This window comes from Mustela nivalis (genome assembly GCF_964662115.1).
Source record: "Mustela nivalis genome assembly, chromosome: 16".
In the NCBI taxonomy this organism is placed as follows: Eukaryota; Metazoa; Chordata; class Mammalia; order Carnivora; family Mustelidae; genus Mustela; species Mustela nivalis.
This window is the reverse complement of record NC_139035.1, coordinates 24264702-24408880: the sequence shown is the minus strand read 5'-3', so window position 1 is coordinate 24408880 and position 144179 is coordinate 24264702. Positions and strand designations below refer to the sequence as shown.

Below are 144179 nucleotides of genomic sequence, written 5' to 3'. Positions count from 1 at the left end.
TGTGATTTGACTACTTGTTTAATGGTTGCCAAGCTTTTAATGAACTCTCAAACTGGGGAGTTTGTTAGAAATTCAGATTATTAAGTTCTACCTCAGATATTTGGACTTAATAAAGTGTGGGGTGGGGTTCACAAATTGATATTTTGAACAATATCCTAGATGGTCCTTCAATAACATTGCCTCAGTCTGATACTCTTCCTTCCATGAAAAATCAAAGGATGATTTTTAAGAACTCATGCACACAAATAAATCCTATTTTTTTCATGGCTTGTTACTCTTGAGAATTTGGAAATACTATGGGTCACATCATGCCCTCTTGAAACATAACTATTACCTTCAGTGAAAGCCTCATAGAGCACAGTTAATGCATTAGGTCGGTGCTTGATCTGACTGCCAACACCACAGTATTTGGCTTTGGAATGCAGATTTTTTTTCCAGTAGATTTGTCTTCCTAATTATGTCTGACTTCATATAACATTAAAACTAAATTGCTTTTCCTTTTTCTTAGGCTCACACCAGGGCAAGGAAGAAGTAAGGAGGGCTAGATGGCAGAAAAAACAAATGATCGATTCAAAGAGCCATAGTGATTATCTGGATCCTGCTTCTCATTGACTGAGGCAGAGAAACAAAGGAATAAAGATATTAAAGGTCAAGACAATCCAGCCTTGACAAAAATAGTACCAAGCCATACATCATATAGCCCAAATGGCATTTGGAAACTCTATGAGGGCAGTCTTGACTTCTTCCTTTGAAAGTTAATCAACACTCTACCGTATTTGCCCACACTCTCATGGAATTAGTAACTCAAATGAGAAGCCAAAAGCCATCTAGCATGATTATTCCTTTAGCACATTGTCTTGGGCCTTTATAAACTACTCTTATTGAATAGATTGTTTCATGAACTGAAATTTTCTACCCCTTTGTAAAACTGTGTTCGTATCTGAAGATACAACCAAAAAATTATTCTTACTGTCTTTTCCTAGTAGACACTCAGCAGCTGATTGATGGAGGAATGAGTGAGTAATGGCAAGGCAAGAACCATTTTTGATGATCCAGACAGACTCAGATGTAAAAGTCGAAGCATGTTAAGAGAAAATTCTAGAGAAGAGATGGGCAATATCAAGTTAACATCAAGTTGAATTAGATTAGCCAGATGAAAGGGGCTTTAATATTCTCTGGAGTAGTCCTGATCTTAGGAGAATATCTAGCAAGCATGAGGTTACTGCCACTTCTTCAGCAACTTGACCTGAGGAAGCAAAAACGAGTTCCTTGTACCCCAGTGGATCAGGGTCCACCCTACTCAAAGAGGTCCTCACTGCTGTGCATATTAATGTACATATTCACATTCTGAAGTACAAAAGGCTCTTGCCTTGATGCAATGGCCAAGGTCTCTGAACTTCCCTTGTGGCAAACCACCCTATAAAGCCTTACCCAATACAAAAACTCTTTGATTTCACATCAACGAAAGTCATACATCAGAGGCTAACTAAATGCTTGCCAGTCCCTTTGTCCCATCATGGGAATACAGGAAACCTACATCTGCTAGCTTCCTTTGCAGTTGTGCTGGGGCCTTGTGACCAGGTTCTGGACAGAGGAATATAAGAATAAATGATGACTGCCACTCCCAAGCTGGATATAAAATATCCCACACAACCAACCTCATTCTGTATCTTTGCTCATCAGATGAGGAAAGCTGAAGTTCTAGTGGAGAACATTGAAAATGTCCTAGGAAACCTGGGAACCACAGGACAAAATGGCTCTAGGTCCCCATAACAACACGAGTAGAGCCCTTCGAAGACGTGCCTGATCTCCAGGAGGCTCTGACACAAGGGAGGAAGGAACTTCTGCTGATATAATCCCCAATGAGGGATGCCTGCATGGCTCAGTTGGTTAAGTGCCTGCCTTCAGCTCAGGTCATGATTCTGGGGTCTTGGGATCAAGTCCCACATCAGGCTTCTTGCTCAGCAGGGAGCCTGCTTCTCCCTCTTCCTCTATCTTCAGCTCCCTCTGCTTGTGTGATCTCTCTCTCTCTCTCTCTCTGAAAAATAAATAAATAAAATCTCTAAAAAAAAATAAACTTTGATGAGAGGTAGGAGATGTTGACTACAGCACATGGTGAATTCTAACTAATACGGATCACATCCTTATAACTCAAGAATTGAGTCTATAATGGGTATAGCTATAAACCAACAGAAAACAACAGAATCAGAAGATGAAACAACTTTTGTGGACTTTTATTCTCTCTTCTGGAGAAAAAAAGAGAGATTTAGTACACCAAACTTTGGGGGGTAAAAAAAAAGAGCAAACTGAATGTCACTCCCTCTATTGGTAGAAGTAAACACTTTCTCTGTCACACTTGTACTTCCCTTATATCTGAAAGTCAGTTATTTATTTTTGTGATTATATCATCAAATCCAGTCAAGAGAAAATCTGGACTGCTGTCTGTTATTAGCTTGCATGAGCTGGTTTTATCTTACAGCTTCTCTTTATTTGAAATGCTCATTTTCGTGTCAGACTCTTGGTGCCCTCGGGAGAAAAAATAAATATATTATTACCAGATTCAGTAACATTTACTGAACATTTACTGTGTACCAAGGACACTGCTGGCCTTCTCACAAACACCCTATGAGATAGGTCCCAATTTACAGATTTAAATACTAAGGCAGAGAAAAGTTCTACTTATTCCAAGGCCACCTAGATCATAAATTATTTAGGCAGGTTCTGTCTGTTCACTCACATGATAGAAGCTGCTCTCCTGGGTTCTCAGTTGGTGAAGCCTCTGCCTTCAGCTCGGGTCATGATCCCAGGGTCCTGGGATCAAGACCCACATCAAGCTCCAGCCCTCCATTGGGCTCCTTGCTCAATGAAGAGTCTGCTTCTCCATCTCCTTCTGTCCCTGCACTCTCTCAAATAAATAAAAAAGTAAATAAACTCTTCTTAAAAAAAAAAAAAAAAAAAGAATTATCTCTCCTAACCACCTCAGCTTATTTTCTTCCTTGATACAGTTTTGGATGCTCATTTTCTCAGGGTTGTCTGTGACTGTCACATAGTAACCATTTTCCTGGAGACAGAATTCCAAATTGACTAGGAAGCCAGTTACTTTAATTATGATCTGGTTATCTTCCTAAACGTACCTCTACATTGGCCCTTATGTTATTGCTCTAAGCTCTACGTATTTATGAACGTAACTTATGTTCTTTTGAGTTAGGAATTCTTCAGACTTGGACCAACTATTTTTCAAAGGCTTGGGGCTACTCCCACTCCTTAATGACTTAAAGGGAAATTTTCTCTCCATTACAAATTTTAAGCCTGCTTACCTTTTAAATATTTAATATTTAGGTATTATAAGAGCAATCAGATTATTTGATGTCCTAATTGCCTTGGGCCTTGTTTTCAATGCCTTTGTAGCAAAGGGGGATGCCAGCAGTAGCATTCATCCTGCTGCTTAGTTTAAAGAACATCCAGGCAGCCTGCCTGATGTGAGACCCAGGGTTGAACTCACAGGAATATGAGGGTGTAGAGTAACCACCCTCTGGAGAGTCACATCTATGCCCCCTGCCACCTCCCCACCACACATACACACCTCCTGGTAAAATGAAATCACAATTCACATCCAGGACTGTATGAAGGAGAAAACAAAGAGGGCCAGTGAGAGGCACAAATGCCTTACCCACTTTTTCTTTGTTACTGGGAGTTCTTCACATTGGTGATATTTATAGATAAATGTACACCAGCGTGCCCCTTTATGTGTGTCTGTACAGAACATGAAAATGGGGCTTTAGGCTAAAATCGGGAAACATAGATACCATTTTGCTATGGCATCAGATTTCAAAGGAGGGAAACAAAAACTATTCAACCCTTAATGCCTTCAATCACATCAAGGGTATAAGACTGCAAGACTAAGAGATGTGGAAGACACACATGTGTGTATGTGTGTGTGTGATGCAGATATATGTGTAAATATATATCCTGTTGGTTCTCGTTCTCTGGAAAACCACGATACAAAGGGGAACAACTAATAACTAGGCCCAGGCAACAAGCAACTGGGACCAGCCTGAGGAAACCAGGATACATGGTCTCCTTCGTCAGAACCCAAGAGTTAGCCAAATGTGGAAGAAGGATTAGAAGTGCCAGGGAGGAGAGGGGAGAGGGAGGAGTCTGAGAACATTCCGTTTCCCTGACTATGGCCTAAGGCCTGGAATAAGTCTCAAGTGAGAGAAAGGGAGAATATTTTTTTATTTTAAAACAAAATTGAGGGTTTTTTTTTAAGATTTTATTTGTTTATTTGACAGACAGAGATCACAAGTAGACAGAGAGGCAGGCAGAGAGAGAGAGAGGGAAGCAGGCTCCCTGCTGAGCAGAGAGCCCGATGCAGGGCTCCATCCCAGGACCCTGAGATCATGACCTGAGCCGAAGGCAGAGGCTTAACCCACTGAGCCACCCAGGCGCCCAAGGGTTTTTTATTTTTAGTTTGTTTTTTGTTTTTAATTTAAATTCAATTAGCCAACGTAGAGTACATCATTAGTTTCTGATGGAGTGTGCAGTGATTCATCAGTTGCATACAACACCCACTGCTCATTTATTTATTTGAGAGAGAGAGAGAGACAAATTATGAGTTGGGGAAGAAGGAGAGAGTAAAGGACAAGCAGACAACCTGCTGAGTGGGGATCCTGACACAAGGCCGGATCCCTGGACCCTGAGACTGTGACCTGAGCTAAACTCAGATGCTTAACCAACTGAGCCACCTAGGCACCTCCAAAATTTGAGTTTTAACTACAACATGGGATCAGATATACCAGTTTCCATCCTGAGATGATGTCGGAGGCTTGAAGTGATGGGAGAACCATTTGAGTTACTCTGGCTTGGACAGAAAGGTCCTAGGGCATCTGTGTATTTCACCGGCAATAGGAGACAAACACAAGTGTCTACCTGCCATTCTTCCCTGGTTACATGTATGTATATATCCTTCACCTTGGTGGGAAGCCCACCTGAGGTGTACCCAGCTACCAGCCCCTGCAGCACCAAGGCCCACCCCTGGGGCCTGGACAATCACCTCATTCTTCCACACTCAGGGGCAGCTCTGGTGCACTCACGACGCGGGATGAGCTCAGCCATGACTCGTGTTTTGACACTCAGCATCTACTCTACTCACACCTCAATGAACACGATTAGCCCACCAGGGCCTCTGATAACTGCAAAAGCTGTTGAACACATTCATAGATACTATATACGTTCAGTATGTATATGCTGAGCGTCTCCCTGTGCCTGGTGCTATCGGATAGAAGTACAGATATAGAGCTTCTAGCTTTAAGAAACTTGCAATCACATGTAAACTTTGACATATATACATATATATATGTCAAATATATATGTCAAATGTATATATGTCAAATACTATGTGTATATACTATATATATAGTATTTAATGCTAATCCTTGTTGTATCTTAGTCAACATAATTTAAATTTTGAGAGTTCTGAATTTGATTTGCTTGTTTCTCCAAACTTATCCCTGTAAGATCTGTTCCTGGCTATAAAAATCAGAGCAAATACTAGTTTTGTGGTTTGAATGAGAAACCTAACAGAAAACACCACAAACTTTAGATTAGGGAGACTTCTCTTTTACTAGATTAGAATGTGTGCAAAACCCTTTTACTGTGTATGGTACACAGAGACACACAAACATACAATCATTATTTTTAGATTTTTCAGGTTGCATTTAAGCAATCTACTTTTTTCTTTTCTAAATGCTGAAAGAGGGCCTGAGGACTAAAATAAATTGCTCTTCCTAAGATATGGAAGTAGCACTGAAATTATCCTTTTGAAAAGCAGAGGGCCAGATGGCCAATCTATACAATTCTTTGAAAAAACTTAATTCCACAAGAGAGAGCTCATGAAATGGCCTCAGATTTTCTTTCAGGAAGTGAGCTTAGATGAAATTTAGTGGCTAACGTTCTTAAGCACAAGATCCATGCTCTGATGAAGGGAAATGAGTAGGGGCCAAAGCTTTGTTCTATGATACCAAGTTCAGACGCCGTTCAGTAAGGAGAGGAACAGAAGCAGACAGAGGGGTCCCCAGGGCTTGAGAACATGTTGGAATGAGACCCTCTGGGCTACGCCGGGCAGAAGGACATTGTCCTAAGTGTGGTGTAGGTTCTCAGCACTCACTGACTTATCACATGGAAGAACGAGGTACTGACACTCAGCTCCCATGCCACCGGCCCCTGCCATGCCCATGAAGGTGACCTTTAGTTCCCATTTTAGCCAGAGCCAGCTCCACTGCCAGTGAAGCCTCACTCTGCACTGGTATTTCCAGAACTAAATCGGGGACCATTTGGAGACCCATCTCATAAAGGAATGGGAGGGGCAGTGCTATTGCTTTATCTAAAACCAAATGTATTTCTTTGCTCCCTGTCTGACTTTTGGTTATTGTCCATAAAACCAAGCAAATTTCCCTGAACAGACCTTTGCTTGTTTTCTGCGAAGCCCACCATACTGGTCCCAAATAAACCAAACTGCCCTCAGCCTGCTCAATGCCACAGGCAACTTGCCTCCCCCTCGTCCCCATCATCATATCTCACGAGAGTCTCCCAGGCTTGCTAAGCCTTACTCCTCTCGGAATTCAGTTAATTCACCTCTTCCCCTCAAGGATACACCTGGCTTCTGCCTCCCGGAGTATCCTTGGCGCATCACTGGCCCACGCCTGTTTTGTAGCACCAGAATCTCCTGAACTTGATCGGAGCTGATACAGATGTAATTAAACCTGAATTCCACTCTCTCCTTGTGACAACTCAGCGGACAATTAATGATGATAAAAGAGCCTGCCAGCTGCTGTCTGACATACCAATGTGAGCTTCCGACTCCGATGAAGATGGAGGATGAAGGGCAGGTCCCTCTGGCGCCATTTCAATCTGTCTTTTATCTCACACTAGCTAAAAATTAACACTCACTTTGGGGAAATTTAGATTCTTCCTTCTCCCTTCTTAAAAGCACCAAGTAGACAATCCCGGGGTAATGCAACGTCTGTGAGATAAATAAGAACGCTTCCGGGAAGAGTAACTGATGCTTTATCACCAGGGACGGTAGATTAGAGCCTTAAACCCAGAGAAGTGGGCTGTTCATCACTGACCCCCCAGGAGAAGAGAGGATGTGCCCATCGCCTTTTGGTCATGGTCCTCGGGATGTATCAGATGGTAGGGAGGGATTTGCATAAGGAAGACACTGCGTGGGTTTTTCCACTAATGCTGTTTTCCTTCACACTACCTTTGATCTCATTGGTCCCTCTCTCTCCCTCTCCCAAATCTCAGGTTCAGCCATGACTGCTGCCTGGTGCAATGAAATGCTTGGAGTGTGACCAAGGCTTGAGGGAGACATGGGCTGTGGAGGGACATGACTGGAGAGAAAAATAATCAAAACAAGGAAGATGAGAGGGAATAAGAGAAGCCTGCTCCCCACTCACACTTCAAAAACACGTGCTAGGGCTCCGTGGCAACAGAGCCACGCTGCTGGCTGCCTGTGTTGCTTTCTGTTTAACAGTTTGGTGTTTGGGGGGCTTGATAAATTCCCAGGAGAAAAAATGCAAATGACTCATAAACATATGACATAGATGTTCAACATCCCTTGTAATCAAAGACATGCAAATATAAAACAACAAGATAACATTTTCACCTATCAAATTAATGGAGATTAAAAGGAATTCTGACAGTCAACAGGGGCAGTGAGGTAGCCCGTCTCGATGCTGTCATGCTGATTGGTGCAACCTTTCTCCTGGGCAATTTCGCACTACATAGCCAAAGTCTTAAACATATTCCTACTTCTTGGCCTAGTAATTCCCCTGCTAGGTTCTACCCTAAGAACATAAGCAGCAGCCTGAGCAAATATATCATTGGCATGTTGTTTACAACAAGAAAAAGCACTGGAAAAAACTCATACTTCGTTATTAAATACATACTATAAATAGAAAATATATAATAGAGAAAAATAGATTACAATACTCCTTCACTAATACCGTGCAGCAACTGTATATATTTTAAAGACTATTGATATAATATGAATTTAAAAAGCAATATTGTATATAAATTGTGACCTTAGTTTTTAATATTTAACATATAGGTGTAAGAGAAAGAGAGAGTGAAGTAAAATACATCAAAATGTTAATAGAAATTATTTCTTTTTAGGTGATTTCAGTACATGTGTATTTCTGCAACTTTCAATATTTTCAAAATTTCTCATGATGAACATATGATAATCAGAAAATATGAGCAGCATTTTAAAAATGTGTAAATAAAGAATTAAAAACATATTATACGCCAGGATGGGATTTATAACAATCAAACCCCAAACCTCCGTCGTTCCAAACAATAAAGGCTATAAATCCACCAGAGCCATATCCCCACATTGTGTCACTTGGGAACAGAACGAACAGAGCCTCCATCGTCTGGAGCACCATGGTCACTGTGACAAGGGAAAGGACGTGTGACAAACCCTGACAAAACCTGTGAACTGCCTCTTTCATTCATCCATCCACAGGTGAAGCCTGTCACTTCCACTTACGTTTCATTGGCTGAAGTCAGACATATGATGAGTCTTTTCTAATGCAGATTAGGAAGTTCAATCCTACGATGTGCCTGGAGGGAAGAGAATCAGAAATATTTGTGAACAGAACCAGTATTTACTACCCCAAAAAATGTTTGTTGTTTTCTCAAGAATTAATTGGTTGTCAGAGCGGAAGTCTTCCCTCTCTGCTTCATTAACAATCAAGATGGGACATTATGCACCATTCATAAAACACTAAACACTTGGTTCTGCCTCTCGATCCAGGGTATAGAATGTAAACCATTTGGGAGATGTCACTATTGCAAGCAAGAGGCTACTGAAAAAGGTAAAAAAAAAAAAAAAATCAAAATAAGCAATGTTGGAAATGTCTCTCCTTTTCTTCAATGTTGGAGAATGGGACCTAAGTATATATACAAGGTTATTAACCCTACCACTGAGAACATTTTTCAATTCACGACAGAGAGAGAGACCACAAAAGCAGGGGGAGGGACAGATGGAGAGGGAGAAGCAGGCTCCACTGGAGCAGGAAGCTGGACTAGGTGATTTAGGGCTCAATCCCAGGACCCTGGGACTATGTCCTAGACCAAAGGCAGAAGCTTAACCAACTGAACCCCCCAGGTGCCCTACCACTGAGTACACTTTTCTAGTCAATATAGCCTGTTTTCTTTTTAAATCTGTATTCTGCAAATGTAAGAGATTAGAACACACTAATTCTAAAATACAATATCAATGTTAAAGAAAATGCATTATAATCCCCTGCACATTCAAACAACTTACCATACCCTACTAAATACCATTTTAAATGTTTTTGGGTTAACAAAAAAAAGATGTGACTTTATGAATAACAAGAATGAAAGGTGTCATCATTCGGACACTAGTTCACATTGTTTTGTTAAAATATCACTTGAACCACAAAAAAAAAAAAAAAAAAAGTTAATTGTATGGAACATTAGCTCGTAGCTTGCATTGGTAGACCTCTCTGAGGGATTCGGGTAATTATAGAAAATTCCATCCAAGCCAGAACCCTTAAGGTTATCATGGAACCTTTTCATCACCCACTCTATCTAATTGGTCTTCAAATCTTACAGATTCTAAACTTCTTAACTATCCTTCTCTCTGATTCTTTGTCTCCATTCACAGTTGCTACATTCCCGGCTTCATAGTCCTTCACCTGAGCTGTTGCAATTGCTTGTTTCCTTGACTTCTTCCCTCAGCCTACCCTCCCTCAGCCACTCTCTGCACTGCCACCAAAATAAGCAATCCTGACAGTTCTTCCCTTGAAATCCCTCCATGCCCTCCCACCTGGAGGAAAAAGTCCAAACTCCCCAGCAGAGCATGAAACATTCTTTGCCTCATGGTCCCAGATTACCTCTCAAACCTATAGAGGCCTCCTTCAAGATACGTCCAATGGAATATCATCTCCATAGTTACATAGAGGAATGTGGGTCCCATGGTCAAATAGATTGGGAAAAGACAAGTTCAACCTATTTCGTTTCTTCAGGGATGGTCAGAGTTGAGAATTCACGTTCAAGTCTCAATGCATCCCGAGGCTTAGCCCTGGCGCTCTTCTCTCCCTCGCCTACACGTCACCCAGTCTCCCTGATATATGCTGTCAACCCTTCAGTTTATATCTGGGGCTCTCACCTCTGCTCTCAGCCCTAGTCTGCCGATTCCTGATCTCCAGGGAGATATCTGAGTGACATCTGAAACTTGACGTTCTTTCAACCTCCTCCCTCAGTCTTGCTACTCCACGTAACAGCAACTTCATTCCGTCAAGTTACTCAGGTCATAAAGCTTAATGCCATTCTTGATTCCTTGGCTTCTCCCACACCCCACATCTTGTTTATCAGAAAATCCCATCAGCTCAACATTCAAACTATAGCCAGAATTCAACCACTTCTCACAGCCCACTCTGCCATCTCAGTCCAGGCCACCATCATCCTTCACCTGAAGTCTCGGAAGGACCTCCTAACCAGTGTCCCTGCTTCTGCTCTTTCTGATGGCATCTGTTCCCAACATAGTCCCCTGGGTAGCGTGCTTCATTGACTTTAACAGGTCACCATATCCCTTTCCTTAAAACACTGAAATGGCTTCTCCTTTTACTCAGAATGGAAGCCAGAGTCCTGACTATGACCCCAAACCCTAAGCAGTGCTCCTGCATGACCTCTCTGTCCCCATCTCCCATCTCCTCCCCTCCCACCCTGCACTGTGGCCACACTGGGCTCGGTGCTCCTTTGTAAAGCCTGGATGCTCACAGCTCCCTCTCCTCTGACTGCTCCTGAACCAGAGATGCACCCTCCTCACTCCTCTCTTCTTCTGGGTTTCTTCTTAAACCTAACATCTGGTGAGATGACCTCCCTTTCAAATTTCCAACACTCTCTTCCCCCCACTTCCAACATTCTTTCCCACTTAATTGTTTTTCTCTCCATAGTAGTTAATGCCTTTCTCTAAAATACTATGTGCTTCAAGTTCTTATTTCATCTATTGCCTGTCTATCACACTAGGTAGAATGTAAGCTCCATGAGGAGAGGGACTTTGATCTCTGCCAGTCACTGCTGTGTCTCCTATGCCTACAACAATGCCTGGCACATAGTAGATGTTTAAAACATATTTAGTCAATGAAGGAATGAATAAATAATAATGAACGAACAGAAAAGAGTAAACAGCATTTCCCCTAAATTCTAACTATTCGAACTATTTTCATTATTCTGTCCAACTATCCTTATTATTATCCTAACACAGATCTCTTTCCCATGGAGCATCTCACAAGACAAGTCACAAACAAGCCACACCTTTCTTTGCCAGAGCTGAAGTTACACACCATGTTTCCAGTAATCTCAGAGTCTGAGTAGGAGAGGAAAATGCCCATGAGGTGCAGCCCTTCCTGATGCTGGCCCCCCACCCCGCCAATGTGCTCTAATTACATCACCTTCCCAACATCAAGCACACGACACATATGAAATACCTCCCATATGGCATTGAGACAACAATGGGTCCAGTACTAAGTCCTAACCCTTTGGCCATGACTCTGCTAACACACCACTTAAAATTCCTTAGAGCTGTAGTCCTTCATGCAATCGGCTTCCCACTCTACTTCTTTGTGTATATGTCCATCTCCTTTAGCCAGTCATAAGCTTCTTGAAATCAGGAACCATGTCTTATGCATCTGCGAGTCTATCAGGAACCTCCCATGATGTCTGGCACACAGCGGGAGTTCCATAATCATTTCCTGCATTGCCAGTACTGGTGCAAGTGGTCAATCAGAGATAGCCAGAGAACGGGCTTCACTAAAACTGTTCAAGGGCCCATGTGAGCCTCACACGTGAACTGAGCTGTGACTCCAAAGGGGAACACTGAATTCAAAGGAAATTGGGATTCTCAGACTTCCAAGGGAGGGCAGCACATTTACAACATCTAGACATAATCTAATGCCTAATCAGTGGTCTGTGATGGTAGGAAATGTGTCCCAGCCCGACAGACAGAAGGAAAACTGCAAAGAAAGCATTTATGGCTATAAACAATTTTTCTTTATTCCTCATCTGGGTCCTGAGACCTGTGATTTGGCTTCAATTTTTCATTTGTGGTTGTTTGTTTCAGATAATAAAACTGTTCCTTTAAAATAATGGAGACTATATTGAACCTAAAAATAAATATCAGAAGACCAAAGTCCCTGAATGGGAGCAATTACTGCAAAAGGACCAGCCAAGCTCAAAATAGTTGTGAAGGGACCCTGGCCCAGGCTGACCTGTCATCAACGTGAGCAGGTTGACAACCAAGATAGATAACATTTTAACATATTGAGAACAAACCCACTGACCACTAACTCCTTGCAGTATCGTTAGGACACTTCACAGAGAGAATGAGCATTCGACGTGTGAGGGAAAACGACAACCACCACCACCACCACCAAGAAGCCACAGGAAGAGCTACTTGTGAGTTTCCAAGAGAAACAGTACCAGGGTCCAATTTGGCTGTTAGATATAATAAGACCCCACATGTCAGCAAATGAGAAGGGTGCTGGACTGGTGCGACTTCATCGCAAGGCTCTGGCTGTATGCTCTTTGAGGCATTCAGAGAGAAAACAGTGACAAAAATCATTCAGTAAGTTCCACGCGCAATAGTTACCAGGAGTCTGCAGCAGTTTTTTTAAGATTGATTTTATTTATTTATTTATTTATTTATTTGAGAGAGAGAGAGTGAGAGCGAGCGAGCATGAGTGGGGCAAGGAGCAGGGGGAGAGGGACAAGCAGGGCCGGATGCAGGGCCGGATGCAGGGCCGGATGCAGGGCCGGATGCAGGGCCCGATGCAGGGCCCGATGCAGGGCCCGATGCAGGGCCGGATGCAGGGCCGGATCCCATGACCCTGAGATGGAGACCTGAGCCAAAATCAAGAATCAGCGCTTAACACATTGAACTACCTATGCTCCCCTACGGCAATTTTATTAACTTTTTTAATAAAATTCTATTTATTTATTTGACAGAGAGAGAGCTAGAGAGAGGGGGAATACAAGCAGGAGGAGAGGGAGAAGCAGGCTTCCAGCTGAGTAGGGAGCCTGATGTGGGGCTCTATCCCAGGACCCCAGGATCATGACCTGAGCTGTAGGCAGACACTTGACAACTGAGCCACCCAGGAAACACCCCTCCTCCCCCGCCATGGCAGTTTTAGAAATGACTTTCTTTATAAGATCTGGGTCTAAACAATTCAAAAGCATAACCTATATTTGTTTTTCAAGAAAGCTCTATATAAAGACAACTGTCTTAGAAAGTAGAGCATCTCTAGGAAAATACTGTCCCATTCTTAAGACAATGTTTCAATATTTATGTTGTTTAGGGATGCATTCCAGCCAGTAATCATTTGATCAACTATTTTTTTTAAGATTTTAAGATTTTAAGCAGGCAGAGAGAGAGGAAGGGAAGCAGGCTCCCTGCTGAGCAGAGAGCCCCATGTGGGGCTCGATCCCAGGACCCCGGGATCATGACCTGAGCCGAAGGCAGAGGCTTTAACCCACTGAGCCACCCAGGCGCCCCCAACTATTTTTAATAATAGATTTTCTCATGATTCGTTTCTTTGAGAAACATTTATTGAGCACATTCTAGGTACAGACACTCTACTAAACAATACCAGAAAAAATATGTTTAGCTTCTGTCCTCAAAAAGCTCAGGGTCTAGCAGAAAGAGACATGAAGGGTTAAGCAAGGTAAGTACTGTGATTTGGAAACAGAGGATTGGCACTGAACCCAGCCTGGTGGGCAAGGTCTGGGATCAGAAAGACTTTCTGGAGAAAACAAAAGAGGGATCATAAGAGAGGTCTCCCTTAATCAGGTGGCTTTGCCAGGACCTCTGGAGAAAATAAGAGACTTATTGTCACGTGCTCACAGAAAACAAAAAGAGAAGCTAATAATGATCAAGAACTTACTCTATGCCAGGCATTGAGCTCAATATTTTGAATATTAGATCTCATTGAGCAGACATTATTAATATATCTAAAACAACAGGCCATCAACATCTGGTTGTGGTAAGAAGACTAATGCCCCCAAATATGTCCACGTTCTAATCCCTGGAAGTCGTGACTGTATTACGCTGGCACAATATGGTCATATGCAAAAGGAACTTTGCAGATGAGTAAGGTTCTGGACTTTTAAGATAGGGCTGTGGATTATCCCAGATTAACCCGGTGGGCCCAATATAATCAAATCCCATTGGCCCTTAAAAAGGGACTAGGGAAGCAGAAAAGGAGATCAAAGTAATGCAGTGTGAGAAGGATTCTGCCAACTGTTGCTGGCTCTGAGGATGGAGGAAGGAGGCCTCCAGCCAACAAGGAGACGGGACCTCAGTCCTACAGCCCCACGGAACTCAATTCTGCCAACATGGTGGATGAGCCTAGAGGCAAGTCATCCCCCAGAGCCCAGCAACACCTTAAGTTCAGTCTCCCAAGATAGGCAGAGAAACCAGCAGAGCCCACGGGACTTCTGACCAACAGATCTAATAGATAGTAAGTACGTAACAAAATTTGTGGTTATTCATTATGACAGCCTAGAAAAGTAATACAATGGCATCATCTGATTAAGTGAAAAAATAAAGTAAATAAGAAAATATTGCTACCGCACCTACGACGTGTGTAGGGTTTCTCCAATAGCACTCCCTGTAACCCTCATGGAAAAGCAGAGTTGACACTGTTCTCCCCATTTCACAGATGGCAAAACTGCAGCACCCAGAGATGTTTAAACAACTCAAGTCACAGTGAATAAGTAGTAGAATTGGGATCTGAGCCCAGTTTGTCAGATTCCAATGCTCCTGCTCTTTCCACCCTGCCATGCGACTCCCAAGTAGTCAATCTTCGTATGTATAGATGTGGGTCGGAAGCACTTCTCAGTGCATCATCTTAATTGAGCCCTGCAGTGGTCTGGGAGACAGACCAGGCAGGAGTCATTTCCCCCGTTTTCCAAATGAGGACACCCCATGCGAGCATAAATTTCGAGCTGCCTGTGGGTACTCACATGTGAGAACCCAGGCCTTCCACAGGCTAGCCCCCCCCTCTCTGCTCCAGCCCCGAGTGTACGTGACTTACACTGTCCTCCAAGGTGACCTCAGACCGGTCAGGTTTGCCTGAAATAGGCAGCCTGTTCTCATAAGCAGTGGGAGTGGGTCAGTGCTGGGAGACAGAGTGTTGACCGGGCCCTGGGTGGGAAGCCAGTACTCTCTGTGCAACTAAAACCTAACAGTTCTGTTGCTAGAGTTACATAAGCATTCTCTGTTTCAGCTGAGATGACAATTATCAGCAAATGTTGGAATATGACATTAGGGCTTAGCCCATGTTTTCAGTGTCCTCCACACCTGTGCTAGGGACAAGTGATGATTCTCTAAATGTCTCATTTTTACTCAATTATTTAATATATGTATTCCTAGAGTCCTTTTGCATTCTGTGTTTAAAAAAAAAAATCCTGTTTTTGAGAAGGTTCAAAAGAAATCTGCTTTCTCTGTAGCAGAATCCATTTACTCAAAGGTCTTTCTGGAATGCCTCAATGGGCCAGGCAGGGTGCTAGGCACCAGCAATGCTAGTCCCTGCCTTCATGGAGCTTACACTCTATCAGGAAGACAGATAATAAGCAAGTCGGCAAATGAATAAAAGAATTATATTTGAAAGATACAGGGAAGGCAATAAAAAGGATCTGAAATAGATGGGAGGTGCCAGTTTTAAGAGCACATTAGGACAAAGGCTCTGACCATGAGGGTTAGAAGCCTGGAGCAATAGGGCTTCTGCACATAGTAGTAATCTCTGATGGCTGTGCCCTGGGAGAGGCAGGGTGTAAAACAATGGAGACACCCTTCATAGAGAGACTGGTGTTGCAGGAAGGTAGGCGTAGATGGGCTAAGTAATTCAGTTCCTACAAAATATACCTGATCTGCTTCATTTCCTTACCATGTGAAACTGAGCTCTGTATTGACCCCTGCTGGTCCTCACTGTCTTCATAGGATGGTGTCAATGCTTGTAAATCACTAAATAGTGTTCAAGACATAGAAAGTGCTCAATAAATACAAACAGTTCCTGGTACAAAGTTATTGCTTGATAAATGGTAGGTGTCTTGAGGGCCTATCTGTCTGAAAAGTAAGGAAAAGGGAACTACTCCCCATACTGGGTGCACAGTGAACATATATGAACATCTCTCATTATCACCCCCATAAAATGACGCATGCTCTTATGGGTTGAATTGTGTCCCCCAAAAACAATATATTGAAGTCCTAACCCCCAGCAGCCCAGCATGTGACCTCTTTTGGAAATAGGGTCATGGTAGATGTAATAAGTTAAAATGAAGTCATACTGTAGCAGTGGGTCTCCAATCCAATATGACTGGTGTCCTTATAGAAAGGGGAAATTTGGACACATACATAGACACACATAGAAGGAAGACAATATGAAGAAAACATGAAGACACTGGGAGAAGATGGCTATCAAGAAGCCAAAGAAAGGAGCATGGAACAGATTCTTCCTTACAGCCCTCAGAAGGAATCAATGTCCAGAACCACTTGATCTTAGAGTTTTAACCTCCAGAACTGCGAGGCAATAAATTTCACTCAGGTTATGGGACTTTGTTAGGCAAGCCCTAGCAAACAAACACACATTCCTTAAAGGTAAGAAGTATATATTGTCACCTAGGAATAAACTTAACCTAGGAGGTGAAAGATCTGTGCTCTGAAAACTATGAAACACTGATGAAAGAAATTGAAGATGGCATAAAGAAATGGAAAGTTATTCCACACTCACAGATGGAAAGAAATAATATTGTTAATATGCGCATACTACCCAAAGCAACCTACAGGGTTAATATAATCCCTATCAAAATACCAACCACATTTTTCAAAGAACTAGAAGACAGAATCCTAAAATTTGTATGGAACCGCAAAAGACCCCTAATAGCCAAACCAATCTTGAGAAAAAAGAACAAAGCTGGAGGTATCACCATCCTAAATTTTTGTAGATCTACTACAAAGCTGTAGTAATCAAAATAGTATGTTACTGGCACAAAAATAGACATGTAGAACAGACTAGAGAGGCCCCAAATAAACCCACACTTATATGGCCAATTAATCTATGACAAAGAAGGCAACATTATACAATGGGGAAAAGACAGTCTCGTCAACAAATGATGCTGGGAAAACTGGACAGCGACATGCACAAGAATGAAACAGGACCACTTCCTTACACCATATACAAGAATAAATTCTAAATGGATTAAAGGCCTAAACATGAGACCTGAAACCATACAACCCCTAGAAGAAAACATAGGCAGTAATTTTTTTGACATCAGCCATAGAAACATTTTTCTAGTTATGTCTCCTCAGGCAAGGGAAACAAAAGCAAAATTAAACTATTGAGACTACACCAAAATAAAAAGCTTTTGCACAGCAAAGGAAACCGTCAATAAAATGAAAAGGCAACCTATAGAATGGGAGAATATATTTGCAAATGATATGTCTGATAAGGTGTTAGTATCAGAAATATAAAAAGAACTTTTACAACTCAAAACCAAAAAAACAATCTGACTCAAAAATGGACAGAGACCCTGAATAAACATTTTTCCAAAGAAGACATCCGGATGGCCAACAGATACATAAAGAGATGCTCAAAATCACTCATCATCAGGGAAATGCAAATCAAAACTACAATAAGATATCACCTTACACCTGTTAGAATGGCTAGAATAAAAAAGTTGAGAGATAACTATTCTTAGGGAGGATGTGAAGAGAAAGGAACCCTTATACAGTGTTGGTAGAAATGCAAATTGTACAGCCACTATGGAAAACAGTATGGAGTTTTCCCCAAAACTTGAAGACAGAATTACGTATGATCCAATAATTCCACTAATGAGTATCCATCCTAAAAAAAGAAACACCAATTTGAAAATATGTATGAAGCCTTATATTTATTGCATTATTTATAATAGCCAAAGTATGCAAGCAACTCAAGAGTCCACTGGTAGATGAAGAGAGGAAGCGTGCTATATCTGTACCATGGAATATTACTCCATCTGAAAAAGAATGAGATCTCGCTATTTGCAACAGTGTGGATGGACCTAGAGGGTAGGTACAATGCTAAGTGAAACAAGGCAGTCAGAGAGAGACAAACGCCATATGATTTCATATATTCCACACATACATGGAATTTAAAAAACAACAAATGAGCAAACAAAGAAAAAAGAGACAAACAGCTCAGGAAACAAATTGAGAGTTGTGGGGGAAGGAGAATGGGGTGGAGGGTAGGGTGGCTGGGTTATGGACGTTTGGGAAGGTATGTGCTATGGTGAGTGCTGTGAATTGTGTAAGACTGATGAATCACAGACCTGTACCCCTGAGGCAAATAATACACTATCTATGTATATATATACATGTATACATATGTGTATATATATATGTATATACGTGTGTTTGTGTGTGTATGTGTGTATGCTAATGAAAAAAGAGAGACAAAAACCAGACTCCTAACTACAGAAAACAAAATGATGGTCCCCTGGGGTGTTGGGGGGATGGGGGAGATGGGTGAAATAGGTGATGGGGATTAGGGAGTTCACTTCTTGTAATAGGTGCTGGGTGATACACAGAATTGTTGAATCACTATTCTGTACATCTGAAACTAATATGACACTGTATGCTAATTACACTTCAATTTTAAAAAAAAGTAAGAGCGATAAAATGGAGGAAAAAAAGGAAGTATGTATTATTTAACTTTGAGTCCTCAGCAGCTAAATGAGGACCTGGCACATACTAGGTGTTCAACAAACATGTATTAAGTGACTGAATACATGAATAAATATCTAAATAAATAAATAGATAATTATGGCTCGTATTCTCAGCAAGACATACCAAAGGAGAGATATTTAAGGCCTCTATCCAGGCTGCTGTTAACACCCAGATACCGGGATCGGCCTCACAGGAGACTGGCCATCACCAATCAAGAGGCAGACAGGTGCTTGACACTGTGATGAAGAAGAAATCCTTGGAAGCCCCAAACTGGCCCAGAAAAGGCCTGTGAGATCTGCACCTGAGAGCAGATGCCCTCCTCACAACCAGCTAGGCTGAAGCCCAGGCTCTCAGTGAGGGGAGCTGGCAAAAATAAGCAGCATCCCTGAACGAATAGAGAGCCTGAGGAGTCAACACCGTGTGCAAAGACCATCTTCAGAATGAGGAATGTTCTAGAAGCCCAGGCCCACAGTCTGAGAGACCAATGGGGATGTGGGCTCCCATCTGGGAAATGACATGACCATTCAGGGGTCGGCCTGACACGAGGGGCTGCTCAATTCTGAGCCCACTGTCCCGGGGGGAGTACGTCCGTGAGGACTCTTCCGGAAAGCAGCGGAGAGGGGGGCTGGGAGGGCAGAGGAGCTGCAGCCATCCAGTCCAGAGTGGTCCGGGGTCAGCAGAGGCAGAAGGATGACTCCGCATAGGGCAGATGGTGTGGGAAGAGTTAAGGTGATAATTCTACAGACCAAAAGAAGAAGGGAGAAAAAAGGATTTTTGTAATTGAACTATTCTAATTGACTGCTGACTCTACACTGTTCGGATTCACCAGGTAATTGCTCAATTCCCCATTTCATTTTGTCTGTGGCGCTGGAGCGGCAGCCACTAGTCAGAGGGGGGAGGGCGGCTTTAGGAACTGATTAGGGGAAATCACTCCTTGCAGGCCTTAGGTTATTCTTGTTAAAAATGATGCCAGGAAAATCATAATTAAAATGGGAACATGGTGAATAACAAGTGCCCCTTTCCTTGAATGTGAAATAAATTTTAACAGCTACCTTAGCTAAGGAGCCCAACACATTCGACCTTCCAATAAGGGTAAGCAGAGTTTTCTATCAGAGTGAAATAGAAACTATAAATCAAATGTTTCATATCTAAAGTCCAAGCTGGCTCCAGTGAGTAAAATTCCACTCTCCAATAGTCTTAGTGCTTTTTTCTTTCTTTCTTTCTCTCTCTTTTTTTCCCCCTCACTCTGGCTGTCTATCACACTTGACTCCGGAACTATATGGATACTGTTTCTTCATCTTAAATCTGTGAAAGTACCTTTAAGAGCTATAGTCTTGACTACGTGTGACATACTACCCAAGATAAAGAAGCTGGTCAAAATAAATGCGCCTGTGTGCGAGATTCTATCACGTGGGTATGTTGAGATGGAATCATCCTCGGGAGGAGAGCAGGAGAGAGGGAGTGGGGTGGGGAGGGGGAGGGCTGTAGAAGAATTCCAGAGGAGGAGGTAGCAGCAAGAAGCACAGAGTAAGGACCCAAATGTGTGTGCTATTTTTTTTTTTAAGATTTTTATTTATTTGGCCGAGAGACAGAGAGTGAGCACAAGAAGACAGAGCAGCAGGGAGAGGGAGAAACAGCCTCTCCACTGTGCAGGGAGCCCAACATGGGGCTCAATCTCAGGAGTCTGGGATCAGACCTGAGCCAAAGTCAGACACTTAACCAAATGAGCCACCCAGGTGCCCCTAAAATGCACTTTAGGGAAGAATTTAGAGAAGAATCATAATCTAATTCTCCTGCTTCAAGAACAATGAAAATTTTCCTTCCCTGAGCGCATGTCTTCCCTGGTCTCCTCAAATTCAGTAAGGGACCCCGAAATACCCTACACTGAGGAAGGGTTTACGTCCTGAAGGAGACGAGCTGCCTGCAGAAACTTCAGGTAGCTTTTCTAAGTTGCTGTTTGGTAACCAGAAGAGCGCTCAGAGCTGTGTGTCTGACCGCTACCTCCGCCCTGTTGAAAATACAAGTGAATCATCCCTCATTGGTTCGGTTCAGGGCGAGATAAAATATGCTTCCCATGGTCACAGTCACACTCCACAAACTCTTCAGAGGCTCTCACAACTCTCCGGTGACTCTTTGGTCATCTTAATGGACTTGACAGTGAGAGTCCCAGGGTGCGGTGCAGCAGCGGAGGGGAGCCAGATCTCAAGGGAACTTGGGCAGTCTTTGCAAGGGGCACTGGAGCCTTCTGCTGACCCAGCTCAGCGCCTTCGACAAGACCAGATACCTCAGCGCCCTTTGCCTTCCTTCCATCTCTCCCACCCCCACACCTAGTCTCAGGCTATGGGAAATCTCGAAATTGTAGCAATGAAGTAGTTGAAAATTCAGTGCTGCCTCCAGTGACTAACCCTTACCTCCTTCCTCTGCAGCCATCCTCCCAGCACCTTCCCTGTCCCTGTGCTGGGCGGTCTTCAATCCAGGCTCAGAGAGTTCTCTTGGAAAGAATCCTGGAAGCCAAAGGGGTAGCCATGCAGGTGACACCCATAGCTTATTACCTCTGGCCAAATGCAGACCAAGGCTCCTGCCAGATGCCACCCACCTTCCCATCTACAGATGCCTTTGTCCGGCACTTTGCACCCCCGGGTCCCATTAGAATTGCCTGGAGAGTCCTTGGAAAGGAAAATTCCAACACCCAGGCCCTGCACCCTGAGGTTTTGATTAGATCCGTCTGAGTGAGGTCCAGCCTGGCAACCGTGTGTTTTCAAAAACTCCCCAAGAGATTCTAAGCCGCAGACAGGTTAGGCTTCCAGATACCCACCTCCCCCACCCCCCCCCCGCCCCCCACACCTCCCCAAACCTCCCACTCCGTCCATGTCCTCTGGGTCATTCTTTACAAGGACAGGTGACCACTCTAAGGGAACTTCTGACAAAGGTGGTCTTACTTGTTCCTTGTTTTCCTGAATAAATGCTCAGAGATTAAACAAATCCAGAATCCGCCAGTCATGGAGGTCATCCTCAGCGTATGAACGAGAACATAAACCATCTATTTATCCAGAGTAAGCAAATATTTGGTGAATGCCTGCCACACACCAGACAGATGCGGGCCTGGGAACCAAGGCGGAAGCATCACATCAGTGTCTCCGCAGGCTGCCCTCTCCTTCTGCCCCTTCGGATTCAGAAGCCTAGCTCTGTTTTGAAACCCTTCTCTCAACTTTTATACATGACACATCGACACAGACACATCCACTTATAAATCTTCCAGTTCACGCTCACCAATAAAGAGCTAATCCCCAACATATTCCTGAGTTTCCGTGTAATTAGAATCTGAGGAAACCCCCGCCCCCAGAGGATGAACACCCCTCCCACACTCTCCTTTCCCGACTTCATCTCCTGAACCAGTTTCTATTATATTAGCCTAAGGATCGAACCCATGTTTAAATATTCAGGAAGCCCAAATAAAAGACTGTGTCTACTCTCTCTGCCCTGCCCTTTCAAGTGTGAAAATTGGACGAAGCTGTCAGGAAAAGCACAATCATGAAACTCCCAACCAGATTTCATGATTCTCGTGTATGCGTGAAACCCAGGGGAAAGGAAAGAAAATCCTGCTGCTATAAACACGCTCCTATCCATGCATAAAAGACCAAAGATCTAGGACCACAAGCGTGAATGGCCTTCATTAATTGCGAGTTCCTCTGCCTCCGAGATGCGGCTCCACCGTCTACCTGCTTTTGCCTTTGTTTCCCATTTCAGTATGTCTCCATCTGTCTTCTCCACCAGACAGCGGCTCAGCCACGAGCTATGACTTATTTTTTGCTGTACTCCCATCCCTCCAGCCCCACGAGAGAACGCATTAATCACAATTCACATGTGCTGCACACTCGCTATGTGCGAGGCACTGCCCTGATGCTTCTCACATTACTTCATCTTCAACTCGCTGAGTTTCCTACTTTCTCTGTGGACTCCAGAGTTCAAGCAGCTCGCTCACATTTATGCAGGACCCAGGCGACAAAATTCCGATGCAAGTCGAGGCCATCAACCTGCAGGTCTAACTCTCTTAGCGATTACTATATATACAATGCTGGGACTTAGACAAACAAACAAAACAAAAAACACCAAACAGTGGTTTCCAAGGTTTTTGTTCAGTCAGAGGTAGCTGCAGTGATTACCAGATGTATGACCTTGAGAAAATTACTAAGCCACTGTAAGCTTCAGTGTCCTCTTCTCAAAAATGGGAGTAAGAGTAACACTGAGCTCCTGGGGTTACATGATGACTAAATAAGATGATGCATGTAAAGTGCTTAGCACAGTGCCACGCATTTTTTTTAAGGTTTTATTTTATTTACAAGAGAGGGGGGCGGAGAGCATGAGAGGAGAGAGGTCAGCGGGAGAAGCAGACTCCCTGCTGAACAGGGAGCCCAATGTGGGACTCGATCCCGGGACTCCAGGATCATGACCCAAGCTGAAGGCAGTCCCCCAACCAACTGAGCCACCCAAGTGTCCCGCTGTGCCATACATTTAGTAAGTACTTGAAAGCCGGATGCAGCTGCTGTTATTTGGTATGTGGGCTTCTACAGTCAGGAGGATCTGAGGTCACTCCCCGATCTGAGCAACACTGCCTTTCCATGAGAGCTGCGGACAGTAGCCACTAATTTTCTTATAACTTCATTAAGATGTAATTCACACACCATACCACGCACTCATTTAAAGTATACAATTTGGTGGTTTTTAGTATATCCACAGGATTGTACAACCATCATCGCAATCAACTTCGAGACCAATTCTTTTTTAGCACCAAGTTAGAACCAAACTTAGAATCACTTCTGGGGGACTTTTCATCACCCAAAATGAAGCTCTGTGACCATGAGCAGTCCCTCTCTGTTTCTCCCACATTCTCCCCCCACTAGCCCCTGACAACCATTAATGTATTTTTCTCTATATTCTGCACATTTCATGTAAATGCGCTCGTGCAGTGTGTGATCCCTTATGACTGACTTATTTTACTTAGCACAATGTTTTCAAGGTTTCCCCAGGCTTAGCATGGATCAATACTTTGTTTCTTTTCACCACAAATAATATTCTACCGTGTGGGTAGACCCCACCTTATTTATCCCTTAATTAATTGGTGGATTTTGGAGTTGCTTCCACTTTTTGACTGTGATGAACAATGCTGCTATGAACATCAGCGTACAAGTGTTCATATGGGCATGTTTACATTTCTCTTGGGTCTATCCTTAGGAGTCAAATTTCTGGGTCATTTGGTAACTCTGTGTTTAATCCTTGGAGGAACCATCAGAACGTTTTCCAAAGTGAATAGCCACTAATCTTACATTTGCTTTGAGGTGACCTGGAACAAATTCCTCAACCTCAACAAGTCTCAATTTCCTCTTCGGCAAAATAAGGACATCATTTACCAGAGAAGGGATTGTCACTACAGCGCCATCTACTGTCTGACACAGCATCGGCGCTTAACAGAGGGAGGGTACTCTGCCGCCCCAGCAAATGGTTCCCAGCCTGTTCCTCCCTTTCTGTTTTGGATTCAGATTAGAAGACCTATACCATACCATGGGAGGCTTGAGTACAGCCCGATGCCGGTGTTAGGTGGAAAAATCAGAGTACCAAGTCACACTACTTTCCTGGACCATGTCACCCACCTCTAAAATAAAGAAAATAGAGAAGGGAATGACTCTCCATTCAAGTGTGTGTATGTTCTCTTTGCTTTGGGAAACTGGACTTTTGCCCAGAAACCACAACAAGTAAAGAAGAAATCAATAATCCACGTTATATATGCTAATGTAATTTGGTGAAAAATGTACTACAATGAACTTGGTTAAAGCAATATTCTCTTGATTGCCAACATTTCTTACCGGCTGCATCTCCAGAAGGACCTACGAAAACAAGATTCAGCAAAACCATTGTCCACCTGGGCCTAAGCCAAGCATAGAAGTGCGAGTCCTCCATCCCAACATACTGATGGCCCAATTAGCATTTCTGTTTCTGGCAGAAACGACTGACAGTCCATCAGTCCCAAATAACAATAAAATAGTTCTGCAAAAAAACAGCTCTTCGGTTCTTAGGGGAGTTCGTGTTTTTTCAGGGTAAAAAATATCCCTTGGGCAGATTCACTTCATTGCAGAAGTTGGTTTCAGAGTTCCTTTGCAAAACCTGGGGGGAGAAGAAAGGAAAAGAAAAGCAGAAAAAGTTGTGCGTGCAATATTTCACACTGGGAGGAATCGTTTTTGCTTTGGGGACAATAGACAGGACATTTAGAGAGAGCCCTCTCCTAGCATAAAGGAAAATAGAAGGAATTTTATCTTTAGCTGTAAAGATAATACTAGGACAGACTCGAAGATTCAATGCAAATGAAGCTGCCAAATTAATGGGTGTGGGGGTCACACCCAAGCTGAAGCCATGGTCCCAGGCTTGCTTTCATGGGTTCCAGCTTTTGACTCCCTTTGCTACTGTAATACTAACTATGGGGTGAGAAAAATTCATCTTTCCTTTTTCTAAAGACATTAATCAGACCTATCAAAGAAAAAAAAAGCAAACAAACAAATTGCGGATTGCAATGAAAGATTTAAGAGAAAAAAATATATATAGAATTTGCTTACTATTAGCCATGTGAAGGTTAAGAAGCAACATGATAATTAAGGGAGTAAAAACCACCTGGGGTGTCCTTTATGTGTTTTCTACACACACACACACACACACACACACACACAACATATAAGCTATGTATCATAGCCTACTTCTGAGCACTTAGTTGTCACTGAGTAAAAATACATGCCAGATAAATACACTGACAGGCCCGCAGGTGCTATTACTATTTGAAGGCTAAATTCTGTATGAATCAGGTGTGGCATAGAGCTCATCGTTACTAAAGGACTAACTGATCTCATTAGGAGTCAGCGTCTGAGAGGCCTGGAAACACTATCCATGCGGGCAGTGTGAGGGAAGGAGATAGAACGTCTGATCTTAGAGCCAGAAAATAAATAGAGTGGTCTCTTGAATGAAATTGAGTATGGTGGTGGAAGGAGGGGTGGACTTTTTTCCTGGAATATTGTAGCTTAGGATCAAAAGAAAACCCTAGTCTCTAAATCTAAAATGTTCTCTGTGGTCTCCAGGTCTTTGTTTGGGTCATTCCGTCTGCCCCACCCTATGCTAACCTACTCATCCCATGGTCTCTGCACAGACGCCACTTACTGTAGCCCAAGTTCCCTGGTTCCCCAAAGCTGAGTTATGTGACACCACCATGTGCTTGCTGAGCACCCTGTGATCATATCCTCCTAGAAACTGTTTACTTCTTCATCTCCCCGCTGGATTGTCAGTTCCTAGAAGAAACGGAAAAGATATATCTTATTTACAGGGTATCCTTGGGGCCAACACAACATGTATTTAGGGGCTCAATAACAGTGCTGACTTCACAGAAGACTCTAGCTGAATGGGAGAAATAGAGCATCTGAACCCAGAAGTGGAGCAAATCCTGAAACAGCCCCCCAGCCAAGGTAAAAGGGGTCAAGTACTAGGGGACAGAGAGGTTCTAGAGAAAAACATCAGAAAGACAAGATTTTTCCCCTTGCCTATCAGAATCTACTGGAGCTTCCTTTTAAGAATCTGTGGCTCCACTTACTAGACATGGACAAAGGAACAACAGCATCACCACTGTAGCCTCTGGAGAAGACAAGGGCATCACTGCCTCTGCCAACGCTGTTGTCTTCATGTGCAGCAGCTAGCTGGAGATTGAATAGGAGCAGAGCAGCATTCTAGGAAGGAAAAGTGAACACTTCCTGGAAGGTAGTATGTGCGGAGAAGTGAATCCAGGACAACATACAGGAAGACAGAGCACAGGGGGAGGAGTGGATCCCAGCAAGCGGTGGAGCAGTGGAGCACAAAATCGGAACATTTGGAAGTCTGCTCCACTGAGGTACGTCACTCCAGAAGCTAAGCGGGGGATGGAGCCCTCACGCGGACAGTGTGGTCTCAGGTCCCACAGGATCACAGAAAGACCAGGGGTGTCTGATGTGGCAGAGCCCTCAGGTATAGGAGCAGAGAGGATGGTGGCAGAGATGGAGCGGAGAAGGGAGCTCTCAGCTTGGGCTTACCTTAAACAATGATCCAAGGCACAGTTGGGACACTGCTTTTCCAGCAGGGACCCCACAAGTGGCAGATCCAAGGAGACTCACCTTCCTTCCTCCTCTGGTAGGAGCAGCACAAGAGTGTGTGGCAGGAATTTGCTGGCTTTGGAGACTCCAAACGGGGCCATGACCAGAGACAGAAATGCTCAGTCACAGGCCAGTGAGCTTGGAGAGCGGCCAGAGACCAGGGAGATAGGAGGGATTTACTGCTTTTCTCTGAGGGCACACTGAGGAGTGGGGGCCCAAGCTCTTGGCTCCTCTGGGCCAGAGATTGGGAGGCCGCCATTTTCATTCCCATCCTCCAGAGCTCTACGGAAAACATTCAGGGAACAAAAGCTACGAAGACTGAACCCAGCAGATTGCTTAACCTGGCCCCTGGAAAGGGTGGTGCAATTCCACCTTGCAATTCACTGCAAGAGACCCCTCCCCCAGAAGATCAGCAAAACATCCAGCCAAGACCAAGTTCACTGATCAATGAGAACTGCAAAACTTCAGAGGTACAGAATATAGCACATAGAAGTCATGGCTTTTTTCCCATGAGTCTTTCAAAGTTAAATTTTTTAAATTTTATTTTTCTTAAAAATTTTTCCTCTTTCCTATTTTAATGTTTTTTTAACTATTTTATTTTATCAATACCTTTTTTAAAAAATCTTTTAAAATTTTCATTGTTATGATCATATTCTATCCCTTCATTATATTTGACCTTATTTTTTGAATACATATAAGTTTTTCTTTCTTTAAATTTTGGGATACAATGTCTTCTAATAGATCAAAATATACTCTAAACCTAGTGCATAGCTTTCTTCTAGTCTCCACCCTGATCATATACTTTTCTTTTCTTTTCCCAACCAATATCTTATATTATCACTTCTTTTTTTAGAATCTTGTTTAATTTTCATCTTTACAGTCATATTCCATCCTTTCATTGTGTACCCTTATTTTTATAAATATATATGTTTTTCTTTCTTTAAAATTTTAGGAGGCAGTTTCTTCTAATATACCCAAATTAAGTATGATATCAAAATACCATCAAATTTTTCAAATAAATGGAACAAATAATCCTAAAATTTATATAGAACCAGAAGAGACCCTGAATAGACAGAGAAATGTTGAAAAAGAAGGCCAAAGTTAGCAGCATCACAATTCCGGACTTCAAGCTCTATTACAAAGCTGTCATCATCAAGACAGCATGGTACTGGCACAAAAACAGACACATAGATCAATGGAACAGAATAGAGAACCCAGAAATGGACCCTCAACTCTATGGTCAACTAATCTTTGACAAAGCAGGAAAGAATGTCCAATGGAAAAAAGACAGTCTCTTCAACAAATGGTGTTGGGAGAATTGGACAGCCACATGCAGAATAATGAAATTGGACCATTTCCTTACACCACACACAAAAATAGATTCAAAATGGATGAAAGACCTCAGTGTGAGATAGGAATCTATCAAAATCCTTGAAGAGAACACAGGCAGCAACCTCTTTGACTTCAGCCACAACAACTTCTTCCCAGAAAAATCTCAAAGACAAGGGAAGCAAGGGCAAAAATGAACTATTGGGACTTCATCAAGGTCAGAAGCTTTTGTACAGCAAAGGAAACAGTCAACAAAACCAAAATACAACTAACATAATGGGAGAAAATATTTGCAAATAAAATATCAGATAAAGCGCCAGTATCCAAAATATAAAGAACTTCTCAAACTCAATGCCCAAAGAATAAATAATCCAATCAAGAAATGGGCAGAAGACATGAACAGACATTTCTCCAAAGAAGACATCCAGATGACCAAAAGACACATGAAAATATACTCGACATCACTTAATGTGCATCAGGGAAATACAAATACAAATCAAAACCACAATGAGATATCACCTCACACCAGTCAGAATGGCTCAAATTAACAAGTCAGGAAAAGACAGATGTTGGTAAGAATGTGGAGAAAGGGGGATCCCCCTACACTGTTGGTGGGAATGTAAACTGGTGCAGGCACTCTGGAAAACAGTATGGAGGGCGTGTGATGTAATGAGCACTGGATATTATACAAGACTGATGAATCACTGAACTCTGCCTCTGAAACTAACAACACACTATGTGTTAATTAATTGAATTTAAATTAAAAATAAAAATAAATAAAAAATAAATTCCAAATATTGTTTTTCCTAATGCCAAAAAAGAAAAACAAACAAAAAAAGCCAAAGCCCATCTACATGCTGCCTGCAGGACACTTATTTCAGACCCAAAGACACCCACAAAATGAGAGTGAAGGGATGGGGAAATATTTATCATCCCAATGGAAATCAAAAGAAAGCCAGAGTAGCAATACTTATATCAGACAAAATAGACTTTAAAACAGACTATAAAAAGAGACAAAGAAAGACACTATATAATGATATAAAGCAAGCAATCCAACTAGAAGATCTAACAATTATAAATATTTATGCACCCAACATAGGAGCACCCAAATACATAAGACAGTTAACAACAAACATAAAGGCACTAATCATTAGTAACACAATAACAATAGGGGACTTTTACACCCCACTTACATCAGTGGACAGATTATGCAAACAGAAAAACAACAAGGAAAGAGTGGCTTTGAATGGCACACTGGCCTAGATGGATTTAACAGATAGATTCTGAACATTTCATCCTGAAACTGGAGAATACGCATTCTTTTCAAGCGCACATGGAAATTTCTTTAGAATAGATCACATATTAGGCCACAAAACAAGTCTCAATAAATACAAAGAGGTCAAGGCCATGCCATGCATCTTTTCTGACTACAATGTTGTGATACTATAAATCAGCCACAAGAACAACCCTAGAAAAAGCACAAATACATGGTGGTTAAATAACATGCTATTCAACAATGAAGGGCCAACCAAGAAATCAAAGAAGAAATAAAAAATTACATAGAGACAAGTGAAAATGTAAACACAAGGGTCCAAAACCTCTGGGATACAGCAAGCATGGTCCTGAGAGGGAAGTATGTAGCAATAAAGATCTTAATCAAGAAGCAAGAAAAAGCTCAACTAAACAACATAACCTTAGCCCTAAAGAAGTCAGAAAAAGAAGAACAAGCCCTAAACCAGCAGAAGGGAGGAAATAATAAAGATTAGACAGGAATAAAATTATATAAAAACTAAAAAATCAATAGAACAGACCAATGAAATCAGGAGCTGGTTCTTTGAAAAAAAATCAACAAAACTGATAAACCTCTAGCCAGACTAATCAAAAAGAAAAAACAAACAAACAAATAAAAAACAATAACAATAAAGGACTCAAATAAACAAAATCATAAATGAAAGAGGCAAAACACAACTAATACTACAAAAACACAATTTTAAGAGATTATAAAAAATTATATGCCAACAAACTGAACCTAGAAGAAATGGATAGCTTCCTAGAAAGATATAACCTAACAAAACTGAAGCAAGAATAGAAAATTTGAACAGACTGATTACCAGCAAAGAAATTGAAAAACTCCCACCAAACAAAAGCTCAGTACCAGACAACTTCACAGAGGAATCCTACCAAACATTTAAAGAAGAGTTAATATCTATTCTACTCAAACTTCTCAAAAAAAATAGAAGAGGAAGGAAAACTTCTAAATTCATTTATGAGGCCAGCATTACCCTAATACCAAATTATTAGCAAACCAAATCCAACAGTACACTAAAAAAATCATTCACTATGATCAAGTAAGATTTATTCCTGTGATCCAAGAGTGGTTCAATATTCACAAATAAATCAACATAATACATCACTCAATAAGAGAAAGGACAAAATCCATATGATCATTTCAATAGATGCAGAAAAAGCATTTGACAAAGTACAATACCCATTCATGATAAAAACCCTCAACAAAATAGGTGTAGAGGGGAACATACCTCAACAAAATAAAGGCCTTATATGAAAGATCCACAGCAAACATCATCCTCAATGGGGAAAAACTGAAGGCTTCTCCCTTAAGGTCAGGAACAAGAGAGGGATGTCTACAGATTGTTTTTTTCAAATCTTTTTTTCAAAATACCAAGGGTATTTTTCACAGAACTGGACCTAACAATCCTAAGATTTTTATGAAATCACAAAAGACCCTGAATAGCCAAAGAAATCTTGGAAAAGAAAAGCAAGATGAGAGGTATCACAATTCCAGATTTCAAGGTATATTACAAAGCTGTAGTAATCAAAACAGAATGATACTGGCAAAAACACAGACACATCAATGAATAGAACAGAATAGACCACCCAGAAATAAACCCACAATTATATGGTAATTCATCTATGGTAAAGGAGGCAAGATTATACACTGGGAAAAAAGCAGTCGCTTCAACAAATGATGCCGGGGAAACTGGACAGCTGCATGAAAAAGAGTGAGAGGGGACTATTTTCTTATATCCTACACAAAAATGAATTCCAAATGGACTCAAAACCTAAATGTGGACATGAAACCATATAATTCCTTGAAAAGAGCATAAGCAGATATGTCTCTGATATCAGTTGTAGCAACATTTTTCTTGATATGTCTCCTGAGGCAAGGGAAACAAAAGCAAAATTACACTATTGGGACTATACCAAAATAAAAAGCTTCTGCACAGGAGCAACTGGATGGCATAGTTGATTGACCTTCAGACTCTAGGTTTCACCTCAGGTTGTGATCTCAGGTTGTGAGATCGAGCCCCCAGTTGGGCGCCATGCACAGGGTGGATTCAGCTTGGGATTCTCTCTCCCTCTCCTTCTGCCCCTCCCCACCACTCTCTTGCTCTCAAATAAATAAATAAATTCTTAAAAAGTAAAAATAAAAACCTCTTCACAGTGAAGTAAACAACAAAACTAAAAGGCAACCTACAGAATAGAAGATATTTGCAAATGGCATATCTGTTAAAGGGTTATTGACCAAAAACTAATAATAATAATAGATAAAGAACTGATACAACTCTATGAGCGCTGGGTGTTAAGTGGAATTGTCACATCCCTATGTTGTCTACTTGAAACAAATATAACATGGTACATTAACTATACCAGAATTAAAACTTAACAAAAAAAAAACCAAAACGATACAACTCAACAACCAAAACACAAATAATCCTATTAAAAATGAGCACAAATAGGGGCGCCTGGGTGGCTCAGTGGGTTAAGCCGCTGCCTTCGGCTCAGGTCATGATCTCAGGGTCCTGGGATCGAGTCCTGCATCGGGCTCTCTGCTCAGCAGGGAGCCTGCTTCCTTCTCTCTCTCTCTCTCTCTGCCTGCCTCTCAGTGTACTTGTAATTTCTCTCTGTCAAATAAATAAATAAAATCTTAAAAAAAAAAATGAACACAAATAATCCAATTAAAAAATGAACAGAAATTTCTCCAAAGAAGACACCCAGATGGCCAACAGACACGAGAAGATGCCCATCACCACTCTTCTTCAGAGAAATGCAAACCAAAACTACAATGAGATATAACCTCCCACCTATCAGAATGTCTAAAATCAACAACACAAAAAATAGCAAGTATGGAAAGTATGTGGAAAAAGGGGAACCCTGCTACACTGTTGGTGGGAATGCAAGTTGGGGCAGCCACTCTGGAAATCAATATGGAGGTACCCTAAAATGTTGAAAATAGAGCTATCAATCACCCATCAATCACACTCCTAGGTATTTACCCCAAAGATATAAACATAGTGATCCAAAGGGGCACATGCAACCCAATGTTTATTGCCGCAATGTCCAGAATAGCCAAACTATGGAAAGATTCCAGATGTGTTTTGACAGATGAATGGATCAAGAAGATGTGGTGTATATGTACAATGGAATATTATGCAGCCATCAAAAAATGAAATCTTGCCCATTGCAACAATGTGGAGGGAACTAGAGGGTATTATGCTAAGTATAATAAGTCAATCAGAGAAATACAATTATCATATGATCTCACTCATATGTAGAATTTAAGAAAACAAAACAGAGCATCATAGGGGAAGGAAAGGAAAAATAAAACAAGATGATATCAAAGAGGGAGACAAACCATGAGACTTTTAATCATAGGAAACAAACTGAGGGTTGCTGGGGGTGGGGATGGAGGAATGGGGTAACTGGGTGATGGACATTAAGGAGAGCATGTGATGTAATGAGCACTGGGTATTATATAAGACTGATGAATCACTGACTTCTACTTCTGAAACCAATAATACATTATATGTTAATTGAATTTAAATAAACATAAATAAAATTTTTAAAAAGAATGAAATCTTACCATTTGCAATGACATGGATGGAGCTAGAGACTATAATACTAAGTGAAATAACCCAGTCAGAGAAAGAAAAATACCATATGGTTTCATTCATATGTAGAATTTGAGAAACAAAACAAATGAGCATACAGGGGAAAATGAGAGAGAGAAGCAAACCAAGAAATAGACTCTTAACTCTAGAGAACAAACTAATGGTCCCCAGAGGGAAGGGTGTTGGGTGGTTGGGTTAAATGGGTGATGGAGATTAAGGAGGGTACTCGTTACGATGAGCACTGGGTAATGTATAGAATTGTTAAATCACTAGATTATATACCTGAAACTAATATAACACTGTGTGTTAACTACATTGGAGTTAAAATAAAAATTAAAAAAAAAAAAAACAAAAGAATGTGAGGGGGTGCCTGGGTGGCTCAGTAGGTTAAGCATCTGACTCTTGGCTTTGGCTCAGGTCATGATCTCAGGGTCGTGAGGTAGAGCCCCTCAATTGGGCTCTGCACTCAGCGGGGAGTCTGCTTGAGATTCATTCTCTCTCCCTCTCTCTCTGTCTCTCTGCCCCTTCCTCCCCTCGAACACTCCCTCACTCTCTAAAATAATTAAATAAATAATTCTTTAAGAAAAAAAAAAAAAAAAAAAAAAGAATCTGTGGCTCCTTCTTACTCTATCTTTGAACAAAGAAGTCTCTTGGCTGTTACCTTTAAAAAGTCCAAAGCCCTTTGCAATTGTGAAGTATTGTTGGTTAAATAGGAGCTTAGATCCAGAGAGTAGAAGCACAGAGGCAAATGGACCTGAGTTCAAATGCTGGCCTTGCTTAATATCTGTAAGTCACAGAAAGAAAGAAAGAAGGGAAAGGGAAAGGGAAAGTGAAAGGAGAAAAAGAAAAAAAGTTTGTTTGGGTTTTATTTAACAATGTTGCCTCTTGAGTAACCCAGAGCAGAAAACCTGGACCAGTGAAGACCAAGGAGCTGTTTCTTCAGCTATAGAGAGAAATATAGAGAAGCAAACAGGCTTCCATTTTTCACCCCCTGCATTTCCATGACTCCTCTTTCAAAAAAATAAGTAAATAAATAAAAGCGTCCTGTTGCAAAACTTCTTCCCATACCTGGACAGGGAAAAATTTGTGTGAGAAAGGAACAAAATCATCTATTAACAGTCTACCTCCCACTTCAACCTGCCACCACCCTGAAGACTAGATCCTGATAGCCAGAAGGTTCTCTGTTGAATGGGTAGGGTAGGGGTGCTGTGAGAGGAGTTGGGTGCCATAGATACTCTGCATGAGAAAGGAAGAGTTATTCCCATGGCAGGCAGCTGTGCAGTGTTCCTAGAGCAGCTTGTACACAGCGTGCAGGAGCCAGGGTGGGCAAAAGTGACCCTGTCCTTCAGATATTGTGAATCAGCACTCTGATCACTGAATGCTACTTTCAATCTCAGAGGTGCAGACAAAATGGTGGGTGGCCATTGTTTTTGTGCCTCCCTCCACTATTGCAAGCCTCTCCCCTCCAGCAGAAGTAACTTCCAGGGGATTTAAAGGGCTGGCACCCTTCTCTCTCCCCTTTTATTTTTCTCTTTTTCCAATTTTTGGAGCCAGACATCAAAGACTAAGATATTCAAAAAGAACTATGTATAAGGGGGAAAAAATCAGAGAGTCATTGCACATACCCAGGATGAGAAAACACCTGAGAATATCCTAAATTCACAGCTCAGGCTGGTCCTCAGCAGAGGCAGCCAACAACAAACAAAAATTTAGCAAAAACAAAAGCAGTAAACCCTGGAGAGGAGGAGGAATCCGATTTTTAGAGTTACCACCTTACCAGATTCAAGAAAGAAAAAAGAAAAGAAAAGAAAAAAGAAAAGGGGCGCCTGGGTGGCTCAGTGGGTTAAGCCTCTGCCTTCGGCTCAGGTCATGATCTCAGGGTCCTGGGATCGAGCCATGCATTGGGCTCTCTGCTCAGTGTGGAGCCTGCTTCTCTCTCTCTCTCTCTCTCTCTCTCTGCCTGCTTGTGTTCTCTGTCAAACAAATAAATAAAATCTTAAAAAAAAAAAAAAAAAGAAAGAAAAGAAGGAAGGAAGAGTTATTGAGAGGAGCCTTGAGAAAAGTTCTCAACCTAAAATCCTCCTAACAAATGCATACTGAGTGTCTACTTGTCTTTGGCATTGACTAGCTGGGTTCACACGCAGTCCTCAATGTAAGTCACAACGTGCCATGAGTCACAAGCTAGGTGTCATTGTTGTATATCATTTTTTTAAAGACTTTTATTTATTTGACAGAGAGAGAGATCACAAGTAGGCAGAGAGGCAGGCAGAGAGAGGGGGAAGCAGGCTGAGCAGAGAGCCCGATGCAGGACTCGATCCCAGGACCCTGAGATCATGACCTGAGCCGAAGGCAGAGGCTTAACCCACTGAGCCACCCAGGCACCCCATTGTGTGTCATTTTTTAACTGAGGAAACAGGCTCAGAGGTAAAATGATTTCCTGAAGGTGAGATGATGATCTGTAAACACAATGGTGGGAATTTAACTTATACAGAATTTATGTTTTTAGGGCTGAGCACAGAGCTTGGCCGGAGTGGGGAAGGAGACTGAAATATTTGCTAAGGCACAGGGCGGGAATGGGAGGAGTTCCAGAGAACATGATGAAGTTAGGAATTCCAGGGCCTTGTGGGAACTCCTCAGAGCAGGAACAGGAGCTGGGAAAGCAGAGGAAGAGAGGAGGCTTCTGGAGGAAGACCAGGGCAGGAAAGGAGGCTGGGGCTCCACCAGGATTTTATCAGAGACCAAATCTGGATGAGAGCTACGTGACTAGAATCAGAGGAAATCAGCTTTCATCCTAGGCATGCTGAGTGCCTGTGGTCCAACCCAAGCTGGGCATGTATCTGGATCCCCTCCAGTTCTGCCATTGTCTCATCTGCAAAATGGGCGCATTTGCTTCACTGCAATGATGAGTTACAGGCCTTGCAGGTGGTTTGAGAGCTGTGTGGGCCTCGGGAACATGGCCTGTAGTGAAGCCTCCAGATGGTTTCTCAACCACCATCTCCACTCTGCCCGATGCCCCACCCTCCTTAGTGGAGACCATCTACATCCCAAGCTTCATTCACTCGGAGTCCAATTATTCCAGAATGGTATCTGACCGGAAGTATACAACACTGTATTATAGTCATATTTGAATTTAAAAAAAAAAGAATTTTACTTGACCAGATTTATTTCCTTCCCTACATAAAAGAGATGCCAGGTAGGAAGCAGACCTCTCACCCACACTGCAGACCTAATCACCACCTAACCCTTGTCCTAGACCTGGTGGTGCAAAATCATTGTCTCCTTTTGACTGGGTTTTCTTATCCTTAAATGAGAGGGTTGGAACCAATGATCTCGAAGGTCCCTTCAGGTTCCAAAGCTATGTGGTGGCTTGGAACACCCCTCCTGAGACTGTCCTGCCAGCCCAGTGTTCCAGCTCTTTCTACTGCCCAATTAGTAGCATTTATCCAACTTTTTTTTGTCAGGTATGCGCTTCTATTCCAGGCATTCTGAGCCAAGTCTGAAAATCAGACTTCTTGGAAGACTCAAATGTTTTAACAATCTTCAAACACATGACATCAAACGTGCCATTTTCCCTTCATCCACCAACTTTGTACTTTTATCCAAAAAAAATAAGAAAAAGAAAGAAAGAAAGAAAAGAGATACTGAGTCCATCTGGCATGATTTGCTTTGAATAAAAGCCCATCTGCTTATTATTTCTAATTTCATTGTCCTCTACAATGTTTACAGAAGTTTCTTTCAATATTTATTGCACCGTGTTTCTAATTACTGATCCAGACCATCTACACAGACTTGGTGGGGTGCCGGGCTGGGAGGTAGGTGTCTCTCCGTTTTCATCTGCACGCTGCTTTACTCTGGGGGTACCATGTGGCCCTCGGCCGTCATCACGCCACCCTGTTGCAAGGCTGCAGAGACAGATTCTGACAATCAGCCCCTTTATCATCACTCTCCCTGGGGGCTTGCGAAGCCGCCTCTGATGAATTTTTGCCTGCCTCGACACCATTATTGTCACAGGAAGGATGGAGATAATTACCTGGTTTATTATCCTGAGGCTGGCTTCATCTGGGGGCCGGTGATCACTGGGAACAGAAGGCTCGTCTCTGTCTTCGGGAGTCCTAAATAGATGGGTAAAAGATTCACATTCCCCCTCTGGTGGTGTCTCTGAAAGACATGGGATGATCTCTTCAATGTAAATACTTCCAACTAGACCCTTTTTAAATTACCTCCACCCCAAAATACCCCCCCAATCCAAAACGCTGTTTTATTTTAAGATTATTTATTTATTTATTTGACAGAGAGAGGGAGAGATCACAAGATCACAAGATCAGGCAGAGGGGAAGGGGGAAGCAGGCTCCCCGATGAGCAGAGAGCCTGATGTGGGGCTCGATCCCAGGACCCAGAGACCATGACCTGAGCTGAAGGCAGAGGCTTAACCCACTGAGCCACCCAGGCACCCCCAAAATGCTGTTTTAAATTAAACTCTTTTCCACCTGAAATAAGTTCCCATTTCTGATCTCCCCAGTTCTCTAATGATGCTTTATTCTTCCCATCTCGTGATGCCATTACCTCCCACGACCAACCAAATCCTGTTACTCCCTCTCTATGGCGTCTTTCCCATCTGTTCTACTCCATTGACCAGTTTCCAACCAATATCCCACTGTCTCCATTCCTGAAAAACCTCCTTCCTGTCTCCTAGTCTCTCCCCGACCCCACCCACCATGTACCTGAATCTGGAATAATCCACATAAAAATCCATCAAAATCTACACATGGATTTCATCACTCTCCAACTCAGCAATACTGTGTGGGTACCCTTTGCCTTCAGGAGGACGTGTCCATACCCGCTGACTGGTAGGACCTTCACCATCAGGCCTCACAGCCCCCCACAGCTGGGCATCCCCCGAATCCTTCTCCCAGCCACATAGGTGTGCTCCGGACGCCACAGTCTCAGCTCTTGCTCACACTGACTTCCCAGGCATATGGAAAATTCAAGAAAGAAAAAAAGGCAATATTTGAGGAGCACCTGGGTGGCTCAGTCGGTTAAGTGTCTGCCTTCAGCTCAGGTCATGATTCCCGGGGTCCTGAGATCGAGTCCAGAATCCAACTTTCTGCTCTGCAGGGAGTCTGCTTCTCCCTTTCCCTAACTCATTCTTTCTCTCAAATAAATAAATAAAATCTTTAAAAAAAAAAAAAAAAGACAGTATTTGAAGTGATTCTTAGTGCAGACATTTAAGACTTAAAAGTGAATTCTACCCTATTTTTGTATGTGGTATATCATGATGCTTCTGATTCTGATACTGATACTCCCCCAGATCCCAGAAAATTGTTTCCACTGTGTTGTCCACTAAATAGGCCACAGCTCTCCTGCAATGATTCACAAGGAAGTTCTAGCCAAAAAAAAAAAGTGGGGGGGGGGGGAGAGAAGGCAGGATACAGAAAAGGCAGTGAGTATGGGTTAAAAAGCAGGGATTTTGAATCAAGTAGAACTGGATTCAAACCCCAGTTCAGGGGCACCTGGGTGGCTCAGTGGGTTAAACCTCTGCCTTGGGCTCAGGTCATGATCTCAGGGTCCTGGGATCGAACCCCGCATCAGGCTTTCTGCCAGCGGGGAGCCTGCTTCCCCTCTCTCTCTCTCTGCCTGGCTCTCTGCCTACTTGTGATCTCTCTCTCTCTCTCTGTCAAATAAATAAATAAAGTCTTTAATTAAAAAAATAAAAAAGAAACCCAGTTCAGACACTTACTAATGCATGGCATTAGTGGAGAAAATCACTTACCCTTCCTGAGACTGCCTCCTTATCAGCAAATAGGGCTAATACTGCCTTGCAGGGTTGGTGTGGGAGCTAAAGTCAGCACACGTTGAGTTCATTTGTTAACCCAAGTGAGAGCTGTTAAGAATCTGAACTAAGACCTATGTGTAGGATTGAAAGGAGTGAAGATGTTTCAGAACTATTTAAGAAGTGAGATCATCAGGATATGGGACTGGTTAGGAAGAGAAGGGAGAGAGGCCATGATGAATGCATCCCAGATTTCTATCATCCCAGATTTAATTTGTAAGATAGAAATTCTAAGAGTTTTGGGGCACCTGGCTGGCTCAGTCGGTGGAGCATAAGACTCTTGATATCGGGGTTGTAATTTCGAGCCCCACACTGGGTGTAGAGGTTACTCAAAAATAAAATCTTTAAAAAAGAGTATTTAGATTTATATGATACTTTTTCTGTGCAACATTACAGATATTTGCAATTTTCAGACAAAGGGGAATTGAGGTTTCATCATACCAAATGGATAACAAAAGAAAATACTTAATTTCTAGACCTGGAAGCCTCAGATGGACAAGTTTTTCAGGTAGCAATAGATCTTGTATTCAGCTGAAGCAGTTCCTACTGAAGTTCAATCCCCTGGGAATGACAACCTCTATACAGAAGACCAGATGGCAGGGGTGAGGGACCCATCTGGGAGCAAAGACTGTCATACTAGTATGGGACAAATGCCTGGGGTCCCAGTAGTGGGACTGTGATCAGAACACCACTACAACACTGGAGAAAGTGGGCAGGTGAACTGCTGCAATTTGACAGTGCTATTGCTAACAAGTCCCAAAACCAGAGAAACAAAGGATTACACCTTGGGACTGACCCTATTTGAAACACTTCATTAAAACTTTCGATCACAAACTAGCTTAACATGAATTCATTTCCCATCTTGGTCATTCTGGATCATTCACATTTTTGTTTTTGTTTTTTTGGTCAGGTTCTACTCACTAGAACCAGAAAAGTCTACATGAGAAAATGGAAGAGAGGGGGTTGGAAATGTGTTTTAGAGGGAAGGCAAATGTCAGGCTTAGGGATGTGGTCTGCATTTGTAAGAAATAGGGAGTCACTGAAGGTTTGAGAACAGAGTCAAATTTTTAAGAAGAGATGAAAGCAAATTTTTAAGAAGAGTCTGGCAGAGCTGGACTAAGTGAACCCACTTGAATCCACTCAAATACTGAATTATTGTTGTCATTCTAATTAGACCTTACACTTTCCACCATTAATTGCATCTTTAAACTCTGGTCTCTCTAAACACCCTGACCATAGTCTTTCCCGAGGGCTTCTAACTCTGTCTCAGTGATTTTCAACCAGAGGGGAGGTACAGGATTTGGAAGTCAGTTGGCTTTTCTTATTGAGATAGTTGCTATATTCAAAAGTTGGGGCAGAGAGTAAGGTAGGTACACGGGGCTTTATTTCCACAGAGGTCAGTGATGCCATGTGTCCTCAAAACACTAAAAGACCAGCTGTAAAAAGTCATCCTGCCCAAAATGGCTGCAGTGCCCTGGGTGGGACGCATGATATCTGATCTCTTTTGCTTCCCCAATCTTTGTCTTCCATAAATTTTCTCCTTCTGTCTATCATCAGGCATCCCGCCAGTCGCCTGATTAGCAGGTTAAATGGTCACTCAACTGTCACTGAACTCCTCCCCTGATTCAGGAGCAACTGGAGGAAAGCCAACATCCATTATTGACCTAGTTGCACAGCACTTAAGATTTCCACGGTGCTTCACAATGGTTTCTATTAGCTAATTCTCATGTCAACACATGCATTGAGTTAGTTTTGTTATTTGTGGTTTGTAAGTGGAGAGGCTCAAGTACGGAAGATTTGGAAACCTGTTCATGTCTCTTACATTTAATTCGTAGAACCAAATTGTGGGAAGCTCTTTTCAAAGTCACAATAATTCTCTCATACCTCTAGGACATTCACTTAGTAGGGTGCCATTGGTGACAAAATTTTAATATAAATGTCCCTTGCTTTTTGGCATTGAAATACTTTGAAGGCCTAGTGATGAAAAGTGAATCGCCCTCTCCACTGGTTTTCATTATACTGAAGATATATTCAAGGTTTTTTTTTTTTTAATCTCTCTTAAAAGCTGAATGTTTTATTGCCATCTCTATGGACCTCTCTTTTGATGTCTGTTACATTTCATTTTGTATTACCAGTCCCTTGGCCCCTTTGGGGCACTGTTGTATCTTCCTAACAGATGGAAAGTGTTTTGAGGGCAAACTGTCTTTTTCTTTGTATTTCTCCAAACACTATAATAGTGCCTCGCCTGCAATAATGACTTATTAAATATTTGCTGATGGATTGGTGCTCAAATTGTTGGCCAATTCCACAACATGAAAGGTTTTACTTCCTGGGAATCTACTCTTTGAAAAAAAAAAAAGAAAAGAAAAGAAATCATCAGAAAACATTTTGTAGACTTCTGCCCCTATGATGTCCCTGTTGTGATTAGTTACATTTCATCAACACCATCTCTAAGCTCTGGATATTTCTCTCATGACAAAGGAGTCTCTGACGCCACAACTGCCAATCCCATCATCTTTTTTCCACCCAGAAATTTACTGTGCCAAACATGGCTAATAACTTACCCCATGGGGGTAGGGTAGATGGATGGTCACAATGGGCAAAACGGTCACAATCTTCCCCTGCTCACTGTGTTCTTGACCTTTACAATGTAACTGGGCCTCTACTCCTATCAAAACATAAGGTCTATTTTCCTATTCCTTTGAATCAAGAATAAAAAGAAAATCCCTTAGGTTGATAAAGGAGAAAGGAGATCTGCCCAAAAACCCAGAGGAAACCTCAACATAATCAATGCATTTTTTTTCTAATTTTTTTGAGTATAGTTGACACACAATATTGTGTTGTTTCAGGTGTACAACACAGTGGTTCAACTTCTCTATACATTATGCTGTGCTTACCACAAGTGTGGTAACCAACACAGGTGTAGCTCTTTCACCATACAATGGTATTACAAGATCATAATCAGTACATTTTAAATGTATTCCTTCTAATACCAGAATAAGACAAAGGTACTCACTACTACTGTAGCTGTTCTACAGGGTTCTCCATGCCTTGGCCGATGAAATGAGACATTGTAAGGGCCTATTTAACCAGAGTGGCTCCATCTTGGTTGAACAGCCATTTTGTTGTTTATGCAGTAAAACTTACACTGACCCTGCCCCCAACCCCCAGGGGACTTACTTAAAAGCAAGTCTGGGAAGCTAGTAAAATATGGTCGACCAGTCCCAGATAACAGAGCCCAAATACAAGGGCGGGTCAGGCCAGGTGGAGACATCCAATCACTATCTTCCTAAAAGAATGTGGGCCCCATCTTTTGGGTGCCTTTTGGGTGCCCATTCTGACCAAGGTGATAGGCTAGTTCAAATATCTACTATAGAGTAAATTGTAGTTTAATTGGCCACCCGTGAGTGACCTAGCATGACTGCGCAGCTTTCTCTGTGTGTTACAATTTCATTGGCCACCTGTGTGTGGCCAGGCTCAACCACATGGTCTTTGCTCTATACAAGTTACTCTGTGAGGCTGGGAGGTTTCGCTCTCTCTGTAAGAATCTGTTTGATTCTCCATGCTTGGCAGGAAATAAAGCTTTGCTTGACCTTCACTTTGTATCAGTCTTGCTCCTTTGATCACGGGCCCTAACAACGTGAAGACTGTAAGCAAAAAGCAAAACTCTAAATGTTTTCAAAAATAACACACAAGAATTTTATAGAGAAATATTAAAAATTTTATGGAGAAATTTTTAAAACCCATTAAATCATACAAGTTCTGAGTAGTGGAGAAAAACCCACTGCTCATGGGGGAGATTATTTAACACCATGAAGGTATAAATTCTTCCCCCAAATTAATTCATAAATTTAATGGAATTACAGACAAAATTTCAGTAGGCTTTTTTAAACATCTCATCAAATTGATGCTAAAATGAGTATGAAAGAACAAAAGTCCATGAATATTAAAGACAGTTTTGAAAAACAAAGAACAGAAGCCATCAATACCTGTATCAGTTTCCCAGGGCTGCTGTTAATAAATTACCACAAACTGGCTTAAAGCAGCAGAAATCTCTTCTCTCCGTTTCAGAGACTAAAGGTCCAAAATTAAGGTGTTGGCAGAGCCGCATTCCCTCTGGAAGCTCAAGGGGAGAATCCATTCCTGGCCTCGTCCAGGTTCTGCTGGAAGTCAGCGTTCTTTGGCTTTCCTCCGCTGGGACTGCCTCACTCCCTCTCTGTCTCTCTGCATTTACATGGACTTATTTTCTGTATGTCTGCTTCTTCCCCTCCTCTGTCTCTTGTAAGGATACTTGTCTTTGGATTTAGGACCAATCTAGGTAATCCTGGTAAATTGAATCTCAAGATTCTCAATTTTTTTGTATCTGTGAAGAAAAGACCTCAAAAACACAAGCCACATGGTAAAAAAAAAAAAAAAAAAAGAGGCAGTTTTGATTACATTAAAATTAAGAATCCCTTCTCCCTTAGAGAATTCCTAATAATGTATATAGATACTCAACTGTCTAGAAGATAAAGCTTAATTCTCCTCCCCTTCAGTATGAACTGAACCTCATGACTCACTTTCAAGAATAACATGCAGAAAGGAAAATGTTTAACTTTACAATGGAGAAAACTAGCAAATAGCACCCAAGTGGTCAGGGTTAACATTGCTAAGTCATATTGATATCGTAAAACCCTTGATACATGATAAGCGCATTTTTACTCCTAACGTGTTCTTCCAAGAAAGGTATAAGCCCAGTCTAATCATAAAGCAAACAGCAAACTCAAATTGAGAGACATTCGACAAAATGCTTGACCAGTACTCTTCAACACTATGAAGATCATGAAAAACAAGGAAAGACTGAGAAATTGTCATAGATCAAAGGAAACTAAGGAGATAAAGTAATTGAATGCAATGTGGTATCCCAGATGGATCCTGGGACAGTAAAAGAACATCGATGGGGGGAAAACCATGAAACCTGAATATGTGGTTTTTTAAATAGCATTAGACCAATGTTAATTTCCTGGTTTTGACAAATGTGCCAAATTATTTAAGATGGTTAACATTAGAGGGAGCTCAGTAAAAGGGACATGGAAACTCTCTGGAGTATCTTTACAAGTTTTTGTAAATCTAAAATTATTCTAAAATGAAACATTTGCCACTTATAAAATAATCTCAGCTAAAGATATCAGAATAAATTCATATCAGCTAAAACCTACAGAAATTAACATCTAAAATATACATAGAATTCTAAGAAATTAATGAAAAAGACAAGAAAGCCAGTAGTAAAATGGATGAGCATATGACCAGACAAATCCGAGAAGGGGAAATCCAAGTGACCAATAATATATCAAGAGATGTGTTACATTATTAATAATCAGAAACATGGTAAATTAAACCAAAGAAACATATCTATATGAATCACCTTGGGAAAAAACAATTTACACTGATGAGAACGTGGGAATATGGGAAACCTGGTTCACTCCCAGCAGGAGAGGACAGTGGAACAGCCATCCTGGAAGGCAAGATGGCAGTGCTACATGGGATGAAGTGTGCAATTACCCTATGACATGTGATCCCACTCCAGGGATAACGCCCCAGGAACACTCACCTAGGGTCATATGGGGGCATTTAGAAAAGGGTTGTTTATGACAACAAAGCCTCGAGCCAACAATGGGGTTGTAAACAAAACATGGTGGACACACTCTGGAAGATGACGTAGCAGAAGAAATGACCAGAAGCACATTCGCCAACACGGATAAACTCTAAAAAATTACACAGAACAGAAACAGTAAAAAGAAAAAAAGAAAAGAAAGCAAAGGAAAAAGCATATACTAAAGTGCTATTATATGAATCTAATTATCATAAATTTCAATGACATATTCTAAACACATTAATGTGCATGTTTACGGTACACGAAGAAGACAATAGACATCGGGAGGGACATGAAGGTGGGAAATGCTATAATAGACTAACCCAAGGGAGAGACCATGATGAGGCAGGTGCCATGAGCTCCTTAGGACGCTGACTTCAATTCTTGGCATCTGAGGCCCAAACCTAAAAGGAAAGAGCAGAGGACAGACTGAGCAAGGATTTGAGATCACCTTTGAGCTAAGAGCATGAGTTTTAGTGTGGGTAGACATGGGAACATCTGTAGTTTCTGCTTAGCAACCCCCCACCTTTTCTTTACAGAGTGATCTCAAAATAAGTCATATCTTAATGTCCAGTTAAGAAGGGCATTGTACTACTTGGTTTCATTTCTATATGATATACCCCACCCCATAGCATGAGACTCAAAGAGTACTTCTTTCCAAGACCTTTATAAATCTCCCCGATTCACAAAGAACCACTAGATCACCTAAGTCCCCCTGCCCCCCACCCCGTAACATGCAAATAGAATGAGAGAGAAACACTGTTTCTTTGAGCCCCTGGGGGCAGGGTGTTAGACTCCCTCACCAGCCCTATAACCCCACACCACACTCCAGCACCCCGGCCAGCAAGTGCAATTCTAATTCATGCTTCAACAAAAAAAAACAAATTATAATATATTTTGAACCTGGAGGGTCATTTGCAAATAATGAGAAATGCAAATTTTAAATCAGTGTAAGTCCAGGGAGTGCTGTACTATGATGGCCGCTCTGGTGCCCAGAAGAGTTACGGCAGCTTTTTTAAGTGTTTAATATACTCTCTGAAACAGCAGAGGCCGTGAGCAAACCCTGATCATTTTCATTGACCATTTGGCCCGTGGCTCAGACCACTGCAGCACGGACTCTGAGCAAATCACCAAAGATTGAAATTCTAAAAGAAGCTGTTGATTTCAAAGCTTTTAATGATTCAAATTTTCAATCAGCAGTTTTTTCCCCAGTTCATTACCCACGGACTCTGTGGATCAACCAATGTGTGCAACCCATCTCCTCCTTAATTCCTCTCCTAATACAATCCTGTCCATCATGTTACCCAGCCCTGGAAAACAAAGCCAAGATATACATGTTCATTTTACCTTCCTTTGCTTTGGCAGCATTCCAAAAGCATGGGAAACAAAGTATAAACCCCCACCCTCTCAGAAAGCTTCTAAAATGAAGCTGCCGATCAAGCTGTGGGTTCCTTAACTGGACTGGACTGATGGGAAATTGAATGTGCGCTGGCAGCTCCGGCTGAGACAAGGGAGAGCTGCCTGTGAACAAAGAGGGGGAGAGGAGAGAATCTTCAGCCTTAAGTCAGAATTGTGTCCATCCCACAGTGTCACTCCACCTGGGGAGTCAGGAGATGAAAATAACTTGGCTTTGAAACACACACAGGCTATTCAGGAAAGCAGCTGACAATTACAAGTACGAAGGGGGTACCGGACTAGGTTCCTACTGTGTAAAATTGTATGTTATGGAATTGATTGAGCTGTCATTCACAAAAGGGGATCCTTGAAGCTAGCGGGAAGATAAATAAAGCAGAAATTCAGATAAGATTCATTCAAGTCCTGCCACCAGGATCTGTGAATTGAAAGTGTTGCAGCTTGTGAAGTAATAGGATTAAACAATGGGGTTGAAGGTCATTCCTTATTACCCTTTTCTATAAATTATCTTATTTTCTCTTTGGCTCAGTGACTGTCACTCTGCAGGGTCACTTGCTCACTGAGTCACCTGGAGCTGCAGGCAGCCAGGACTTGGTAATATTAAGTTACATGCAACTGATGAATCACTAAATTCTACCTCTGAAACTAATATTAAAAAAGAAGAAGGAGGAGGGACGCCTGGGTGCTCAGGTGGTTAACCGACTGCCTTCGGCTCAGGTCATGATCCCAGAGTCCTGGGATTAAGTCCTGATTGGGCTCCTGGCTCAGTGAGGAGCCTGCTTCTCCCTCTCATCCTCTCCCCTCTCCTGCTGTTTCTCTCTCTCTCTCTCTCTCTCTCTCTCTCTCTCAAGTAAATAAATAAATAAAATCTTTTGAAGAAATCCCCATGTTGTCTTAAGGATTTCTTACAACCCATTTCCCAGCCATCACCCACCCTGACCTCCAGCCTTCTCAATGTCCCCAGCACTGTCAGGTCGCATGACTGACAGTGAATGTGAGCTGTAGTGGTCCCTGGCCCAGCCTTAGGGCATCTGGTGAGCTAGACAGTGGTAGCACACAGTGTGCTTTCTAAAGGCAGGTGGCAAACTCCTGTTTCATTAGGGTCACCTTGAGAACCAAGGGAAGTCAACTCTGGATTGTGTCTTGTGTGTAGTAGGTGCTCAATAAAAATGAGTTCAGCGAATGAAGGAACTGACAGTTTCCTGCAATAGCACAAGTCAGAGGGAATAAGCGTCAATCAGCATTCACTTCTGGCAGATTGGTCCAGAAGAATCAAACCCCAGCTGAGGGTGGGAGGAGAAGGAACGGACCTTACTTCCTCGGGGAGAGAACGGGCAGGAAAGTAGCAGGTGTCCAGGACTTCAGCCACAGAAACTCGGGGTCAGAACAGGGCTCCAGTCCCAGCAAGGAATGCAAACATGGGACGAGATGAACACCGCAGAATGGAGGAAGTGCGTGCACATGCACGGTCTAAGGGTGTCTTGGGTAAGGTCAGCTCAGGAACAAACAGGAAGCACTGCAGAGGAGGAGAGGACCTCAAGACCCTCCCCACCCCAAGCTGAGCAGGACTCTGGAAGACTGCTGAACCCACTCTCCCATTCACATCTCCACCTTTCAGGACTGGCTCTCAGGCTGGAATTCATTTAAGCCGTGGACTTCCCTGTGGAAGGTATTTAATGCAAGAGCCTGCTCTAGTGGAAAGATCACAAAGGAGGCAGTTCTGCTGTGACCTTCCTGTGCCCTCAGACAAGCCACTTAACTTCTCCAAGTCACAGGTCCCTCCTCATAATTGGGGGCAATGATCCGACTTATTGGAGTATTTGGGGATCGAGAAGAGTCCACATATGGAAGCACTCTGCAAAGAATGTAGCTATTTGTGTGTTTCGTATTGATTTCAGTGTTGAATTTGTCCAATTGAATTTTCTGTAATCATAGAAATAAAGCTTTAGTTCTGAGAAGTTTTAAGCATCCAGCAGGCAAAAAGAACATTGGAGGGAGCCAGAGAGGTCTTCTCTGGGCCCCCAAAATCAGAGGCTGCAATTGGCACCTACCCGTGGCAGCTCCCTTTCGCCAGACTCTCTGCTTGAAGCCGCGATCCAATCCACAGCCTTGTACAGAGTACCGCTAAGTATCTGCTGGAGGGCATGTAAATAAAACCTTCACCAAGGTAAACAGTTGCTCGGTTTTACAGCCTGTTCACACGTAACTTTTATGCTCCATCATGATCTATGGCTCCTCTGCCTTTGCAAGTCCTGGAACATGGTTCATGTGATGTCCTCTAAGTGACAGGCAGATAAATGGTTATTTACTCACCAGCTTTCCAGGCCCTTCAAAGCCTTTATTTAAACTGGGATGCTGTCCCTAACTACCCATTAGTGATCATGGAAATTCTTCCTAATGGAGACGAGCCAGTTACCCTGACAGCCTTTAGTGGCCCAGGGCAGAAGGTTGGGTGGGATGAGGAGGGGCCCCTCGTTCCATCTTGTTGTTGGACCCAGAGGCCATGTCTGCCATCAGTGCGTCCCACTGTGAAACCACAGGGCGTGCCTGCAGTCTTCCTAGCACATGGCCCGTGTCACAAATATGAGAAGGTGCCAGGAAAGAACTTGGGTGCTATAAAAAACACCTGCTACTGAGTCAAGTGACTGCTGGTTTCACACCGAAAGGACCATTCAGCTGCCTGACGCAACTGTCAGGCCCAGACAAGAAAGTCAAGTACATTTGGTCCATTTTTTGCTGACACCATGGATGTTTCTATGATGGGAAGCGAATCCCTTCTCATTCTGAGGGAAGGAACAGTCCACAGCTTGATAACGGAATAGATCCAGATTTTACTCCCAAGATTGGTAGTTGGAATCTGCAAAGTATTTTTAATAGAAGTAACATTATAAATAAGAGTTTGAAACTGTTACCATGGTTATCATAACAATAGTTCCCAAGTATCGAGTGCTTATTACTTGTGAGAAACAATGCTAAGCATTTGCCACGGAATATTCATGAGATACTCACAGTGAGCCCACAACCTGAGGTTTACCCTTTCTCTTCCCAGCTGAGAAGACTAAGGCTCAGAGAGGCTAAGTAAGTTGCCCAACATCACAAAGCTCGAGTTTGAACCCTGTGCTCTTGACCATTCTTCCACGGTCAGTGGAGACCCTTGTGTTTTTCAATCTTCCATATTCCCTAAATTTAAAAATGAACCGTTTGAATTGGACATTTGGGAAGATATCTTGTCAGCTTTCTAGGGTACCCTCAAAACTCAATGTTAATTATACATGGGCGACTTAGGAGGACATGCATCTATGCAGAGGACCAGGTGAAAGATGAGAGCGAATACAGAAGCCAAGGGTAGAGGAAGAAGTCAGAGACAAAGGAAAAGAGGCAAAGCCAATGAAAATGGAAGAGAAGAGCTCTTCGTGGAAGAGAAGGTAAACAAAAGGGCATTCCAGGCAGGGGGCGGTTTGAACAGAAACGTGAAGAAGCCTGGAGGGTGGGGAACTCTAAGAGGATCTGTGGAGGAAGGTCGGAGGTGGGGGTTGATAGCTTTGAGAATCCAGAACTCTGGATTCTAGCCCATCTCCTGACTAGCGCCGCTTTCCACCTCATGTGGATTCCATCAACAAAAATATAATGAACGCTGGAACTGCTGGCACCTGGAAGACAAAAGAAACAGTTGTTGGCACCTATGTAGACCATATATATATATTTTTTTTTTTTAAGGGTGAAATTTCTTAAAGTCATATTTATATTAAGAATCACCTCGCCCTTTGAAGGAATGAAAAAGATGATTTTCACATTTTCAAAATACGAGTGATAATCCAACACACTGAATCATCACAAACGCTCAGGGTATGTGATCCCGGGCCAGGTCATCTGGAATGCTTTTTTATTCTGTACATTGGCCTCAACAACCCAGCTGGGTCTCTGCACTCAGCAGGTGCTCAGTAAACCCAGGAAACCAGAGTTTCTGGGCAAATCTCCAACCTTGGCAAGTAACAGGAATATTAAGCAGGGAAACTGAGGCAGAAGCCCAATTATGAACAAACTTGGTGGCATTTCAAAAGACTGGCACCTGGGGAAAAAAAAAAAAAAAGACTGGCACCTGGAGCTTCCTCGGCTACTCAGGGCTCAGCCTATCCCAAGAAAGAATTGAATGCCAGGCCCTGCTCCGGGCACAGCAGAGACACACACCTTCGGTGAGTGCCCTGCCTCCCAGGCACGGGAGAGACTCTGTGTCCTAGCACTTCCTTCACGGTGGAAATTAACCCAGGGACCGGTGGGGCGGAGCTTACAGGTGGAGGGCCTGCAGGAGTCCCGGGCTAGGAGGCTGATGGAGAAGGAGAGGAGGCAACAGGTATAGGGACCAGGGCAGGGACCCTTCTAGCTTTTACTTGTTTTGACCTTGTGCCGTGGGAACACATGGCCCCTTTGCAGCCCAGAAAGAGCCAGCCCAAATGTTTGGGCTTCATCCCATCCCTACTGCACCCATCCTGGGAAACTTTGGCTTGTCAAAAGCTGCATTTGGTCTTCTGTGCAGTCTCCTCCCTCTGAGGTGCATGTTCCTCGCACCTTTTGCCCCTCTCTGCCTTCACCTGCCGGCTTACACAGGACTTCCCAAGGGAAGCCTTTCCTCCCAGACCGGGTTGAACAGCTTGCTCTGTACAACCCATAGGACCCATTGCCTCCACTTTGCATAACTCTTAGCACACTTGTCATTACTCATCTCCTGCCTCCTTAAACCATGGAAGCAGGGCTTGTGTCTGTCTTGTTTCCCACCGTGTCCTTTGCACCAAGCACAGTACAGGTGCTCAGCAAATATCTGAATGAGTGAGCGTGTGGGCCTGAGTCCCATTTCTATGGAAGGTCAAGTTTCAGGGAATTTGCATCGCTCTGTTGTGAGTTGCTATCAGTCTGGGACAGAGCCTGATCCACGGTGCCTGGTTTGCTGCTGAAACATTATAGAAACTCAAATTATAATTGGGGGATGGGGGAAGGGAGAGCAGGAGATGCGATTCCCTCACACCAATCCCTCCCCTCTGTCCAACCCTGGAAGAACTTGAAGTTCATCTACCACAGGAAGTCCCTTTCCATTACAGCTTCCTCTTCGGAAGCCCTAAGGATCTAAATGGATGTGCCATCCGTTTGGCACTTGTCACCCGTCTTTTTTATGTCTCTTCATGAGCTCCTTAAAAGTAGAAGCTGTATCTTCCCTTTCCTTTAGTCTCTTGGCTCTTAATCCCCTGCACAAAATCTGTGCTCGATCTATCTTCATTGGGAGCTAATGAGAAATTGAATGTGTTCCCAAAAAGATTTTTATAAGCTCCTTCCCTGGCAGACTTGGAAAAATAGGGTAGATTTTTAGGTGTGTGGGAAAGCTGAGTGAAGGGCTTTCTGAAAAGGTGAACTATGTGAGTCCCTCTCCAAGCCTACAATCCAATGAAAATAGGTGTCCTATCAATACTATAAAAATGAGAAAATGCTCTTTTTGTCTTCCTTCATTTGAGACAAAGCCTGGCTTGTCAGATGTGCTCAGGTTTCAGAGGGTTCTGGAACAATGGGTGGCATTCTTCACTCTGACTTAAGGTAAACACAGCAGGCTCCTGTCCGATGGAAGACAGATAAGCAGCCAGCTTGCAAACGGAGGACCCGTTCCCTGTAGCCCAGGAACGATCAGCAGCACCACAGACGGGGCCCGGTTGCTTTGCAGATGGGGCCTGGCTTCCCCAGGGGTCCTTCCGTGAGGCCCTGTCCCCACACAGACTGGGTCACTGCCCCAACCCCAGGGATCATGCCGGAAACCTTGCTGGGCCTTGGCCTCACAGCTCCCCCCAAGGGACTCTGTAGGCTTCTCCATGCCTTCCCTCATGGGCAGAGACGGGAAAACACCCCCCCCCCCGCCACGGACCCCCGAGTGTGCCTTGAAACCATCCGCCTGCTGCCATGTCACATTTAATTACTCCCTCACTACAGAATCATCCATGCCGTTCCTCGAGACTAATGAGTTGCTGCGCAGAACCTCCAACTGGGGATTACGCCATACAGCATGTGGAACCAAGGTTGGCAGGGATCGTTCTAAAGCTCTGATTACTACACGGTCACCTTCTCTTTAACCGAAAACCTTAATTACTCATCTTTCAAATGGAAAAAATTATAGAGTACTTCAGAGGAGGCAAAGGTTGTTGCTTGGTTGTTTGTTTTAACTACATGAAAGCCTTGGCGATCAATACCTAAATCCTCAACGCTGCATTGAGGCCAGCTCTGGCTCACTCATCTCCCAAGGAGTCAGGCTGACCTTTGCCTCCAGAGAGCAGGAAACGACAGTCTCATAATGGCATTTTGCAGGGAGGTAATGTGAGGAATCGGAAAGATGTTGTTGGAAATACACCTGTAGCCCTACCTAGTTTCATCATCCAAGACACCCTGTGCAATCCTTTCATCCCAACTCCTCATTGTTGGATCTGCCACCAGGGGTAGGACCCTGAATCTCACCCAGAAGACGTTGCGTCTCACCGGATTTGCTGCACCCACAAAATAGAAGTCATGGAGAGCCACCTCGATTTTACTGGATACTCGCTATGCCTGGGCTACGGCTGCTAGGCATGTGTGGCAGCTTGACAGTTGAAACGTGACTGCCCTGGGTGCCTGGGTGGCTCAGTTGGTTAAGCATCTGCCTTCAGCTCAGGTCGTGATCCCAGGGTCCTGGGATTGAGTCCCACATCAGGCTCTCTGCTCAGCAGGGAACCTGCTTCTCCCTCTGCCTCTGACCCTTCTCCCTGCTCATGTTCTCTCTCTCTCTCAAATAAATAAATAAAATCTTTAAAAGAAAAAATAAAGAAAAGAAACATGACTGCCCTAAATGGAGATGTGTTATAAGCATAAAATGCACACTAGATTTTAGAACTTAGAACTTTAAAATACGCAAAATAACAGATTTATGATTTTTTTTTGATTTGATGATAGAGTAAAATGAAACATTTTGGATATATCCAGCTAGATAAGGGTTTCTCAACCTTGGCAGTAATGACATTTGGGGTCACATCATCTTTTGTTGCAGGGACAACTTCCCTGTGCCTCAGGGAAGGCTTAGCTGCGTCCTGGGCTTTTACCCACTAGAGGCCATCAGCAGCCCTCCCAGTGTGACAACCACAAACTGCCTGATGACATTGCTAGATATTCGTAAATGCCCCCTGGAGGGAGAAATCTTCCCTGGTTGAGAACTACTGGGATAAATAAAATATATCATTAAAATTAAAATCCCTTTTCCATTTTACTGTTTTTAATGGCATTACTAGGAATCCTACAATTACATTCGTGGCTTGTGTTGTGCCCTGTTGGACGGGGCCATCCTAGCCTGACCGTCCTGAGAACAGTCTCTTGTCTTTTCGTTCCCTCATCACCAATGCTGAGAACAGGGATCCCCCCCAACCTGGGCCTGGCGGTGGGCAGAGGGGCAGGGCGGACCCACGGTGGGTAATGCTTCCAGGGAAGGGGTGGCAGGTACAGACCCACTGAACACACCCAGGAGAGTAAGAGGAAGGAAATGGGACAAACACCAGAAGGATTCAGATCAAGCCTTCTGGTGACAGAGGGACACATTTACAAGTCCTAGAGACTGAGGAGAGGAGAATTCTTAATAACTCTTGTGAAATCACTGGCTGCCTCGGATCGCATACACGCCTCTGGATAAAGGTCCACTTCAGGACCCCACACTGTCTTTTAATGGACAAAATGTTACCAATGTGAAAACGGCAGAAAAGAATGTATCATTTGGGGACATAATATCTCGTTCAGCACACAAGAACTGAAGGCCCCTCACCATGTTTTTATTTTCCGTTTTCCGATTCTGATCCCCCCAGCCCGCCTCTCTTTGGCTATTCTTTCCAACCCTGGGCTCCCCTTCCCACCCAACATGACCTGCTCAGATCACAAGCTCCTCAAGAGTTGGGGGCTCTTAAGGTACCCAGCACACCCTCCATCCATCCTATGCTCCTAACCTACTCCAATATGGTCGCATCTCCCAGCTTGTGAGCCCTTTGCTCCCACGGCCTTCACCCCTCCCTAAAATCGTTCCCATCCTGACTCTCCTCCCATTAGACCTTGACCTAGATGCATGGCTTCTGGCTGACTATAGTTGCTAGCACCAGGTATCTCCCATCACCTCAAATAAGGTTCAGCACTCTTGTCACGTAACCTACCCTGATGTCCCCATGAGGGGAGAGAAACTGTAACACTGTCACTTTATCCATTAAGTTCCCTTTGACTGAAAGTAACAGAGATCTCCAACTCAAAGTGTCTCAGCAAATAAGAGATGTACAGCTCCAGTGATTTTGGCAACTCAATGACATTATTAAGGACTTGGATGCTCTTCATCTTTCTTGTTTAGTCATTCTTGGGATGTCCCCTTTGTCCTTAGGGTTACTTCCTTCATAGTCCTCTATCTCTGCAGTGGTCCCCGGTGCTCCATCTGGAAACAGGGTCCAGAGGTAAAAAGGAAGCCAGCTCTTCCCTGGGTTACATTGGAGGAGTGGGGACACCTCTCCCATAAGATCCCAGCCGACGACTCACATCTCATTGGTTAGCACTGAGTCAAGCACCCGTACCTGACCAGTGACTGGCATGGAGAATGGGACCACCATGACTGACTTTGACAGTACAGCTCAGAGCCTGGTCTTCAGTCCAGCAGTAGAGTATCACGGATGCAAATTCTCTGACCTCATCCAGATCTTCGAAATCAGAAAGTCTAGGAGCAGAGCCCAGCGATTGGTGTTTCAAAAAGCCCTCCAAGCGATTCTGGTCCACATTAAATTTTGGAAATCACTAGCTGAGACCAAGCAAGATCTGCTTCTTCTGAAAGCCCACCTCCCTAGAAACATGTGGTTATGATGAAGGAGGGTGTATGTATAAACAAAATCAGGGTTCTTTCACGAAGGAGAAAGGAGTGAGGAGAGAACAGAGCCAATGTTATCTGCTATGATCACTGTGGCAATTTTTTCCCCTTTTGACCAGAAAAGTACCCTTCCCATATAATCAGCTTTAATTGCATATACCCTGTAACCATTTTATGGGTGGTTCAAAGAATGTTCTTGGATATCCTGAGAAAAATTTTGACTAACTCAATTTCTACACAATATCCAGCAAAACAACAACCTTTAGCAATGCAAAGGTTTCCTATTATCCTCAGGACAATTCTATAAGGTACAGAGCCATTGTTACTATATGTTCCTTTTACAGATGGGAAAACTCAGGCTCAGAAAAGAGAATCACACAGCTAGCAAATTTCAGGGCCAGGATTCACATTATAGATCTTTTGGTTCCAACTCTTTCACTCCTTCCACCATGACACCAAGCTGTGTCCCAAGTAAACACGGGTAGGCAGAAATGGCTATGACCCAGTGTGACCTAGGTCCAAACTCTGCGGGGATGGGGGGTGGCCTCCTGCAATGAAGTCTAAAACCATGAATGTTTCGATGATTCATCTGTACAGTCTCATCTGGCGCAAGAGGTTGAAATTCCAACTATAGGAAAATCTGACAGCTGGAAGAAATAGCAGATTTCCCCATCACTGTTAATTGTATAGAAGAGAGATTTTGCATGCTTCTGCCCAAGAAAATGAGCATTTTTTCATTAATATCATAGATTTGATGAGTGACCTAAAGGTCAGAAAAACAGATGCTGCCTTGATCACATCGAAATTACCTAAGAAGATAGTTTTCTTGAAAAAGCCCAAAGATTTATTTTATTTTATTTTTGTGAGTTAGAGATATGAGTTTTTAAGTCCTATATTTTTTTAAAAAGGCACACACAACACACATTCAAATACATTCTAGCAGTGGATTTTCAACTAGGGGGCCCAGGCTGCAATGTTCTTGAACAGCCATCAAAACAGGAGCTCAATCCCCAAAGACCACATGGGGTTTCCGGGGCAACAGAACTCAAGAAATGGAGCCATCATGTTCCTCGACCTCAGGGTCCCCAATGTCCTGATACTGTAGCCATTCTACAATCCTTTCAGAAATTCCCTCCAGATCCTGGGACCACGTCTTCCAAAAATAAGACTGCCTGAGATGGGGATCCCCTGAGCTCTGCTACAGCCCAGGTCAGTGCCGGGAGATCCTCAAGAGGGATCCAGAGACCGTGGAGGAGAACATGCCCTGTAATTGGATATTTCCCAGAGAAAAGGACTTTTACTGAGAAGCCATGTAAAGATTTCAGTGGAAACTTGGAATAAATGTCAAGGGTGTCATTTATTGACACCCTTGTGTCACCCTTATGTCACAGATGACAGTGACAAGTCCTAGGATTCTCCAAGGAAAATGGTAACCTCCAGATTTTCTACTCCTGGTCCTGCTTCTGCCTTTATTCTTGCTTACATGGCCTCAGTTTACCCAAAATGATGGTCTCTGAGTTCTACAGTTCTAAGAATCTGTGCCAGACTCTCCAGCTCCAGACTTTAGCATCACTCCAACCTGACCCGGTTCAGATGAGATCAAATGCACCTGCTCACCAAGATGCTGTCGACAAGGAGAACTTTCTTTCTGATAAAGAAAAGACCCCCGCTCCGTCTCCCCTGGATCCTGGCACATCTGCCGGTTACTGTCCCTGATGGAAGTCAAACATCTCCATGCCAGAACCCAGGTGGAGGAGACCACATTCTGCCCCTGAGCCCCGCAGGAGCGCTGGAGTTCAAAGTCCCAGAAAGAACTCTGCCTAAGCTGGGTTCATGAATGCTTTATCATTGTTCTGCTGCGCAGTTACCCCCATGCCAGGCGAGTCAGAACAAGCCTTCTAAGCCGTGGTGATGGATGTTTGTAGGAAACCCATGGGAGTTATTAATATTCATGTTCCTGTCACACTTTTGCAAGTAATGGGAGCTTGTTTTCTATAACACATCATTAGGTGAGGAAGACAAGTGACCTCCCAGAGTTCTGAAGCACAAAGGGTGGTCGCCCAAGACCCAGAAGAGAGTGAGGGCAAAGCAGACAAGGTGAGGAGGTGGAAGGTGTTCAACTTTTCTCATTTTGAAAACTCCCAGCAGACCCTTTCAGTGACTGCAGACCTTTGCGGGTCCCTGCAAAGTGAGCAGTCGTGGAATGTGGGCTGGTCACGGTCTCTCCTCTCTCACAGAGGATGCCGGGACCCAATGCAGGTATGTGTCTAAGTGTCACATGAGTCTAAGGTCACAACTTTTGCGAACACAGCATGGGGAACTGGGACATCCTAGCTGAGCCATCGTGCCTGCTTTAGAGCCCTGGATGGGCCTCAGACCCAGGATCCAAAGGGCTGGCGGTCACCAGGGTCAGGATGAGAGCATTTGCTGAGCTCAGAGGAGAGACCAGGTTCGCAGCAGCAGGAATGGGAGTGCGGGAGGGTTAAGGTGTCCGGAAACCAAAAGAGCAGGTCAGTGGAGACAGGCAGCAGAGTGAGGACGACACCCAGGTCTCTCAAATCTGCCCCTCCCCATGCCAGGAATACCCACTTACCATGGGACCTGCTGTCACGCCCCACTCACACCTCAGAACACTCCCCACGCTGTGCTCCCAGTCTCTTCGTGCCTCTATTTCCTCATCTGTGAAATGAGCCAAAGAGCAATCCCTCATTTTGTTAAAGAGTTTGAAGAGTTACTACTGCGTACATGAATATGCTTATGAGGGCAGCGGGCGCACAGTTCGCTCCCCGAGGGGTGAGCTATCATGGCCATTATTGTGTGTATTATTCATGTGTCCTTTTCCCTCGGTGGACTGAATTCTCTGGAAGCAGAAACTACGTCTCACTGTATCTGCTGCCCCAAAACCCAGCACCGTGCTGGACACAATAAATACCTAGGGAATGAATGCATCAGTGAATGAATGGTCCATTCCCTAATCCCGCCATGCGAGGGAAGACCTCCGGCAGCACAGAGTCATTGCTTCCTCATACCATCGAGGTTAACTCATTCAACAGACAATTCTTGATTATGTGCTCTGGGCCAGCTGTCTTTCTGGGTCCTGAGACTACAGCAGGAGCAGATGTCTCTAGACCCTGGGCCTTGTGAAGCTTGCCTTTTATGGGGAAGACGAAAGAACACACAAAATAAATAGGTGAACTTTGTTGTCTTAGATGAGGACCTGTGCTCTGGAGAACAACTGAATGGCAAGAATTCAGGGAGCAGGAGTGCCCAGGGGAGATCTGCCTCAGCGGGGGATCTTGCAGTCAGCCAAGGAAGGAAGGATGCCAGCCATGAGGATGTTGGGGAACAGCCTTCCAGAGAGAGGGAACAGAGTGTGCAAAGATGGGGTCATTTTCACTGTGCTCAAACTGGTGATGCCCCAGGAACAGCTGCCACAGTCTTAGTCAAATGAAGAGGTCAAGCATCTGAGTGGTCAAGGTCAGTTTAAGGTGCCAAGTTTTCCACAAAGGTCGAAGCACAACTCAAGAGCAGCGGCCCTTTATTAACTAATGCATGTTTGTGGAGTGAAACCGGGTTTCTCGATCCAAGGAGGAAGGGACACTCTGAAACATGTATGTAGATGGTGCCCAGTACCAGACCTGGCACATTGCAATTGCTTTAAATGCTTTTTCATGTCCTTCCAATCTGATTCGCTCACTCTACCAAAATACCACAAAGACGACACTGGAGGAGGTGGTTGCGCTGTCATTACTTCGGAGCACGGATGGAGAGGGGGAGGAACGGGGTCATTGGCCACCTGTGTAGACATCCTGCACCCTGACTATGAACAGGGGGAGAGTACCAATCTCCAGCCTCATGAGGATGCCCAGCAGAGGACTCGCCACGTAGTAGGTACTCAGTAAATGCCTGATATGAGAATAAATGGAAATGACAGGGCGGGAACTCACAGGTCATGGGCCATGATGCTGCCCTGTGCTTGTTTCCTCGAGCCCTGCCAGGCTTCTGCACCAGCATGAGCTGGTGATTCCCACAGAGCAAGCCTTGACCGACAACCAAACATCTCAGGAGCTCAACTCTCTTACTGACTCATGTGTGCACTCCCTCAAATACCACCTGGTGTTCCGGGTGGTGAGTGAGTGGCAGCCCACAGAGGGGGGTTGGGGTGATTTTACTGCAGTTTAGCTTTGTTGGCATTTAGATAAATCGTCCCCTTCTGTAATTTTAAACTTTAGCTCAGTGTTCTCAGAGAAGATATAAATTATTAAACAAAGGAAAGCAACTCTGGCTTCAGATCAGATGGCAATTAGCATCACCTAGCACTGAGAAAAGTCCCTTCATGTGGTGCACGTGTCAGCATAAGGAGCTTACAATTTGGCAACCATGTTCAAGTTCTGGCTGATATTAATCTCAGATGTGCCTGGAAAAACTAATTGACATTCACCCCGGCTAAAAGAGAAAAGAAAACCAAAAAAAAAAAAAAAAGAAGAAGAAGAAGAAAGAAAGAAAAAGAAAATCTTGATATAAGAACAGAGAGAATTTACATTAACTGCTCATTTTCTATGTCCCATGTAGGATACAGGTGTCTCATTTTAATTTTTATATCATAAGGAAGGTACTGCGCTCTCTGCTTTGCATACAATGAAACTGGGGTTCCCGAAAGCTGAGTAACTCACCCAAGGGCACACAGCAGGAGCAGGAGGAGTGGACTCTCCATCTGCCTCAGACTGAGCGACCTGTCTGAAAAGAAATCACAGGACCCCACAGGGAGTGGCAGAGTACACCCCAAAGGGCTCATGGACCATGACCAATGATGCCATGGGACAGGTTTAAATCTGGGCTCCCCACTCTGAATGAGTATACTAGGAAGGAGAAATAAGTCTTCATATATCAATGACATCAGAATTCTTTCCACCCCGGGAGAAGGAAAAGATTCCTTTATTCCAAACTGAGCAAAAGTCCTGAGGTCCTAGGACACCATTTCCTGGTGTGTTCTTCACTCTGATCTCCCACGTCAGCCTGTATTGTGTCTTCCCGATTAGATTAGGATCTGTGTTATATGTGTGGGAGTAGTGATGGAAATATAGATCTTATATCCCCCTTCAATGATCGAACCAGCACACTAAGTCAATATTTGAATGAATATATGTTTTATGTAAAACATATCATGGAAATAAAAGATTATAATTGAGCTACCAAAATCGGGTTCAAAAAAGAAGGCTTTAGGCATTGATTTTTTTTTTTTTCTGATTCCAAAAGTAAATCCCCTCTTGGAATTCAGAAAGTGGCAGGAGTTATTGACACTGGAATATGGGGAGAGGGGAGGTTGAATTAATCAGGTATCAAGACAAAAATCTTTATTTACCTAATAGTCCCTCTGCCCCTTCCAGCTGCCTCGTACAACGAATGATCTTCTCAGAAATGGAGGTGGGGGGATGTGATTTATAAAGGCAAATAAAAGAATTAAAAGGACACCATCAGAAAGGCATGTAGGGCTCCCCGGTCAGAGTTCCAACTGGCCAGACAAGTGTTAACAGGACGGAGGAAGAGCAGAATGCTGCAGAGCAAGAGACCCTCAAACCACCCAGACAAAAATGAAATCCTGAACAACGAAAGCCAGAAAAGCAGGGAGGAAAATATTGCTTCAAAGCTTCCTAGCAAAGCCCTTTGACCCTCCACACACAAACTGACAGGAACGTTTCCAGACCTTGCAAGCCTTCTAGCAACCATGGCTGCCGGCCCCTGCACTCTTGGTCCTAGACCACCTGCTCGGGGTGAAACAAGCCACAGATTCTAGCTGAGCCTCCCAGGACCATCAAAGTTCACATTAGCTAGGTGACTTCTGAGCCCAAGGAAAGAGCCAGCTCAAACATTTCACTTGGGGTCATGCCAAAAAGCAGCTGCCCACATAACAGCCCCATAACCAACTCCAGTAAGATGGTCCCTCCGGATGAGAAGGGTCATTCACGCTGCCAAGAAATGGGCCACGTGGTGGTGAGAAATAGTCAGGTTAAAGACATTGACAATGTGAGAAAGTCTATATCTTTCTTCCTCGGAAATTCCAAACCTTTCTGAACAAAGACCTAGAGAGGTTCTCTGATGTAGCTACTCTCGGCCATTCTGTTACTGACTCACCTTCATAAAAGAGCTAGAGGGTATCCAACATCACCTACATGCCCAGCACTCTTGTAAGTATTTAGAAGTATTAACTCATTTAATGCAAAAAAATTCTACGATGTGTGAAATATTATTACTCCCATTTATGGATGAGGAAACAGGCCCCAGAAGGTTAACTTATCCAAGATCACAGAGTTCCAGAGCCTTCACTCCTACCTGCTCCATTATACTGTATCTTCTATTAGGATCCCAGGGAATGACTCTTAGATTTTTCTGGCACTTGCTGCTGTTGACAGAGTAACTTGTCTTTCCATTGGGAACATGGGTGTGTTCCTGAGGATTTATCTAATTCAGCAGAGCCAATGAACACGTATTCAGCACCTGCCAGGGGGGAAAATCAGGGTTAGATGCAATGGCAGGTTCCACCTGGTGGTGGGACAGGGCTCTGCCCACTGCAGTTCAGTCTGCAGACACGGGACACAGCTCCATACACCCCGTACCATGGGGTATCCTGTGCAGTGAACAAGAAGTTAGATGCTCTTGCATCCTTGACCTGCTTTCTCTCCTCCTTATTTAATCCCTGATTTTATTTCCAGATTGTGTCCTCTTATCCTGCTAAGTGTGAGGAGTTAAGCCTCTAGCTTCCTACCAACTCCCTTCTCCCAACTCTCCCAGGGGCATGACTTAGAACAGCTCTGCTCTAGGCCATATTTCCCTAGACCTTTGCTCTGTTAGATTCAGTTGTCCTGTCCCTCTACCTTCACAGAGCGTAGTCAAGACTTGGAGGTGGGCCTCAGAGAAAGGAACCTAGGAAGCTAGATTTTAGTCGAGTTTTTGAGCTCTACAGGAGGCAAAGAAGACACTGTGACTCATATGTGGTAAAGCTAGCTCCCCCGGCCATGAGTTCCTCATGTATAGTTATCAATAGTGTGCTACCCTCTGGCCATGTCCTCCATGCAGATCTGCCTCAAAACCAGTAGTGGTAAAGAGGGACTGATTGAGAATTCTGGTTTTCAGAATTATGAAACCTGCCATGTCTACACCTCCATCTTGGAGACATCTTAGTGATATAAGGATCAATGAGCCATGGTCCTTCTCTACCATCAAGGAACTTAAAATCCAGAGGGGATACAGACTTAAATGCAAACAGCCAGGTGTACGTAGGCAGAGAACACATGGTCTACTGGATAACACAGCAGAGGGCATGATGGACTTCAACGACAGCGATCAGAAGAAGCAATTAGGATTAACAGGATTTCATAGGCAAGGGAGGGAAGCACATTCCAGATCAAGGGAACAACACGACCATGGCACGAGTGGGGACTCTGAAGCATGAAAGGCATAGGGTTTGGAGAATATTAGTGATGGAAGCATTGAATGTAGGAAAAGCTCAATGAGAGATGAAGCTGAAACCAGGACGTAGAAGACCTTAAATGAGGGGCTCCTGGGTGGCTCAGTGGGTTAAAGCCTCTGCCTTTGGCTCAGGTCATGATTCCAGGGTCCTGGGATCGAGTCCCGCATAGGGATCTCTGCTCAGTGGGGAGGCTGCTTCCTCCTCTCTCTGCCTGTCTCTCTGCCTACTTGTGAAATCGGTCTGTCAAATAAATAAATAAAATCTTATTTAAAAAAAAAACCTTAAATATCATATTAAAGGACATGGTCTGTGTCCTTTGACAAATAAGCAGACATTCTAGGTTGAGTATTTATTCTCTGAAGACTTCACCTACTTCTCTCTTGAACTTGGGACTAGCAAATCCAGCTGCATGGACTTGGCACATCCCCGCTTATAATTCCCATACACATCTCAGGCCTAATACGTCCAAACCAAACTCTGATCTTTTCCCCACACCTGCTCTTCCTGTGGTCTTCCTCATCTTCCTGTTAGACCCCAAAACCTAGGTTTTACTTCTCTGTTTCTCTCACACCCTATAGCCAACCCATCAGCAAATTCTAATAGCTTGACCCTGAAAATATATCCAGAATTCTACCACTTCCCACAACCATCTCCACAGCTAACACCTTGGTCCTACTGCCATGATTTCTTACCTGGATCATGGCAAGAACATCCTGTCTCCCACCTGGTGTCTAGTCTTCACCCAGCAACCAGAGTAATCCTTGGAAAATGGAGGTCATATCATCCCAGTCACTCCTCTGCTCAAAACATCAGAAGTTTCCCTCTTGTTTGGAATAGAGGTCAAAGACATCCTACATGACCTGCCCTTGCCCCCTTCTCTGAGCTCTTTTCCTACTGCCTCTTCCCCTTGCACTCACCCCTTCCAATCATACTGGCTTCTTGACTGTTACACACCAAACACATTCTACCTCAGGACCCTTACACTTGCCACATTCTTGGCTGGGATCTTGAGATGGGAAATTATTCAGAATTATCCAGGTGAGGCCAATGTAGTCAAAGACTTCTTGAAGGAAGAGACAGAGAGAGAGAGAGACCTTCTTGAGAAAAGGGGAAGGTCATGTAATAATGACAGCTGAGGCTGGAGGGGTGTGACCATAAGCCAAGGAATGCAGGCAGGCCCCAGAAGCTGGAAGAGGCAAGGAACAGAGTCTCCCTAGAACCTCCAGCAGGAACTGACCATGCTAACACCATGTTTTTAGCTCCCTAACACTTACCAGGCTTCTGGCTTCCAGAACTATGAATCCATTTGTTGTTGATTTGAACGACCAAGTTTGTGGTCATTTCTTAACAACAGCAAGACGAAGCCCATATAACCTGGAACCACAAGTGTCTGTCACAGGTGGAAAGGACACTGGACAGGGGTTACTGGATCTCCTTTCACTCTTAAAATTCTTAGAAACGAAAGGGGCTTTAAAAAAAACAAAATCGTGGGGCGCCTGGGTGGCTCAGTGGGTTAAGCCGCTGCCTTCGGCTCAGGTCATGATCTCAGGGTCCTGGGATCGAGTCCCGCATCGGGCTCTCTGCTCAGCGGGGAGCCTGCTACCTCCTCCTCTCTCTGCCTGCCCCTCTGTCTACTGTGATCTCTCTCTGTCAAATAAATAAAATCTTTAAAAAAGAAAAAAATCGTTGTAGCCTCTCCGGCTCCTTTCACGGCAAGATGGCAGAGGCGGAGCCCAGCTCCATGCCAGTCCCTTGTCCACTCAGCTGGGCCTCTTTTGTAGCAGGAACTTTAGCAAACACAATTTCCAGACCTGATATAGAGAAATCATCTTTTTTTTTTTTTTTTTTTAAGAGCATTCGCTTTCCTAGCTTTTTCTCTCTTTCCTTTTTTCCCTGATGGGAGGAGGAGAAAGAGAAGACTTCATGCCCCGAAGTAGAAATAATTACCTTCCGGACTGCAAGACGGCATTCCCACGGCCGTTCTGATCAAAGTCAGTCATGAATTAAGCACAAACTGCAGCCTTCTATTCACTATTTCTTTAAATAATCTTTCTGCGTCTCCCCTTTGAGGAAAAAAATTTAAAAACTGAAGACTAGCATTAACCATAATGATAATGTTTCACATTTGTATTCTCAAAGAGCATTAGCATCATTAGCCCGTTAATGCATATGACACTTCTCTCAGCGAAGCAAGTCAGTCCTGTCATTCCCTCTTAGCGACAGGGATCTGGGGTCTATGAGATTCAGCCCTCACTCGTCCAGTGCCATCCATCAGTCACAGAGCCAGGGCTGGAAACCGGGTCAACAGCAACTCACATCTCTCCATCATGTGGAGAACCATGAGCGGCCAACAACCCCCAGAGGAGATTGTGTTTTCAGAAAAGGGGTGGGGAGAGAAGTTTCTCAGTTATCAGTTGTGTGGTTCCTAGTCGTTAGGAGAGATAAGAACAAAAAACACATAACAGGCGACAGCATAAAAACCCAGGGCTAGGCTGTCCAGCGTAAACTGTGAAAGCTGTGGGAATTCGGAAAAGGGAGACATTGGCAGTGAAGGGGTATGTGCGAAGCTTTCTTTTCCCACAGTTCACATCAACTAGAGTCCGCACAGCTCAGTTTGGGGCTCTGCATTTGCACAGTGGGGGAGCATATCCGACCCATGGAAAGATAAAGCCGTGGCTACGTCTACAGCAGAAAAGGGTGCATTAGGCATTAGTACACCAGCCTCTATGTTCCTCTGTTATGGTGAGTGACCCGGATTTAAGAAATCTCCTATAGCTTAGTGATGGCATTTCTATAAGATCCATGTGACCCAGCCTGGATCCCTGCTCCAAAGAGACAAAAGACAGAGAGAGAGAAAGAGAGAGACTCTAGTACTTGACTTGTCCTATCATTTGCTGAAATGAGGCCAATATTTTAAGTAGTCCAGCATCTCCCTTAAGGCCGCTAGGTGATTTCAGTGGATTTTTTTTTTTCAAAGGGATAGAGATGAGTTAAACCAATGGTTTCAGACTTGGGGATTTCACAGAGCAATTCAAGTTCCCCTCCCCTCAACCAACCAAAAAAAAAAAAAAAAAAAATGAGCGACTCAGGAACGTTTTGTTTAGGAAAGTAAAGGTATTTTTTTTCTTTTAATGCTATTGTCTGTTACCATAACTTTATAAAAGAAATGGCATTTCATTGTCAAATGATGTAGAAGGACTCAATCTCAGAAATCTAACAGAAAATGCATGGAGCTCTATGAAAACGCACTCCTTTGTGCCTGTTTTTCCCATTTCACTGAAGGCTAGTGAAAACTTTGCAATGCTCTGGCCACACCTGCAGCCCTGTTTCTGGGAATCTCTGCCTTAAACACTCCTTAGGTCCCTGACAGCTTTCAAAGATCTCATTTGTGGCTTGGCCATTTGTATGCAAATTCAAGGCCAGTAGGGCCATCTTCCTTTGTTGCTCCTTGAAGCCACAGTGACAGGTAGACTGTGCCTAAAGAGGGTGGTCACTGAGGGGACATTTTTTTTCTTTCCTTTCTTGAAGTACACTTGGGGAACACACACTTTCATCCATTCCACAGTTATGGAGCACCTCCTGAATAGACCATCCAGGGTCTATTTCAGCAAATGGGGAAGCAGAGAAGAATCTTCAGCCGTACGATACACCTGTCACGAAACAAGAGAGACAAAGTTGCTTAATGCAGCAACACAGCCCATTGCGGCGCCTGTGTCTCTCTGGGCAGAGTCAGAGATGAGGGGTATGGGGTGTGGGGACGTGTGCACGTGCAGCACCCACCAACACTCCATTTCCATTGTGCACACCCGGTAACGCCGCTGACAGCAGGCATATCTTCAGATAAGGCAGACAATGATACATCCCACTGTTCTAATTCTGGAACTGCTATGCCACCTCATTAATATGTGAAAATGTGTTAAAAAGCTGCTGATAAACAGCTGCACAGAGGCAGAAATAGTGGCTCCCATCGCATTTGCAAGCTTTATTGGCTCTCAAACATGGCATGAGAAACGAAGCTTTGCCTGCATGTATAAACTGGGTAATTTGCTGCAATACTCCCCTTTATTGGCAGACATTTTGCCCTATCATGTCTCCCCAACCACACAGTTTCAGGACACTTCTGATTTACACGGCTCTGTTAACTGCCTCTTTCTTAGAAAGAGCTGTCATATCGACAGGCATAGTTGTTTTAAAATTCCAATTTATCAATAAAATGGAAGATTGACTAGCTTTCATGCATTGCACAATTTCTAATAACGGAGTTTCTATTCGCCCCGAGAGCATTTGATTAAGGAATTAGGTGCAAGTTATATATAAATCAGCGTGAGCCCCGAGTCAACTGAGGCCACAAGAAGTGCATTCTGCAGGCGGGAAGAGGGAAATTTTATCCCAACCCAGGATCGGACCTGGAGTTGGCAAAGAGGCTTATCTGAAATGTTATGGCCAGAGCAGATTTTCATTTCTCACCACACTGCTCCCCAAGGTCAGGGCACAAGCCCCAATTTACCTTACCTTTGGGATGGCTCTGCTCTGTATTTCTCCAGCTACACTTCCCGCTGGAGAAAGAGTCCCAAGTGAAGCTCAATTCCAATTACCTCCTTTCTCCCCCGCCACGTCTCCCCTTTTACATGACAGATTGATGGTCTTCTCGGGTGCCTCCTTACTGCACCCGGAACACGGGATAGCAAAACTGAGCTCGCTGAATTGATTTCCACCGTGTCCCTATTTAGACCAGCCCTGTGCAGGTGATTTTCATCACTGACCTCCCCCAGCCTCCCCCTTCCCACCGAGGAATTACAGCCTGTTGGGAGACCTTCTTTCCTGGATAAATATTAAACTGCCAACTGGTAGCTGCTCTTTTCCGTCTGGGTTGGGGATTATGTATTTGTGTGATTTTTATATTGTGTTTGTTTTCTTGGCAAACGGCTCACTTCTCATTAGTGGGTGGCATGGTGGGGAGAGGAAAGATGTAACTCTAGGGGCATGTTCTGCTTGGTTAAAGGCAGATAATAAAAAGGTGGCTTTTTTTTTTTTAATGCACGGAGTGCAAAAGTATATAATTTAACTAAGCGCGAAAAGCCTTGGATCCTACAATTATCCAAGCAATATCCAAGCAGTGCTTGGAGCAGAGTAACTTAGAAATGGGATTTTCTTTTCAGAAGAATAGAGATGAGTCTCTCGGCACCTACATCTTTCACCTAGCTCTCCTGGACCCCGTCTGCACCCCGCACCCCCTGGAAGAGTACAAAAGCAGGCTCTGGGTCGGCATGTCCCACGTCTAGAAAATGTGAATGTTTCCTGGCAATGCCAAGATTAGGGGACCTTAGAATTGCAGATGCAAGAGGATTAAGTTAAAGCCCCTGGTATAAAATCTGACCTAATTAAGACACTACCGGGGCAAAGCATTCCAACAGCAATTACACAGGTTGTAAAGGGGGTGAAGTACCTTTTAAAACCAAGAAATGCTTCTGCCAAAATTACGCACCCCTGAGGGTCGAATGAGGAGTTGTAAATGCAGGACATCTCTCGACTTGACCTCAAGCGAGGTGGGGCGGTACCTCCCTTCCATCAGCTGCCATAAAAGCTGCTTGCCTGGGGGTCTCCAGAGGGCGCTGGGATCTCTCTTCCAAACATCTATCATCTTTCCCATGGACAGCTTCTCAGAAGCTGCAATGCAAAAAGCTCTCATTTGTGCCTCTGGCCTCCTTTACAAAGCCATTCATTCATTCAGAGATTTTTTTTTTTTTTTTTTTACATTTACTATATACCAGGACCTAGCTCAGCTTCTAAAGATGCAGGGATGGATCAAATTCTAACAATAAGATGCCTCCACATAGCAACCCCTAGGCCAGAGGTCATTTGGGGATATTTTCTTACAAGCAGTTTTGAGTTTCTCATGATAGGAAATTATTCACTCAGCTCTATTTTGAATTTTGAGCCCTTATTAGGCCTAGGCATTACGCAAGGTACTGGAAATCGAAAGATGAGTAAGTTACATCGACTTGTCCCTGAGAAGTCACACGCCTAATGGAGAAAATAGACATGTGCATAAACACACAAGATAATGAGTAATGTCCCACAGCTGCAGATGGGAAACGGGGGAACTGAGATTCACCCTGGCTGAGACTGGGAACATGGTTCAGGTGGTCCCGCTGAGCTTTGCAAAACAGGCACAACCACCTTAAACTAAGGGAACAAGAGGTAAGGGCCTTGCCTCCGGGACCAGATGGCACTGAGTCAAATCCCAGTTCCTCCAAGTACTGTGTGATCTTGAGGAAGTTACTAAACTTTCTGTGCCTCTATTTCCTCTTCCGGGAAGGGAGGTTAATAAACCCATCTCTCTGAGTTGTTTTAAAGATTAAAGAAGAGACACCAAGGGTGATGCTTGCCCAGCCCCATCACTGGCTGTGCAATGTTACACAAGTTATTGGAACTCTGTGCTTCATTTCTACAAAATACCCACTTTGTTGTATATTGAGAATTTAAAGAAAAACACATATAAACTTACACTCTTGTATCAATGCATAGCAAAAAATCCTATTATTATTGATGTTTTTATTACTACAAACACAGCCCCAATGCAATAATTTTTTTTTAAAAAAGCTTTACCTTTTAAATTATATTTTCGTATTGAAAGGAAAAGCTCATTAGCCTGGAAATCTGAACTTTAAAAGGATTTAAGAAAATTGATCAACCTCTTTGGGCCAGGGTCTTTTCGTGGATTAAATTTCCTGTTCCAGAACCTTCCCTATCACCTCCTTCCTGGGAGGTAGAATCAGGGTGCAACACATCAACAGCACGTGGGACAACAACTATCGTGGGATATTCTCGGGGACAACCTCCCAACTCATCTGTGTGCTTTGGGAGCTAATACTTGACTTTCATTTATCCCCACCCTATAGGAGGTCCTAAATAAATGTTGGTTAAATGGACGAATCGGAGGTTTTGACCAAGGAGTTTGGGGATATTGAGAAATTCAATTAACTTACTTCAAGTAGCCAGGTTTGCTGGTGGAATATGAACCTAGAACTCAAAGTCTTCTTACTCTTGCTATAATGCCTTCCCGGAGACTACAAAGTCAGCCACTACAGCATGTTAAATCGAGAGTGGTTGTTTCCTTTGCAAATAATTCTTTATTTTCAGGGGCTTAACATCAACTACCTGTAAATTACAAACTACTCTAGTGTATTTAAACACCGGCTTAGAAAATGTCAGCCTATCTGCAATTTGTAGGCAATATACCCGTTACACAAAGTATGTCCGGCTGGATCCTAACTCAAGATATTAACAGACGTGTGTTATAGGAATGGCTAACACCACATGTGGGCTGGAGGGTTGTTGCCATCTGCAGAGAAGAAGCTGAAAAATCACATTATAAAGTCGTGACTGGGAGGCCCTGCTTTGTTCTTTAATTCATGGGTATTTATTTAAATAGCCAAAGAAATGGCAATGTACTCTGGAAGCCCAAAACTCAAATTATTTCTCCTCCAGGACAATGAGGTCTCCTTGTGATCCTAAATCACGATTGTGGAACACAAGAACAGTGAAAAATGAAGTCAAAAAACAGTCAGTGATCATCTTTTACATTCCCAAATGGGCTCTTGGAACTCAGAGACAAATTTTAAAAGTCAAGATGTTTGATTTCCAAGAACCCAGTTTTCAAGAATATAAGAAATGACCTAAAATGTTCTAGCCAAATGTCTGGATTTATTGACATGGGATCTGTTACCTCGTTTTCTAGCCAGTGGGACTCTTGTGGGTATCTACATAGTATCTTCCCAATCTCTTGGGAGCAAACAGGAGTCCTGAAGAGGAAATCCAAGGCAGGGGTGTAGCCTAGATGAGGAGATACATTGTTACATATTAGCCACCAAGTTATATAAATAGATGAAACCCCTTTGTTATTAAGGGGTATAAGGTACTAAGTTCTTTGAACATGTTTTTAAATCTAAAAGTTCTCACATTAGGTAGCAATTTCTGTCTATAGGTCTGTCTCCTTCGGTAGGTAGCGTATGAGTAGTTTAAGTGTCAAAACTATCTCTTTGGGAGGCACCTGGGTGACTCAGTTGGTTAAGCATGTGCCTTCAGCTCAGGTGATGATCCCAGGATTCTGGGATGGAGCCCCAGCCCCAAGTCAAGCTCCCTGCTCAGCGGGGAGTCTGCTTCTCCTTCTCCCTCTGCCCTTTTCCCAGCTTGTTCTCTCTCTAATAAATAAAGTCTTTTTAAAAAATCTTGTTGGGAAAGAAGTACAGTGCCTGAAGTATCATTCAATTAATATTTGATGAATAATGGAACAAATAAATGTATGTATGTCCAGGACCAATGTGGCTAAATGCCCAGATTCTGAACATTTGACTCAGACTCCCTGGATTCTGACCCCAGCTCCCTCCTTACCAGCTATGTGCCTTCGGACAAACTGCTCGGTCTCCCTGGAGTTTCCAGAGTCCCCATGTCTAATATGTTACAATAATACCAGCCGGCTCACGGAATGCACTGCACAGTACCTGACACAAAGTAAATACTCCGTATTATTACTTTATTGAATTCAGGATGTCCGACCACTGAAACTACCAGAAACTGCCAAGCATTTAGGTCATTTCATCCCTGATTCTAGTCAAGAAAGCCCCATTTCGTGAACCTTCATTTCATAAGCTGAGACGGGATTTAATGGCCTTCCGGAATGTGAGAGAGCTCTGGGCACAGGTGGTGGTAAGCAGCTGTTCCCCATCTCTGCTGAGGGCCAGCTGAGAGACTTAAAGAGCTACATGAGTGATTTGGGTATAAAGTTTTAGGAATTGCTTCCTAATGTTCGAGGGTGTGAAAGTCTAGGTTGCCTCCAGAGCAGCCGTGGAATCCCCCTCTTGAGATTCTTTAAAAAATTGGATCCTTAATCGGCTCAAAGGTGGATAAATACCAGGAACGCACCTCACGGTCAAGTAACAAGCAGTTTGTACGGGTCAGTCCGGTGATGCTGCTGTTGACCTAGTTCCGGTGAAGAGCTATTACCTGGAGATTCATACAGAAAGGAAGAAAGTATGGAAAGCAGATTCCTCTACTTAGTGAGATTGTAATAAAGCATCTTAATATGCTGTTAATTCTCATTCAAAATAACTTCACATCTCATTAAGAAACCATTTCTGGAGGACCCTGAGAGGATGGTGCGTGGCTCAGGTGCTCATGTGGGAGCCAGCGGCGCTGGGGGCCATGTTCAGGGGCAACCTCAGGTGAGTGCCTGCCTCCTATGGTGTGCAGATCACGATGTTTGCAATTTCCAGCTCAGGGTGGCAAACAGAAGAGGGGAAAAGTCCCTTCCATTCCACTCTCTAGGAGGGGTGGGGAGGGAGTCTCAGAGAAACTCCTGTGAGTGCACAGACCCCAAATTACACACCTATTGTTCTTTGCAAGCAGAAGACTGTTTTTGCATATTTCCTCTTGGGAAGAAAATATTCTGATTTTAGTGAAGAGATGGATGCAGCCTCTTGCTCTTGTCTTGGTTGCCCAGGGGAAGAGAGCAAAGAGAGAAAAAATAAAAAGATTTCAGGGGAGGGGGGTGGTGAGGAGGAAGAAAAGCTTGCAGAGGCTTTGATCCCGAGCAACCTAAAGCTTGAGTTAAGGCTGAAAGGGATGGACGCCCAGGTGACTGGGGAAGCCCGGCAGGTTTGCAGTTTTACAGCCGTGTAAGGGGATTAGACAGAAGCCTGGAATGGTGATATGTGATAAAGACACATAAATGGAATTTAATGGTTTGTTCTCTTCCAAATTACTAAACATTAAGTGTAAATGTTGTCAAATAAATATTAAATCATATGTATATTGCAGGATCTCGTTTGCACATCACCACCCAGTTTAAGGAAAATGTAGCTTCTTTGTTCCCTGTAAATTACTCTTCCTCCAAGCTCACACCCCATTGAAGAGGGAAGAAAAGGAGCTTGCCCACTGATAATGTCTCAGGCTCTTCTCTTTCAAGCAGGGTCTCTCAGTAAAGCCTTCCCTTAGAGAATTCAGCTCTGTCTCGCTTCCCGAAATGGCTCCTGGCGATGGGAAAGGAGGCCTACCTGGGATGCGGGGCAGATGGCTGATCTGGCCCTGCCCTGCTGGCTGCCATGGGGGCCTTGAGGGACCCTGTGCCATCATTCCCTGCAGGCGTCCACAGACACCAGAGGGAAGGGAGCCTATAGCTCCGCCTCGGGCCACAGACAGCCCCAAGGCCAAGCTGCTTGGGCTCTCAAGCCACAGCAGACAGTGGCCAGGCCCAAGCCAGCTTCTCTGACAGGCTGGAAGCCATCCCCCAGCTACGGATGAGGAAAGGGCCCCAAGCCCTGTGCTCTTAGACTCCCCATCTCCAGCTGCTCTGCTCTCCAAGGCTTTTGAATCCTAAAGAAGGAAACCAAGCTTCCTCGGCTGCGCTTGCTTTCACAACGGCTTCGAACCAGCCAAAGTTGCAAAAGGATCAGGACCTTGAGCAAACTCCCCACCATCGCCCTAATTTAAAAAAGCTGTTAACCAACTGAGAACTCGGAGTGACTCGGGTCATCAGACCCTGCCGGACCCAGCTGAGGGCTCTTTCCCGCCCAATAAACAGGGACTTGTTTGAAGCCATCACGCGCAGATTAATGGATGCACTCTGACCTTGCAGAGCACCAGCTGTCCATCGTGAATTGGCATAAATAACACGACCTCCTCCCCCTCTAGTGCGTAAAGCCCCCTGACTTCCCCCAGAAATGTTCACTGCCATGTAGCCCTCTGCCTAGAAGGTAACTTAGCTCAGCACTGGCTCTGGGGACACTTCAGCAACCGGATTCTCCAGGAATTATCCCAATGGGAAGAGGAAGTGAGTACACAGGCATCTGATGTTTTTGCCTTCCTCTCTGGTACTCTCCTCAAGAGCTTCTTGGGCCTTTCCTTCTGCTAGTGTTCCCAGGAGCACTAAGCCATGTGACCTAGCATTGGTGGCAGAGAGGATGCAGAAAAAGAAACTAGCTTAGTAATAAAGACACCGATCGAGTAGTAGGGTTTGTTGTTGTTGTTGTTGTTTTTAAAGACTTATTTATTTGAGAGAGCATTTGCATGCACACACAAGCAGGGGAAGGAGCAAAGGAAGAGAATCTCAGGCAGACTCCCCACTGATTGTGGAGCCTGATGTAGGGCTCAACCTTGAGCTCATGACCTGAGCCGAAATCCAGTCGGGTGCTCAACCGACTGAACCACCCAGGGGCCCCATGAAGTAGTTCTAAATTACTGTTTCATTACCTGTATTGTGAATGAAAGATCCAGAGTTTGATTTGGTAGGCAGTGGGACAGTCTGGCTTGTACTTATTAGATTGTCTGCTAATAATGTTTAAGAATATTTTATTTACTTATTTGAGAGAGTGAGAGCACAGAGGAAAAGTGAGAAGGAGAAGCAGACTCCCTGCTGAGCAGAGAGCCTGATGTGAGTGAAGCATGGATGTGCTGAGATCAAGTTGAAACTGGTTCCTCTGAAACCCACAGCTGCCACAGTACCACCACTGGGTGTCAACGTACCAAACCAAAGGAGCAGGGTCTTTTAGGGGAAGTAAGGCAACGGCATTTACCGGGGCCCTCTCCGTCCAAAAAAAAAAATTTATGCACACATTTCCTAATTTAATCTGGGAGATGAATAAACTTTGAGGGGAACAGAAAATGCAATATTCAGCTAATGGAGTGACCGATTTGAATCAGAGGCGCTTTTTTCCTAAATTGAAAAAATAACATTAGAGTAGACTCAGAAGTTAAGAGAATCAGTCCCCAGATTCTTTGTTAACAAAGGGCTCTTCCCAGCTATAGGCTCCTTATCACACAATGAAACCATTATTAGAAACACTTCAGGGGAAGAGTGTGCTCCGTGTGCTCTCTCCCTCTGCAAAAATCAGCCAGAAACAAGCATTTGCTATAAAATTATCTGGTTTAATCACTATCAACCTCGGAACTGTGGTACATTAGAGTACGAAACCTGTATGTACAATTACACATAGAAAAACCAGTCTTTGCGAGGAGCAATTTTCAGCAAATCTGACAAACAGCAAGAGTCGTCCCTATTTTGGGTTTGAAAAGAGAACTGGAAATTTCCAAGATGTCCCCCTCCTCCCTCCGGCTCCAGTGACCCTCCCAACACCCATTTGCAAAGGCCTGAGGTGGGAAGGGCCGTATTGACAGTACCAGGCACTCATTCTCCCCTCTTATGGAAGGGGTGGGTGTTCGGAGACATTTCCTATCAGTTATGACACTGATGTTCCATCCGTCTGCATCATTAGGTTCGGTAGTTACCATGACAATATGATGCCTACAGCAATCTAACTTGATAGCCAGATGCCAGAATGTGAAAAAATAGGACCAGCTAAGAAAGTGAGAGAAATATAATTAATCTGAGGCACATAAAAATGTGCACAAAACTAGGACCAAGAGGGAAACTGCTGAAATGTCACGGAGGAGGGACTTCTGCCGGGAAGCAGTAATCAAGTTTCAGTATATAAACTTTGCTAACTAGAGCTGTGAATCGGTCTATAACTAAGACTGAGGAATGCGTCAATGTTAGTCACGAATATCGCTCTGGGCATCTCCCCCAAATAATTTCCTGCCGCAGAGCCCGGTGGGTTCGTCTTGATTCCAGCCAAGGGGTGCTTCTGAAGATCTGAAGCCACCATCTGAGTGCTCCCGCCCTGGCACTCTGCTACCTCCGGGCTGCTGTTCTACCCAGCTTCTCCATCCGACGTGGTACTTAGCCATCATTCCAAAGCTAATGTGAAGAGACTGGACTGAGCTGTGTTCTGGAACGGCCTATCCCAGTGGAGGCAATAGGCCAGGATGAGCCTCTTGGGGGCCCCAATAGGGTAGAGGGGCTGGAAATCGAGCAAGGAGACCAGCCTGGGACAGGTGGCCATTCTCAACATGGCTGGGTTGGATAGCGGCGCTGAGCCAGGCGATTCGGTCGGTTGAGACTAGTAGTCGTAGAGAGCTGGGAAAGAACAAAGGTCGTACAAGATTAAAGCCCCAGGCAGGCCTCCGTGCAGGGCTGGCTGGTCGGACTAAGCTAGGGCATCCTGAGTCTAGAACACTCAAGCTCCATGTGGCTTCCTGCAGTGATCTTCTAATTATCTACTTTCACCCAACACCTGCACCTCTTAAATATGCAAAAGAAATTCAGTTTTATAAAGAGGGAAGGCCAAATGGGTACATTAGAGCAATCGGTCTGGCCCCAAGTCACTGAAGATCAGGGAATTTAGTTTCTCTCAAAAGTCTGCAGTGATCCCCCAGCCCCAGGCTGGAGTGATGGTATGGCCACACCACGGGTGCCAGCACCATGTATCTCTCAGTCTCAAGACCTGTGAAAGGTCAAGAGTGGTATTAATATAGTGACACTTGACCTTGACCGAGCCCTTTCCGTGCGTGAGGCCCTTCACACACATGCTCCCATTTAACCCTCACACCTGCCCTGCGAGGTGGCTACTAGTAACCCCCCTTTACAGATGCAGAAACTGAGTCTTACAGAGGGTAAGTCATTGCGCAAGAACCCACACACAGTAAATGGCAGACTAGGATTATAAACCTGAATTGCCTTCATCCAAAATCTGTGCTCCTACGCCCTCTCCCTCAGGACTCCCTTACCTGAGGGACCTGAGATGGGTTGTAGAGAGGAACACTCCCTCTCAAGGGGGTTGGGGGAAGCAGAACACCAGGGTTGAAGTAAAGCTCAGAGGGAACAGCCTGTGATGGAAAATAACAGAAAATCCTATCAGTCACTGCTTCTGCTTCCAGAACATCAAGGGTTTCCCTTGAGTGTCCGCTTTGGTCAAGAGCTGCAGATGAAAAGGGTTTCTTGATAGACCTCAGGGAATTCAAGCAAACAAACATGATTCAAGTGGGCACGGCCAACCCCTGGGTCTGGGGTGACAAATGCAGAGGCTTGGGGGCAGCTGTACCTGGAGCACGTGAGAAGAAAAAGCCACAGTCAATTATCTTGATAGCATCATAAAAATGAATATCATATTCTCTGAAAGTAGTGTTTTAACACTACAAGTATGCGCTAACCCAACCACAAGAAAATAAAAATGTTTCCCAGCAATCGGCATGAAAGCCATCCATACCACGTGGATGATTCATCAAGAACTTTTTACAGCCCTTGCCAAGGTCACCAACAAACTCCAGGCAAGGGCAAGAGGTCGTGCTCTAGACTTCACCTAAGGAAGTCATTATGGGCTACATCTTGTCCCCTTGAAACTTCCTGTGTGGAAATTCTAACCCCCAGTATTTCAGAATGCATTTGGAGGGAGTGTCTTTCAAAAAGTGATTAAGCAGGTGCCTGGCTGGCTCAATCACTTGAGCATGTGACTCTTGATCTCAGGGTTGTAAGTTCAAGTCCCATGTTGGGTGCAAAGATTACTTAAAAAGAAAATCTTAAAAATTAGAAAAACAGGGGTGCCTGGGTGGCTCAGTGGGTTAAAGCCTCTGCCTTCGGCTCAGGTCATGATCCCGGGGTCCTGGGATCGATCTCCACATCGGGCTCTCTGCTCAGTGGGGAGTCTACTTGTCCTCTCTCTCTCTGCCTGACTCCCTGCCTACTTGTGATCTCTGTCAAATAAATAAATAAAATCTTTTTAAAAAAAATCATTAAAAAAATTTAAAAAACAGAGAGGTAGTTAATGTAAGATGGAGGTCATTAGGGCAGGTCCTAAGTCAGTAAGACTGGTGTCCTTATAAGAAGGCGAAGTGAGGACACAGATGCACACAGAGGAAGACCACGTGAAAACCATGGCCATCTACGAGCCAAGGAAAGGCCTCAGGAGAAACCAACACTGCCAACACCCTGCCTCAGACTTGCAGCCTCCAGAGCTGTGAGGAAATCACTTTGTGTGAGCTGCGGTCTGTGACATTTTGTCATGGTGGCCCTAGCAGACTACAATAGAAGCTTTCTGCCCTCACGGGATGGCACCTCCAGCCCACACTGAATGTTCAGTCCTCTCACACACAGGCGTCTGGTGGGGCCCGAAGCTTCAACCTATCAGCTGCTCACCTCAGGCCCAGACAGGCCTCCAGTCCCAGTACCCTCGGCGGTTCCACCACTGGACACCGATCCTTGGACTTCGCCCTCACCTAGAAAGCAATGAGTCAGAGCTATTTGCCCTGCTCAGGGCTGAGGAGGCCCCACACCCAGAAGGTACCCTCAAGGCCTGAGAAGCAGAGAGCCCACAGACCCAAAGGACAGGAGGTTGGCGGTACCTGTGGCTCCAGATAAGGTGCCCGGCAGAGACCGGGGCTCTGGGAGAGAGGTCAGTGTGAAGCCAGGGCCAGCCTCAGGCGGAGAAGATGCTCTGGAGGTCTCCTGCATTGTGGAGAAAGACAGGCAGTGTTGGGGGTACTGGTTGTTAACAAATTCATGCCCACAATAGCGGCCTCGACCTGTGACCTGCTGCTCACCCCAAAACTCCACTTGCCACCCCCAAACTCTGTGCCACTCCTCTGCCCTAGAATCAAACAACTACTGGCACCCTAAAGTGAATATTCTTCATCCTAATTTTTAAGACCCGATTGGCCTTTGCCCATTACCAGCTGCCAACTACAGGCCTTAGAGGTTCTGAGGAAACTTCCTCCAGTGGGCCCACGGGAGAGGAAGGGTCCTTGCCCTTAGGCCCTCACACTTACCTCAGAGTCAGGACTGTCTGATGAGTCTTCCCCGGAGAGGGATGCGTTGTTGGTGGGCTTCGAGCGAAACCAGCTGAACCAGCCAAACCCTGAGCTCTGGAAGGGAAAGGAGGAAACATAGGAGCTACAGGTGTGCTTCTCACACCGACTAGGAGACAGGCCCACCCCAGTATGCTGGTGGAGAGTTGGAGGCCCAGCGAAAGCCAGAGTTTGCAAGCCTGCCCCCCACCACCATTTGGGAAGGTGACGGTGGCCACGGAACAAGACCCTCCACCTTCGTGTTCTCTTTCGTGTCTCCTGGCTTTTCTTTCTGTGCCGGACTTTGGGAAGGTTTATCATCTGCCTCATCCGAGGACTCCTCCTCATCCTCCTTGACTGAAACAGTGGAACTCACAGAATTATTTCGTGATCTGGGAATCGCTGGCACCTGGAATTAACATAAGAACAAACATTTTTATGGCACTTGACACGTCTTGAGGGCAAATTGCCTGTTCTCCCTCAGCAACCCCACTTGGTAAATCCATGAAACAGCCTTACAGGCCCACAGGTTACTGATGAGGAAATCGGGCTTAGCTAGGAGAAATGATTTGCGGGAGGCCACAGGACAAGGTCAGAGCCCAACCCGCCCTCCTGCTATCCCCTAATCCTCTCTAGGCTTCCGGTTGCTGTGCTCACCCCTCCCAACATCAGAGTTCCAGAACTAGGTCGAGGCCTGGAACAGAGCATTTGGAAGTGCACCGGTGGAGAGGAAGAGGGACAGGACACACCCTACGGGTACCCACACACCCAGAAGGACAGAGACCGACCCTCACTCACTAGCAGACTTGCTCAAGACCAACTGTGAACAAATGCAGCAGAGGAAAGCATGTGCCCATGGGCCCGTGGGCCCTTATATTTGTGTGCATGGCATAAAATTCTCCAATTTAACCATTTTTAAGTGTACAATTCAGTAGCATCAGTAACTTCACAATGTTGTATAACCACCGCTAATAATCCATTTCCAAAACATTTCATTAACCTCAGCAGAAACTCTGTGCCCTGTAAACACTAATGCCCCATTTTCCCCTCCCCCCAAGCCCCTAGTCACCTCTAATTTTTTTGTTCATGAATTTGCCTCTCCTAGGTACCTCATATAAGCAGAATCACACAATATTTGTCCTTTTTTGTTATAGTCACATTTCATATTCCAAAAAGCATAATTGGTACACTTTTGGAAAATAGTTTGGCAAATCTAGAAAAATCTTCAATTCTTATTGTGGGTTTACCTAGCATTTACTAGGTAGTAAACACTAAGCACTTTCATACGGTGATTTGTTTAATCCTCTAAAGTATCCTGTGAGGTAGGCTATTATCATCCCATTTTACATACGAGGAAAGGAAGACACAGAAGGATTAGGCAACTTGTCTAAGGCCACACAGCTAGTAGTTGGCAGAGCAAGGATTCAAGCCCCAGCAGTCTGACTTTCCTTCTGGGCATTTCTCCCCGTTGAGTAATTCAAGAAATAGACAAGGCTTGCACATCTGTCACTAGAATGTCCACCACTGTATTTTATATGTGAGGGGAAGGGAAGGGAACTCAGAGAGAGGAGGAAAGAGAGAAAAGGAAGAGAGACACTCATGAAATATTTAGCAATGTGCGAAACCTAGTGCCCCTTGCCATGGCCCCCAGAGCTGTGTGATCCAGGCCCTATTGCTCTGGCCTCAATTCTCAGCCCACTGCTCCCCAGTTTCTACCCACAGTAGGTCCCTTGTTCTTTCTTCATGGCACCAAATCAGCCAAGTTTCAGGGCCTGTGTTCTCGCTATTCCCTCTGCCTTGAACGCTGGTTCCCCAGATACTTACCTGACTTTTATCTGCCCCCCTATTCTGACTTCTGCTCAAGACCTCCCCAGAGGGCCCCCCTACCCTGGCCACTCCGTCTAGAGTAAAATCCCTCATGCACACAGTTGTTAAGTCACCTCCACTAAACAGAAACACAGGAGGGTAAGTTCCATGTGTACCCCCAGCACAGTCACAGGGGAGCTTGGGATCTGTGAATGAATGAATGAGGGAATGAATGAATGAACAGATGATGGTGCTTTCACACAATGGACTTTATCATACCAATATTGAAAATCATTAATGGGGGCACCTGAGTGGCTCAGTTGGTGAGGCATCTGTCTCTGGCTTCTGCTCAGGTGGTGATCTCACATCGGTGAGAAAGAGCCCCATGCGCAGCTCCACACTGAGCAGGGAGTCTGCTTAAGGTTCTCTTTGCCCCTCCCCCACCCTGTAAGCTCGCTCATGTTCTCTCTCTCAAATAAACAAATCTTTAAAACTAAAATAAAATAATTAATTTTTAAAATTTTTTAAAAAATAAAATAGGGGCACCTGGGTGACCCAGTCGGTTAAGTGTCTGCCTCGGCTCGGGTTGTGATCCCTGAGTCCTGGGATTGAGTGAGTCCCACATTGGGCTCCCTGCTTCACGGGGACTCTGCTTCTCCTTCTTCCTCTACTCCTCCCCCACCCCACTCAAGCTCGTGCGCTCTCTCTCTCAAATAATAAAATAAATTTTAAAAATAAATGACAATAAAATAATAAAAATAAAAATCACTTATGAATGACATAGAAAACCTCATTTTATAGTATTAAATAACAAATGGGAAATAAAATTTTATTTATATAAGCATTTGGAAACACAGGAGTGATATTTGGTTGATAATTTATGATACTTTTTCTTTATTTTTCGAATTTTCTATAACAATAGAAAAAAAATAAGGAAAGCATAAAAGTTTTTTAAGTCCTGCAGCTCCATCACTACATGAGACATTTATATGACGTAACCACTATTTATGTGATCAGATTTATACAGTGAAAGCGTCCAGCCAAGCAAAGCTGAAGAACAACTCAAATACCCATTGTTGGGGGAGGGGTGTGTTCTTGGGACAGCCAGCTAGCACGGCCAGGTGGGGAGGGCCACCTCCAAGACCTTCCAGCCTAACTGAGGAGAAAGGACCCAGCTGCCATAGATTTTTCTTGGAGAAAAAGTAAGGTAAAAAAATTTACAGGGGCACCTGTGTGGCTCAGTGGGTTAAAGCCTCTGCCTTTGGCACAGGTCATGATCCCAGGGTCCTGGGATCGAGCCCCACATTGGGCTCTCTGCTCAACAGGGAGCCTGCTTCCTCCTCTCGCTCTCTCTCTCTCTCTCTGCCTGCCTCTCTGCCTACTTGTGATCTCTGTCTGTCAAATAAATAAATAAAAACTTCTAAAAAAAAAAATTACAAAAAAGAAATAAGCACCAAGGGAGCCTGCTTCCTCCTCTCGCTCTCTCTCTCTCTCTGCCTGCCTCTCTGCCTACTTGTGATCTCTGTCTGTCAAATAAATAAATAAAAACTTCTAAAAAAAAAATTACAAAAAAGAAATAAGCACCAAGGGTCCCCCAGGACAGGGCAAGACGTGGTGAGCCTTTGGTGCAGCAGGTGAGGGGAGGGTGTGAGAGATCTCTGAGGCCAGAACGAAACTCAGCCCTGCCACCCCTCCCCCCATGGACACGGGTTGGTGGACTGAACATAAACAAGAATGTGGCCCTCCTCCCTACCCCTAGGATTAGGGATAGAAAGAAACAAGAACACACACTATAGTGTGGAAAGGAGAGAGGGTGCCAGGCAGGGGAAGGAGTTTGCACGTGGCTGAGAAATCTGGGCCACTGGAAACCACCTGAAGCATTAGTGTAGACCTCAGCATCTGCTGTGCTGTGCCCTCTCACCTGAGGCTCGGAAACAACCTTTTGACCGTCGGGATGCTGGAAACTTCCTTGAGACACGGTGCTCTCTCCTATGGCACAAAACACAAACAAACATTGTGATTTGAACTTGTGCTTTTCCCATCTAACCTGAAGAAGGAATGGGACACGGTCTGCTTGTCTACCAGCTGCAGGTCCAAGCCCATGGCCCCAAGTGAGCCACGGTAAGTGTGAAATCCACATACAAAAACCCTCTCCGTTCCAGCCACCCCAAGGCATGCTGGTCACCTGAACTCTGCTCTGAACCGAGCCATTCCTTAGGAATCCCAGAAACCAGGGCTACGTGCAGTTGGATCACAGGGATCCTCCTGAGCCTCCTGACTAGGACAGGACAATATCTTCGCAGGTCAAAGATCTAATCCTGCCGTTTGGTGGTCAGCTCTCCCCCGGTGTCACTCAGCACTGCTCAGCACACTCCACACCTGTCTCCCATCACTGCCACCCTTGGGAGCAGGACGGAAGAGTAGGTCTGTGCTAGCAAACCCCAACAGTAAGCTCTTGGGTGCAAGATGATAGAGCTTGAGGCACAGATGGCACTTCCCTCCTTCCTCCACCCTGCAGCCTCTCTCCTAGAAACTATGCATCCAAGCGGAGGGCAGGAGGAACTGGGCTTGGCCTCGTTCTGCTTGCCCCAGCGGAGAGGCAGACTGCAAAGGAAGGAAGCAGAGTGCCCCACCCCCACCAGAGGCATGCAAAGTATCAATCCCAAGGCTGCCCCATAGTAGTGGGTCCTCAGTCAGATGTACACCCACCATTCAGGGCTTTATGGGCTCTGATCCCACCACCTCCTCCCTCTCCCACTTCCTCCGCTTCAAAACTTCTCCCCCAGGTCTTACCAAGGGGTGGGTGGAACAGCTGGGTTTCCTCCCAGGCTCCTCCTCCAGGAGTCCCTGTCAGTGCCAGGCTGCCACCAGTCCCAGGAACTGAGTAAAGAGGCACTGGGCCCCCCATCTGCCCCACACTTCCACCTGCTGGGTGGGAGCTGAGCTGGTGGGGAAAGGCCGGCTGCCGAGGGCTGGGCTGGCCCGGGCCCATCTGCTCCAGGGTTGGCCACAAGGCTGGGCGAGCACCAAGGGTTCCTGAGTTGCTCTGACGTCCCGAGAGATCATGGTAGAAAGTGCTTTCTAAGGACATAGAGCAAAGAGGAAGAGCTGAGAACTGAAATATAGCATCAGAATGGACCGATCACACCAGGACCATTCCTGCCCACATCCTCCTTGGAAAGAAGTCACAGAGACAGGGCGCTGGAGGTGGCTGCCGTTAACGTCGATGACAGGCCCAACCCAGCAGTGGTTGTCACACCTCTCACTGCTTATGACTTGGAGTCGACAAAATGATTTCCCTCACCGCCGTGTAGAATCCCTGAGCCTTAAACAAGTGCATTAGTTCACTGGGAGGATAGAAATTACCACTTTACTTCATGCCATACTGTTTTATTTTGGATAAACTTTCCCCTTTAATGATTTCCTCATGGACTTGGGTGTTTGAAACATGAGCAGTTGATGGTTAAAATACAAATGAGACCACAGACATGATGGCTCTGCTTTTAAAGAATCAGAGCATCAGCCCTGGAAATGAGTGTGGTGGTCTTCCTTCCGGCTCCGCCATTTTGCCGATGAGATGGACCACCGTGTGGACGTGTGCTGTGATGGGCCCAAGGTCATGGTGCTGGTGGGGCTGATGACCCCCATGCTCAACTGGGTGAAAAGAGACACGGCTGTTTCCTGGCAGAAGCGGCATTCGGGGGCGCCTGGGTGGCTCAGTGGGTTAAGCCGCTGCCTTCGGCTCAGGTCATGATCTCAGGGTCCTGGGATCGAGTCCCGCATCGGGCTCTCTGCTCAGCAGGGAGCCTGCTTCCTCCTCTCTCTCTCTGCCTGCCTCTCTGCTACTTATAATCTCTCTCTGTGTCAAATAAATAAATAAAATCTTAAAAAAAAAAAAAAGAAGCGGCATTCGGAAACACCCAGCCTGACTCCCCTCCGGTCCTTGACCTTCACAGGTCCCATGACACCCTGGACACAGCAACCAAAGCCGGCGTGCCTTGCCTTCCCCCTGCTTATCCGTAAAGGGTGTGCTAAAGGGTGGGAAACGGCTAGAATCAGAGATGAAGCCCTGTCCTGACCCCAGGCACAGAACCAACTGGGGGAAATACTTCCCGCCCAACCCAGCACCCAGAGGCAGCCTGAGGGGAAAGGAGAGATTTGTTGATGGAAGGTACGTCACATGTGTGTAGCCTTTGAATGCTCAAACCCAAAACGGATAGCTCAAAAAGATCTCCCTATGTCCCCAACATCCACAGGAAGTACGGACAACCCATCATCTCTGGCTTCCTCTCTGGGGAGAAGCTATAAAAGGCTGGTAAAACCATGAGATCACGACACAGAATAATGAGTATTAAAACCGGAATGGAGGGCAGAAACTCTCACAACGCGGGAACTGAGCAATGTGGGGATGCCCGTGGCCACCTGGAGCGGTGGGGAGAAGGTGCCTAGACCGATGCGTCAGGCTTACACTGGCAAGGCAAGCATTTCCCAAGTTCCACCTCTCGTATGATCAGGCGCTGAGGGTCAGCCCTCACACACTTGGGCCCTTGGCGTGGATACCTGGTGTTCCTCTGGCTCCTGCAGCATCTGAGTGAGCAGAATGGAGATCCCCACTGTCTGCTGCTACCTTGTGCTAGTGAAAAAAAGTAAAAATCTTCTTAAGCCACACAAACAAAAGCAAGAACAGGGAACAACAGTTTAAAAATTGAGTCAGAGCACCTGGGTAGCTCAGTGGGGTAAGCCTCTGCCTTAGCCTGGGTCATAATATCAGGGTCCTAGGATCGAGCCACATGTCCCCCACTCATCAAGGAGCCCGCTTCTGCCCCTCACCCCATTCTCTTTCTCTCAAATAAGTAAATTAAATCTTTAAAAATAAATTAAAATTCTAAAAAATAGCAATTAAGTCAAAAAGAAATTTCAGACGGAGTGGCAAGGTAGGGGAACCTCGCCTGAATGCCAAGGGCTGGCAGGAGAGGCACAAGACATCCACTGTCTCCCCGAGGAAGGGACTAACCGTCGGGGCCAGGCTCCCTTGTGGGCAACACATGAAGCGAGTCAGAGCCGCGTGTGCCTTGAAAAATCTACCCTGTCCCGTCTTCCAAAACGGTGGAAGGAAGAGAAGGGAGGCAGCCCCGTTCCAATTATGTTACAATTACTGCCAGCAGCTTTTGCACTTGTCAGAACAAAAAGGAAAGGCCTGGAAATCTTTTAAGCAATTGCCCTACATTACATGAAAGTGACACGGGTCCACTATGATCCGCTGTTCCTAACAGAGAGATGAAAGCTTTAATGGTCATAAAATGTATCTTCTAGGACTGCAGAGAAGGGTGGCAAGGGCGATCGGCAAGAGGGCCCCAGGTCTCACAGGCAGACATAGGAAAACATTTCCACCAGAGAGAGACAGGCAGCAGCTCGGAGGCTGAGCACCGCCCCTGCTTGGGTCCACTTGAGCCTCGTGGGAGCTGGGAGACTTCGTGGCCCTCCACGGGGTCGGGGATTTGCCAAGGTCAGTGCCTGCCTACTCGGTGCTAGGGGAGCAAAGGGAGAAACAGGTCTCAACGCCTGGCCCGGCCCCAGCCTCACTCACCAGCAGCTCCTCGTGCCGCCTGCGAAGGGGCACCAGCCAGGCTGGCTCCGGGTCCTTGTCTCCAGGGCGTCTCTCTACAACCAAGGGATCGGACAGCTTCAGTCTCTCTGCTAGCTGTGCCAGGTTTCCAGCCGGGTCAGGGGTGAACATAAGAGACAGGAAAGGAGAAATAAAACACAATGGGGAACGAGGCAGTAAGGGAATAGGAGAAAGACCGCCTTCGCTCCCTTGCAAATTAGATTACAAAGAATAATTGAGAGGTAGCAAATTCAGCAGGTACCTTTCCGAAATTGCAGCATAATAAACAATTAACCCATCTGGGTGTTAGATCCTCCGTAAGACATAAGAAGAAAGTGTTACCCAGCTCTGCACCCGTGCAAGGGGGTGTGCTCTTCGAGGCTTCCCGAACTTCAAACTTCGGTGCTCTGGGCAACCGCCTGGACTGTTGCCAAAATGCTAATTCTGATTCCAGAACTCTGGGTGGGGCCTGAGATTCTGCATGTCTGACCAGCTTCCCAATAACGCTCATGCTGCTGGTCAAGGGACTACTATGTCTTGCAAGATTCAGAAGCCCCAAACTTCCCACCTTCCCCACTCCTGGTCCCTGAGCTCGCCATAACCGCCAGCCTGTTGGCAGACACCAGGGGCAGGGAGCTCGGCACCTGAGGTGGGTCACTCGCTAGAGGAGCCAACACTCGGGCTTCACATAAAGCAAAGCAAAAGTTGACAGTGGGTTGCCGTCCTCTCCAGCTAATGGATTTTTCTTCTGTTAATTGGAACAACTATTGGCCTGATTGTTTTCTTCCCTAGGAACTAAGTTGATTTGTTTTTGTTTTCTTTTTTTAACATATCCCACATGTGATAAAATATTCCATGCATTTAAAAGCATTTTAATAAGGATCATTTCCCGTTTTAATCACTAAAATATATTTTCCAAGTCCAGCGTCTATAATTAGAACGGTTCATCTCAACGTGCAGTTTCACTGTCCCAGAAAAGCAGTTGCAAGACTAAGTTTCTGGCAGAGCACATGCCTGGCTTCCCACCTCCCGATCCCAGCACCCTCCACCCTCTGCCTGTTTCTTTGTGAGGTGTCAGGACTGGGCTTATCGCGCCTGGGCATGCATACGGGGTCAAAGACAGCCATGGGCTCCAATTTTCCAGCATGTTCAAAGGAGATGGGATGCAGAATCGAAGTTCTTCACAACAGCTTTCTCTGAACACCAAAGATAAAACACCTACAGAGAACCCTTTGAGAACCTCACCTTGATGAGTTCCCCTAATAGCACAGGGTGATTGCTGTCTTCCTGGCTAAGGAGGGCCGTGCCGATGGCTTCGCAGTAATGCAAGGCCTGGGACGCAAGGCCGTAATCTGCCAGCCGGGAAGCATAAAGGAGCTTATACACCTGTGAAGAGGAACAGAGCCAGTGACCACGAGTCCATCCAGGCAGGCACAGAAGGAGAGGAATGTAGATAAGACTTCCTGGAAGGCAGCTGACTGCCAGCTTCCACTAACTCTGGCATCCAAGTCTCAAGGAGGGCCTCCTGCCCATTTAAAGCATTCTATTTGGGTATGGGCACAATTTCAAATCCAGCCTGCTGGTCCTGCGTCGTGGAGAGAGAGACAGGAGTCACCACCAGCTCAGTGTCCGTAGACTGAGTCACCATCGAAAAGCACCAGGCCACTTACTTCTTATCAGGAAACCCTCCCACCTGGAAAGCCTGGTGTAGGTGGGGCAGAGGACCAGGCACCAGGGGGGACACAGAAAGGAAAAAGAAAAGACTCTGACACAGAGCAGGCTGGTATTCACAGAAGCATGAGTTGCAGAGCAGGATGGAACGTTAGGGATGGGGAATCAGACAAATCCAAGGTCAAATTCCAGCTCCACACTGGGCGTGCCACCTTGGGTTGGTTACTCCACCCCCCTGTGCCTCAGTTTCCTCACCATAATATGGGGATAATAATACTATTCACCCCTTGGATGTTGTAAAGATTAGATAATCCATGCAAAGGTCTTAGAACAAATGGTACCCAAGGGGTGGGAGCCGAGAGCACGTAAGTCCTCTGAACGTCAGTTTCCTCTCTTGGGAAAGGGGGTCATCATGCCCACCTCAGGGGATGAGACATAACACTCTGAGACACAAAGGCGCTGTGCCCGCACCTAGAGCACACACACTAAAACCAGCACCTAGAGCACACACACTAAAACCAGCACCTAGAGCACACGCACTAAAACCAGCTAGTCCCCTTACGCTCAGCCCACAGGAGACTGCAAGGGGATGACCCAAGAAGGGAGAGAGATGAAAGGACTATTCTCGAAGGAGCTGGTCCGACACAGCTTTGTCGGGGAAGGAGAGTCTGGTAAAACTCTGAAAGAAGACACTAACGGGGTCACTTCCTTCCTCTAATGAATTCACTTGTTTTCAAGGTTTGGATTTGTGCTTTGTGTTGTGGTGTGTGTGTGTGTGTGTGTCCAGGTGCACTCTGGGGACAGGCACTGAAGGAGTCTTGATGAATGTGAGGTGACAACAGGGCATCCAGCAGAGAAGTTAAGAGAAAAGAGGCGAACCCACAGCGTGCACACCACTTGCGCAGCCAAAGCCCCAAGAGAAAGAAGGGCAGGGGAGGACTGGGGTTACAGCTGGGAGGAACTTTCCAAGCTCGAAGACAGGGGTCCAAAAGAGATGGCAGGAGCAGGTCAGATGGAGGGAGCAGACCGGGCCGTCCCTGGGCTAGGCCCCCCTACTCCCACCTCTGGCAGGATGGCCAAGGGGCAGAGGAGAAGGGAGAGCTGTTTGGGGAGAGCACAACAGAAGTTTCTGCCAAGCAAGGATGAGGAGTGGGTGCCCTGGGACACCAGCTGATTTCCAGAGGGGCCGCTGCCGTGTGTTGCTTTCGTATCTTAAAATACAGACCTTAAGGAGACCTAGGACGACATCCTAACTCTTCCCACACTCAACCTAAGGAGGAAAAGTGCTGTCGATGACTTAGCCAGGGCTACACTATGCCAAATAGCAAAGCTGGAGATCCCGCTGCGGGCGGTCATCGGCCGCTCAGACGGCGGCCGACCGTGTGCTCGGTTACCTGGAAAGAAGGGATGAAGGATTTGGGGCGGCCCAGCATCTGACAGTACTCGAAGATTTCCGTCCTCTGGATAGCCTCGGTCGTTGCAAATTTCAAAAACTCTTGACTAAAACCAGAGAATAATAATAAAAGAAATTGAGGAGGGAGGGGAGGGGAGGCTTTCCAATCCTAGCAGACAAACACCATTCGTGGAGGAGCTTCTGCCTGGCTGGATCTCCAGGACGGCTCCGAGACAGGAAAGATGCTCTGGGCCTTTGGAGGGAACGCTCGGCCTCCTCTCGTTCCACCTTCTTGAGGCTGGGGATGGAACAGAACAGAGCCCTGCACCAGAGGTGCTGGGGAGCAAAGACTGCAGAAAAGGAGGGGTTCTCCACCTTCTTTGCTGGAGGGTCCCCTAAGGCAAGCTGCTCTCCATCTCCCTTCGGGGCGCTAGGTGCTCCTCTTAAACATGCTGGGAGCGAGTCCTGTGCCCTGAAGGTCTAGAACGCACACCTGTGCGAGGCCACTTCTGGTGTGAACAGAAGAGAAGAGGGAGTGATGTGGGGCCCCAAGACAGGAAGGCGTGGATGAGGATGGGGAGGACAGCTGAGCCAAAAATCACAAGACAGTCCAGTCCCTATACTGGTCTTCTTTCAGCCAAGGAGGAAGCGGGCTGAACGAAGGAGATCCAAGGGGCTTCCAGACCCTTCCACATGCCCCTACATCTTGTTGTGGTATTGGAACCCATGGCCTCCCAGCTATCTTCAGAAACGCCCTCGTGCGACAAAAACACAGGAGGGAGACGAATGAACCCCTACGCACTTCTTGCCGCATTTGGCACAGACGGGATGTGACAAGCCAATCAGAGGCCATCAGAGACCACGGCCAAAGAGAGCCACCCACGAGACTGTATGTTTCCGCAACGGTAGGCCACCTGGCACAACAGTGGTCAGTCCGGGCTCTGCTCCAGGTCCAGCGTGACTCCACACCCGCTGTGTTAACCTTGGATAAGTTATTTAACCTCTCTGTGCCTTGGTTTCCCTCCTCTATCAAGTGAAGATTAAAAATATACCTTATTTATAGGTAATGATTAAAGTCGGTAATGATTAAAGGAAACGGTGCAAATAAAATGACTGTGTAAAATAAAAAACAAAAATAAAATATAGAAAATAATAAAATAAAATAAAATAAAATAAGTAACGGGGGACTTTGAGTAGCTTGTGCACCAAGTCAGTGTAAGGATGTAAGGAATAAGCATAAACTTCTTCCAGCTTCCAGTTCTGCCCAGGGCTGACTCTGAGCCAGGCCCAGGGCTGCCTAGCACGGAGCCCCAAGCCGCCCTCTCCCTGATGGCACTAACGAGTCAGACGAGGTGACCTCTGCTCATGGAACCAGGGTGCCACCCAGTGGTCAGAGGGGCACAATACACCCCAAAGGAACACAAATGCAGTTTTGGGGAGCCTGAGGCCCCCGGTTGGTGTGATGCAGCACCCACTGGGCACCTCCCTGCCCAGCCTCTTGAAGAAAAGACCCCCAGAGGAAAGGAGCAGCAGTAGGTGAAATTCACACAGGAAAATGGAAAAGGGGGCCATGAAACCCAGCGAGGGCTCAAACAATCCCCTGGAAAAGGTCCTTCCTGCTTCCTTCCCCCAGAGCATCACATACCTGTGGCTACTGCCAAGCAAGGCCAGATGGTCGGTCTTCACGGTGTAGTGGCCAAAGGGCACGTGAGCCATGAGGTAGCAGAAGTGAGCGGCCTCCACCAGCCCCTTCCCTGCTGCAGGGGGAGGAGAGCAAGCCCCAGTCACAGAGCCCGGCCGTGTGGGGACCCACTTGCTGGGCGTGATGGGAGAGAGATGACAGGGGGCTTGGGGCTCAGAGGGGAGCGTCCTCACAGGGGTGAAGGGGACAACAGCTCAGGTCAGGAGTCACGCCCCAAACCACGCATTCTTGGCTTTGACATAATTCCGTTTCAGCTCTCTTTGGCCAAAAGAGGCCTCTAGCGCTTATTCCCCTCCTGAATTTGTGATTAGGAATTTGCTAAGCATTTTAGTCCTTCCTGAAGGTGAAAAGGGAGCAGATGCGTACACCTGAGCAAAGACACGGGCTGTGGGGAGCTGCTGTTTTTCAATTAGACTTCTTGGGGCACTAATGCTCCTCCTGCTGAAGTCGAACAATAGGAAACTTTTCCCAGGGCTCATAAAATTCACGATAATTACCAGCTTGTTCCCACTTCCAGAATGCTCTCCCATACATTTCCCATTACCTCAAAACTGAATTAATTCAAGTAGTAAAGTACCCAGCACAGTGCCTGACACCCAGAAATGACTAAACAAATCCTTGCCCTTCTGAGTGTGAACAGCCAGCCAGCTGCTCCTCCCGGCTCTTTTCAGTTTAACAGAGTGTTTTGCCACAAAGTTTACAAAGACTATCATGATTCCTAGATGTTCTGACCAAATTTGAGAACCACTGAGCTGGAACATCCAGTCGCCCCTGAGTATTTATAAAGCCAGGTTCACTGAGAGAGAATACAAGTGCAGACGACACACAATTACCCAGGGTAGTTCGGGCAAAGATAGAGTTTGCTCTCCGGCTGAGCTGGGTCACTGTACGACTAACCGTAACAGGAGGCGAGGGTCCCCAGAGTTAACTCTGTCTTCAGGGAAGTCTGACCAGGGATAGAAAGCCAACTGCTGAGAGTTGCCTTCTCCAGCAGCACAGCCCTGAATCTCGGGGTCTGGACTGTACTGGCTTGCAGCGGAAATTCTGGGAAATGGAGTCAAGTTGACACTCCTTACCCTGGAGGTTCTTTCCCCCAGACACAGAGGCTCCTGGGTCAAAGGAGAGCCTGAGGCTCAGATCGGGCCCTGCACAGCACCCAAGAGCCTGCAGACAGATGTTTACAGATGGCCTAGAGATGCCCTAGAGGAGAAGAGGGCAGGAGGGCTGGCTTCGTCTTACCCAGGGTGTCCCCCATAGTGATAATGGCTCGCTGAAGCAGCTCCGGGTCCCCGCCCTGATTCGACAGAATCACAGCCAAGTGAGGCCTCCAGTCTCCCCACTGCTTGTCCGCACAGCACTGAAAGGCAGCAGACAAAGTGGGAGATTTACTGACTCACGTAGCACTAGCCAGAGTGTAGGAGAAGAAAGCTGTCCATCTCCTAGTTTGGAGTTTGGGGAATGCGGCTTATACCGGACTATAGCACTGTCCTTCATTGATTTAGATATCTCCTTTTAAAAAAGCAAGGCTCCTAGAAGGATGGGTAGCAGACAGACACGTGCACATACATATATACATGGGAATATGGGGAGGTAAGTAAATAAAATGACACTACTGATCACTTCCTGATTTTCAATTTCTTCCTGGTGCCCCCACCCCTGCCCAATCCCAACAAGAAGGGACAACATCCGGAAAATAAAACAAAACAAAACAAACCCTGTTGTTTCAGTGGGAGAAGGAAGACCAGACATCCTTGACTCATGAAGAATCCACATTAGCCGGTTAGAAGTCAGGGGGACCCTAGGTCCTTAATACCTTACCACATGGCTAGTGTTTTCTGGTTTTACAAAGGCCTTTCACACACATCACCTCAGTTAACCTTCACAACAACCCTAAAAGTTGAATTCCTATTGCCCCTCGAAGGACAAGGAAAGCAGGCCACGTGTCCCAGCCCACCACCCAGTCTCCACTCATCTTGCTCCTGGCTGAGGGCTGTGCCCCCTCCTTCCGGGGACAATGCAGGAGCAGCAGAGCTCCACAAGGGGGCAGTAGGGTGCACACAGAGTGGGGGGGGGAGGGAAAATACCCCACACAAAGGGTCGGGTGTGGGCCTCCCTTCTCCAGAATGAAGAGGGATTTCAGGACAGGAAACATCAATAAAGCAACAACATGATGTCACAGAAAAAATTTGGTTCCTGGATTCAAATGGAGTCCTGCTACCTTTTTTTTTTTTTTTTTTTTAAGATTTATTTATTTTAGAGGAGCACAGTGGGGTGGGCAGAGGGAAAAGGAGAGAGGGAGAGAGAGAGAATTCCAAGCAGACACCCTGCTGACCACAGAGCCTCACACAGGGCTCCATCTCACAATCCTGAGATCAGGACCTGATCCAAAATCAACCATCTACAGCTCAACCTTCTGAGCCACACAGGCTGCTTCCTACTCACTTTGTGACCTTGAGCAAGTTTCTCAAAACCTTTTTTCCTCATCTCTTGAGTGGAGATCATCATTTCTACCTAACCGGGTAGTGCTGATAAGAAAATAAGATAGCCAGGTCAAGCACATAGCATAATGCTTTGCCCTTCGTTTGCTCATTATAAATGACACATAGGGGCGCCTGGGTGGCTCAGTGGGTTAAGCCGCTGCCTTCGGCTCAGGTCATGATCTCGGGGTCCTGGGATCGAGTCCCGCATCGGGCTCTCTGCTCAGCAGGAGCCTGCTTCCTCCTCTCTCTCTCTCTGCCTGCCTCTCTGCCTACTCGTGGTCTCTCTCTGTCAAATAAATAAATAAAATCTTTAAAAAAAAAAAAATAAAAAAAAAAAAAATAAATGACACATAGTACAAATACACACACACACACACACACACAGACGGAAGCCCAGCAAAAGGAAAGAGGTGATTTTCAGACCAGTCCATCTCCCAGTCTGTTACACAGAGCAGGTGGAGTGGAAGATGGACACTAGTAACAGCTCAGATTTGGAGGTTAGAAAAATTCACAATTATTTGGTCTTTGTAATTATCCCAAGGAACAAAAGATGCTTTATCCAAGTGCATTTTATGGTTACTCTTTGTTTATGGAGGGGATGCGGTGTGAATGAGGGAGACGAAGACAAATCACAGGAGTGGCAGCCCTCACTCACTGCACCCTGTCGGTGGACCATACCCAGTGCTGGGCATTTCTCCTGTGAGCAATCACAGGCATTGGGTCCTATTATTATCTCCACATCAGCCAGGCTTTTCTTGCTGGAATGAAAGGAACAAGCAAAAGAAAAATCCTTGCTGAAAAGAACAAACACTTAGAAGTCATTCTTCTGTCTCTTCCCCAGGTGATTTAAAAAAAAAAAAAAAAAACTCACTGTAAAGCCGATCTGTGGAGAGAAAGAGCACTGAAGAGAGAGCGAACACCTAACTAACTTCAATGGGTCAAGCATGGCCGTTGATATGGGTTCCGATATTCTCTGTCCTGTAATTTTCACAATAACTCTATTGGTGAGGCATCAAAATGCCCACAAAGAGGAAAGCCTGACATTCTGAGATTAGGTAAGAAAGCCAAGTTCAGAGAGCAGGAAGGAGCAGACTCTGGGTAAGCCTGTTGTAGAAGCCCTCATCTAGGTTTTCTGGTTGCCATGTTTTTCCCATTCATTCCAAGTAACTAAAGACTAGCCTTTTACTGGAATGCCACCATGCGAAGAAACGCTCAAACACTATGATCAAAATCCACATTGGCACATCACCCCTGGCTTCTCGGTTTTCTCACCTAAAAGCAGGGAACATTTAGCTAACTCTCCCATTGCAGGGAGACCCAATGGACTGTACGCTGATGACATCATTTCCTGCTTTACAACATGATGCAATTTCACAGCAGCACACAGCTGTTCCGCAGACCCGTGAGCACTCCATGTTCCCATAAGCCAGTGGGCTTAACAATGGGGCAGGAAAGTCATCGTTTCTCTTTCCTTTTCCAGGACTTGTCCCCAAGCAATAAGAAGAACAAAAAGGGGCGCCTGGGTGGTTCAGTAGGTTAAGGCCTCTGCCTTCAGCTCAGGCCATGATCCTGGGGTCCTGGGATCGAGCCCCGCATCGGGCTCTCTGCTCAGCAGGGAGCCTGCTTCCTCCTCTCTCTCTGCCTGCCTCTCTGCCTACTTGTGATCTCTGTCTGTCAAATAAATAAATAAAATCTTTAAAAAAAAAAAAAAAGAAGAACAACAACAACAAAAAAGCAAAGTGTGAAGTCCGTTTTCATGAAAACTTAGGTGTCAGCAAAAACCCACACCTTGGAATACAAGAAAAAGCTGCCAAAAGTAGTAGAGAGTGAACAGAGAAGAGTTCAGGAGGAAGCAGAAAGAGAACTCCAGAAGGGCAGGATCCCACAGCCACTTCTGCTGGCTGGGGAGAAGCCAAGGCTGTACAGATACCCACAGAACACTCCAGATATGCAGGAAAGGCCAGTAGGCCTGCAGTGTGGCACTGGCCCCTCCCCAGCACACACCTATCCTAAACAGTTGGCCCAGGGAAGACTTGATTCCTGTCAAGGATCAAACACGGAATCTGTAAAATTCACTATAAAGATAAAAGGAGGGAAGTAACATGAAAAAAATAGATGGAAGGTAGAAAGACCTTCTACTTTCCAACTATTTTTGGAAAATGGAAAAATGTTACAATGGAACAAAGAGGTGTCAGCAAACATTTCATCCTGAACTTAAATAAAATTTAAGTAAAATCTAAGTAAAATAATGAAACAATTTCTTATGAAGCAAGGGCCTAAAGCTAAGTTATAAGAACTCGAGAAAGAGACAGTAGACAAGAGGAGGAGGTAAATACGACCTTCAGAGCTCAGGGAAGAACTGGAAGAAAAATCAAAGAAATCAAGACAAAAATGCCAAGAGCACAAAAATGAAGAGACAGTGATGAGAGCACAGTAAGGGACACACAGGATGGAAATGAGAGGAGGGAGGGATGGAGGAGAAGGAGGAGGAGGAGGAGGAGGAGGAGGGGAGGGGGAGGAGGAGGAGGAGGGGAGAGGGAGGAGGGGGAAGAGAAAGAAGAAAGAGAGAAGGAGGGAGGAAGGAGGGAAGGAAGAAAACAAAAAACTGTTTTAATTAAAGAGAAAATGATATACATATAATCTGTATATGTATATATTTATATATATACACAAAATTATGCATATGTGGAATTCCTGAAAGAAAACCAAACTAACAGAACAAAACTAATATTGAAGAATATAATTCAAGAAAACTTTCCTGAACTGCAAAATATAAACGCAGATATTAAGAGAGCATGCTGTGGGGGTACTGGGTGGCTCAGTCGTTAAGCATCTGCCTTCAGCTCAGGTCATGATCCCCAGGGTCCTGGGATCGTGCCTTGCACTGGGCTCCCTGCTCAGCAAGAAGCCTGCTTCTCCTTCTCCCACTCCCCCTGTTTGTATTCCCTTTCTTGCATCTCTTTCTCTGTGCCAAGTAAATAAATAAAAATCTTAAAAAAGAAAAAAAAAAAAAAAGCATGCTGTGTACCAAGAAAAGAAAAAAAAAAGAAAGAAAGAAACTAACCCAGCCAGTCAACATCAAGATAGATCCCAGTAAAGTTACTGACTTCAAGGATAAAGAAGGTACTCTGGGGCAAAAAGATCAAGTCTCTCTTAATGGGGAAAACATCAAGCTGGCCTCGGACTTCTCCTGAGTTCTATCCAACTCTAGACAATGTGTGAGATGGAATATATCCAGCCTTGCAGGCTCACTGTGCAGCAGAGGGAAAGAAGGGCAGCCTCGTGGTGGGGAGCCTGGGAACAGTGTGCTCTCTTGCTATCCATGCACACAATGCAGGCGGCTGTGATGTGAGAAAGGGTCAAGGTCTTTGGATCAGACAGATCTGAGCCAATCCTGGCTCCATTTCTCCAAGCTCTGTGATCGCGGGTCATTTTATATCTTTGCATCTCGGTTTCCACATCTGCAAAACGGGGACAATAATTCCTGCCTCTGGGGTGCCTGGGTGGCTCAGTGGGTTAAGCCCTTGCCTTCGGCTCTGGTCATGGTCTCAGGGTTCCTGGGATGGAGCCCCACGTTGGGCTCTCTGCTCAGCAGGGAGCCTGCTTCCTCCACTCTCTCTCTGCCCTCTTCTCTGCCTACTTGTAATCTCTGTCTGTCAAATAAATAAATAAAATCTTAAAAAATAATAATAATAATTCCTACCTCTGTGTATTGAGATAATATGAAGCCAAGTGCTCAGCACAGGGCCAAGCGCACAGTAGGTGATTAACACACAATTATTATTTATGTTTAGTCTTTGAAGTCAGTCCCTCTTGGGGCACCCGGGTGGCTCAGTGGGTTGAGAGTCTGAGTCTCCATTTGGGTCAGGTCGTGATCTCAGGGTTGTGGGACTGAGTCCCAAGTCCGGCTCTGTAATCAGCCGGGAGTCTGCCTGAGATTTTTCTCTCTCCCTCCCCACCCCTTCCTCCCTCCCCCTCTGTCTCCCCCCCCCCCAAATTAAAAATAAAAATCATTAAAGTCATCACCTCCGTTCCGGAGCTGTCCCCACCCCCTAAGCCCCTACGATGCTGGGGGTACTGAGGAGTCCCATCGCAAGGAGTACCGTGGCTGCTTGTGGGATCCTCCCGGACATGAACTGGAAGAGGGTCTGCAGTGGGTCGTTGGCAGCCAGCGTGCTGGTGAAGCTGCAGAGAGAGGCGACCGTTAGGGACAACCACGACAAGAGAGCCTCTTACCCATTGCCAGTGGGGCAACAGCTCCCCTATTTTTCTATTTGATTTCAGCAGCTTCTTTTGGGACATGAATTTCTCTTGGCCGCTCAGCTGTGCTTCTGCCACTCCTACTTTTGGGGGGCTTGGCAGGATCTTCTTTCTGCCCCACTCTCCACACAGAACACCCTGTTGGGGGACACATCCTACACTTTGGCCGGACCCCCTAACTCTTAAGTAACCATTTCTCTAGGTTTTCTTTGTCATGGAAAGAATGCCCCCCACGTTTCACGGGTGCCTGGGGAGCCCCAGCAGTCAACCCAAACCTGCTCTCCGTGGGCCCCTCCACCCACTGGGCCCCCTCGATTCCCCCTCCCTGGAAGCGGCCCCCTCGTGCCCCGCTCCCAGCACTGCGGGCTGACTTCTTTCATGCACAAGCACTAAATAGCCATTTCCAGTAACCAAAGAGGCGTAGAACAGGGACCAGAAACGATCCTGCTGATGACAAACCGTGGGATATGCTTAACAAGGATATAATAAGCTCTATAGCCGATCGGAGTTTTAAGCATACTCAGTAAGAGATATTCTTCACAATTCACTGGGTCCCATCAAAAATCAATGGCCCAAGGCAAAAATCTGTAGCAGAGATGTATGCTGTAACGTGGGGTTGTGGGATGTTCATTTCCAAAACCCAAAGGAGAATCATCCCTCAGAACATGAGCTCGGAGCACCTATTATAGGAAAACTCCAGAGCTCCCTACCCGCCCTGCGCACAACCAAGTGCGCAGAGGCGTTCCTGGTCCCTGCCGGGACTGAGGGTTAGGGTGGAAAAGCCAATCCGCGGATGGAGAGGGCAGTGTGACAGCCGTGAAGGCAGGTGCGATCTTCTCAGCCAACGGCCTAACAGCCAATTTATGGCCAATTTAAACTTGACTTAAGCTGTGAGGTTCACAGTTTCACAGCTTCTACCAACACAGGAAGAGGAACATTTTGAGGGAACGGATCCAAGCCTGCCCCTTAGGGGAGGGGATCCCCAGCCCTCCCCACCCCCGCCACGCGTCTGTCCCTGCCCTCCCACGGATCTGGCTGCAGCCCGAGGGGCTTACTCAGAAACCCTTCCTTCTCCAGCACCCTGACCCGCAGCTCCTCCACTAACTCCCACTTACTCCAAACTCCTGGCCATGTAGTCAGCCTCCCATCTTATCTTGTCCTGGTTTGGGCATTCTTCTTTGTCTCAGTGTGCTGGCATGAGCTTTGACTAAACACAGCCCTTGGATCTTGTCATCTCCCCCTGCCCGAGATGAAGACTACGGCATCCAATCCCCAGTCGTATAATATGTTCCCACTGTTCCTGCTGCTCCCCCATATCCCAACCTTCCTCTCAGCGCCCACATTCCCCACTGCAAGACTAAGCAGTAGGCAGCTCCTAACTCTTGGGTCTAAGCACCTGTCAGTTAACCATAATTGGCCCCCTATACCCTCATTGATGGAACTATCTAAAATAGCTCCTCCCAAATAGAACTACCAGATTGTAGAAACCTACGTAATTCTTGGAACACACCCTGAGAAATATTACTAAAATGTTTATTTATCAAGCAGATAGAAAGAATGTGTCCAGGTCTAGGTTATAAGAATCTAGAGAAGCCATTTCCTACATCCGGGTCAGAGAAGAGAAATTGGAAAGATGCTTAGTGTGTGGGGGGCTTCCCAGGGCATCCTGCTTTTCTCACCCCCCACCCCACCCATTGTGGGGGGAGGTTTCTCTGCTCCATTGGTCTCCTTGGCCAGTGTCCAGCTCACTCACCCGCTCATGACCCAGCTGTAGGTCCTTGGGTCCATCTTGCTGGACAGGAACAAAGCGTGGCCCCACAGGTGGTTCTTCATGGCCCACTCCAAGGCTTCCTGAAGACAAGCACACATTGCTTTCAATGCGGCCCTTCTTACCTTCCTCTACCCACAACACGGGATGGCGTTTGGGTACCTGAGCCATATTGGCTGGGTTCCCGGGAAGACTCAGAGCCTCATCTGCAAGGGCAACAAAGGAGCTCTAACTGGCACGTATTTCTAAGATGTCCCTTCCCGAGCCTTCACTTTCTCAAACCCATTAGGCTATTAGCTGCCCCTCAGACACAGTTTCCAGTTAGCCTTATCTGTTAAGCAGACATCACGCAATGCTTTTAGGAACCTAAGCACCTCACCCCAAGGACTGAGCCTCAAAATACAGGGAGCAAGTTGATATTTGTGAGGACACGTTAGAGGAACCGTTTGTTTTTTGCAGCCGTGGTGGAGACTGCTGGTTCCCCACCAAAACCCATGCTCCCCTTCCTGCACTGAATTTCCTGCCTCCCTTGCACCTAGAAGTGGCTGAGTTCCAGGCTGCGAATGGGAATAGAAGTGATGTGTGCCGCTTCCACACCTGCTCCTAGAAGCCCCTTGACCAAGCCTCCCTGCGCTTTCCCCATCAGGCTGCCTGGAAGAAAGATGCTCAGGCTGAGTCCTTGAACTGCTCCGTGGAGGAGGGATGCCCCGCTGTTCTGTTCACCTCCCGGGATTCCCATAGGACTAGAGAGAAGCTGCTACTGTGTTTAAGCCAGTATGCATAGCGGTTAACCCACGCCGCCTAGCATTATAACTAATTGCTTGTTACCTACCAACTGTTTGTTAACCATCAACTCCGTATGCCGAATGAATGACACAAATAACCTGGGGAGATCGGTTAGAAGCTGTAAATTTTAACACACACAAAGACACGCTCACACACATCTTTTCATTCAATTTTCAGAATTATTTAGTAAGAGCTTAATTTCTACTTGAGGTTTTGACTGGTATTAATCATTTCCTTAGTACTCAAAAATAATGTGATTTTTGGACAGGAAGTCACTAATGAGGTAACTCGAGCTCCAGGTGCAAATCCCAACATCTCCCACACTATCTCCTTTGAAGAGAGAGCGCAAATTTAAACCACCACCATTGGGAAATTCAGTCTCACATCTACGACAGGGAAAAATGACCTTGAGTTACTCTTTTCATATGTTTAACTATTTCACAACAGTATTTTTTAAAGGGAATTACTAGCAATTGGTTGGGAATCACTACTTTGCTCAAAAACTTGCATCAAAGAGTAAATGAAGAAATTGAGAAATTATACTGAGGATATTAATCTCACACAGTGTCAGAGAGGAGACACCAGTCAAATATTCATAAAGATATAAAAGATATCTGGGACTCTAGCTCCTCATGAGCCATTCTGAACTCCCAAATAATCCTCCTATCCCCTGCTCACCTTTGGGTCCAGGTGTGACAGGTGGTGTGGTGGATGGTTAGAAGTCCAAGGTCAGACATCAGGCTGTCTAGATCTAAACACTGGCTCTATGACTCAGTAACTTTTCTCATTTGCAAGTACATAAAACAAGAATAGAACCTAACCTACAGGGTTTCTATGAAGATAAATGAGGCAATTCATGTAACATGTTAAATAAGTGTTGGTACATAGAAAACATTTTTAAAATATTCACTTTTGTTATTGTTATTATTACAGTCATTACTGAATCTTTCTTAAGGAAAGAGATTATTACAGATCTATCTCTGTATCCCCCACTGGTTTCAATGCCTTAGAAGTAGTGACTGCTTAATAAATATTTACTCAATAAATATATCCCTGGTGAAATTGCAGGTCCCTACTATATAATGAACAGGGGATGGCAGGTATATGATCCCACTGATTTTCACTGAGTATCATGCCTTGTGCTCACTTAACATCTTTGGGGCACCTGGATGGTTCAGTGGGTTAAGTGCCTGAGTTCAACTCAAGCCATGATCTCAAGGTTCTGGGATCAAGCCCCACATCTGACTCTTCCCTCAGTGGGGAGTCTGCTTGTCCCTCTTCCTCTCTCTCTGCCCCTTCTCCCACTTGTGCTCTCTCTCAAATAAATAATAAAATCTTTTAAAAATAAATAAAATATAGCCTCATACACAAATAAACAGAGATTAAAAATTCAAATGTAAAGGTAAAGTCACAAAAGTACTTGAACTTTATTTTCATAACTTAATTTTGAAGTAGGAAAGCCTTTCGAAATATCACCCCAAAAAAGTAATTGTGTACAGAAAGTCCTAAAAAAATAAAGAGCTCCTACAAATCAATAAATGGAAATAAAAAATCCATCAGAAAAATGCAGAAATTCAGGCGCCCGGGTGGCTCAGTTGGCTGGACGACTGCCTTCGGCTCAGGTCATGATCCTGGACTTCCAGGATCGAGTCCCGCATCAGGCTCCCAGCTCCACGGGGAGTCTGCTTCTCCCTCTGACCGTCTCCTCTCTCATGCTCTCTCTCACTCATTCTCCCTCAAATAAATAAATAAAATCTTTAAAAAAAAAATGCAGAAATTCCATGACAAAAAATTCACAGACTTAAAGATATTAGACTTCACTTATGATAAGAGAAATGAAAATAACTACACTGACTTAATATACATTTTTCACCTCTCAGATTGGTAGATATTAAAAGCTTAGAAACACACTGAGTTGGTGAGAGTGGAGAAACGGGCACTTACGTATTGCTGTTAATTGGGACAACCTCTAAAAAGGCAATTTGTCACTATTTCTCAAAATTTCAAGCCATATACCCTTTGACTCAACACTTCCATTTTCGGGAACTATTCTAGAAATCATATATATATCCTCCCACATGGCAAAATGACTTTCGTTGTTACTGCAGCATTATTTGTAACAGCAAAAGACTGTTAAATCACCTACATGTCAATCTATCAGGGTTTAGTTAAATTAATTATAATTTATCTTTAGAAATATATGCAGCCATAAAAAATAATGAAGATGGTATTTGTAGGTTAAAAGGAGCAGGAGTCAGGATAATGTGGCATGGAGGCCAAATTCAGCCCACTGTCTATTTTGGTATAGCCCACAAACTAGGGATAACTTTTCACATTTTTAAATGATTGAGGAAAAAATTAAAAAACGAGTAATACTTCATTACACGTGAAAATTATATATAATTCCAATTTCTATGTCCATACATAAAACACGGCCACACTCATTCATTTACATATTGTCTGTGGCTGCTTTTACTTGACAATAGCAGAATTGAGCAGGAGCAACTGGTCTGGAAAATCTCATACATTTATTGTCTGGGGCACCTGGCTGGCTCAGTTCAAAGATGATCTGACTCTTGAACTCAGGATCATGAGTTCGAGCACCACATTGGGTGTAGAGATTATTTAAATCAATAAAATTTTATACACACACACACACACACACACACACACACTGTCCTTTTATAGAACATTATTGCCAATCCCAATATAGAGTGTTTACCAAGATATTTTGTTGAATGGAAAAAGGGTGAAGAAATGGTAGTTAGAGGGTGCCTGGCTGTAGAGCTTTCAATTCTTGAACTTGGGGTTGTGAATTTGAACCCCATGTTGGGTGTAGAGATTACTTAAAATCTTAAAAAAAGAAGAAGAAGAAGAAGAAGAAGAAGAAGAAGAAGAAGAAGAAGAAGAAATGGTAAACAGTAAGCTATTAAAAATGGAGAAAATAATTATATATGCAAAAAATACCTTTGGATATTTCAAGACAGCATTTCTGCGGCCAAGAGGATGGGAGGATTATTTTCTCCACTATATCCCCTGTTATCCTTGAGTTTTGAATCCTATTGGTTCAAGTTGATTTCAATCATACATTCCATTATTTACATTTCCTTTAACACTTTTGTAAAATGTGAGGGACAGGTGGCTCAGTCGGTTAAGTGTCTGATCCCAGGGTCCTGGGATTAAGACTCCTTGTTCAGCAGGAAGCCTGCTTGTCCCTCTCCCACTCCCGCTGCTTATGTTCCCTCTCTCACTGTCTGTCTCTTTCTTTCTCTGACCAATAAATAAATCTTTTTTAAAAAAGATTTTTGTAAAATGTGAGTTCAATTTCAAAATTAAATGAGGCAAAAAAATAGGAAAGTAAATTAAAAAATAGGTAAATATGTGGTGACGAATATTATTAATTAACTCATGGAAAGGATCCTTTCACAATGTACTTGTGATATTTGTATATCAAACCATCACATACACTTTAAATATCCTACAATTTTGTCAAATACTTTGGTTAAAAATTTTTAAATAAATAATACAAAGATTAAAATTGTCTAATTTACATATCAAAACATCATTTCATCTGTTGAATTAAAGTATTCATTATTGGCGGGCACCTGACTGGCTCAGATGGTTAAACCTCTGCCTTTGGCTTGGGTCATGATCCCAGTGTCCTGGGATCGAGTCCCACATCAGGCTCCCTACTCGGCAGGAAGCCTCCTTCTCTGTCTCCCTCTGCTGTTCTCCCTGCTGGTGCTCTCTCTCTCTGTATCAAATAAATAAACAAAATCTTTAAAACAAATAAATGAATGAATAAATAAATAAAGTACTCAATATTGGTAGGTACACAGTAGATATAGCTAGTGGGGACATCATTTGTAAACAAACTTTCTGGAAACTAATTTAGGGTAGATGTGAAGAACCTTCTAAAAGTGCAGTAAATAAATAAATAAATACAGAAGCGCACATACTGTAACCCATAATTCCATTCTAGGAATTTATCCTTGAAAAAGTAAGAAGATGAGCCAAAGATTTATATAACAAGACATTCAAATTGTGTAATTTATAATAGGCGACAGCACTGTAGGTAGCTTATATATTCAAACAGTGAATTAGATAAATAAAACATTATATATTCATATAGTGGAACAGGGTCCATTTTTTAAATGGTACATTTTAAAAATGTACCATGGGAGTATTATACCATAAAAATGCCATGGGAGTATTACACCATATAATCTTATGTGAAAAAATTGTATATGTAATTTAATTTTATTTTTCCTATGCATGCATAGAAAAATGCTAGAAGTAAATATATCAAGATGTTAACAGATGTTATCTTTTTTTTTTTTTTAAAGCGGAGAGGCTGCTTCTCTTTCTCCCTCTGCTGCTCCCCCTGCTTGTGTGCTTTCTCTCTCTGTCAAATAAATAAATAAAATCTTTTTAAAAAAATTATTTATTTATTTGAGAGACAGGGAGAGCAGGAGTGGGAGGAGGGACAGAAGGACAAGCAGACTCTCTAGTGAGCGTGGAGCCCAATGAGGGACTCGACTCGGGGCTCAATCCCAGGACCCTGGGATCATGACCTGAGCTGAAGTCAGATGCTTAACCAACTGAGCCCCCAGGTGTCCCAACAGGTGCTTTCTCTTAGTGATAAGACTATACAGTTTTTTCTCTGTGCCTTCTGAATGTCTTAAGTGCTATAAAAGAGTATCTATCCCTCATATAACTGGGAGTGGGTGCAGCATGGAGGGTGCAGCACACTTGCCTTCTTCCTTCCATAGTAGAGCAGTTTAGTGAATTTCTCTACGATCTGTGCAGGTGTCTCCACGCTGGGGGGAATCTCCCCGGTGAGCAGGTTTGGGGTCCCTGAGCTCAGCACCGGCCAGTCCTCATCGGTCAGGCTGATGAGATTGGCCACCGGCGGCTGCCTCTTGTACTTCTCCAGCTTCTTGCAGTCTTGCATCAGCAGCTCCGCAATGTCGGACCCCACCATGGACTGCAAGGTAAGAGGGTCATCCTGAGGGAGAATCCTATTGTCCTCATGTTTGCAGCCCCAGCACCAGAGCCCCTGCCTTCTCCATGAGGAGGTGTCCAAGCAAACACGAGACTCTCCTTTCTTGGATGGTTGTATTTCAAACTTCAGCTTCACTCTCATACACTCTCAGGTATTTTCTGCCTGGCGGGAGCCACAGACCCTACCAGAACTATGCACACTCTTACAGGTATAACCCAAGAACTGTATGATGACCCCAGGCCCATGGAGGAGGGCAGGGAAAAGATTATCGTTAGCCAACGGGGCGGACATCTGAGCAATTTTTTCCCTTAGCCCCATTCGTCGCTTCTTTAATATTATGTTTCACAATCATGCGAAAAGTCATCTCTATCCCAGAGAGATTTCCACTGTAATCCAGCCCGCACCTGCCCACCGCTCAGGGCGATCAGACTTTACCCCGTTCTGCCGGCAAAGGAGAACCAACAATTGCCACAGTAGAGCCGAGTCTCTGCTCCTCTGTGTCTCGGATTTTAGGCTCTGAGCTGCTTTCTGCTGGCAAAATGTCATGATGTCTACCTTGTGTACATCTTCCCTATGGAGAGATTCAGGGAGAAAAGAGTGAGAGGCAGACTCTGTCTCCACCCAGGACCACAAGCTTCCCGCTGCATTGCGAGGATGCCAGCAGAGCGGGGGCACTGAGAGAGAAGCCTCATAACCCAGGGTTGGGGGGCCGCTCCACAGAGATTCTCTCCATTTCACAGATGAACAAACTGAGGCCCAGGGACAGCATGGGACAGCAGGCAAGAGAGCACACTTTGGAGTCAGACAACCCTGCATTTAAATCCAGCCTTCCACTTCTCAGCTTATACAAGGTTCTTATCCTGTCTGAAACTCTGCCTTTTCCCTGAAAATAGGGATAATGAGAAAAAAAAACTACTTCCATACAAAAGGAATTAGCAAATTTTTTATCGTATACTAAGTAATCAATAAATGGACAATATTATTTGGTCAAGGTCATTCAATAAAATCAATCACATTGGGGGACGCCTGGGTGGCTCGGTGGGTTAAGCCGCTGCCTTCGGCTCAGGTCATGATCTCAGGGTCCTGGGATCGAGTCCCGCATCGGGCTCTCTGCTCAGCGGGGAGCCTGCTTCCCTCTCTCTCTCTCTGCCTGCCTCTCCATCTACTTGTGATTTCTCTCTGTCAAATAAATAAATAAAACCTTTAAAAAAAAAAAAAAATCAATCACATTGGGACCAGCCCCCTAGGCTCCCACAACCAGCGCAGTGCTCTACCCCACAACCTGTGCTCAAGAAGTAGACTCAACGCTCACTTTTACTTGAAGGACCTGTCAAAATACTATGCGCTTGGGGCACCCAAGAAAGCTCAACGGGTTAAGCGCCAGCCTTCGTCTTAGGTCATGATCTCAAGGTCCTGGGCTCAAGCCCTGCTTTGGGCTCCCTGCTCAGTGGGGAGTCTGCTTCTCCCTCTGCCTCTCGCCAGAACCCCAGCCTGGCTTGTGCTCCCCCCCCCCTCGCTCTCTCAAGTGAATAAGCAAACTCTTGAAAAAAAAAAAAAAAAGTATGGGCTTTTCTTGGCAGCAGAAGCTTCAGGTTAAGAATAAGTTTATATGGTAGTGATGACATAGACAGGACTTCCTTACACTTAAAGCTGACACAGCGGTGTTCCGTCATTTCCCAAACAGCAAACTAAAACTCAGAGAGGACTAACTGACGTGTCTGCCATGGGACCTCTAGTTAGTAAGATTCAGGGACCCAGGAGCGGTGTCCTCAGACTCCTGCCAGGACTCTCTTCACAGCAGAGTGTCCTAAATATTGACCAGAAACAGGAGTAGGAACTCAGAAGCAGTTCTAGCTCAATCCTGCAGAGGGCAGACTTGCACGCTGTCCAGAAACTCAACCGGCACCAGGCTATTTCTCCCTCCAGAAAAGGCAAGAATTTTTTTCCCACTCTGAACCACTAGGATTTCCCAGGCTGTGCTCCACTTTTCTACCAGTACCTATTAAGGACTCAGAATGGTAAAACCTCCTACCATATAGCTCCTCCAAAACAGAACTGTTTTCAGATTTTTAATCCTAATTCTTCTCTCTGCCCTTCAACTATCAAATTGCTTGTCAAAATGGCTCAGGCTACATTCATTTCTATCTTGTGGCACAGAGTATTCTACTCCATGGGGGACAGACATTTTCTTTCAAGGAAGCCAAGAACAAATCCCCTAAATGCTGAGCTGGGCAGGCAGATTTTGTAGGTTCAAAGCCCTCCCCTGGCAGCTTTTAAGATATTTACCTGATCAGAGGTCCTGAGAAAGTCCTCAGCTCTTCTTGTTCCTCAGAGTAATTAAGAATAACCTGGATCGAAAAATCAGATTTAGCGTTTGAGACTACGTCCACCCAAAGCCCCTGTCACCAAATCCAATAACAGAACCCATGGTTATGGTCCTATGATGTGGCTTAGAGCCTTGTGGAGGACACAGGAGGACAAAAGGGAGTCCTCCAGTTGCTAAAAGGGAGCCAACACCATTTCAGGAAAAACGTAATCTAGCATCACTTCTCTGAAAGAAGATCCCCACCCTTTCCTTCCCAAGACACTCCCCCATTCACCAGTACATGGCCCCGTTCCCCCAAAAGCTCCCCATTCCCTGAGATGCCCAGGCTCAGGCAAAGGAAGCCAGTAGGCAGCTTGCCAGCTTCCTGGGACACAGAATGTCTCTCACCTCCATGCTGTGCAGTTCTACAAGGGCCGTTTGTCCATCTCTGGGAGAACTGGGACCCACACACACCAGCTGGCCTCCTGGCCCAAAACTCACAGGCACATGGGGGATGTAGAACTTCATGGGATCCTTGGGACCAGGCGCCGAGACAGCCTCTGCCCAACAGACACAGGCACACCCTGTTAGCATTGCTGCGACTGCTTGTCCTGACTGCAGGACACGGCGGCTGTGTTTCAATCTAGATCCCACCTGGGCCAAGATAAGACTCTGGGCAGGTGGCGTCATTAGAAGGAGTGTGCTCCAAGTCAGAATTAAACCTCTCAGAATATGTCAGAATTCAAGGTGGAGATCCATTGGTTTGGTCCACCTGGGAAAGCATGGGGCCCAGGCACCCCATCATGGCAAGAGGCTGGTATCTCCAGTGCTGCCTCTCCCCGCCTGACCCTGCTAGGAGCAGTGTTCCCTTCCAAGAATCCACTCTGATGCAACCTCCAGTACAAGAGAAGAGGTGAGAAATGGAGCCGGAATGGCCTGTCTGCCCAGGAGACCGCTAAGTGTAGATGAGGTAGGGAGCCACTCTCGGAAGGACGGAGGGAGGGTGACTTCCCCCGAGGTTGCCACCCAGCCCTCTTCTCCCCAGACTTCACCAGCTCCTTCGATGGTTCAGTACTCACCGGCCTGATCTGGACTCCAAGGTGCCGGCGCTCTGGGCTCGTACAGCTCTGGGGCATCACCCATGTACTGGCTGAGCTCGTAGGCGCTGGAGCTGAGCCCGGACTCATACTGCTGCAGAAGGTTGGACTCGTCAGCCAGGAGTGGCTGGAAGTTACAGATAATCAAAACACATGGGAAGAATGAGCAGCACTTTCAGATAGATGGCCCTCCTGTGTGTTCCTCCAAAGCAACAAAATCGAAACTTTCAAAGGAATACCTCCAATGTGGATGTGTCGCAAGGAAAAGAAGTGCTCATTTAATTGAAGGTGTTTGTGAAAAAAATGAATGATGGCCTCGTGGAAAGAGTGTAGACCTTGAGGCCAGGGGACCTGAATTCAAATCCCAGCTTTGTCAGCGCTCCTGGCTGGCTCAGTCAGTAGATCATGCAACTCTCGATCTTAAGGTTGTGATCCTCACAGTGGGTGTAGACATGGCTTAAAAGTAAAATAAACAGATCTTCAAACCCCAGCTTTGTCAACACCAGCTGTGACCTTGGATGAAGGACATGGGCTGTCTGAGCTCAGCACCCTCATCTGTAATATAATCACATCTGCCCTGTGTAGGTAGAGTTCCAGTACTTCTTCATGCATTCATTCACCAACTGTTGAATGAGTACCTACTATGCTCTAGGTTCTGTGCTTTCTCTGGGGATACAGGTGTACAAGAAATTCATGGAATTTTATCCTGGGAGGATAAACAATAGATAGGAAAGCTCTTTGCTCACTGTAAAAGGTTGTGCTTACATGTGTGTGCCGTTCTTATAGGCATATACTGCATGGTGTGTGCCCTGCCCTATTGTTAGGTATACAGATGAAAATGTTCTCGAAACACAGACAGCTCTCAGGGCTCTTGGGTGGCTCAGTCAGTTAAGCATCTGCCTTTGGTGCAGGTCACAATCCCAGATATTCTCCCTCTGCCTCTGCCCCTACCCCTGTTTGTGCTCTCTCTTCTCTATTTCAAATAAATACATAAAATCTTAAAAAAAAAAAAAAAAGCAGACAGATTGCATCATGAAAACAAAATTAATATGACTGTCAAAAATCAAGATCCTGTCTCTGCAGTATCTTAGAATTAAAAGATTCTAGCAATGTCCCACTTCCTGGGTAAACCAAAATGCCTGTCCCCTGGGGTTACTGGTGACAGCCTCTCCTCATGCCCCACAACTTGGAGCGACTTGGGTGACGCTTCCTGATCCAATCAATTTGAGAAAAATGCAAAAGGGCCAGATCAGGGCCCAGACCCTTAAGATTGAAACAGGGAGGTGGGAGAAGGTAGAGGTCTGAGGGGAGGCTCTGCAGAGAGGGGAGAGTGGGACCCCTCGGAGGGCTGGCTGCTAGACATCCCATCCCAAGGGCCCCGCCCTGCCACTGCCGCAGTGTCGGTTGTGACTGCATCAGCCCACAGCCCCCAAGTCACTTCAGACTACCTTATCCTTCTGGGTTCCAGGTAGCAGACTCTCCGGAACTAGGTCCCCAGGCCACTCCTGTCCAGTGTTAGAAGCAGCGCTGTCTTTATAAGTGTTCTGACCCTTGGATCTGCAGCAAAATGACAGCAGCAGGTAAGGGGGGTCCTGGGTTAGCCAGCAAAACTGAGCTGCTCTCCACGGACGCTGCTGGGCTATGAAGCGTGGGCAGCGTCAGGCTGGCCTGAGTGCCACAGGGAAAAAAGTGTTGCTCCCTTTACTCCCTGCCCCCCCCATCTACTAATATGAGAAAAACAGGAGCTCCTGGGTTCCACAGTGCAGCTACTAGAAGCCACCCCAACCCCCACGGAGGAGGGTTGGTCCCTATAGCCAGACATCCAGGACTGACTTAAATCAGAGCTGCTAGGTTGGTGAGGTAAAGGGACCAGGCCTCCTGGCATCCAGGCAGGTGCTTGTGCAAAAGGCTCCTTTCTGCTCACCAGAGCCCAGGGGACATCCCATCCTTGGGGCACTGGAGTGCACAGAAGAGAAATGCCCCAGCCTCAGCCTCAACCCAATTCTGGAAACTTCCACAAGACCTCCTCTGCTCTGAGGCCAACATAGAATTAAGGCCCTCCTGTAGGGTGAACCTCAAGTAACCTCACCAGGGCTCAGATGACCCCAAGTTTGGATGCTGTCCGTCAAAGTCAAGGCTCCACTGAAAGCTGGCCTGGGCTGCTCCACATCCCAGTGGTCGGGACAGAAGCAGACAGGGTTCTGGAGATGGAGACCAGCACCGGAGGCCGTAAGACCCGCCTAACCAAGCCTGAGTTCGGCCGCACCGGGCTGAGCTGGCCTTTCCTTTCATACTTACAGACTATTCCGGCTGTCATGATGCTGCTCAGTCAGGTACTTCTGATCTCGGTGGTCTTCCTGCCAGATATAAGGACTCTCTTGCCTTGGCACTGCACCCTCAGAGAAAACAAAATGAAGACAGGTCACTTCCTGCTCCTAAAAGTTCAGGGAGACCGCAAGCCGTGGAGCTCCGTTATTGGAGCACCGCGGCTATGAAAATGTATTCGCCAAATTGGATACAATTGGGAAGTGAGAGCTGACGATGAAGCACAACGGCACGCCCCTCAGTCCGCCCTGAATCGATGAGCTGGGCTCCATACAACTGTCAGAGCACAGGGACCGTGTGGATGCGCATTCTGTGTGCAAACAGGTTTCCCTGGGCTGGCAGGTCAGAAACTGCCAAGAGCACATCCCTAAAACCTTACTATCAGTGACGGGAATAAATTCCTGTTGGTGCACATTGGCCACCCTCAAGGTCGGTGACGATGGGACTCATCACAGCCCAACCGCACACTGGACAACTTCATTGTTAAGAACTGATTTCCCGGAGGACCTGGATGTCTCAGTGGGTTAAGCCTCTCTGCCTTCGGCTCAGGTCATGATCTCAAGGTCCTGGGATCGAGCCCCACATCGGGCTCTCTGCTCAGCGGGGAGCATGCGTCTCCCTCTCACTCTGCCTTCCTTCCTGCCTACTTGTGATCCCTATCAAATTAGAAAAAAAAAAAACAAAAAAAAAAACCTGATTTCCCTAGTTAAAAATAGAGCTACTGTCTGACCCAGCAATTACACTGCTGGGTATTTACCCCAAAGTTACAGATGTCGTGAAACAAAGGGGCACCTGCACCCCAGTGTTCACAGTAGCAGTGTCCACCACAGCCACACTGTGGAGGAAGCTGAGATGTCCTTCAACAGATGAATAGATAAAGAAGATGTGGTTCATGTATACAATAGAATATTAGCCATCAGAAAGGATGGATACCCACCATTTACATTGACGTGGCTGGGACTGGAGGGGATTATGTTCAGTGAAATAAGTCAAGCAGAGAAAGACAATCATCATATGGTTTTGCTCATATGTGGAACATAAGAAATAGAGCAGAGGACCATAGGGGAAAGGAGGGAAAACTGAATGTGATAAAATCAGAGAGGGAGACAAACCCTGAGAGGCTCTTGACTCTGGGGAAAAAACTGAGGCTTTTGGAAGGGGAGGTACGAGGGGAGATGAGATAACTGGGTGATGGGCATTAAGGAGGGCACATGATGTCACGGGCACTGGGTGTTATATGCAGCTGATGAATTACTGAGCACTACCTCTGAATCTAGTGATGTACTATATTGGTTAATTGAATTTAAATTAAAAAGACGAGAGAATTGACTTCACTGTTACTTGGTTAGAGACTATAAACTTGGCTATAAGGAGTAGAAGAAAAAATGTGGATGAAGTGGAAACTGGCTATAATCCCATTAACGTGATGGTAGGTCCAGTACTATCACCACCACGTACAAAGAAAAATGACTCCTTTCTGTCTCTTCTCCTCAAGACATCCAGCAGGAATGTCTTTGCTGTGACCTGCTGTGGCCTCTGCAACCAAGAAAGAAGTGAGTGAGGACAGGGATTCCACTTCAGCTGGCCAAGGTGGGCTCTGAGCAGGCCCCGTCTACCAGATCAGCTGTGTCGCCCTGTGGGCCCCTTGAAGATTACTGCATACCTCTTTCTTCCAGCAGCTGCTGCGGGTGTCCATGATAGTAATAATTTCCATAAGCATATTCTTCCCTTAGGGCTGGAGAATGATAGCTCCGATACGGATCCTCGATGCCTGGCCTAAAACACCACAAAGAAGGCCAGCTGGTCAAGGGTGAGTGTGGTAAAGAGAGAAACCGGCGGAGGACTTGACAACTTCACAGGACAGAACTGTGACCTCAGTCTAGAACTGCTTTAAAACCAAGTTAATTCTAGAGCCTATAAACAGAAGATCCAGAATCAGAGCAGGAGTAGGGCCTTTGTTTCAGAACGAGGCTGGGCTTTTTATAGCAAAACCATAGCCAAACGTCTCATTTTCCTTCCCCATGACTCCTCCTTCTCCTCAAATACACCCAACGAAGTGACGATGTTATGTTAGAAAACCCTGCCCTGATTTTTTTAAAGATTTTATTTGTTTGTTTGTTTGAGAGATAGAGTGAGCAAGTAGGGGGAAGAGCAGAGGGAGACGGACAAGCAGACTCTACACTGAGCATGGAACCCAATGCAGGGCTTGATCTCACAGCTGCAAGATCATGACTTGAGCCAAAATCAGGAGTCAGATGTTCAACCAACTGAGCCACCCAGGCGTCCCTACCCTGTCATGATATTATCTTAGAATACCCCTTCCTCAGATGACTGTGTAGGTGTCCAATATGCCACTGTAATTCCCATGCACGTTACGTACAGATGGAAATGAGATGAAGAAGTCATGTTGGACTGTCTTAAATCTGATCGCCTTTATTGCCTCTGCCCTTAACATCCCTTCCTTTGAGAATTCAGTACAAGAAGATTGGGGAAAGGAATGCTGTGTTTCTAGTCTCTTTACCAAGCAATAATTCTTTAGTATTTCACAGGAGCAAATGCTTTATAGTAACTGTCACAATTTCAACCTTAAATCTGTAGGCAGGTGAATATCGCCTCACTTGGAAAAGCCGAAGTGAAACATAGATGGCTTCTAATATTCCATAAAATATTAAATCCTCTGCTATCAATTAGAATTCAGGAACAGGGGGCACCTGGGTGGCACAGTGGGTTGAGCCTCTGCCTTCAGCTCAGGTCATGATCTCAGGGTCCTGGGATCAAGCCCCGAGTCGGGCTCTCTGTTCAGCGGGAGCATGCTTCCTCCTCTCTCTCTGCCTGCCTCTATCTGTCAAATAAATAAATAAAATCTTTAAAAAAAAAATTCAGGAACAGATTCTCCTATAATTACTTCACTGAGATTTCTTTGTTCTGAACTTGGAGGCTGCAGCCTTAGACCCGCTTTCTCTGAGGTTGATTTCATTTTCTAAAACGTTCCCATGTATTCATCCAACACATATTTGTTCCAGGGGTCTATCACACCCTAAATTCTGTTGTAGGAACTGTGTCTCTTCTTGGTGCTGGTGGTGTCAACGCTCACAACGCTAAGAACTTTTTATAGGAATTTCTAGGACAGACTTTTCCGAAATCTACTAATATTACCTTTTGCAATCCCAGAGCAAGAGGGAGTCATCTTGTGCCTTGAATCCGCCGTTCTTTCTACCCCTGCCCTGGCCCCAGCCCCCAGTCACACTGCCATCGCCTCTTTACGAAGCCCCATGAGGGGACAACAAGGAGGGAAATACTGTTTACAGTCACAGAACTCCAGGTTGGGAGAGGAACATGTTTAGGGAAGTCCGTGTAATCGGGTAGAGAAGGAACTAGAAGAAAAAGAGCAGGAATAAAAGGAAAAGGAAGAAGGAAAGGAACAATCTATTCAGAAGCACTTAAGAGTTGGGTGAATTCCAAGCTCCAGAGCCATACCTTGAATACAACTGGCCGGGATAACCACCTTCATAATAGTCAGCCCCGGACACAGGCCAAGGCTTGTCCCCAGGCCTGGATGCATAACGAGGCTGCTGGTGGTCTGTCCTGGGGTCCTGCTGTGATGCGGGGCTCCTATGGGTGTCTTGTCGCTGATGGTACCTCTCTCCATTGTGCCAAGAGTGAGGAACGGCCCGATGAATTCCCTCTCTCTGAAGCCCTCGGTCTGGATCCTTTGCTGGAGCTGTGGGCCTCCCCCGTGGCTGTGGTGGCCACTGGGGAGCCCAAAACTCCATCCTTGACCCTCAGAATTTCCCTCGTATTTTTAGTCAGTTGTATAGTTATTTCTTCTTCCTGCAGACCAAAAACAAAACAAAACAAAACAATCACCATTTAGGTTTATATCCAAACATGATGACTGATTAGGTTTTGCAAAAAAAAAAAAAAAAAAAAAAAAAAAAAGCACCTATGGTCCTCAAAATCTTTTTTTTTTCCTTTGTTTCTTTCTTTTTTTTTTCAAAATCTTTTATCTAAAACAAAACACATAGACATGTCTGGAAAAAAGGTCAAGCAGATACACGAAATAAATAACAGGCTAGGGGCGCATGGGTGGCTCAGTGGGTTAAAGCCTCTGCTTTTGGCGGCTCAGGTCATGATCCCAGGGTCCTGGAATCGAGCCCTCCATCGGGCTCTCTGCTCAGCAGGGAATCTGCTTCCTCCTCTCTCTCTGCCTGCTTGTGATCTCTGTCTGCCAAATAAATAAATTAAATCTTTAATAAATAAATAAATAACAGGCTAGACAATTATGTTGATGTTGCATTAAAAACTAAAAAGTGTCTTTGGAGCAACAATAGATGTGGGAGGCAGGGGAGGCAGAGAACAGGCAGAGATAAAGCTCCAAAACACTAGCAAAGTATTCCAATTAAATACATGTTTGTTCATTTATCCCATCAGCAATGATTCCTTCAACAATTACTGTGGAAGCCCTCGGCTATCAGAGAAATAGGTGAGCTGAGAGCTAAGCCAGAGTTTAAACCCTAAGTCTGCCACTTATTCACCAGTTAATTTTCTCAACCCTCAATTTCCTTGAGAAACAGAATGGGTAGCTTTGCAGGAATATTGTCAGAGTCAGTGATAACTTATGCAAAGTGCCCAGCACACTGCCTGATACACGGTAATTGTTCGTTTTAACAGTAGTTGGTGTTACCAGAGATAAACTAGGGCAGTACGAATGGATGAAGACATTTCCCAAACAAAAAGAAGCTGCTTAAATTGACCTTAAGAGACCTCTTTTCTGAATCCTTAACCACTTAGAAGAACAAGGCTTTGTAATGGGGCATGGTTGTCTCTCCTCCAAGAGAGTCAAGTTTGGGATTGTTCTAAAGACCAACTAGACAGCCATGTCTCCGTCATATTCCCAGCTGGGAACTTTTTTTTATTAAATTTTTTATTTTTTATTACCTTATGATGTATTATTAGCCCCAGGGGTATAGGTCTGTGAATTGCCAGGTTTACCACTTCACCTAGCTGGAAATTTTTAAATCTGGAAGTCTTCCAGCATCAAATTAATTTTCCCCACTTATTTTTCAAGATGAGAAATAGCTCCGAAGACGTTGTCCTCCAAGTTCCTCTGCCCCTGTATCACAGAGGAGCACCTGCCTGCAGCTGTCTCAAAGAGAAAGCACGCATTAGCCCTTACTGGTGACTTGGGGATTCTCCTACATCAGGAGAATACATTAGCTCAGTCAGACCCCATGTTTTTTTCTCTCGTGGGAACTGTTTAAGGCTGAAAGATTCCGATCAAATACAGTTAACTCGCTCCCACTCCTGAAACTCCCAACCTAACATAAAAACATTGTATCAGAACATAAGGTCAAAGGGTATATGTTGAAATCAAGATTTCACTGGACTTGAATGCTGTGAACCCACCAGGGTCCACAGCTATGAGCCAAGAGCTGCGAACAGAACATAGAGAAGAGAAGTGCCTTCTACCTCAAGACCAGTTAGAGCTCAGAAAAACTCATACCTTCCTTCCTGTGTCAGCCCCCTCCCTTGAAACCAGCCAGGTGCCATGCAAGCCTTTTCCAGCAAATCCCAGCAAAAGCCAAATTCTCCAACACAGTGAAAGGGTACATGGGCCTTTCCATGGAATTTAATACCACTTGGACAAAAGTAAGCTCAACAAGAAGGAAGCCTTTTTCGCCTTGTCCCCGGATTTTTTCACTAGATAGCCCTTCTTCGGTCGCAGAGGCCCAATACCCCATCTCATTGCAGAAATCACTGCATATCAATCGCTGACATATCAACTCCCATAGGTTAGACCTCAGGTTATCGTTAAGGACCCCAAATGAAAAGCACCCACGATTCTCTAAGTGGAGACCTCAAATCTACATTGACAAGCCACACTTTTGCATTCCTGTAAGTGACCCTCCCTGGCCCCAGCAAGGGTGAAATTGCCTTTCCTAATCCGATAGTACAGCACAGTCGAGACAAAGAGAGCAAAGGAGCTAGCGTCCCCACGCACCTGCTCGATGGCTTCCCCATTCCTCCAGTGCCGCTTCCTTCAGCACTCTCCAGGCCCAAGAGTGTCTCTCTCCTCTTGGGGAATGTCAAAGTCCAGGTGCCACATCTACCAAGACTCACCTGGCCTTCAGATCTCCAGCCTGTCAGGTGTCTGTTGCAACCGCCAGCCTGCATAGAGTTGATTCACGAGGGTAAAGTCCAGCCCCACTACCTTGGTTGGTCGGTTGGTTGGGGACAGGGCTGCCCGGGCGCATTTGCTCAGAACCCTGTGGGAGGCTGGAGCTGAGCCCATGTCACTTGCATCCAAGTCCCAGAGCAAACAATGAACAGAGACAGCGTGGAGAGGAAATGCAGAAAGCCTGAGGCAGTCTGGCCAGGAGAAGCGCACCACCTCTGGGGTGTTGACTCAGGGCTCTGCCGCTGCGGGCTCTAACGCTCATCCTCTGAGGCTGTTTCCTCCTCTCTCGACGACGGATAAGGGGATGGGGGCCCTGGGTGACTCAGTAGGTTAAACATCTGCCTTTGGCCCAGGTCTTGGTCTGAGGGTCCTGGGATTAAGCCCCGCATCATGCTCACTGCTCAGCAGGAAGTCTGCTTCGCTCTCTGCCCCTCCGCCCATGACCTCTCTCTCACTCTCTCTTAAATAAATAAAATCTTTTAAGGAGGGCGGCAGAGCCCTCACTGGTGTGTAGTAATCACCTGGTATGTCTGGCTCAGGGTTTTCTCATTATTGTTTCTTTCTGTTGGGTTCTGGTTGTGGCGGCAGGTAGAAGGCAAAATGAATGCCTGATATTGAACTAAAGGCATTGAGAAGTTTTCTATTACAAAAAGAAAATCATTGTTTGCATTTTAAAAATGCATTTCTTCAGGCAAACATAGAGAAGCTTATGTCCGATTTTGAATCACTGTTTTAAAATTTAGCACATCGTCGTGTTAGATACCTTAAGCTTGCATCATGTTATATTTCAACTATCTCAATAAAGCTGGAGGGAAATAGATAGAATTCAGAATTTGCTCTAAAAAGGCCCAAATCACTTACTCTTTCTTTCAACAAACACTTACTGAGGGCTTATTATGTGGCAGGACTTGAGACACAGAACTATGAAAGACAGAGTCCTTGACTTCAAGAAGCAGGAGAAAGTTAACCTCTCATGTTACTACTAGTCCGGGGAAAACCACCTTGGTGGGTCTCATGGTCAGAGAAGGTAATGTACCTAAGCTATAAGATTTTGTCTCAGACCTTCAGCTGACTCCTAGCTTTGGCTGACTTCAGCTGACTGCCAGCCTGGCAGCTGGGTATAGCATCTCTGATCACAGGTGAGAAACCCCCCACGGGTAAGCCATTGGCTGTTCTGCCATTTTTAATCCTCCTGAGAAGGGGTACTAGAGAAGGACACACACATTAGCTCCAGGAATCAAAAGAGGGCTGATTATGACATAGACCCATGTATCCAATTATGTTTCCAGTACATCACGGTAATATTCCTGAAAATCTGATATAACTCTTTTGGCTAATGACACGACGCTAGTCCTGTCCTGAGCACCAGCTCGCAACATTACTGGAATGTTAACTCTGAAAGGGACTTTGAGATTATTCTAGTGACTTCACTTGGTTGATGATAAAACTAAGTTCCTGAGAAGTGAAGTGACTTACCCAAGACCACAAAGCTAACTGGAAGCTCGGTCAGGATTGCAGTGGTAACCTGAAGTTACATTGCACCCAGCTTCCAAGAGCTGAATTAAGAACATTCCAGAATGTTCTTAGGAACATTCAGGAACATTCAGTAGTTAACCACTGATACCTGCAATCCATCATGGTGGGAGGATTTACACAGAAACTCCCAAATACTACAAAGAAAGGTGGTGGTTGTTGATTTCAGAGGGAAAGTTAAACAGCATACTAAGGATGACCCCGAAGTCCTCCTTCCTGATTCAGTGTTCTTTTAACGACAGAATTATCATTCTGTTACTAGCTTCCATTGCACATCTCTGGTTTAAAGATCTAGCCCAATTATTCCAAATGTTCCTTTTGTGAATCCCAAAGCATCTCTAATCATCTCAAGTGTTATTATGAAACTCTTCAAATACTCACCAACCAAAATTAATTTTAATTAGCTTTAATTATTCTATATCGACATATGGCAGACAACAGTATATGGGTCATGGAATGAAATAGATCATGGTGGGATCTCACCGCTTCAAAGGTTTGGAATTTATCAACCTCTGCCTTTCCTAGCCCCACATACCTACAGTTACTAAATCTTTCAAACTAGCAGCTCAATTCCTCCTGGTTTCTAACCAAATCTGCACAGCTAGATAGTACAATAGCAGTTCGTCCCCACCAGGAGGTGGGCTAAAATTAGTCCTGTCACCCCAAATCCTAGTGGCAATGCCCTTGCATGATCCCATAGTCTTCCAAATGCTAGAATAGCTACAGTCTTCACATTATCCCCTTCTCTAGGTGTCCTGTCCTCATGCCCAATTCTTGCTCTCCATTCCAACTCTCCACTGGAATTGGAGCCCAGGCCTCTGGTTAATTGATGTGAATTTCCTTTCTCAGTCTCTCTTCCCCTTTCCAAATGCCAGGCCACTGACAAAATTCTTGCTTCACATAGGAGCAACTATCCTGGTCGGACACCTGTCTAACAAGAGTATCATCGCAGCTAGTAATGTTGTTACTCTCTCCCCACAGGACTAGTGCTGATAGATGTGAACACCCACCTGGCTCCAGGTCAGGCTGGCCAGGAATACGTGAGCACTACGATTTAGTGACTGCCTACTCTTGCAAGGGACAGACAGCCCAGCGGTGGAGACGCACCCCAAGCTTGACCCCATTCCTTTACTAAAAGTAAAATTTTAGAAAACAGACTGAGAGGCCTTCTCCAACAGGTTAACAGTGATTATTTGTCTGGATCATGGGATGGTGGAGGATTTTTCTCTTCTTCCTTATCCATCTTTCCTAACTCTTCTATAATAAACATGTTATTTTTATTTATTTTTTTTAAGATTTTATTTATTTATTTGACAGAGAGAAATCACAAGTAGACGGAGAGGCAGGCAGAGAGAGAGAGAGAGGGAAGCAGGCTCCCCGTCGAGCAGAGAGCCTGATGCAGGACTCGATCCCAGGACCCTGAGATCACGACCCAAGCCTAAGGCAGCGGCTTAACCCACCAAGTCACCCAGGTGCCCCATAAACATGTTATTTTTAAAGAAAAAAAATCAACTAACATTATTTTTAATCAATACTTGATCCAAATGTGTTGTGATCATGTCAGCAACAATTATGCTCTCATGGGCAACAATTATGCTAAAAGGGATAGGAACACCTCAGAGTGTCCAAGATTGGTTAAATGTTCAGTCCACTCTTCTGGAAAGAAGATTCCAGAAGTCATTCATTCACTAAATAAATGTTTATTAAACATCAACTATATGCTCAGCATTGTCACAGGCATAGGAGATAAAGATAAATAACATATAATCCCTCCCTGTAGAAGCTTTCAGTCCAGTGGGGCAGCAGTGGGGAGAAACAAAATATATAGACACAGACTATGTATATGTTTAAATAAAAAGCATATACACACACACATATATATGTATGTATTTTTGCTTATAAAACAGAATCAACATGAAATGATACTCTGTTAAATGTAGAAAATGAAAAAAGAGAAATGAAGGACAATTCCAAGTTTCCAGGCTGTTGAGAGGGGACCACGCTGCCTTTTGGGGGGATAATAATCTCGGGAGAGGAGACAATTTGGTGGGGGAGATGGCACCTTCTGTGTTGCACTTGCTAACCAAGGGACCTGTGGGCAGTGGTAAGAGTGGTTAAGAAATAGCCGAAGCTGAGAGTCTGGAGCTCAAGACAGAGGTCTGAGGAGGGAGCCAGGGTGATTGAAGCCACAGGCATGGGTAGTGCTGCCTGAACAGTGCTGGGAATTAGAAGACAGGTCCTAGAGAGGAGCTCTGAGGAACACTGACATGTAAGAGCTGGGTGCTGAAGGGGAGCCCATGAAGGAGAAGAGGGAGGGGCCAGGAAGGTAGGCAGAGAGCGGGGGTGGGGGGGGGGGTGGATGGTGTTCCAGGAGCCAGGGCAGGTGATGGCTCCAAAACGGGAGAGTGGTCAACCACGCCGACCTTCAGGGAAATGTTGAGACAGGCAACCAGCGGGAAGTGTTCTCCACATGTGGATTTGACAACAAGGAGATTTGATGGTCATAACCGGAACCATTTCAATGGAACGATGGCCAAGGGAGTGAGGAATTCAGCACAGAAGTCACTTGCGCAGAGAACGGAAAGTAAGGAAAAGGAGACTGCCAGGAAACCCCCTCTGTCTAGAAGAACAGGGACAATCGCTAGGGTTGCTACAGGACACTCAGCTTGGCAAAACCAGGTTAGTGTGGACAAGACGAAAGGGAATCCCATGGTGATTCCCATGGAGATTCAGAATAGAAACACAGATGTTGAAGGAGTAAATCCCCAAAGAGGCTGGATAGATGGGATCTGGAGTATAGAAACAAAAAGGGAACCCAGCTAAGAGGAAGGACACCTCTCTCTTTAGAAAGGGAGAGGGAGGTAGAGATGAGCACAGATGGGCACCAGCTATGGAGAATTCTCCATGGAATAGCCTGCCAAGTTCCACTGGCTGGAGATCAGGGAGCATTTGGTATGGGACTTGATTCTAAGGGTTTGCTTCTGCCTGCGTGGAAGGTGGGAGTGCACAGGAACACATGCTCAGAGGAATGAGCAGGTTGGAAACGCAGCTATTACTGGACACCTAGATGAACTCGAAGCTCCATGGGCACCCTGCCCAGGTGTGCTTCGTTCCATGCTACACCTGCCAGCGGTGCCCAGCACGGTGCCTGACATACGACACAGGCTCAGCAAAGTTTTTATTTATAAGTGAGTGAACACCTCGCACTGACAGCAGCAACAGCCTGACCATCTAATTCTACCCAGTGGTTTTCTTTCTTTTTTTTTTTTTTTTTAAAGATTTTATTTATTTATTTGACAGAGAGAAACCACAAGTACACTGAGAGGCAGGCAGAGAGAGAGAGAAGGAAGCAGGCTCCCTGCTGAGCAGAGAGCCCGATGCGGGACTCGATCCCAGGACCCTGAGATCATGACCTGAGCCGAAGGCAGCGGCTTAACCCACTGAGCCACCCAGGCGCCCATACCCAGTGGTTTTCATACCCTGAACATAGGACTAAATTTTAAGACTAAATAGTTTCTAGAGAAAGGTAAAGAGAATGTTGAGGCAGTAAGTTCAGGGGACTGACCAGAGAGCGGTTAAAGGATGGCATGTGGAGACGAGACAGAAACAGATGCAAATTATCTGCACACCTTGTAGAACAGAGGTCCCTATGTATACTTAAGAGTCACACTCCAGGGGCGCCTGGGTGGCTCAGTGGGTTAAGTCTCTGCCTTCGGCTCAGGTCATGATCTCAGATCAGGCCCTTGGGATCAGACCCCTGGGATCAGGCCCGGCATCAGGCTCTCTGCTCAGCAGGGAGCCTGCTTCCCCCTCTCTCTGCCTGCCTGCTTGTGATCTCTCTCTCTCTCTGTGAAGTAAATAAATAAAATCTTAAAAAAAAAAAAAAAGAGAAAGATGCTACAATGGGATGATGGGGGGGAAAGGACATTAAATCACAATTTTAAAAACACAAAGCACTTCGTTGTCACAGTAGGCATGAATGGATAATGTCCACACCTGCATTTCTAGCCACATCTGAGATGTGAAGGCTCTTTTAGTCAGCAAGCATCTCCTACCTGTGACTCTAAGAATGAGTCAAGAGGTGAAGGTTTCAGGCAGAGCAGACTCTTTACTCCAGCAAAGCCCCCACTCAGAGCCAGCCTTGGAGACTAGGGACTTGTGGACTCAGCTGGTCATTGGCCGCCAAGGCTTTGCCCCTGTCCTCCAGGTACGCTGGGTGTCGGGCAAGGAGCCGAACCCATGTGCCAGTCAGCAGCTCCAGTTATCAGGAAGAATGTGAGCCAGGAAAACACGGTCTGAGGGCCAGCGATGATTAGCCTGGCCCAGGCCCCATCAGCCACCTGCCAATCCTAGGACTGTGGCTCTTAGAAGTGGAGGTTTGGGCACAAAACAGATTTCCTCCAGGACCAAGGAGCACTGTGTAGGCACACTCCTTGAAATGTCACCTGCCTGACTGCCTACAAAGCTGCCCTCCCCGCCCACCCCCATATCCCTCTCTGCTGCCAAGAGCCACGAACTACATCACTCAAGAAAGAGAATGGCTCCAGTCTTCCCTAGAAGCCCTGGACTGGCAGACGTGGACCACCTTGCCCTCACTTGACCAGCCCCCAATTTATCGATGCCCCCAAACCAGGATGAGTGGGTGGCAGACAGATGCCGCTGTGACTTCTGACCTCACCTCAAGGGCCAACGGGTGGTGGTGACTCACACAGCCACTACATAAAGCGCTGTCACCTCAGAGTGTTCTCCGAGTCAGCGAGGCTAATAGGACACAAATTCCCCAGAGGAGCAGGACACCTTATTCCGGAGGCCCCAGAATAAGCCTGTCTGGGAGTGAATCTCTGCTCCTCACTTCACGATGCACTGGCTGGTGAATGTGGCAAGTCGTTCTGTGTCTCCTTGTCATCATCTGTAAGACGAGGACAATAACAGAAGTGACCTCACAGTGTTATTATAAGGGTCTAATGAGATTAACACTTTCCAAGTGTTTGTCATATAGTAAATGCTCAATAAATGTTAACTATTAGTTCCGCAGAAATGCTATAAAGTGCCTAGGAATGGTTCTACACAAGTCATCAGGAAGGGATTAGTCAAGGATCCATCAACTGCTGGGAATCGCACAGGTTCTTAGTCCAGTGCTCCCCCTCCCCCCACGAAGCCAGGAGATCAAGGGAAATTATGTCAAATACTACCTAAGATGAGAAGAATGGATTAAAATCAGATCACCAGAATTAGAAACTTCAACAAAGCACAGCCAGTACTTCTCACGACAGAGCACCTGCACCCCGAGGAAGGGTGTGTAGGACGCCGCAGGATAGGCACCAGTTTTAATGTATAAGCAATTTTAAAATGTATTTTAATTTTAAACAAATACAAATATCATATTATTGAGTATTAAGGAATGCAATTCAAATCTGCATTAATTTTTACTATGAAGCATGAGACTTCAAAGAAATTTCACACCTGGAATGTGACAAATAGACACACACACACACACACTTACACAGTCACACGCATGTACCTTGCACCCGCCAGATCACTCCTGCCATTTGCTGGAAATGTTTAAGAGACTCATTCTGAACAAGAACAGACATTCAGACACCTAACCAATGAGCTGGAAAGAATCTCTAGCAAGCGTCTGCCCCTGCAGGTGAAGCAGGATCTAAGCCAAGGAGACTCAGGCCAAGTCCTCACTCACATTCAGCTTGTGGCATTTGCAGACCCTAGTGTTCCAAGTTCTCCTGCTGGATTCAGATTCTCTGCTGCATAAGACACTATAGGGACCCAGGAGCCCAGTGACACTCTCTTGGTTTACCTGGGGCAGGAAGTGTTGGCTCTCCAGTGAAGGTGGGTCCTCAGGCTCCTTATGGAAACACACCCCAGTATTTTAGAGTCAAGATGCCCTTCCTGATGTCTAACACACACACGTGACTCAGAGTCTGGTTAAACCCTTTGAACAAGGGAAAGCAGCCATCATGGCCATCAGCAGCCTTCTCCTCCCCATCCCATTGATATTTCCTTATAAAATGTCCTTCCCTCAATCATTTTGAGCAGCAAAGGCCCAGGGGAAAGAAAATAGGAGTTGACTTTTGGATTTCGTTTTAATTATGGCATTTCCCAGCCATGTGTCTCAGAGGGTGAGGGGAGGGATGGGGGGGGGCGAGCAGAGATCACTCAATATCTAGGAGACCTAGTTTCCTCATCTTTAAAATGAAATCTAGAAAGTCCCCCCACAGGGCTATAATATGGGTGAACCGAAATGATATACAGACAAACATCAAGGTGCCTGTTAAATGGGGAAGTGGGTTTTCAAAAACTCTTTGCCTTTCCTCTTCTAGGTTCCTATATTCTGTTTAAGGTGTGTGCAAAGCTCACGAGTGTGGTGCAGAACAGCAGTTACGAGCTCAGGCTTGGCGATCAGAATTGGATTGGTGTCCCAGAACCTCCAGGACTAGCTGGGGGACTTCAAGCCAGTTACTTAAGCTCTCAGTTGCTAAGTGTCCTCGTCTGCTAAATGATCTTAAAATAACAGTACAACAGTCTTCACAAAGTTATTGTAGGATAGGGGCACCTGGGTGGCTCAGTGGGGTAAGTTGCTGCCTTTGGCTCAGGTCATGATCTCAGGGTCCTGGGATCGAGCCCCGAAGCAGGCTCTCTGCTCAGCAGGGAGTCTGCTTCCCCCTCTCTCTCCGCCTGCCTCTCTGCCTACTTGTGATCTCTCTCTCTCTGTCAAATAAATAAATAAAATCTTTAAAAAAAAAGTTGTTGTAGGATAAATGAGATAATGTACTGCTCATGGTATGTCATAGGTGCTCGATTAATAGTTGATGAATAAATGCATGCATGACCTAGGATAATCTCAGCACAGCACCTACACACAGCAAGTGTTGGACAAATGCTTATTGTCAATGTTGCTATTTAAAAGAGCCTGGCAGTAGACTTAGCTTCTGGGCTGCTCAGTGTATCTGTTCTAACTGAGCATTCATCACTGCAGTTCATATCTAGTTTTTATTCTAGCTGTTCCTTATTATTGGCTTAGAATCTAATCTGAGGTTATTGGTTTCCGTTTTTATTCTGCCCTCTGTCTCATAATTATCCATGACATTCATAGCTTCTCTTCCCTATCTATGCCCATCCTTGGCCCATTGTTTTCATTACCCAGTAGCATCAGTAGTAGAGAGTTTGTCAATTTGAGGACAATAAAAGCAAGACAAGAAAGGGTAAGAGATTTCGCCCAACTCACACGGTGTCAGTATGTCATCAAGTGGAGGAAAAATCAGCCACAGGACTTCTAGTCAAAGCTTTGTTCAGAAAAGCATACTGATTAGAAATAACCATGTGACACATTTAATGCAAAAAAAAAAAAAAAAGCAATTATTTAGAAAGCTATTCCATGAGAATACAATGATTACAATCTTCAAACTATCAGTCAGTGTAAATAGGTTCATTCAACCCAAGATATACATATAGATATATAATCATAAAAATGAGAACTCAAAGGTTAATTTCTGTATTTTCTCCTTGTCCCATTTGTTAGTCAATAAATGTGCATAACATTTTGCTGGTTCTCTTCCTCTGCCCACTGTTCCGTGGACAGAAAGAGCCTATGCCTGTACAGAGTGTCAGTACACACGTTATTTCAGCGGTACTCACATCCCTGCTCTCTCAGTTTGGATAAATGACTGCAGATACAGCAAAGAAGCCCAGGAGTGCTGTTCTAATGCTGAACTGAGCACATCAGGGCAACTTTCATAGGAGCCACTTACGATGCCAAGAAACAAAGTTCAAACTTCAGTTTCTGGAGGACATCAAAGGGCATGTCAAGATGATGGAGAAGTTTCTTTTCTAAGCATAGGTGTCTGCAGGTATCACAAGGGAGATGGCCAAAGTTCATTATTTTCTGGGAGGATCCCATAAATGAATGTTAGAGTTTCCTGGCATGGTGAGTGACTACTTACTGCCTTTCCCGACATCGCTTCTGCGATGTTTCTGCACCAGCTTCCTGAGGATATTTCCTTTCTCACTGAAGATGCAATACTTTGTATGATAGGGACACTATGCCATCACGACCTGGTGCTGATCCAAATGTCATTTAGTGAATGAATGATGTCATTAAGTGAAACCGATGGGGGTATATAGCCTTACTCCTGAAGTGAAAAAAAAAAGATTATTTCTATCATTCAACAAATAATATGTTAGACAAATATTAATTCATTATTTGTTGTAATAAAAATATTTTCTCCCACGGAAGCTGAACCTCTCCATACTTACTCTGATAAAGCAAAAGGATCCCCAACATGTCCCTGCTTCTATTTAATAACCAAGAAATGAGAGAGAAACTGAGTACATTAGTCTAGAAAGAGGGGAAGGAGAGCAAGAGAGAACGGGTTCCCCCATCAAAGGCTGTCTAGGTTAAAGGCTCAGAGATAAGGGAGGGCCTGTGTATTCAGCATATCATCAGTGAGTTTTATGTGAAGTGTGGCTAAAGCCTCAGGTACAATAAGAAGTTGCTGGAGACTGTGTCTGCGTCCCCCCACCAGTTTGTATGTTGAAATCTAATCCCCATGTGATGGTATTAGGAGATGGAGCCTTTGAGGTGATTAGGTCATGGGATAGAACTCTCTGGAACGGGATTAGTACTCTAGTAAAAGGAGCCCCAGTGCCCTCCATCAACCCTTCCGCCAAGTGAGGACATGCTGCGCACAGAGACACAAGGACACAGGTTATCTGTGAATCAGGAAGCAGACCTCACCAGACTCCAAATCAGCCAGCGCCCTCAACTTAGACTTCCCAGTCTCCAAAATTGTGAGGAGTAATTTTCCATTGTTAATAATCTAGCCAGCCCGTGGAATATGTCACAGCAGCTCCACAGACTAAGACAGCAGTGGTAAGAGTTGAGACTGAAATAAGTCAAGCAGAGAGAGTCAGTTATCATGTGGTTTCACTTACTTGTAGAGCATAAGGACACAGAGGACATTAGGAAAAGGAAAGGAAAAGCGAATTGGGGTAAATCGGAGGGCGAGACGAACCATGAGAGACTGTGGACTCTGAGAAACAAACTGAGGGTTTGGAGGGGAGGAAGGTGGGAGGTTGGGTGAGCCTGATGGTGGGTATTAAGGAGGGCACGGATTGCATGGAGCACTGGGTGTGGTGCATAAACAATGAAACAATGGAACACTGAAACAATAAAATTAAATGAATAAAAGAAAAAGCTTAGACTGAAGAGATTGTCCCAGCTGCCTCAGCCAGCCACGTGGGGCAGCATGTAGCCCCAGCTCTCCCCAATTCCTACGTTGTTTGCACACACGACGGCCAACATTGCTATGTCTGCCTCCCCATGGTCCTATCCTCCGCTCAACTTCCCTGCCCCCTCTCAGTTTATACAGCACGTATAGGACTGACCCTCCCTCTCTCTAAGAATTGACACAAAATTCCTACCTGGACAGTAAAAGTCTCACAGCTCCTTGGCCAAAGTGATTAATTCAGAAGTTAGCATGTGCCCAGGGAAATGTCCAAGAAGTATCGTCTCTGAACTTACATTTGGGCTACTGAGAAAGAAGTGTGTTCCCCCCAGCGAGTTGACTAAAATAACAGAATATCAACGTGGAGCTCCAGGCAGCCATCTGTCCACGACTCATTCATTCAATAGCTGTTATTGAATAACAATTACATACATCATGCAGTTGTAGGCATTAGGAATACAGAAATAAGACATAATTCTGTTTCTTAGCTCTTCACCCCCAACTCAAAAGGCAAATAAAGTAAATTAATCACTTTAATAAAATGTGATAATTGTATGGAAAGCACCTAGATGTCCATCAACAGGATAAAGAAGATGTGGTATATATACACAGTGGAATACTATGCAGCCATCAAAAGAAATGAGATCTTGCCATTTGCGACAATGAGGATAGAACCAAAGGGTATCATGCTTAGCGAAATAAGTCAATCAGAGAAAGACAACTATCATATGATCTCCCTGATATGAGGAAGTGGAGATGCAACATGGGGGGTTAAGGGGGTAGGAGAAGAATAAATGAAACAAGATGGGATTGGGAGGGAGACAAAGCATAAGTGACTCTTAATCTCACAAAACAAACTGAGGGTTGCCGGGAGGAGGGGGGTTGGGAGAGGGGGGGTGGGGTTACGGACATTGGGGAGAGTATGTGCTATGGTGAGTGCTGTGAAGTGTGTAAACCTGGCGATTCACAGACCTGTACCCCTGGGGATAAAAATATATTATATGTTTATAAAAAATAAAAAATTAATTTAAAAATGTGATAATTGATACAAAAATTAATATATCATCTGGAAAAGACAGCTAACTCAGGAAAGGCTTCCTGAGGTAGAAAAACTCATGGAACCTTGTTGGATAATGAGCAGGAACCAGGGTGAATTGGGGCATAGGGATGGTTCCAGAAGAGGAATCAGTAAGTACAAATGCATGGAGAGGATGTTCAGCTGGGCAGCCTCTGGTGACCCACCATATTCAATCAGACTAGAGAGTACTTCCCATCCTGGGAAATGCGAGAAAGGAGTCCATCTAGAGAAGCTGGGAATGAATCATGACGATCTGGAATTTTTGCTAAATACATGAAGAGCATTTTTAAAAATTATACAAGTCACCATGTAGAGAATGGTTTGGGGAGTGCCAGACTGAAGGCAGGGTGAGGCTTAAAAGGCAGTTGCCAACATCTCCCTTGTTAAAGTCAACGCAAGCCAAACTAAAGTTCTGGCGGAAAGGCAAATGTGAGCAGGGGGTGGGCGTCAGATCCAAGAGAGAACAAGGAACCAGAATAAACGAGATTTAGAGGGTAATTGAATTTACACAGCCCTGGCCTGGTCATGTCCCTGAAAGTAAAAGACTGAACTGTCTTTTACTGGAAGAGCAGGTTTTGTGTGGAAAGAAAAGTTCGGGTGGCCACAGTAGGTTGAGTTGCCTGCAGGACAATGCACCAGAGTTGTTTCGGGCAGTGAAGGGGTCGGGAGCTCCTGAGAGAAGTCTGCCGGAACTCACATGTGTGGTGGGTGCCCTTTATTTGTTTATATGTTGCTTCTTTCCTGAAGATTCGTATGTGCTTTGATTTAGGTGTTTTCAGCACACAAGTCTTCATTAAAATCATAGATGTGGATGAGATTGTCAAGGAAGAGCACAGACTTAGAGATTAAAAAAAAAAAATAGCTTAAGCTAAAAGGCAGAGAAAGACAAGTTCATGTGGACTGAGAAGGCCTAAGTTAGAACAGCAACAAGAAAGTCAAGGAGGGGGCGCCTGGGTGGCTCAGTTGGTTGGGCGGCTGCCTTCGGCTCAGGTCATGATCCCAGCGTCCTGGGATTGAGTCCCACATCGGGCTCCTTGCCTGGCAGGGAGCCTGCTTCTCCCTCTGCCTCTGCCTGCCATTCTGTCTGCCTGTGCTTGCATGCCCTCTCTCTCTTTCTCTCTCTGACAAATAAATAAATAAATAAAATCTTTAAAAAAAAAAAGAAAGAAAGTCAAGGAGGGAGGAATTTAAGAAACAAAACAGGTAAATTTAATAGAAAGGAAGGAAAAATAAAATAAGATAAAAACAGAGAGGGAGGGTGCCTGGGTGGCTCCGGGGGTTAAGCCTCTGCCTTCGGCTCAGGTCGTGATCCCAGAGTCCTGGGATCAAGTACCACATTGGCCTCTCTGCTTCGGTGGGGAGCCTGTTTCCTCCTCTCTCTCTGTCTGCCTCTCTGCCTACTTGTGCTCTCTGTCTATCAAATAAACAAATAAAATCTTTAAAAAAATTTTTTTTAAAAAGAGAGGGAGGCAAACTATAAGAGACTCGAACGAAACTCTAGAGAACAAACTGAGGGTTGCTGGAGGGGAGGTGGGTGGGGGGTGGGTTAAATGGGTGATGGGAATTAAGCCCATGTTTTGTGATTTTTACGTAAGTGATGAATCACTAAATTCTACTCCTAAACCCATACTACACTATACATTAACTAACTGAATTTAAATAAAGTCTCAGAAAAAAAAAAAAGAAAGAAAGACAAGGAAGGAAAGTGTGTCAAGAAAGAAGAAGAGGTAAAGAGAAAAAAATATAGTAAGAGATCAAGTTCTACAAGAACTTGAAATTATCCCCTGGATTCCATAGGATTGGTGGAATGGTCTGAAAAGGGATAGGACAGCAAGGAGAAACCATGAGGGGTTTTCATTGGTTGACCGGTTGGTTGGTTTGTTGGTTGGTTGGTAGTTTTGTTGGTTGGTTGGTATAAAATGGGAGGCACTATGGTGGAAACCCAATTAGAGAAGAAAAATTAGAGAAAGCCAATTATAGAAGAATGTCTGACAGATGTGGTATCACCAGGAGGCCAATGGGTATGGAGTGTGTAGTCCAAAAGAAGGGATTACTCAGGGGTCAGGAAGTACATTTATGCCACTGAGAAGTGAGAGGGCAGCAAGGGTGTATGAATTCATGTATGAATGCCCATGTGGATAATTTTGCGAGCCAGTCTAAGCAAGGCTGATGGGAAAAAGAATTATGCATGCTAGTTATATTAAAAGAATTTATTTGATCCATCATTCTATTAAAACATGTCAGTGGAACTCCCACAGTGTTCAAAGCCAAAAATGACTGAGCTGATGGTGATAAGTTTCTGAACACTGATGCTGTTCTGTTCAGTCACCAAGATGGGTATTTTTATTTTTTCTTTCTTCTTCTTCTTTTTTTTTATGGTATTTTCTGTTCTAACTGAAACCACAGCCTGGCTTATTTTTTACTCAGTTTAATTTCTTTCAAGCTGTAGCCTGTGAGTCACACCTATTTCAAGCAATTTTCATGTTCCCTGGTGTCAGACTTTTGTATCTTTTCCCCTCAAAAATCAGCAGCAGCTGGAAAGGTACTTGTTCCAATCAATAACCACTTGAAAATAGAAACTCAGATCTTTAAGATGCATCTGTATGCAACTGCTACCTTTAAGATTTCTTTCTTGGAAGCAACCTTCCCTCCTACCAATACGATATTGTCCTTCAAGTTTCTGTTACAGGAAATTATGATCTGATGAAGTCTGGTTGGTGATACATGAGGTAGGCTTCATAAAGAAGGCCGCCCCCCCCATCCTACCCTTGCCACCACCGTGCCCCCTTCCCAAATTGGATGTGAAGCAAATTCAAGGCTGTGTGAAAATCTGCTCAGCAAGGGAAAAACTCACACTAGGTGAGGAATCAATTACTGAAGAGGCCATCCCTTCCAACCCATTTATTTTATAGCAATAAATCGAAGCCAAGAGTGCCGTCTGGTTCACTGGGATCAAGGCCAGGACCTGATTCCAGGTCTCCTGACTGGAATCATCCACTGTTCATTCACCCTGTCATAACATCTCTTTCTCCTGCTGGGCAGCAAACTCCACAGGGCCAGGAACCTCTTCCATATTGTTCACTTAGATATCCCCAGAATAGAGGTGACAAGCAAATATATCTGTTAGTTCACTACACTCAGGGCGGACCGCTACTGGTCACTCGTGAAGTTTCATGCAGAGCTAAACATCAGAGTAAAAGGTTTCAACAGAAAGAAAGAGAAATCACCAACCCATAAACACATGGTTTATGACCTCGGAAAACACCAGAGTCTCTGCTCATGCCTTCCAGGGTGGAATCCTCAGGAAGAGCGGCCCTAGAGCCCCCCCTTGCTAAAGGATCCACATCAAGGTTTCACTTGTCATCGGGTTGGCAGACGCCACACCCCAAGTCACAGCCTGAGAACACAGAAGTTTCCACGTTGCCTCCAGGTCAGCTTTCACCAACCTGAATCCTCCTTAAAATATTTAACAGGCTCTCTCCTCTCCCCGAGATGCTGTAACTGCGAGGCTCCTCCCATCTTCCCAAAATCAAACCTGCCTAAAATGGTTAGGTAAGTTGAAATCCCACTAATGTTCTTTTGGCACATTAGCAACACGTGCCATCCCACAGCGGAACAGCCCCTGTGGCAGCATGCAGGCACTTTGAGGGACTTGAAAGAGGCTTTAGCTACAGTTGAAGTTTGTTTTGTAGAACAAGACCCTGAGAGGTTCTTCATTTGGCTGAAAACCATGTGTCAGCCCGATGGCTTCTGCTCTGGTGGAGACCAAATGCTTCTCAAATGAATCTGTTAGAAGAGTCTCTGGTGGGAATTGGATTCCCTCTCTGCATTCTTCAGTTTGAGTTTGCTTTGGTTAATGGTGAAAATAAGTACTTACATCTCTTGCCCCTAGATCAGGAGCTCCCGGGGCTGCGGCTGCTGCTGCTCTATCCCATCATGACAGCCTGCTGTTAGAGCTGGCCGGCCGGCTCTCTGAACTGGGATGCCACGTCAGCCGCCCAGAACCTTTCTGCTTGAGCAGCAGTTTCCCAACGGAATGATTCTCTGTGTGGATCCTGAGGCTGGAAACATGATCAGACCGCCATGCTGAGAAGGTCATAGTTAAAGAGGCCACTACCTGGGAAGAGAGACAGAAACCACACATACCTCTTGGTGTGACTAAATAGCGGGTTGACTTTCTAAACAATGATGACAGCAAGTTAACAACTGACCCAAAAAGTCAGGATTAGAAATTAGAAAGAGTAAAATTTAGAGACTTTGAATCAGTATTATGGATTTTAGTTCATTAAAAAAAACCATGAGCTTGGTGGGGGTCCCTGGGTGGCTCATTCCCGTAAGCCTCCACCTTCAGCTCAGGTCATGATCTCAGGGTCCTGGAATCAAGTCCTGAATCGTGCTCCCGGCTCAGTGGGGAGTCTGCTTCTCTCTCTCCTGCTCCCTCTGTGCTCTCTCCCCCATCTCTCTCTCAAATAAATACCATCTTTTTAAAAAAATAAAAAATCATGAGGTTGGAGTGAAATAAATTTCATTTAAAAAAAGGGGAATTTCATTTCCAAAAAATGAGAAAGTGAATGCTCATGAATAGGGAAACGGTTGAATAGATTATGAGATACTCATGTCATGACATATTAGGATATCTAGTAACAAATAATAAATTAGAGTTGTAGCAGTTCACTTGGAGGAGTTTCTGTGGCATATATACCAAGCCCCCCCACCCCAAAAAAGAGTATATTATATTATCTCATTTGGGGGTTGTTATGAAATCTTTTGAGTGAAAAGGACTATATTATCCCTTATGCATATATATAATTATATGAGGATTCGTGTGTCTACATAGACAAAAGTATATAAAAGATATATCCCGGGCAGTTTAGATACTTCCTTTGTTTGAGGAAGATTAATGTGCAAGGGCAATGGTAAGGGTACAAGTTACTTTGTTAAAGGCTTCACAATTAGGAGCATTTATCACATCACCCCTGTAAAATTATCTATATGAGAATGATGTGTGTGCTTAAAGAGAAGTACATGTTAAGTTTACAAAAGTGTTAATTAGAATGTTTTCAGGAGTTGGAATGCCATCTGACTTTGATTTATTCTCTATCATTTTATATATCAATTTTTTAAAGATTTTATTTCTGTGAGAGAGAGAGAGACAGAATGAATAAGCAAGGGGAGGGGCAGACGGAGAGGGAGAAACAGGCTCCCTGCTGAGGCTCCATCCCAGGACCCTGAGATCACCACCAAGCTGAAGGCCGATATTTAACTGACTGAGCCACCCAGGCACCCAATACTTCAATTTTCTCAAGATAAGACTTTTATTTATATAATCAGAAGAAACAACAAAGCTATTTTTATTGTGTAAAAATTACAAGTGGTATCTTGCCTGAACTGCTACAGGGCTGAACTATTCAGCCCCTCTGCTGAATCTTGAATAGATTTGGGTGGGGTTTTTTTCCTGTGTCCCCAAAACATTCAAGAATTCTAAAGATGTTCTCGTGCTTCCCTGGAGCAGACAAGCCATGCCAAAAAGAAATGTAAAACACTTTCAGCCCAGACCTCACACAGCTCTCCTCTCCTTGAGGGTGATGTCAGGGGTGGTCCCTTCTTCCCCCCTTCATGGTGTGGGTGCAGAGGGACGTGCCCACAACGTGCGCGCGAGCGCGCACACACACACACACACACACGCAGCAGTGTCACGGAGAGTGCTGTCCTCCATACTGTGATGACGCCTGCAGCGGTGGCCAGAAACCATTTAGGAACATGCTGATTGAGAAAAAGAAAGAAGTTGGAATTCACCAACTGATCCCTACATCTCAGTTACAGAGTCAGAGATTGGGAGGCTCCTGGGTGGCTCAGTCAATCATGAGGCATCTGTCTTCAGCTCAGGGTCCTGGGATTGAGCCCTGCATCAGGCTTTCTGCTCAGCGGGAAGCCTGCTTCTCCCTCTCCCACTCCCCCTGCTTGTGTTCCCTCTCTTGCTTTCTCTCTCTCTGTCAAATAAATAAATAAAAATCTAAAACAAAACAAAACAAAACCAGAGTCAGAGATTGGGAAACAGATGTTTATTGATCAGTGACCAAGTAACCCACACATTTTACATAATTAAAACATGGATGAGTTCACTAGGTATTCACTGGCCCCATTTTCTGAATTAAAATGAAGCAAGATACATGAATACACTTAGACATTAAATTATCTTAATTACGGTGCTTGGGCGGCTCAGTTGGTTAAGCAACTGCCTTTGGCTCAGGTCTCATGATCCTGGAGTCCCGGAATTGAGTCCTGCATCAGGCTCCCAGTTCCACGTGGAGTCTGCTTCTCCCTCTGACCTTCTCCCCTCTCATGCTCTATCTCACTGTCTCTCTTTCAAATAGATAAATAAAAATCTTTTAGGGGCACCTGGGTGGCTCAATGGGTTAAAAGCCTCTGCCTTTGACTCAGGTCATGATCCCCAGGGTCCTCGGATGGAGCCCCACATCGGGCTCTCTGCTCAGCAGGGAGCCTGCTTCCTCTTCTCTCTGGGCCTGCTTCTCTGCCTGCTTGTGATCTCCATCTGTCAAGTAGATGAATGGAATCTTGAAAAAAAAAGATAAATAAAAATCTTTTTAAAAATTATCTTAATTATGTAAACAACAACAAAGAGTTTTTCTTAACTGGGGCAATCATAGAAAATTCAAGTTGTCCCATCACTGTAAAGGCTGTGTAGCAAGTAGACATGTGTATGAATCAGACAGCATATATTGGTGGTATTTATTCATTACCCTAGAAATGGGGAAGCTCCTAATCATATATTTTTTTAAGATTTTATTTATTTATTTGACCGAGAGAGACACAGCAAGAGAGGGAACACAGGCAGGGGGAGGGGCAAGGGGGGGGAAGCAGGCTTCCCGCTGAGCAGAGAGCCTGATGCCACACTTAATCCCAGCACCCTGGGATCATGACCTGAGCCGAAGGCAGATGTTTAAAAACTGAGCCACCCAAGCACTCCGAAGCCCCTGATTTTAAACTTAAATGAGGAAAAGGACTGATTTAGGTAAAATTTCTGACTTACAGAACTGTCTTAAAAACAACTTTTTAAAAAAGAAATGTCTGGGTCACCCGGGTGGCTCAGTGGGTTAAAGCCTCTGCCTTCAGCTCAGGTCATGGTCTCAGGGTCCTGGGATTGAGCTCCACATCAGGCTTTCTGCTCAGGGAGGAGCCTGCTTCCCTCTCTCTCTCTGCCTGCCTGCCTGTCTTCCTACTTGGGATCTCTCTCTGTCAAAATACATTAAAAAAAAAAATTTTTTTAAAGAAATGTCCTGGGCCCCTGAATGGCTCAGGTGGATAAGTGACTGCCTTCAGTTAGGCCATGATCCTGGAGTCCTGGGATTGAGCCCCACATCAGGCTCCTTGCTCAGTGGGGAGTCTGCTTCTCCCCCTGACCATCCCCCATCTCGTGCTCTTTCTCTCTCATTCTCTCTCTCAAATAAATAAATAAAATCTTTTTTTAAAAATTTAAAAAATAAAAAGAAATGTCCTTTCACTTTCAACTATGAAAATAATCCACAATATGGGGTGCCTGGGTGGCTCAGTGGGTTAAAGCCTCTGCCTTCAACTCAGGTCATGATTCTTTTTAAAAAAAAAAGATTTTATTTATTTATTTGACAGAAATCACAAGTAGTCAGAGAGGCAGGCAGAGAGAGAAGGAAGCAGTCTCCCTGCTGAGCAGAGAGCCCGACACGGGGCTTGATCCCAGGACCCTGAGATCATGACCTGAGCTGAAGGCAGAGGCTTTAACCCACTGAGCCACCCAGGCACCCCTATATGTGGCTTTTAGGATAAATACAGTACAGTGCTCTAAATGTATTTTCCTTAGGATTTTCTTTTCCTAGCTGAATTCGTTGTAAGAATATGTATCATAACACGTATAATGTACAAAATACGTGTTAATTGACTATTGTCGCTAAGGCTTCTGGTGGTGGCAGGCTATTAGTAGTTGAGTTTTGGGGGAGTCAGAAGTTATTCATGGATTTTTGACTGCACAGGGGGCTGGGGAATGGATACCCCAACCCCTGTGTTCCTCACGGATCAATTGTACTCTTCACAACAACCCCTGAAGTAGTTACTATCAAGCCCATTTTACAGATACAGAAACTGAGGTCCAGGGAAGGGATATTCAGTGATTTACCTGACATCAGTGGATCTAGAGTGTGGCAAAGTCGGGACACCAGCCTGGTCATGTGGTTTTGGAGCCTGTGCATATAACCGTTGCTATATACTGTCTCTGCTCAAAATCTTTTGACATAATCTCTCCTGGGGAGTTCACAATGTTTTCCTATCACTTGACAGTCTTGTGGTGGGCAAACATAAGATTTTGGGGCTGCTGTATATAAGTAGTTTAGTTTAAGGGATGGAGCTTAGAGTTCTTTCAAGTAGAAACATTTGTATTTGTTTTCTGCCATGAATTTTGGTTTTAGCAAAGTCAAAGTCAATACTTCCAATCTGCTGCTGATATTTGAAAGAATGTGTCTACAAGACCCAAAAGGTATGTATTTGGGACCTAACTGTAGTTGCATTCTTCCACTTTTTATTCTTTTGTTTTAGTTATATACAGACTGGTCTGTAACTTCCCCAATTTACCCAAGATGAGGAAAACGCAGGTTTATGAATATATAGATGCACATTTTCCTATTGTGTCTTTTTTAAGTCAGGAAAATGAGACTGCAAGACTGTCTTCAGATCAGGGTCATAAGTCTGTGTCACTTAAGGCCCAATATCATCAATGACAGCCTGAAAGGTGGAAGTATTCTCAAGGAAGAGAGCTCACAATTTGAATATTCTTTCCTAGCTCTCTCAGCATTGATTTCTTTTCTCACCCCCTTCAAAATTACCTTTGCTTCTCTCCCTCTCCTGATCTCTTCTCACACTTACTACTGACATTCCCCATTTGGCACTTACTTACATTCTGATTTTCATGGGTCTCTCTATGTAGCCTTCATTTCTTTTCTTTTCTTTTTTAAAAAAGATTTTATTTATTTATTTGACAGAGAGAGATCACAAGTAGGCAGAGAGGCAGGCAGAGAGAGAGGAAGGGAAGCAGGCTCCCCGCTGAGCAGAGAGCCCGATGCGGGGCTCGATCCCAGGACCCTGAGACCATGACTTGAGCCGAAGGCAGAGGCTTTAACCCACTGAGCTACTCAGACACCCCAAGTAGCCTTCATTTCTTATAGTTGAATGACTACTATCAAGGTAAAAGACAGTATACTAATTGTAAGACAAGGTGGCAAATGTAGTTCATATTTAATATTCTTTGCAGAAATCTAAGGAGGTGCTCTTTGTGCACAAAGCAAGAATATGGTAATTAGGAGTGTCTTCTCTAGTTATGACAAGTCACATTAGGCAAGATCTATGCTTAATATCTACAGCACATTGTTGTGAAATGGTCTGGGAGAACCAGAACCCTAAGTTCTACTTGTGTGATCTTGGACAGGTTATTTAACCTTTCTGAATCTCCATTTCTATCTAAAATGATAAGTGGAAATAAAAAAATCCCTTTAGGATTAAAAACATTTAACTATTGTGGATTATTTTAAAATTTTTATTTATTTATTTTTAAAAGATTTTATTTGTTTATTTGACAGACAGAGAGAACAAGTAGGCAGAGGCTGGCAGAGAGAGAGGGGGAAGCAGGCTCCCCACCGAGCAGAGAGCCCAATGTGGGGCTCGATCCCAGGACCCTGGGATCATGACCTCAGCTGAAGGCAGAGGCTTTAACCCACTGAGCCACCCAGGCGCCCCTCAAAAATAAAATATTAAAAAAAAAAAAAAAAGAAAGAAAGAAAAAAAGGGAACTGGCTTCATAAATTTAGCCTGTATGCTTATGAGGGAGACAGATAAACAAACAAAAATAAATCCATCACATCATACCACATCATCACATCATATCAGGTGATGGTAAGTACTATAAAGAAAATAAGAACGAGTCAGAGGATGGAGTGTCAGGGTCGAGGGGGGAGGCTTATTTTAGGTAGAAGAGTCAGGGAATGCTTCCCTGAGAAGGTGAGATAAATCGAGGGGGGGTGTTCTATGGCAAGATCTGGGGGAAAGTGTGGAAGGTAGAGTGAACTATAACTGCAAATATCTTGGGACGGGAACAAGGTTGTGAGAAGGTTGGATCCTGGAGGGAGCTGGTATGGAGAGAGAAGGTGTAGAAGAGCCTCTTGAATAAGGGGGAAGCAAATGAACTGGGGAAATGAGACAGCGTTGCCAGGCAGCACGAAGAATCCGCTTGAGCTCTGAGTTCATAAAACTAAGACCAGTAAGTCGGCTGTGTATTTTTATGCAGCCACATTTGGAGATTTGGTGCTTGGATGCAGACATGAGTAGGTGAGTAGAGTGTTATGAGGTGGGGGGGTGGGTTGCCAGATAAAGGCAGCAGAGGGGAGAGAGGCAAGGGAGTGGAGCCTGCTGCATGGCCTCAGGCAGATGAGGTGGAAAGCAAGGCCTGAGGGCCGTGATGAAAGTGGCGTGTATAGGGATGGCTGGTGGACAAGTGAGACCACACAATGGCTGGAGCAGGGGGAGTGAGCCGGAGGGAGTGAGCCGGAAGTGAGCAGGTGGGGGGGGGGGGGCAGAAATCCGTAAGTATTAGTAGTAATACAAGTCCTACCCACGCCAGTTGTCCTAAACCTGGCCACAGACTAGAATGACCTGGGGAGCTCCTAAAACATACCCAGGCCTCCGATCTTCTAATTCTGGCTCAACTGGTTCAGACGTGGGGGTGGGAGTGCCTGAGGTTTTTTAGAAGTTTCCCAAATAATTTTAAAGGGCAGCCAGGGCTGGGGCTGACTGGTCTGAGCAGACCACCAGCACGAGGGAGGAGAGGAGTGGTGAAGAGCATGGACGTGACTTGGCGGGACTCTGCGCTGCACGGGAGGAGTGACCGCGGTTTGGTGGCCGGTCCAGCATGGGAGGTTTATGGGGGTTGGATGGCCAATCCCTCAGAGCTGGTTAGGAAGGGCCAGGGAGGAACGATGGCCCGGGAGTGGCCATGAAGAGCAAAGCCGACCCCTGCCCCACCATCGGGCCCCAATGAGGGGTATCTCCATATCCTCAGGAGTGAGTCCGAGCAGAACGGTGAGAGGGACATTCAGAGAAGAGGCTGAGGACACAGTGGGAGGGGGTGGGGGGTCAGAGGGTGGGAGGTAGAGTCAAATAAGGATATGTACAGAGCTGTGTGAGGAAGGAGGCCCAGGAGTGTTGGACTAAGGGAATCACAAGGGTAATCACAAGGCATGATGGCTTTAGTAGCATCATTCCCCCTTTAGGGGAAGATGGGTAATTGATTTTAATTAAAGCCTCCCTTTTTGTATTGTATTTAGACTCTTGGACAGTGTATATTAGTTTCCTAAGGCTACTGTAACAAATGATCACAAATTTGGTGGCTTAAAAGAATAGGAATTTATTTTCTTATAGGTGTGAAGGCTGAGTCCGAAATCAAAGTGTTGGTAGAGCCATGCTCCCTCTGAAGACTCCAGGGGCGGCAGGAGAGGATCGTTCCTGGCCATTGCCTAGGTTCTAGTAGCTCCCGTCAGCCCCTGGCATCCTTTGATGCATGGCTGCATCACTCCAGTTTCTGTGCCTGTCTTCACATGACGGTCCTGCTCTGTGTCCAAATCTCTCTCTACCTATAAGGGTAACAGTCATTGGGTTAGGGCTATGCTAATCCAGTGTGACCTCCTCTTAACTTGATTATGATTACAAAGAGCCTAGCTCCAAATAAAGTCACAGCCATGGGAACTAAGGGCTAGGATTTCAACATATGTTTTTTGCTAGGGGGACACAATTGAACCCACAGCCATTCATGGGGCCATTCGTGGAGGTGATATGACAGCTGGGCTACTGTTCTTACCCAAAGAATACAGGCTCTTGGGGTAGCTATTAAATCCACTGAGAGGGTGCGGAGGTGGCTCAGTCAGTTAAGCGGCCAGCTCATGATTTCAGGTCAGGTCCTGGGATGGAGTCAGAGCCAGGCTCCATGCCCAGCAGGGAATCTGCTTGAGGAGTCTCTCTCTCTCTCTCCTTCTGCCCCTCCCCTGCTTGCTTGAGCTCTCTCTCGCTCTCTCTTGCATATAAAAAAATAAATTTCTAATTCCCCTGAGAGCCTGTCACCACAGAAGAGGGCAACTGTAGACCTGCTTTAGAAACCCCAGTTCCAGGGCAGGAAAAGCTGGAGGTCTCACGGGAACACATGTGGCTTGGTGGGCTGTCCTCAGCCCTGCTTAAGTGAAAAAACAAAGCCAATCGAGTGGAAAACCCATCCTTGTAGTGGATAAGCAATTCGAAAAAACTACATGTTCACGGCAGGTCAGCAGTATCCTGAACAGATGAATAGCACATATTTGATGAAAAGCTAAAATTGACAAGATAATGAAAGCCTAACAGATTTCCTATGATCTCACCATTAGCATCAGGCAGTGAAATTAGAGAGATGAAGACAGAAAAGAACCTCTGTTGTGCTACAGAACCCAAATTTAGTAAGATGGGTGATGTACTCTCTCAATCAATTATCAAGGATTAAGTGCCCTTTTTTGCAACATTGACACAAGAAAAATAAAATGCGTGGCACCATCCTGCAAAGGAAGCTATCCACCATTTGAGCATGTGGAAACGCTACAGCCACAGATGAAAGACAAGGTCAAGTTAACTGTTAAACTGTGTGGTGTAGCTAGACTCAGGAATACAGAAATCCCCGAAGAGGAGCGATTAATGATCTCAGCATTACTCAAATCGGGCTTTCTGAAGTTTGTAAGTATTTCCTTGGAACCTGTTTTGTGGATGCCAGGCACTGGACTAGACCCAAAGCCTTCAACCTTCACTCTGTGAGACAGTTAGCACCTCAGTTTTCCAGGAGAAGAGACCAAGGTCCGCACATATAAAGTGACTTGCCCAAGCTCAGACAGTTGCAGGTCTCCAAGTTAGAGACGGAACCCAAGCCTTTTATCCTCGTCTATGGCTTTTTGTACGATGCATTGAAAGGAGGGGAGGGTTTAGATTGGCAAGGAAAAACAAGGAGAATGTTTTATGTGTGGGAAAGAGGATTAATATTTGATTATTACATTTAGCTAATTGGCTCCTGAAAGCCAGCCTACTCCCAGATGAGGAGCTGCTGTCAGTTCTCCAGCACTTAAAATATCTGGGTCAGTGAGAAGAGGATCACAAGGTCTCCTTATGGTTATTTTTAACTTAAAAATAACCTTTAAAGAAAAGGAGAGGATAAAAATGAAAAAATATAATATATTAGATATTTTACAAGCTCAAGTCAAAAGGGAGCTGTTCAATGGGAACAGCTAGGTGATTGACCCTGACTTGCAAGCTGCAGGGAGGGGTTCCTGGTGGGTCACAGTGGTTCCCGGCTCCATCAGAACTGAGAAAGGTGGCCTGGAATCCACATCAGAAAGTAAACCTGAGACAGGAGCAGAAACCAAAGGCAGGAGACATGCAGATGCTGCTACCACGTCTCCGGACCTGCCTTCAAAGACCTTGTCCTTAATTCCCTCCTCAGAAAAGTGATGGACAAAGAGAGTGAGGTGGGCCTCGTCCAGCTTCCACCACTGGGTTTTTTTTTTTTTTTTTTGCATATTTCAGAACAAAAAAGAAAGGAAGAGGAATCTTTTAAGCAAGTGCCCTGGGTCATGTGAGAGTGGCACCAGTTGACCTGTGAGTGATGCTCTTACGAGAAAAAAATATTCTGGTATTGCTTTATGTCTTTGGAGACAAGCCCCAAAACAAACCCCCTGCACAGCTTTCCCATCAACTCAAAGATATCCAGGAATGAAGATGACATTAGTGCCAGAACATGTGTCTCCCAGGACCTCAAAGGGAGAGGTTCCTACAAAGCATCCCCCCGTGTCGTGTGTCCAAAGCAGCACATAAGAACAGCAAGATGGGCACTTTGCTACGCTGGGTTCCATGCAGGAGGGAAAGTATCCGAAAACAGGTCCTGAAACGAAGGAACTTCCTCTAGGGTTGCGTCTGTAACCCAAGGCCCAGATCGTAGCCAATGTTCACTAAATGCTGAACGTCATTGAAGGTTAAGACTAACATATATGATGCAAAGGGACAACTATGCAAATCCATGGCTCTCTAAGGGCTGAACTTCGTGCTATGGGAGTTCCCAGGAGAGAAAGATCAGTATGAGCTGGCTTCCCGGAGGAAAGCTGAATCCGACACTGCGTGGATAGAACTCACACATAAAGGGAATAAGAGGGGCTCAGTGCAGAGAAATTCATTTCTTTAGGCGCTGTGTACATATGCCACAGACACACAGTGAGCAAAGCCCATCCTGGACCCCGCACTCCCAGAGCTCATTATTTAGCCATCCATCTCTTTAGAGTAGAGGGTACTGATGGGTCACGACAAAGGCCGGTATTTATTTAGGGCCCATGATGTGACAGGCACTATGCTAAGTGCTTCACAATTATAACCTCATCTGACCTCACTGCAACTCAAGGGTAAGGGGTTCCTTACCATTTTAGGGACTGGAAGCTGAGCCCACACAGCTAATTAGCACTGAGACCAAAATTCAAATTGAGGGCTGTCTGGGCTCGGGGCCCGTTTTCTCCTCCCACTATACCCCATGGGAAATGAGGTCAGGGGAGGTGGTCCGGTGCGTGCAGTGCAGAAGCCACGCAAAGCTTCCATACTTACTATGGAGGAAATAAGAAGTTTCTTGTTGTCAGTTCTCTCTTCCTGCTGTTCCTGGATCTCCTCTGCCAAAGTCGGATTCCTTAGGGATACACAGGAGATTCAGAGGACCCTCCAGGCAGGACACGTTTTCTCCCTCCAGATCTCCATCAAACTTTCCGGCAGAGCGACCTGCAGTGGCCATCTTGACAGGAAATTTCAGAATCATTATCTTTCTCTTTCCCTTAAATTCTGAACTATAGATGCCATTAAGGAACCAGTGCCCATGGTTTTTCTCATCCAGCCCTGTACTCACATTTTTTAGCTTTCCTAAGATCTGCAAGAACCCTCGAAGTCTGGAACACCTGAGGGTTTTGTTTGTTTGTTTGTTTGTTTGTTTGTTTTTTAAGGTTTCATTGTCCGGGGCTGTGTCTGGGTGGCTCAGTTGGTTAAGCACGTGCCTTCGGCTCAGGTCATAATATTGAGGTCCTGGGATCGAGCCCTGTATCAGGTTCTCTGCTCAATGGAGAGCCTCCTTCTCCTTCTGCGGCTCTACCTGCTTGTGCGCTTGCTCGCTCTCTCTCTCTCTCTCTCTCTGTCTCTTTCTGTCAAATAGGTGAATTCTTTGGAAAAAAATTTCATTTTTTTAAAGAAATCTCTACACCCAACGTGAGGCTCAAACTTACAAGACCAAGATCTTGTAAGATCTTGAGCTGCATGCCCAACAAACTGAGCCAGCCAGGAACACCCCACTTTTTAGGTGACATCTTACTACCCAAAACAACCAAAGAGAAAGAGAGATGCTTCAAGTTCTCCTTACCTTTATTTCTCCACCTTCACAGGAAGGGCAAGGGGTGAAAGAAGAGAGATCTACATTCTCTCCACCTCCCTTGAGGACGAGGATTGTCCCTGCCCCCAATGTTCTCCTTCTTTCCTGTGCTGGGAAACACTGCCCCCCAACAAGGCCACGATCAGGATGGACAAGGTGAAGGTCAACCCACCTGAAGGAAATAGAATTGGAAATCCAACAATAAAAGTGGAAATTCTCACGCTCATACGGATATGTTTATCAACTACAAAACACTTCCACAGACATCCCTTCCGTGGACTCTCTCACAGTAATTAGACAGCATTTAATGCTGATATGACCTTTTTTTTTCTTTTTGGAGATTAGGAAATTGAGGTATTAAAAAA

General features: G+C 45.1%; 1 protein-coding gene and 2 long non-coding RNA genes across 14 annotated transcripts; all 3 read right to left on the bottom strand.

Annotated features, from left to right (window-relative positions):
- Positions 1-24583: 24583 nt before the first annotated feature.
- LOC309850533 lies at positions 24584-48574 on the bottom strand. Of its 5 annotated transcripts, XR_014304317.1 has the most exons (5): positions 41580-41667; positions 37216-37297; positions 26415-26547; positions 25988-26115; positions 24584-24949 (listed from the first exon to the last, which is right to left on the bottom strand). It is a non-coding gene; the product is annotated as an uncharacterized lncRNA (long non-coding RNA). The 5 variants fall into 5 exon arrangements; XR_014304313.1 differs by lacking the exons at positions 24584-24949; positions 25988-26115; positions 26415-26547; positions 41580-41667 and adding exons at positions 36924-37087; positions 48112-48195; positions 48374-48574 and having other exon boundaries at positions 37216-37343; XR_014304314.1 differs by lacking the exons at positions 24584-24949; positions 25988-26115; positions 26415-26547; positions 41580-41667 and adding exons at positions 36924-37087; positions 48112-48195; positions 48374-48574.
- A 25742-nt stretch (positions 48575-74316) lies between these two features.
- On the bottom strand, positions 74317-132280 carry SEC16B (SEC16 homolog B, endoplasmic reticulum export factor). 7 transcript variants are annotated; one of them, XM_082703815.1, is made up of 26 exons: positions 132199-132280; positions 113768-114121; positions 111954-112066; positions 110264-110354; positions 109414-109522; positions 107948-108092; positions 107277-107428; positions 106850-106911; positions 104999-105134; positions 104311-104545; positions 98758-98851; positions 96848-96929; positions 91504-91621; positions 90208-90319; positions 88564-88669; positions 86744-86884; positions 85481-85594; positions 84454-84526; positions 82687-82974; positions 81815-81882; positions 78344-78496; positions 78070-78165; positions 77647-77749; positions 77441-77520; positions 76036-76134; positions 74317-75385 (listed from the first exon to the last, which is right to left on the bottom strand). In XM_082703815.1, the coding sequence occupies exons 2-26, from the start codon at positions 114061-114063 to the stop codon at positions 75314-75316; spliced, it is 3138 nt and encodes a 1045-aa protein (XP_082559941.1). In that variant the 5' UTR covers positions 114064-114121; positions 132199-132280; the 3' UTR covers positions 74317-75313. The 7 variants fall into 7 exon arrangements, with proteins under 7 accessions (XP_082559941.1, XP_082559943.1, XP_082559942.1 ...); XM_082703817.1 differs by lacking the exon at positions 132199-132280 and adding an exon at positions 117945-117965; XM_082703816.1 differs by lacking the exon at positions 132199-132280 and adding an exon at positions 116411-116453.
- A 2088-nt stretch (positions 132281-134368) lies between these two features.
- LOC309850345 lies at positions 134369-143895 on the bottom strand. 2 transcript variants are annotated; one of them, XR_014304200.1, is made up of 3 exons: positions 143806-143895; positions 143010-143190; positions 134369-134896 (listed from the first exon to the last, which is right to left on the bottom strand). It is a non-coding gene; the product is annotated as an uncharacterized lncRNA (long non-coding RNA). The 2 variants fall into 2 exon arrangements; XR_014304201.1 differs by lacking the exon at positions 134369-134896 and adding an exon at positions 139779-139987.
- Positions 143896-144179: the final 284 nt, after the last annotated feature.

Excerpts from the sequence above, each read along its gene's own strand:
- SEC16B (XM_082703815.1), bottom strand. The coding sequence starts at position 114,063 with ATGGAGTTTTGGGCTCCCCAGTGGCCACCACAGCCACGGGGGAGGCCC. Across the intron at positions 108,093-109,413 it reads CTGGAACCCAGAAGGATAAG|CCACTCCTGGCTGACGAGTC; the intron begins GTAGTCTGAAGT and ends TGTAACTTCCAG. Across the intron at positions 91,622-96,847 it reads GGATCCCACAAGCAGCCACG|TGCTGTGCGGACAAGCAGTG; the intron begins GTACTCCTTGCG and ends GCTGCCTTTCAG.